At 43.2% G+C, this 144,179-nt stretch overlaps 1 protein-coding gene across 1 annotated transcript; it reads right to left on the bottom strand.

Moving 5' to 3' along the window:
* Positions 1-75,616: 75,616 nt before the first annotated feature.
* Positions 75,617-118,623, bottom strand: Sfrp1 (secreted frizzled related protein 1). The gene is made up of 3 exons (XM_070016109.1): positions 117,786-118,623; positions 111,341-111,418; positions 75,617-76,638 (listed from the first exon to the last, which is right to left on the bottom strand). The coding sequence occupies exons 1-3, from the start codon at positions 118,327-118,329 to the stop codon at positions 76,316-76,318; spliced, it is 945 nt and encodes a 314-aa protein (XP_069872210.1). The 5' UTR covers positions 118,330-118,623; the 3' UTR covers positions 75,617-76,315.
* Positions 118,624-144,179: the final 25,556 nt, after the last annotated feature.

The following is a 144,179-nucleotide window of genomic DNA, read 5'->3' as shown; positions in this document are numbered from 1 at the left end:
CTATTTCCAGAATCTATACTCACTGAAGAACGAAAACCTAGCACAAATGAATGAATTTCTAGAGAAATACAAATTGCCCAAACTGAACCAAGAAGATATAAATCAATTAAATAAGACAATAACATATAACAAGACAGAGGAAGAAATCAGAAGTCTTCCAATAAAGAAAAGCCCAAGCCCAGAAGGATTCACTAAAGAATTCTGTAAGACTTTTAAAGAGGAACTAATACCCATACTCCTCAAGTTCTTCTGTGAAATAGAAGAAGAGGGAGCAATCTCAAACTCATTCTATGAAGCCAATATCACACTCATCCCCAAACCAGGTAAAGATCCAACCAAAAAAGAGAACTACAGACCAATTTTTCTGATGAACACAGATGCAAAGCTCCCCAATAAAACTTTAGCCAACAGAATCCAGAAACAAATTTTTAAAAATCATATTTTATGGGGCTGGAAAGATGGCTCAGTAGTAAAGTGCTTGCTTTGAATGCATGAGGCACTGGGTTGGATTCCTCAGCACCACATAAGCAGAAAATTCCAGAAGTGGTGCTGTGGCTCAAGTGGTAGAGTGCTAGCCTTAAGCTGAAGAGCTGAGGGTCACTACTCAGGCTCAGAGTTCAGGCTCCACAACTGACAAAAAAAATCATACATTATGACCAAGTAGACTTCATCCCACAGATTCAAGGCTAGTTTAACATATGTAAATCAATAAACATAATTCATCACATCAACAGAGCAAGGTCAAGAACCACTTGATCACCTCAATAGATGCAGAAAAGGCTTTTAACAAAATATAACACCCATTCATGTTAAAAGCTCTGGAAAAAATAGGAATTAAAGGAGCATTCTTAAAACAATAAAAGCCATATATGACAGACCAACAGCTAATATCATACTAAACTGAAAAAACAAATGAATCCCCCTAAAACCAGGAACAAGACAAAGATGCTCCACTCTCTCCACTCTTCTTCCATGTAGTTCTAGAATCCTTAGCCAGATCAAGAAGGCAAGAAAAGAACATTAAAGAGATCTACATAGAGAAGGAAGAAATTAAATTATTCCTATTTGCAGATGACATGATCTTATATCTAAGTGACCCCCAAAACTTCACTCCCAAACTCCTAGAACTTATAAAAACACTTTAACAAAGTAGCAGAATGCAAATTTAACCCACGAAAATCAGTTGCCTTTCTGTACACCAATCATATACAAGCAGAAAAGGAAATCAGGAAAACAGCCCCATTCACAATAACTTCAAAAAATACCTAGAAATGAACCTAACCAAAGATGTAAGGGACATATTTAGTGAAAACTATAAATGTCTGAAGAAAGAAAGCAAAGAGGACACTAAGAAATGGAAAGACTTTCCATGTTCATGGATAGGTAGAATCAATACTATGAAAATGGCCATACTGCCAAAAATGATATACAAACTCAATGCAATTCCCATCAAAATATCAATGATGTTCTTTACTGAAATAGAGAAACAATCCAAAAATTCATATGGAACAACAAAAGACCTAGAATAGCCAGAGCAATTCTAGGCAAAAGAAGGGATGCAAGCGGTATCACAATGCCAGATTTCAAGTTCTACTATAGAGCCATAATAACAAAAACAGCTTGGTATTGGCACAAACACAGACCCCAAGACCAGTGTAATAGATTAGAAGATCCAGAAATAAACCACATACTTAGAGTCAGCTGATATTTAACAAAAGAGCCAATTGCATACAGTGGAAGAAACATAGTCTCTTCAACTATTAGTGCTGGGAATATTGGGCGGCCACATGCAGACAACTAAAAGTGGATCCCAGCCTGTCACCATGCACCAACATCAATGCAAAATGGATTAAAGACCTTAACATCAAACCTGAAACTCTGAAACTACTGCAGGACAGAGTAGGAGAAACACTAGAACTTATAGGCACAGGCAGGAACTTTCTGAACTGAGTACCAGGGTCAAAACAAATTGGAAAGACCGGACAAATGGGACTACCTTAAAATAAAACGTTTCTGCACAGTTAAAGACATAGCTATCAAACTAGAAAGACAGTCAACAAATTGGGAAAAAATATTTACCAGCAATATATCGGACAAAGGCTTAATATCCATCATATGCATGGAACTCAAGAAACAAATCCCTCCCAAATCTAATAAACCAGTCATTAAATGGACAAGGGAGCTAAAGAGAGACTTCTCAGAAGAAGAGATAAAAATGGCAAAGAAATACATGAGGAAATGTTCATCATCCCTGTTTGTAAAAGAAATGCAAATTAAAACAACCCTGAGATACCACCTTACCCCAGTCAGAATAGCCCATATCATAAATTTAACCAACAACAAATGCTGGTGGGGATGCGGAGAAAGAGGAACCCTATTGCACTGCTGGTGGGAATGTATACTAATACAACTACTCTGGAAAGCAGTCTGAAGGTACTTCAGAAAACTTAACATAGACCTCCCTTATGACCCAGCCATACCACTCCTAGACATCTATCCTGAGCAAAGACATATGCACCTCTATGTTCATTGCTTCACTGTTCACAATAGCCAAGATATGGAAACAACCCAGATGCCCCACTACAAATAAATGGATCCAAAAATCGTGGTATTTATATACAATGAAATATTACACAGCCATTAGAAAGGACAAAATAATGGCATTCACATGGAAATGGATGGAACTAGAACAAATCATATTGAGCAAAATAAGCCAAGATCAGAGGGCCAAACAACACATGGTATCCCTGATATGCAGATGTTAAATTCAAAATGCAACAAGATATCACAAAGTAAACAGGACTCAAGGAACAAAGGACCTCTTCTTAATTTGTTGCATCATTTTTAGATGACTCCATGTTCTTGACCTCACATATGGTATATACATGTGCACAACTGAGAGAAGTTAGCAGGAAGGCACAGTATCTGAGGGAAACAAGTAAAAAAATACAACAGAGGGGCCCATCAGCTTCACTGGACATGATGACAGTGAGCTAAGCAACTCAAGGACCGTGATGGGAAGGAGGGAGTGAGAGAGAAAGATAGAACAGCTAACAATAAGTGAAAGGAAAGAAATGTACATTATCACCTGATGTGGAAAAAACAGTTGTAGTGTAAAAGCTTGTAGAGTTCATGATAATAATGACAATGTGCTTCATGAAGTTTAAAATGTGTTTGTGACTTTAGCTAAGTATCACTATGCCACAATACTGTGACATTTATGTAATCACTTAATCTCAATAAAGAACAAAATGAATAAATATAATAAAAAATAAAAAGAAAGAAAGATCTGAGTTATGAGCATGGATGAGGATGTAGAAACAATTCCAATTAAAAGTGTATATCCTTACAAAACTCTTACACTGATATTCATAGAATTATTCATAATGGCACAAATGTGAAAATAGTATAAGTGTCTATAAAATGATGACTGAATACATCAAAAGTAATGTACTACTGACACTTTACAACATAAATCTATAAAAATTATACCAATGGGCAAAACCAGACACAATGGCCACAGAATGCATAATTCTCTTTGTATGAAATGTACCCCAAGCAACAAAGATACAGATTAGTGGTTTCTGGAAGCTGAAGTGAGAGAAGAGGAGTGATTGTTAATGAGTAAGGGATTTAATTTTCAATGATGGAAATGTTCTAGAATTATGTAGTGGTGATATATACAACTTTATTTAACCAGTACTTAGGGCTTTTTGCTTTCACTTGGCTTTTTTGCTCAAAGCTGGTGCTCTGCCACTTGAAGCACTCCTCAACTTCAAGCTTTTTGCTGGGTTATTGGAGAGATTCTTAGATATCAGCCTCCTGAGCAGTTAGGATTATAGACTTGAGCCCTCAGGGCTTGACTTTAGATGTACAACTTTATGAAATTAAACTACCAAATATTTTAAATGAGTTATATAGAATATAAGTGTTTATTTCAGTTATTTTAATTAAGAAAATATAACTATATAAAGAAAAATATGATTTTGGTTTATAAGATCATATTTTAAGAATATAAATTCAAAACAAAATTATTTTACCCATATACACCAGCATTAATACAAATGTTTTCAGTATAATAGACTTAAAAGAACTATTAGGTAAGAATGGTCAAATATAATTGAAATAACAAAGTGAAGATCAGGGGTTTATTCCTAGGAAAGCATTTTAAGAATGTTATAAAGTCAGAAAAGTGTTAGCACAAATCTAGGAGGTATAAAAGTTTAGATAGACACAGGCTCAGGCATATTTGGGATCTTATTATGTGACAGAGTCAGTATTCAACTCTCATAAATAGGAAAGGATGAGTAAAATTGACCCAAGTACTAAAGAGGAACTTTGGGAGGAAAGCCACACCAGCAAGAACTGTGTAGACAGCACTGAGCCACACACAGCAGGAGTCAAGATTGTAAAACAGCATTTCACTGTGTTCTTCAGTTTTACTCTTGTCAGATTACAAAACTCACTGTTTGAACACATGGGAACTGGCAAGAAAACAGGACAATGAGAACTCACATCCCACTTTCGGATATTTATTTTGAACTTTATCAGGTCAATTTGGTGATTTATTATCAACATATAATCAGACTAGTACGTGTGTGTGTGTGTGTGTGTGTGTGTGTGTGTGTGTGTGTGTGTGTGTGTGTTGTGTGTGTGTGTTCGAGCTTGACCTCGGGGCCTGGGCCCTGTCCCTGAGAATATTTTTGTTCAAGGCTAGTGCTTGAGTTATAGCTCCACTTTCAGTTTTTTGGGTGTTTTGTTGTTGTTAATTGGAGATAAGATTCTTAAAGGAATGACATTTTTGGTAGAATGGTAAGAGGAAAACATGCAATCCTCTACTTCAAACCTATTGGTTTTGGCTAAGAAACATCCTCAGAAAGCTGAATCAATCCCTACCGCCCAACTAGAGGATGCATTGTTAGAGGTGGCTTGGGAAGCAGATTTCCTAAGGATTCACTTCTGAGTCTTACAGAGAGCAAGAAACCCATGATGGAACTCAAAGGACCATCTTCAGAAGCTTTATAATGACCAGGAAGCAGAAAACATTCCTTCCAGACACCAAACACCACAACGATGAGAAAGTGCTTGCACCAACCACCCTGCTTAGGCCATAGTGCAACAACCTATGGTGGTGGAGGCACAGGGCAGGGCCTGGGGCCTCCAGGCAGGAGGGGGACACTTCTCCATGAGCACCTTTCAGGCAACTCTGGAAAGTCCAGAAATATTCAGTGCGTAGTGCAGGTCTACAGGGTCATAAATTAAGTTTGTGTCATTATTGATGGTCTTCTTCAAATGAACCAAACTCTAAAAGCTTGCATAAATCCACATATATTTCTGCCTTATTCTAGGGTCACACAACACCACATTTGGCCTATCTGAGTTTCATTTTTCACTCTACATTCTGCTCACTGTTCTGTAGCCTACTATTTTTTAAAATTGTAAGTCTGAACATTTAACTTCCCTCCTTGAAACCATTCATGTTCTCTACAATTTACAGGATAAAGTCTAGTTCCTACAGATTCTTCATGATTAGATTTCAAACATAATGTCCTCCAAAAAGCTGCCCCTGGTAGAATGAAACACATCCTCTTTTGCCTCTGGTATATGCTCTATCATCTTTAATTATAGTACAACATTTTATGGCATTTATTTACCTACCTGAATGTCTAATTCTGTTCTCAGGCAGAAATTGCCTTTAGGGGAGATCTTGTATTTCTCCTTCATCTTTCCTATTAGTGCCAGCATGCACTATGAATACAATCCATATGGCATTTATGTATTAACACATTTATATAACTTTACCTAGAACTTCCTGTCCCAATCATTCTTGTTATGCCTACCATTGAATCTGTGCCTTTTGTCCTTCCTCTTGCCTGAAATAGTCTCTGATCTCTTTTCTTTCTTTCTTTTTTTTTTTGGGGGGGGGTCCGGTCATGGGCCTGAACTCTGGGCCTGAGCACTGTCCCTCAGCTCTTCAGCTCAAGGCTAGTGCTCTACCACTTGAGCCACAGCGCCACTTCTGGCTTTTTTCTTTTTGCTTATGTGGTGCTGAGGAATCGAACCCAGGGCCTCAGGCATGCAAGGCAAGTGCTCTACCACTAAGCCACCTTCCCAGCCCTCTGATCTCTTTTCAATTTGTCCTTTCATTAAACATTTTTAGTAGCTGGCATAGCATCAAATGCCCCATTGTCACTGTTGACTCTCATTTACATTGGCTCTTGCTCTGCTTGTTTCTCTGTGTGGTTTGATTTGGGATTAATAACTCATGATTGGTAAGGTGCCATCAGGTACTGCCAAGTAAGAACCATTGTAGGTTTGTGGCAGAGATTTCCTGTACAGTGTTGTAGTATCAAACCCTATCTTATGAAGGATAGATGTCTTTGTGTGTAGTGCTATAACAAAATATCTGAGACTGTCAGTTATAATGAACTTTACTTGTTACAGTTCTGAAGGCTGAGAAGTCAAGACCCCATTAAGATTGTCTGGTGAAACTGAATCTTCCTGAGAGCAGTAGGCCATGTCCTTCCATGGAAGAACAAACTGGTAGAAGTCTAAAGGCCCCACATTTTATACCATGCTATTGGCAGTATCTAAATTTTGGAAGGGACACATTCAAATCATAGTAATATAGCAACAAACTCAAATCTTTTTCAAAATAGCCAAACCTGGTGAAAGAAGTTTTCCTGTATGTTGTCTTTTGCCTAGAGCCAGTTTTTTTTCAGTCCCATTTTTCTTTGAAATCCTATTGACATTTAAGAGTCTGATGGTTCAGTGTTCTCACTTGGTGTGAGTCCAAGTTCAGATAATTCACAAAAGGCATCAAAACCTAACATTTTAGACAAGAAATTGGCTAAATGCAGACCATGGCCAAACCTGGCTTAGCACAAGGTACTTCCTTTTACACATATTTGTTTCTATATTATCCATGGCTACAAAGGCATATTTGAGTAGTTTTGACTCAGACAACAGGGGCTCAGAGTAAAAAAAATATTTATTATTTGAAAATGTGTATATAAAATGTTTGAAAACTTTATAGTAGATAATCAGGGCTACCAAAGGCTCCAGCAAGTCTTTTTTTTCCTTAGCACCTAAAAATTACTCTTTTTTTTTTTTTCAAATTCATTGATTATTCCAAAGGAAATCTTCATTCAACAAGTTTATCCATATCAGGGAGATTTTCCAGAACATCTAGTCCTGCCACATTACTAAAAGCCAAAGTTAGTCCCATTTTTAGTTTATCCAAACCCAAATTACCTTTTGAAGTCCAAAACAGAAATTCTCTCTTCCAGAAAGTCTTCCTAAGAGATTGCAGAACATTTTTCCCCCACCCCGAGATTGCAGAACATTTTATCAAAGGCATCTCCAAGGATATTCTATGCCCATGTCAACTATAATCTGTGGCTCAACCACTGTGCGCTTGTGCATTTGTTCACACACATGTGTGTGCATATAATTGTGCTCCAGTTGTATTAAGCGAGTAGTTATTCTCTTGCGCAAAGTCCTCAGAAAATTATCAAACTTTATCAGTTAGAACAAGACCTACTATTAAGGGTTTAGAAAGCTGATGTAACCTTGACATTCTACAGAGTTCTGAATCTGGTGGTTTAGGAAAGAATCCTTGGCCTTACCATGGCAATGAAAGGAATAGTAAATAGCAGGTAGGAATAGTTAAGATGCAGACTTCTGTTCAGACAGAGCTAAGGTCAAATTCCACCTCTAGCTAATCGCATGCTGGCTGTACACCTTGGGCAATTATTTAAACTTTCAAAATGGAGACTGCCAAGTTTAGGGAGGGACATGGAATGTATGTATGTATAAACAGGCAGTCAGTAGGCCATTGTCATGCTGCTATAGTAACAACTTGTCTATTAATCTCAGGACCATACAAAGATGGCTTTATCTACTACTATATGTGTTTACACTGAAATCTGATCTGCATTTATGTGCACGTAAAATTTGGAAATGATGGACAGTGGGAAGTTGCTTCCCTCGACCTTACAAAAGAGCAGATGTCCAACAGTTTAGGACTGATGACAAAAATTCTATGGGCAAGAATATGCCTAGAACATGATTTCACCAACCTAATCAATAGTAACAGTTGACTGAGTTCTAACTTGATCAGCTACCAAAATTATTAGTTGACAGCTATGGTTATGGAGGATCAATCTCAGCTTTAGGTTTGCATTGTCCCTCCCTGAAATCTGCTGATGTCAGTCCTGAGCCTTGTCTTTTTCTTCCAAAGAGAACACATTTAGTTCTTTTTCTTCTCTTCTAGATCGTGTAATGGAGAAATGGGGCCCAAAGTAGGAACTCAAGGGAGAAACAGGTTTGTCTGGACCTATACCTTCAGCACTCACTGCGGCTGCAGAAGCCTCACCTGGAGTGCCTGGGGATAACAGAAAGAGTTCACACATTTATTGATGGCCCAAGAGGCAAAGGGAGTTTGCTGACAAGAAGGCAAATTCCTCCAGGTCTGGGCCTCTAACTCCTTTGGGGTAATGGGCACTTACTTCCTTGCTGACCTGCAATTGCTTCTGCCTCCAAGAGGCTCTTAGCTATCCCTCAAGGAGTGGGACACACTGGTTTTCATGCTACTCTCATGTGGCAGTCTCTTCCAGACAGTCAAAGGGATTCCCATTCCATTCTTACCCTGCCAAAACATGCCTGCCCACACCCTTTTTCCAGCCCCATCATTTTACTGGGCCTCTGTCCTGACTTTGCCTTTATCACAGTGAAAAACAAAAGTTTAGAAAGTGTTATCTTGAGTATTTCAAATAACTATTAGGACATTCTGCTATATCATATCTCACCTGTTTATTCAAACTATCCAGCAATAAATTGATGGAAAATTTGCAATTCATATTGTTCTAATATAAAAAGAACACCACAAAATTAAAAGCAATCAAATCCCAATTGAAAAATGGGCATGGAATACAAGCAGTTTGCAAAAATGGGAACATTTTATGAAAATGCACACAATCTCATAAGAGAAGCACAACATAAAACTATTATCCAAGGTGGATGCAGTGATTCAAGACTACAATACTAGCTACTTAGGAAGTGATGTTCAGGGGATTACTGTTTGGGGACAGCATAGGCAAAAATAAGTTCCAAAGATTCTATCTCAACCAATGGCTGAGCAGTGATTTACAAGTGACATCCCCAGTGACACAGGGAAGGACAAATAAAATTTATCATTTTCAACTTTCAGATAGAAGCAAATCAAAAATTTTGATAGCATACTTGGCTGGTAACTTTGCCTATTTCCTTTCTCCCTACATTACTCTCAAACTCTTTTGCTGGTAAAAAGTAGATAATGTAATCTCTCTAAATTGTAATTTAGCATTATTCATAAAATTACAACGGTCAATGCCTGTTGCTTAGTGATTTCCCTCTTAAGAAATTGTCAAAACAAATGTATTCTCATATGTATGTGTAAGATTATTCATTATAGTACTATTTATAATAACAAGAGTTTGGAAAAAATTTAAATGTTCATCAACAAGGGACACTGCTTAAATATGATATCCAATAATAGAACACTATGCAGCTATAAAAAGTGCAAAGGGAAAAGAAAGTGCAGGATGATAAGCATTATACATCATGACCTGCACAAAAATGTGAAGAAAGCAAATATTCTCTCATATGCACAGAATATCACTAAGGAAATACAAAATCTGACAGTGGTTGTCTAAAGGAGAGAAACTGGATGTCTGAAGAAGAGAAATCAGAAGCAGACTTGTATCTGTGAAGCCTTTTGTGCCATTTGAATTCTTTTTTTATTATTTTTTTTATTGTCAAGGTGATGTACAGAGAGGTTACAGTTACATAAGTAAGATAATAAGTACATTTCTTGTCAAACTCCTTCGTTTTTCTCCCACTTTCCCTCCTCCTATCACACCCCCAGGTTGTACAGATCATTTCCAACATATTATCTTGTATCACTGTTGCAAGTGTTCCCCCCTTGTTGTTTGTCTCACCATTTTGTTGTTCCCCTTCCCTTCCCTAATTCAGATAAATGTATATACAAGACCAGGGTACCAAGATCAAATACAATGACAACAAGGGAAAAACCATAGAGGGAAAAACACACAAAAAACAAAAACATTTTATTGGGGTGTCTCTGTTGTTGGTAATAGTGGTAATTTTCTTGTATCACTGAGTTATACCAAGTCCCTTTTGGAAGTAAAGATGGGCACCAAGCCCCTTAGTTTCCCCCAGGCATTCACCGCCCATCCCCCCAGTCCTTTCTAGGAGCTTGAAAGGGATATTTCACAATTCTCCAAAGCCAGTTTCTATCCATGCACTCTGCCTCTTCCTCCTGCTCCCCCACTCATCCTTCCAGCCTTCCCATTACCCGGAAGCCTGGTTTTAGGCTGGACAGAAAAGTTAGTATATCTGAACATGGATGTACTTTGTGTCCCTGGTCTGAAAGCAGGTCTGTCTGAACATAGAGTTGTGTCATCTTAACAATTAACCGCCAGTTCACTATCTGTGAAAAATCAAATTGCCTCTGCAGGAATGATGGGAAGCAGATTTCTTAACACATCACTGTTTTGGGGAAGGAAAAGAATTGCTGCCTCCTCCCTAAATTCTTTCTTCCTCCCTCAGAAGCAAAACAAACGTAAGTGGTGGTGAGTAAAGGGGAACAGGTGTTGTCCATAACAATTGCTGCCAGACACCAATTCTGATCATTGCTACAGATATAAAAACAGGATTTGAGATCTTTTTTTTCTTGAAAGCATTATCACATTATGTCCTTGCCAGTGTTCTCTTCGTGTCCCAATCCTGATCCATGGCAGCCCAATTCCATTACAGCTACTGTCCTGCAATTATTCAAGTCCTCCATCCTGGTTCCAACTTGGACACTGAACCTGCCATGGCCTTCCTGAAACACCATCAGATCATGCCTATGGGATGCAACTCTTCAGTGCAATTATACTTTCCAAAGAACCCTTCAAAGATAGACCTCTTACAAGGGAGGCTGGCTAGGTTGCTTTGGTATGTGTACCTTGCACTCCCCTACTGTATGGAAGATATCAGGCTAAGAAATGGTGGCAAAGACATTACCTGAGCCACAGATCTGGCCCCCAAGGAGTCTACTGACCACAATATTATAGGTACCAGTGGCTCATGCCTATAATCCTAGCCACTCAGAAGGTGGAGATCTGAGGATGGCAGTTTGAAGCCAGGCCAGTCAGGAAAAGTCCATGATACTCCTATCTCCAATTAACCACAAAGAAGCTGGAAGTGGAAAGTAGCTCCAGAAGCAGAGAACTAGCATTGAGTAGGCTAAGGGACAGTGCATAGGCCCCAATTTTAAGCTCTGGTATGAAGCCATATGCACGTGTTCACGCACACACACACACACACACACACACACACATACTTTCACACAAAATGACTGCAATATAAGGTGTAATGACAGATGCATGACAAGTTTTGTACAATCATTCAATGAATCCAGGTTAGAAAAAACATATTTATACGCAACTTCCTAGCCAACACACCAGTTACATTACTAGGAAGTTTAGGGCAGCTAAACAACCTTCAGTTCTTGTATCTGTCAAGAGAAGAACTTTGTTAAGATATGAAGAAATAAAGCTTATTATAATGAAAATACAAGTAGCACTGTGTGGCTCAAGTGGTAGAGTGCTAGCCTTAAGCTGAAGAGCTGAGGGACAGCGCCCAAGCCCAGAATTCAAGCCTCACAACCAACAAAATAAAATAAAATAAACAAAAGGGAAATACAGCAGACATATTGGCCTTGGAATAGTGAGAATCAGATGGCTTTCTGATTGGTGGATCTCTCTGTTTTCTACAAAGTTTACGGCCATGTTCTAATTTATTCACTTTTTCATCTTCATTTTTTCAGTAGACCTCTGCCCTCATTAGTTGTCTGGCAGGTTTATCCTATCCTAGGCTACCTGTTCATATCACTTTTTCATTCTTTTACCCGTATTCCACATGTCCTTGTCCCCTAGGCCCCATTTCATTGTTGGACAGGTATTTTTTAGTTTAACCTGTTGCCCATGAGTTGTCTAAGCCACAATCTCCTGCCCTTCTAATAAATCCACATCACTGCAACTGGACATGGTCATAGTGTATTGATACCATGGAAGATCACAGGAAGGAGAGGTTGCAGCCAGCTGTAAGACTCAGAAAATAGAAGGTGAGGATGAAGGGAAAGGTGCACTTGGACACAGAAGAAGGAAAGAAACTGAAGCACAGCAGAAAGGAGCATTAGGTGGCTTGGCTTGACTGGACAGAGCCTACAAAGAACTTTGTAGGGATGAGCCTTGGTGAGACACAGGTGGCACCTATAACTACACCCACTGCTGTACTCCTGGCCTTTAGATGTATGGAGCTCCTGCCTTCATTTTCACAATGACCCATGACCTAGACAATTTTCCAATAAAGGAGCTATGTCTCAAGGAGCAGTTGAAGTGTCTTGCCAAGGTTACTCAGTGGAAAAATTGGTTTAATGTTAGGAAAATACACAGTATTTCTCAATAGAAGGCATTAAAATACCCTAAATAAGTGTTGCTTGTGTCCTAGTTGCCTAAAGCTAGTTTTTTTTAAATTGTAAAAATAGTATACAGAGGGGTTACAGTTGGGCTGGGAAGGTGACTCAGTGGTAGAGTGCTTGCCTTGCATGCATGAGGCCCTGGGTTCAATTCCTCAGCATCACATAAGCAGTAAAAGCTGGAAGTGGCGCTGTGGCTCACGTGGTAGAGTGCTAGCCTTGAGCTGAAGAGCTCAGGGACAGAGTTCAGGCCCCACAACTGACCAAAAAAAAAACCTCACAGAGGGGTTACAGTTACAAGAGTAAGGTAATGAGTACATTTCCTATCAAGCATTGTTACCTCCTCCTTTGTTTATCCCCTACTATCCCTTACCTCCCCACCACCCCAACTCCTCCCTCCCCACCCATAGTTGTAAAGTTCATTTTAAACACAGTGTTTTGTACTTCTCATTGTTACAATGGGTAAACCTCTATCCTTATTTCAGCATTTTGTTATTTCCCTTCCCCTTCCCAAATTAGAAAATAGAAAGACTTGGAAAAAATTATATTAAGTGAAGTAAGCCAGGCCCAAATAAACATAGGTCCCATGGTTTCCCTTATTTGCAATAACTAGTATAAGTCTAGGACAAGCAGAAAAGTTCAAAAACTATGTACATATGACCATATAAGATGATGTTAAGTGAAATGAACCCCAAGATAGGGACACAAGAGGTTTTTTTGCATGCTATTGTTTTTAACATCTTTAAAATGTACTATGTGATTTTTTTTGCCTCTTTTGTATGTGCTTCCCCCATGGTATAACCCCTGTTTTCACTGTATTTGATTCTGGTACCCTGCGTCTTATATATACATTCTTCTGAAACTAGTTTTAAAAGTTTGTTCTTAGGTAATCTTCACATTCTTTGTGAGTAAATAATTTCCTAATATTAAGTTGCATTGTTAAGACATTCTTTACATTGAAAGATTTTCAGGTAAGTACCAGGTTAAACTTCAGCCTTGGTTCAGTTAAATTCTGAATTGCTACTGGGTGAATAAGTTGAGTTTTCATATATAGGATTTTTTATGCCAGGTCACCTCTGCTGAGCTTTTAAATTTTTTCACAAGCACTGTTTTAACTTTATAAACTTTTTTGTGAAGTTTTTATACTATTCTCAGTGTAGTGTCATAAACAGAGAGCACCTCTCTCCTCTCTCCAGCTCTTGATCACTGCTGGTTTTTTTTAATAAAGATTAAAGGAATAAAGATCACTCAACTACACATTTGCGAGAAATCACTTTTACTTATATGTTGAAATTCTTCACAAAAGTCCAGTGGGACTGACAATTTAACTGAGCCAATAGCAAGCAATGGCTTTCAATGAGATGCTTATTGGTAGGCTGTAGTTTGTTTTTATTGCTTTGATTACTTATTCTGCTTTCTTGCTTGTTTTTTAAATTTTTATTGTAAAGGTGATTACAGAGGAGTTACAGTAGCATAAGGTAATTGTAGAGAGCTGCGTGCAGCCGCACCTGGAAGATGGCGCCGGCTTCCGTCCTCCGCCTTCCCGATGGCGAGTGCTCTCTGTGGTAAACAACTCCTTATATGGCTAAGGCAAAGAATCTGGCTTGCTTCCTCGCACCTGAACCTATTGGTGGTTCCCACGTGTCGTATCAGGGTTGGCTACCCAGCGGGTACTTAAGATGGTGGGGAATTCTCCCCGGGGTTGGGGTCAGAAGATTACTAAAAGGTCCTGAATAAACTGCAGAGAGAAGAGTTCCGTGTCGTGTCTTCCTTGCTGGTCGAAGTGGTAGCGACACGTGGTGGCCCGTACGGGGACTCAGCCATAACCCCAACGAGGACTCAGAACTCTCTGCGGTCAGGGTGGTGCACCGGTAAGTTCCCAGGTAAAAGGGGAATCCGCGACAAGAGCGGGTATAAGTCCCAGGTAAAAGGGGAATCCGAGACAAGAGCGGGGGATAAGTCCCCAGGTAAAAGGGGATCCGTGGCAAGAGCGGGGGGGGGGGGGGGGGGGGAGGGGAGGATTTTTGCTCTTCTCGGTAGATAGAGAGAGCGAGAACCCGGGGCTAGTCAATAGAGTAGCCAAAAGTGAAAGTAAAAGTTTGTTTACCAGCTTTAAATGTTTAAAACATGGGCGCTTCTTCTTCGCACCCAATTTTTTTGGCTCTCAATGAGCTACTGCACTCAAAAAAGCTAAAAATAAAAAAGAGTACTTTAGAGAGATTTTTGAATGAATGTGACATCGTTGCCCCGTGGTTCGCTGTCTCCGGAAGCCTCATGGTGGCCTCTTGGGAGAAACTAGGGAGGGACCTAGATTTTGCCTCTGAACAAGGAACGCTTAAGAGCGAAGTGAGACCAATATGGAAATTGATAAGAGGCTGTCTTGAGGACCAGCGCTGCAGTGAGGCAGTAGAGAATGGTCAGGCCGCCCTAGAAATGCTGCAGGAAGAAAGATCGGAAGGGGCTGGGAAAGTAGGGGGCTGAGAAGGTGGCTCAGTGGTAGAGCGCTTGCCTTGCATGCATGAGGCCCTGGGTTCGATTCCTCAGCACCACATAAGCAAAAAGAAAAAAGCCAGAAGTGGCGCTGTGGCTCAAGTGGTAGAGTGCTGGCCTTGATCTGAAGGGCTGAGGGACAGTGCCCAGACCCAGAGTTCAGGCCCAGGAAAAAACCTATTCAAAAAACGCTGCAAACTAAATGAGCAGTCTTGCCCTGACCCTGATCTTAGAGGAAACTTTCATCTTTTTACATTTATGTATGATAACCAAGAGCTTGCCAAATATGTTGAAGATTTTTATTATAATTACATATTGAATTCTGTCAAATGCTTTCATTGTACCTTTTGAAATAATCACATTGTATTATTCATTGTGTTAATATAGTATAGCATGTTTATTAGTATGTGTGTATGCTGAACTATCCTTACCTTCTCAAGATTAATCCAACTTGAATATGGTGTATGATCCTTTGAAGATGCTAGTTTATTTGGTGTGCTTACTGTTTTATTAAAGGGTTTTATGTATTTTCAAAAAAAAAAACACTGCAAATTTGTCTAAACAGTTGTCTAGTTATCTTTTAGGTAATTGAACTGGGGAGTTCAACAGCCTGATGGAACAGTTCAGGGTTGCCATCGTCATGGTGAACTCGACCCGAGTGGATGCCGGATTGGCGGAGGGGTTATCTTCATGGATCTCCGCTGCTATGAATCATCTTAAGGAGTGGGCGGGTTTGGGAGCCCTGACAGGCCTCCTGGTGTTAGCCTCCTTGGTATGTCTGTGGTGCATTTGCCAAATTAGAGGTTCTCAGCGTCGCAGTGCAGCCATGATTATCCAAGCCTTTACAGCCATTGGAGCAGGTCAGTCCCCCCCAAGCGTGGCTTGCCACCCTAAAACAATGAACACAGATTGCAAAGCCAAAGTACTTCAGTCGAGAGGCATGAGTTTTGCCCTCAAGGAGAGCATGTTTGATTGCACACGGGTTCGATTCGCCTTTTCCCGTCCTTGTGAAAAACGAATCAATGGACAGGCTGAGTCATCCCTAGAGAAGGCACCCTCTGGGAGAAGGCTTGTATGCAGTCCTTGCATTGCACAACAGGGATCAGACCTCTGTTCTCATCTGTGTTCTTTAAACAAAAAAGGGGGAACTGTAGAGAGCTGCGTGCAGCCGCACCTGGAAGATGGCGCCGGCTTCCGCCCTCCGCCTTCCCAATGGCGAGTGTTCTCTGTGGTAAACAACTCCTTATATGGCTAAGGCAAAGAATCTGGCTTGCTTCCGCGCACCTGAACCTATTGGTGGTTCCCACGTGGCGTATCAGGGTTGGCTACCCAGCGGGTACTTAAGGCGGTGGGGAATTCTCCCCGGGGTTGGGGTCAGAAGATTACTAAAAGGTCCTGAATAAACTGCAGAGAGAAGAGTTCCGTGTCGCGTCTTCCTTGCTGGTCGAGGCGGGTAGCGACAGGTAATGAGAACATTTCTTGTGCCGGGTGCCGGTGGCTCACGCCTGTAATCCTAGCTACTGAGGAGGCTGAGATCTGAGGATCCCGGTTCAAAGCCAGCCCGGGCAGTAGAGACCGTGAGACTATCTCCAATAAACCACCAGAAAACCGGAAGTGGCACTGTAGCTCAAGTGGTAGAGCACTCACCTTGAGCTGAAGAGCTGAGGGACAGTGCCCAGGCCCAGAGTTCAAGCCCCACGACCACCAAAAAAAAAAAAAGGGAAGAACAACTGAATACTGAAAATATGTGTGGCTAAAGAAGGGGTGAGGAAGGAGAAAGGAAAGGAGAAAGAGGCAGGAAGGGTAACTCCTGGAATTAAGGGAAAATTCTGTGGCTGGACAACATCAAGGCTACATGCACACAGGTCAGAGCCACAACTAGCCCATACAATACTTCTCACAAACTACAAAGTGACAGGCCTCCTAGCCTTCCACTCAGTAGCACATGTGAAAAGCAAACAATCAACACTGCCCATAGAATGAGCCTATGAACCAGCAGAGTTGGTGAACAGTTGGTCAGGATTCCAGGCCCTTCTCACTCTCTGGACTGTTTAACTATAAAGGCAAATGTGGTGATTTAAGAAAAAGCCAGCATTGGTTTAGAGCTGAAATGAATTTTTCAAACAGGTCCTGTCAAAGAGCATCCCAGGAGACCTCTCTGTCAGTACTTGTAGTCTTTGACTCTTGATTCCCTCCAGGCCTTAGGTTCATGAAAAGCCCTGCATTGGTTTCCTAGCATTCTGTATCAAATTGCCACAGACTGAGAGACTAGAATTCTATTTTTTAAGCCAAAGTTCTGGAGAGTATAAGTCTGAAATCCAGGTGTCAGCAAGGTTCCCTTTACTTGCCTCCATGGCCCAGCTTTCTTGTGGCTCCTGACAATCCTCAGCATTCCTTGGCTTGTAGTTCCATCATTGTAGTCTGTCTTCATGTGTCTGTCTTCATGTAGTCGTTTTGTAAGGATCTGATTAGGACCCCTCCATAGTCTAGTGTGACTTCAACTAATTACAAAAACTATTTCTAAATTTGGCCACATTCTTAGATCTTTCATGAATATGAATTCTGAGGAAATGATCTTCAACTCACTATCACCCCATAACTGAAGTCTGAGGAAACATTAACAGAGTCCTTTACATCACCCAACATCCTTTGGCTAGAGCTTTGGATTGTTGCTTTGACTTGACAGTCTCCCTTTTTTGTATCCCTCCCATTTTTTGAGAGGCCCTTTGTTTCTAATGTCTTCTTAGGAGAAAAGGAAAGGAAAAATAGCCACAAGAAAAACCCTAAAAACATTTCACCTTGAAAGTTTATGCAAATATATACCATCCCATTAACAATATCTTAAAGTTCACTGTGACCTGAGGGCAAATTCCAAAGGATACCAAAGGTCTGAGCTTTCTAACTGAATCCAGAATAAGCAGGAGGTTAGACATTAATGACCCCATTTGGTCACACAATGCTTGTGAACTCCGGAAAAGGGCACAGAAAGCTTGCCTCCATGATAGACCTTCAGTCCCCTCTGGCATAATCACACCATCATGCTAAAACAAGTCAAACCTGGTACAGGTAGAATCTACCTACAGCAATAATTTTAGGGGTTCTTGAGCTTAAGTCTCTTTGATGACATTATATTTGAGAATGATTACATTCTCCATTCTGAATAATAGTTTATTCTCTAAGCTTTTTTGAACATTTAGAACTCCTTTCCCCATAAGGCCATGCACTGAAGGCAGAACTCTAACACGTCTAAGTGGACATGTGAAGTGGCCTGACCAATTAGGGTACTGAATCCTCCCAGCCAAATGACTGAAGGGTGAACAAGGATAGCCTAACTAACTATCATACTATCTGACTTCTATAGTAGGTGTCTCTTGAGGACTGGTCTTGCTTATTTTAGCTGGAATTTGAGATTTTCTTCAGACCACTTTGGAAGCCTCTGGAAAGAGATGCTACATGTTGATCAAACCACAGTAAGTGTTCTCTACCTGCTGTGGGGTACACTATAGTAGGCCCTTAGCTGCTATATCAGTTTATTCACCAGGTAGCTGGAGAAGGAAAGCCACTGGACATTCAAGGGCCACCCTGTGTCACAGATTGACATGGCTGTCTCCTAGACTGATATATTGCAAACTGCTTTCAATGTCACCTTTATCTTGCCTGCATATTGACCCTTGCAACAAGCCTAGACAGGAAAATTCAGCAACCAGCTGCTTACAAACCCTTGTCCTTTTCCTTTCTTCTACTCCCATCCATCAAACTGACATTTTTTTGCTCCCTTTACTATTAAGGTTCAAATCCAAAAATTCTACCAAAAGAATATGTATTAAGGGTTTGGCTGATAGAGTTCTCATGATCATAGGCTTATCAAAAGCCTATCAATGGACATATCCATTCATAACTGAATTAGGAAGCAGGGTTTAGTTGGAGGAAGGAGGTCACTGGGTCATGCCTTTGCAGAGAATATCTTGTCCTGGCCATTTCTATTTCTGCTTTGTGGTTACCATGATGTACATAGCTTTGCATGCAACCATATGATTCTGCTTTGACACAAGCTGACAGCAACAGAGCCAACAAAGTACAGAACACAAAACAAAATAAATGTATTCTTCTTTAAGTTGATTTCTCAGTTATGTTACCCCAACTTCATAAAGTAGCCAGTACATATACCATGAAGTAGTGAACCTTCTTCCTTTGACTCAGCTAAACCTGTATCCCCATGCAGTCTCATTTGCTGAGATGGAAGTCTGTTTACAAGGTAATAGCCTAACTTGCACAATATCTTATTGAAAGAATAGATGAACATCAAAGGCTTGAACATCAAATTGTGCTCCCTCTTTGCATTTTTAAATACTTTTCTTATGCCTGGTCACCCCCAACAGGAATGTTGGGAGTAGAAAAGGCCAAAAGAACTTCCTGTAGGGATGCTCACAGTGTTCTGTGCTCTTCCAGAAGTAGCTACTGGCTACGTAACTATTGGGCACTTGAAATCAAGTGTGTCAGTCCTCCATCCCACTGTATTTCATTTCAATTGATGTAAGTTGAAATTCAAATGTAGCTTGTGGTTGCTATCCTCAACAGCACAGAACTAGAGAACAGTTACACCCAGCAGGGCTTAGGAGAAAAGCACAGCCATCATCATAAACCTAGTCCCCCATTTCAGCTGGGAATGCTGTGCAATTCTGCATCCTCCTCCCAACACAAGTTTCTGTGTGTTTGATTACATTCCATCTCCTCTCCCCAGACACTACTGCTGACAGGTGTCTTTAAAGCATCATACCCGGATGGGAAGGGTAAACAAAGGAAGAGGATACAATGCTTGATAAGAAATGTACTCACTATCTTGCCCATATAATTGTAACCCCTCTGTACAGCATTTTCACAATAAAAAAGAAAAGAAAAGAAAGCATCATACCCTTCTGCTAAAATCTGTGAAAAGTGGGTGCTTTGAGGGGCGGTGGCTATTCCAAGAATCAGGCTCTTCACTCAGCCCTCTCAACTTTCCCCTACAGAAATGTTGCTCATTTTCCTTTAAGTCTTTCCCTTAGATCAAGGGTAGCCATTATCCCTAGAGCCTTTAGGGATAAGGTCAGGGAACAGCACGAAACAGCTCCACAAAAGCTCCTCCTCATACATCCAGGAAGCAGAATGACATCTTTTGGTTTGGCTTAATTTGGAGGGAAGTGTTTTGTTATCCACACCTCTTTTGAGTCTATTTGCGAAAGCCCAGATGAGTACTGGAGTACTCAATTGTATTTTTCAGAGAGGCTGTATTATAAGACAATCCAAAATAGCTGGAAGCCCTGAGAAAAAAAAATCAAGAGAAAATCCTCACTGCAGGACCCAGCTCTGAGTTCTAAATTCATGAGTTCCCATACTGTACCCCTGTGTTTGCCCAGTGTAAAGAAAACAGGGAATTTCCTCAGAAAGAAGACAGATGATGTGTTTAGCTTTCCCTGACTTGTCAAATACCTGAGATGATACTAAATTCAACTTTTGTTGGCTCATAATTTGAGGTTTCAGTCCATGATTGGTTGGCCCCATTGATTTGGGCCTGCAGTGAGGTAGCACATTGTGGAAGAAGTGGGAACAGCAAGACCACTTTCCTGATAGAGGGACTGAAGTATCACTATCCCCTTCAAGGAAGGAACACTCCCAATGACCTAAAGACCTCCCCCGTCCAGATCCCACCTCTTATCGTTTCCACTACCTCCTAATAGCACCAAGATGGGCATACCAAGCTTTTTAATACATGAAGTGTTGGGAGACATTTAAGATCCAATTTATGGCAGACAGGGAGAAAAAAGCACCCATCACTTAGCTTGGAAATATAGGGTCACACTGACAATACTATGTCAATTTTGAGAATAAGTAATTGTCAGAAGCTATGATAGGATGTGATGTTGTAGGCATACACTATTGTGGATCACTACAATCTCAGCTACTTTTTTCCAGGCTGGCCTGTACAAAAGCTTGAGACCTTATTTTAAAAGCAAACCAGAAAAAAAGACAAGTGTGTGGCTCAAGTGCAAAAGTGTTTGCTTCTAAAGTCAATCCTCAGAACTACTCCCTTCTCCAAAAGTGGTATTTGTGCAGTTTTCTAGTCCCTTCTTATCTCACTGGCATAGCTAAGGCAGATAGCCCTATCCACATCCTCAATGGAAAAGGAACCTCAGTTTCAACAAGGTTTAGTGGCCAATTTGAAGCCACATGCCAGGAATTGATGGGCAGATTGACTGTCACAGGAACACAGTTTGATGCAGAGCTAGGGATGGGTACAGCCACAGAGGAGAGGATGCCAGGCACAACATGTGGGAGGAAGGGAAGGAGTCATTGAGAAAAATTTGCTGAGAGAACATGATCAACCCATATAAACCCTAGATGACACTGAACTTGACATTTCTCAAAAAATTAGTACCCTAAATTACATACTGCCAATCACCAGCCCATTGGTAGAAGCTCTTATGGTCATACATTTAAGACCATAACTCTGAGCTTTTATGGTCAGACCACATTTTTGAGTGGTTAAGCTACATGTTTCCCCAATCTGATGAGAGAGTCAGGGTAAAGGTGTCATTACCTCCTCCACATGAAGGAGAAAGCTACCATTGAGAGGTACTCAAACATTTGCTCCCATTAAATACAGTATTCATCCAGGTGCTGGTGGCTCACACTTGTAATCCTAGCTACATAGGAGGCTGAAATTGGTAAGACTGAAGTCTGAGGCCAGACTGAACAAAATATTTGTATGACCTCATCTCAGTCAATAACTGTGTGGCCTCATCTCATAGCTACAAGGGAAGCTGAGATTAGGAAGATTATGGTTGGAAGCCCCCATCTCAACAGAAAAAACTGAATGTAGTGGCACACACCTTTTATCCTAGCCATGGCATGAATCATAAGTAGATGTGTTATTTTGAGACAGCATAATTCTCTCTCCAAATTCCAAGTGCAAAACCAAAGCTAAAGGCATGGTTCAGCAGTAAAATATCTGCCCAGGAAGCATGAAGTCTTGAGTTCAAACTCTCTCCAAAATGTAGCTCTCAAGCGACAACTGAGGACTCTAGTCTCTGGTACCTAGACCCCAAGTCCATGCCATTTCCTCTCCAGGCAGTGATGCACTAGCCTCTCTGAGAACTAGCTGCTTGTACCACAGTTCAACATCAGTCTCTCAGCTGGTGAGGCAGTGATTCACTGGGCAAATTGCAACAAGCAGCTATTGCCTGATCTTCCTTTGATTACCTAAGTCCTGAGCAACTTCAACCAGGGGTGACTATTCCAAAAGAGGGGAAAGAAGCCCAAGAAGACACCTCTGAAGACACCCACTCTTCTAGGAGCCAAGCAGCTGATGAGAGCCTGCATTGTGTCATCAAGGAGCTAGCCTAGGCTAGACCAGCCAGACCATCTGCCAGGTCATGCCTCTATTAGTCATAACATTTTCTTGCCTCAGGACTGCTCCTGCAGAGCTCCACACTGATAAGACTGCTGGGACAAGTGACTGAAGCTATCTTCTGCACCAGAACCTCAGAGCAATGCTATTTGTGGAAAAGAGATCTGTGTGTGGTCATTTTGGAATATCCTGAGGATGCCAATCTTCCAAAGCACTTTCTCACCCCAGTGCCGCTAACGCCTGGGAACCAGGCAAGGTAGGCCAGCCTCTCCCCCAGTCCTACTGAGACTATTTCCTGCAAGCTCAGGCAGCTTGGGGCCTGTGGACCACCACTTCCAAGAAACCCAGCTCTGACCTGGGATGTGCTCCTTTGGGGCAGATGTTCTACGAAAAGACAGATTCCCAGCAGCTCTACTGGGTCCTCTGTGATACACATGCCTTGACTCCAATACCCCAGGCCCAGAGAAAAGAGAAAGAAAGGAGGGAGCATGACTAGGGAACACAAAGATCTGCAAGTGTTCACCCTGCCCTGACTGGGTGACCACAACAAACTACTACAGTCTGTCTGTTTCATCACGTCTTAGCGTTCAGTTCTACATCAGCACAAACACAGACTTGCTATGCATACAGTAGGTGCCCAATGAATGTATGAGTATATGAACATAAACTGTAGTCAGGGGCCTGCTTATTGTCTAGTTCTCAAAGGAAGTCCCCAGGCTGGGTCTGGCACAATGCCTGGCTCACATGCTGTCACTTCTCTAATATCTCTGTGGACTTGCCATAATTAATGCATGACCTTTTGCTCAGGGCTGCTGTGAAGAGCTAATGAGACAGTGCAGGATAAGCACTTTTAGACTATAAAGGAATTATACAAATGTCAACAGAGCCAACTCCCAAATGGAAAGGCAAGGGGTAACCCCAGGCACACCAGAGAATTCTACATATGTAACAGGGAGAAGGGCTTGCTGAAGACAAGCCCAGAAGCACTCATCCTTAGAGAAGACTGTGATCCAGGGAGGCTCTACAGACATGCTGCCAGGGCTTGCCTGTAATGAGCTGTAGGTCTAGAAATGGGCCTTTTAGAAAGACATAACTTAAATCAGACTTTGAGGAAGAGGTATTTCAGTAGTGACAAGCTTTCTTATTTTAGAAATCATAATTGTTTTGTGATTCTTATAAAGAAAATAATTTTCCTATCCAGTTCTCAATCATACTTTTGCCTAAGCTTTTTAAATCTCTGACAAAGACACAGGGTCATGTGGAGCAGGTTCTCACTGGTTTATCCTAAGCCTATGTCAGCTCCTCTCCCTTCCCTGAGGCTATGGACTTCTATCGTTTTCTAAAAGGTCAATGTTTCTGAACTCAGCTGTTGTGAAAGGTCTGTAATTCTGTTGACCTCCCCTCCAGCCTTTCCTTCTGGGGACTCACATTCCTTCATGCCAAATTCCTTCCATTTCTATGAGTCACCTAAGAATTTAAGTACTTTCCCACTTTCTATGCCCTAGGCAGATATTAGTGACAGACTTTGGATGGATGGATGGATGGATGGATGGATGGATGGATGGATGGATGGATGGATGGATGGATGGATGGATGGGTTTTGGCTACTTTCACCTTCTTCTTATGCTAAGCTATTTGTTCCCAGTGATGAGCTCACCACTCTAAAAATACTAATCACTATTAAAAAGCCAACGAAAGTGAATGAGAAGCTCCAAGGCTGCTACAAAAGTACTTTGCCAAACACACACATGCACACAATTAGACCTACATGAAAACCTAATAAAGCCATCTGAGAAACAACTAAGACTTGGGTTTGTTCCTGCAATTTCAAGCCCAACCACAAAGCCAGCTCTTGAATGCTCCAGAAGCCCTGACCAGGTGCGACTGTCTCTCCATAGGGAGTACTTGAGTTAAAGGTTCTCAGTGCACCTGGCATGTTTAGCTTAGCTGAATGTAGCCAATGCTCATAGACCCTCTGCCAATGTTACCCCAGTGCTGATGGCCAGTCAGGCTGGGATAAGCATCATTCACAAAGCAATGTGGAGATTGTGCTGCTAGCTGTGCCCATTAGAGCTAAGACCAATCAGCTACTTACGCAATAAATAGGTACAGAGGTAGATGTTCTTCCCAGCACTGTACTAAGACTGTACATATAAGGAATTTCCCTCAGGGATCTCTATGACACCAGTCCCACCCATTCTTCTCCTTCCCATCATAAGCCATCCTCCCTCAGAGGAACTGAAAGCAGATTGTCCTTTTGAGCCATCCTACAAATGCTACCAGTTGCCCTTCACCTCCACCAGACCAACATCATAATCCATGGAGTCTCTTGACACCATTAACAGGAACACAGTCCTCAAAGCTATGATTCAGAATTACACATAGAGCTTTCAACATATACAAAACTGGATCTTCCCATGGGACACCAATTCTATAGATCAAGATTGGGCCAGACATCACATCATCTGCCCTGAAGTTCTTTTCTGACATTACCTTTCATCAGAATCAGATGTGTGTTTGTGTTATAAATAGGAGATGCCTTTGCCAGGGCTCAGGAGGCATAATCCTCAGTGGAATCTTCAAATTTTGTTAGCACTGCCTGAGATTTAAGCATTCAGAAATGGAGAGAATACTGGGCTACAGATCAGGCTCTCGAATCCAGCTGCTCATTCACGATGAGCATGGAATGAATGTGTCACCACCTTCTGGACATCCACATCTTCAAATATTGATCCCAGAGGTGAATCACAAATATCATTCATTTCAACAAGTATGTGGTTTTAGTACAATAGTTGACTTGGACTCAAAAAGAAAATTGTTAACCACTCCATGGTAGTTTTAAAAGCCTTCAAAAGAAAATGTAAATATAAGTTGTCCAAGAAAAGGCTCTTCCTCCTTGGATTTCCACATGTAATAAGGGATAAGTCACAGAGAGAGAGAGAGAGAGAGAGAGAGAGAGATTTGTTGGAACACAGTCCCTCTACCATCTTGGAGCCCTGAAATGGAACTGCATCTGACTTTATCAGGATCCCACTTGCATGCATAAATCATAAAACAAAGCATTGACTGGCACTACCTGCAGCTTCCTTGTAACTTTTAGATACCAGAAACTTGACAGTTTGGGATGGAATGAACCTCCTGAGTCACAGTTTAACTCTACACAGCCTGGGTCTCCCCAGTAACAGTCACCATCTAAGCTCAATGGGTGCTGAAGTATTCATCTTCCAGTTGATTCGGAAATAAGAATGGTGGCTTTGGAGAAAGTTACTGATTGAGTTTTCCCATCAGCTCGGGAAATCAGCTCTGTCAATTCATTGCCCAGTCCCAAGAGTCATTAACTGAGAGCAGATGGCTAGCTTGTTGCTTAGCAGATGAATAGAGGCAAGTTGTGTTGGTTCCTTTTGTCTAACTTCACTTTGTTCTTGAATCGAGACTTGGAATTTGACAAGAAGCCTAAAAAAGAAGTCCTGGATTGGTGCATTTCAGCCTGGCCAGAGGCAAGTTCCCCAGAAGTTTACAGGAGAGAAGAAAAACTTTGAGCAAAGATATGAGTGTTAAGTCCTAAAGTAAGCTAAGGTCTAGGATCTTACATGGCATATTTCCTGAAGACATTGCATGTAAATCCCATCTCAAATTCTTGCTCTGGTCAATACCTATAGTACTGTCTGCCACCTACAGAAGGACAGCAGTGGAAAAGTAGCCAATTACTGAGCTATTCTGGAATTTGCTGAGGTCCTTCTTACCTGGTTCCCTAACCACACAGTCTTTGCAGAGCATTGGAAATGCCAGGATTACCCAGCCATTCAGAGGCAGTCAGACATCAACAATGAGAGGCGACGGGGACAGGCATTTGCCTTTCACTTATTGTACACTAATTATTGTTGGAGACCTGGCTGTGCCTCAGAGAAAGATAGTCCTCCCCTGGATGGAGCTGCAGGGCTTTGGAGAGAAAGAGACTACATTGGGAGAAGAGCAGAGATGGGAGGACTAAGCCAAAAAGCACTCTCTCCCAGGAGGCCTCCTAGACCTTCCTAAGCCAAGAGAGCTTGGGTGAAGGTAGAGGTGGGAGACACTCTGTAGCACCTTTTTCATTTTATAGCCATGCCTTACTAATGGTGTTTTTTGTATTTTCCGGCAAAATATGTTAGAGCTGCCCCCTGGATCAAAGTCTCTCAAATCTATCTCCACTTGGCTACCCCAATGTATTCCCCAATATTAGGCATGAATATGGTCTTAGCTAAGAAGCTTCCAGAGCCTATTTAAGTCCTATCAGAACCTATCAGGTTCCTTGATCCAGCAAGTACTCATATCCATCCAAGTCTTCTGCCTTCCCCTCACTACATGCAGAGTCTCTATTCCCTCACCCTCCACACCCAAGAATCAAGCTCTCCAAACCGCGTTTGAAGACCCATCTTTTGCATAAACCACTCTTGCTGACATTCTCCTTCCACTCTGATGTCTTTCCACTTGTGATGTCCTTATTAGGAGAATTAAATCGTAACAACACTAGACCTGTGAGCTTGAGCTTTTTGAGATATACTTCATGTGAAGAGGTGTACAAATGATCCAGAAGCACTTCATGACAAGGAACTTGGATAAGGCTGTGACAGGCTCTGTTTCTCATTTTTGTCACTGCAACTCTACAGTGCACCATTCATCTAGCCTACAAAGTAACAGTGACTTCAAGTTGTCCAGTACATACCAGCATAGCCACACATGGAAGTAGTATGCAACTTGCAGATGGCTTTTCATAGCTGTCCATTAATGACCACAAAGGAAAAGGATGAACTGAGCTCCAGTTCAGTTGGAAAAAAAAAATCAAATTGTGGTTTAGGAAAAAGCCAGATTGTGCTCCTTGGCATTCTGTAATTTATGTACCAGGAATGAGGCTGAACCACCCCCAGCATCTAGTGGACCTTTGATCCCTCTTCACAATGAAGAAATCCTGGACCACACTTCAAACCAAACCAAAGGTTGAACCAGATTTCTGCTGCCTGACAACTACCACCATCCATTGGAAACTTATGGCCACAAGCCTTAGAAACTCTCAAATGACTTCCCATAGCCCCTCTTCATTTTCTCTGACCCAAAGAGCACTCTGACCTCCTGGGTTGCCCACACACTTACGGGAGACTGCCACTGAGCAACTGGGCCATTAGTCATTCTATTAAGAGTTTCCGGACAGTGCGTAAGCATGGGCAATCTGCAGCAAGCAGGAAATTATCAGTAGAAGTGGAAGTGACAGGGTGTTTAGCAAACATTGAAGCAAGGAAGCTTGAAAGGTCTTTGAGCATTATTAAGTAAACCTTCAGGATGACTGAGAGGGCAGGGTATGAAATGGAAAGGAGAGTGCAACACTTTCTGTGGGTGGGAGAACGTTTGATCATAGGCTGTAAAGGCACTAGGGGTAGTCTGATTAAGCGTCTCAAATCTGACAACCATCACCATCTCTTTGAAGGATGGAGTGCCACTCAGCAAATATTCAAAACAAAGCAGCTGGTTCTCTATGTTCATCTCAGTAGTCTAGACTGCTCATTTTCTGAGATGCTCAGTAGCACCCAAGGGCACACCTTCCTAAATAGCCCAACGAGGATCACAAGAGATAAACTAGCATCAAGACTAAATGGTCCCACAGAACACCAAATACTTTGTTGAAGCCTTAAAACACTCCCTCTGGCTTACATATTCTTACTAGAAAATTGAGGCTGAAAGGAAACAGTTAAGTATCAACACTGGGGTGGAAACCACAATCCATGTGTTCCAACATCCTCTCTTTCAGCATTTTCACAAAGTGCCCTGAGAGAGCTGTGTTAACTCCTTCCCAGAGGCACCCAGAGGAAAAATGAAGACAGGGAGAGGCAGTAGCCCTGGGGAGACCAAGCCCACTGTGACAGGTGTGAAAAACAGTAATAAGGACACGGATATGCTTCGCAAACCCTAGCCTCTGTGGTCCTTTGCTTTTGAGTGTTCACTACTACTAATCTGCAGCAGGTTGACATCTCACATGGTTTTAATCAGTCTGTGAAGGGGGGGGCGGGAACTGACTCAGAGGAGAGGGAGTCTAGCAAACCAGCTAAGGGGCCAATGTCTGGCAGTCTCACTATTGGTGGAGAATTTAGAAGTCTCTTTCTGTTTTGCCATGGGGACTCAAATTGCTTTCCATGGGCATGTCTTAGTGGGCACGTCAGCGTTGGATAGCCTTCCTACCCCAAATACATGCATATATATACTACCCCTCCCCCAAACAAATGAATTCCCACAAGTCCACTTTCCAAAGTGTCCTCTAGCTCTGATAACTGAAGGTAAAATCAAATAAGGCAGGGCAAGAAACTACATATGACTTCTTGTTTGTAAGGGAGACAACATAGGAGATGTGTTCCCTTGCCTTGGGGACAGACCTGCCATTGCCCTGACTTTAAACTCATCCTACATCCCTGGCTTCCTTATCATTTGCTAGCCCAAGTCATCACAGGCTCCCCATTAGTCAAGTCAGAAGTTGCTGCCTTCTACCAGGCTTTAGTATCATCCAGCTTCTCACTCTTGGCCACCTCTGCATACCAACCCTAGGATTCTCCAGTGTTCTCTTGACTGATATCACCTCAGACCTTGCTAACTGCTCCCATCCTTCACAGCACTGCTCCACCTTCTTCCCTGGCCAATTCCAGACCAGACTCACTCCCATTCCACTGAATCTCTCCTTCGTTTGTCAAGCCTGTGGCTTCCCCACTTCATGACAAGTATCAGTCCTGGCTCCTCATTTGGGCCCTCCATTCTCAGATCAGTGACCACAGCTGCTATTTCTTTGCCACCTTGCACATAAGGAGGGCTTGTTACTTGGCTGGGAAAGGAACATCTGTCCTTTTGGCCAGCAGCAATCACTACGATGGGGCTGGCAGCTGTGGGCTCTTGCAGGCTGGGCTGTTCCAAGGCCACAACAAATGTATTCCAGAAACCCAGGAAACCAAACCTCAGCACCTGCCCAGATCTGCAACACTCTCAAGTTAAACCTCAGGAGTCAAACCCCAACTCATTTTAGCTCAACTTTTTTTTTTTTGTATGAAGTCCCAGTGACACAAAGAACAGAAGTAGAAAATGGCCTTCATTGTTACATATTGAATCAGTTATGAACTTCTACAAACAAGGTTCAAACTTCTCCAAATTGAAGTTATTTTTATAGTACAGTACAATGACTCGAAAGAACATTTACCATTTGTGTGGTGGCAACTGCTGGCAGAGTCTCTGTGAGGCCTGCCACGTGCATATTTGCTTTCATGGGCTGGGGTTAACTTTCTCGTTGTAATGTAATTATAAATTGTATGTGTGAGGCTTGCTCCACATGGGTACTTTTCAAAATACTGAAGTGCTAGTGCTGGAAACTGACTTTTCCAAGGCAGCAGAGGGGGAATATGAGAGCAGACTGCTCATGAAGATCATTGGCAGGCAGAGGCCCCAGCAGAGACTTACCGGAAAGGCCAAGGAAAATGGGGGCTGAAACTCCAGCCCTGCCACTGTATCAATCAGCTTTCTATTGCTATGTCAAATCTGCCATCATCAACTCAATTGTGGAGGTTCTCGTCCATAGGCTGTTGCCCCTTCAAAAGCCTTGGGGCCCATGGGAGGTTCTACATGGCAGGAGTGGGTGATGGAGTCTACTGTTTACCTTATGGAAAGGACACAAAGAGAAAGTAAACACTCTGGTCCCCAAGGAATGCATGTCCCAATGACAAAACCTCCTAGGTCTCACTTCTTAAAAATAGTACCACCCTGAATACATTTAGACCTTTAGAAAACCGTCAAGATCCAAACCATATCAACCACCTGGGTCTATGTGCACTTAGACAAGTGATTGACCAACAAAACCTTGTAGTTTAACTGATACTTGAAAAATTTACATATAGAATACCACGCAACATCTCAAATGTGTTAAAACTGAGTTAAACATTAAATAATTTTGTGCATGTATTTACCTCTTCAGTTATCACTTCTGTTCCTTTATGGTGATACATTCAAAAATTCCTGCTCTTTGAAATATGTAGCTCATTTGTTACTACTCTGCTGTGTGATAAATACCAAAAGTGATTTCTCCCAAGTGTAACTTTGTACACCCTCAACATTTTTTCCCACCCCCAGCTCTCTACAGATTATTGTAATCTTCCAGAAGACCATCATTTCACATATAACAGATCATGTGGCACTTGTTCTGTTCCTGGATTATTTCACTTAACATAAATGATCTCCAGTGTTATCCATGTAGTTACAAATGACAGATTTTCATCATTTTATGGCTAAATAATATGTGTTACATTTCCTTTTTTGTTTGTGTCTCACTCTATACCATAATCTGGCTTCCAACTTTCAATCCTCCTGCCTCAGCTTCTCAACGGCTGGGATTACCACACTTCGTTTGTGTCACATTTTTTCTTTACGCAGTTTATGGACACTTAGGTTGTTTTCATTTCTTGGTTATTGTAAATAAAGCTGAGAGTGAAATCAGCATGTTAAAGAGACATTTGCATTTTCTTTGGATGTGTACCCAGTAGATAGTTCTTACAGTTCTATTTTTAGAACTGTTTATCATAATGACTATACTAACATTCCCACCAATGGTATATTCTACATTCTCACTGGCACTGTATATCCTTGGTCTTTCTGATTACAGCCATTCTTAGAGATTTCTAGCATTTCCCTCAGTGATATTGAACAATTAACATACCCGCCAGCCATTTGTATTTGTTAAGAAATGACTGTTTCCAATTTTTTAAATGTGTTGCTTGGGTTTTTCTTTAGTGAGTTGTACTAGTGAATTGTTTGACAAGGGGTGAAAGTCTATAATATAAAAGGAACTCAGTTATATAGTTTGCAAATACTTTCTCCCTTTCTTCAAGTTTCTTCACTGTTCATTGCTTTGCTGTGTGGAACATTTTTAGTTTGATATAAACTCATTTTCTTGTATTTGTGATTTCTGATGTCTTGCAAGGGTCCTGAAGTGCTTTCCCTATGTTTTCTTCTAGCAGTTTCACAGTTTCACAGCCCAAGATATATTGAACACTTATCTTTGTAACTGGTTAGAGAGAGGTCTAGGGACATTCTCCTGAATGTGAATATCCAATTCTCCCAGTACCATCTACTAAAGAGGCTAGCCTTTTTCAGTGAATATTTTGGGTAGCTCCTGGTTTTCAAGGAAAAGAAAAAGCACAGAGCATATGATGATTGGTACATATGTGTGTAATAACTAAAGACCTTACTGAGTAATGACAAACTTGTCTGTATACACATGGGTCCCACAAAGCCTAAAAAAGATTAATCCCATAGCTGGAATCTTAGGAAGTAATGTGCAAGGATGCAGGTTAGAAGCTGGGTGAGATTCTTGGTGATCAATCTGGCTTAAACAGTACCTTCTAATATAAACAATAGCCAGGTGATTTCTGTCTCTGGGAGCCAGGCCCTGTTTGGATTATTGTCAGACATGGAGAATTCAAGCACCAATGTACTCACACATACTGACCAAACAGAGCAGGATAGGAGAGAAGAAACACTAAGCAGAGAAACACTCCTGGCTTCAAGACAGAACAGTTTTTTTTTCCTGTTTTTTCTTTTTAGTGCTGGTACTACTCATTGTACTCAGGGGTACAGAACCCTCCCTTAGCTTTTTCACTCAATTCTACCACTCGGGCTATTCCTCCGCTTTCTGGCTTTAATTGGAAATGAAGAGTCTCGCAGACTTGTAGCTGGGATTACAGGTTTGAGTCACTGGCACCCAGCTCACCTGTTTTTTTAAAAAGGTTGAGTCATAAAATGCAACTACTCTAGCCAACCACTTGTCAACTCTCTTCTGGATTTACACTGAACATGATTGCTTGTCACTTCAACTACTTGGAAACCAATTAGCGTATTGACTCCTGGTTCTGAAGTTTCCTGTTTAAGTTGCCAAAGACATAAATCATAACAGCAAAAGAGGTCCTCGTCCTATCAAGTCCTATCTCTTTGAAGTCAGAAGATTAGATGTATGCAAGTACTCTCCAAAGAGATGAGAGGAGTGTCCTGAGTCAGTACCCAGGAGAACCTCATGAAATAATGTGAGTGAAAAACTTCTGAAAATGTAAACAAATACTAATAAATTTTGCACGAACACAAAAATCAGAGGGCAAATTCTTGCAAGGACTTAACCATACATACCAGAGAACAAGCCTGCAATACTCTCAAGCTCTGACCACATAGCTCTGTGTCAAACAGAGCTGCAGTCTTACTGCCTGATACACAGCTGCCAGTGAACAGCAAAGCCACATGTTTCAACTCTTAAGAAACACAGCTACAAAATTCCTTGCAATCCTCTGTCCCTCAAAATGTTATTATTGGACAGACCAGTGGGGTCTTGTGAGGGTGGATTTGCAATGGCGTCCACATTGCTAAGTTGACCTTGGGTTTTCTAAATGTTCTTGCATAGTTTCTGGTTAGCAGGGCCCAGCAGAGGCCTAGGTCTACAAGACTTGGAAGTCAAGGATAAAACGCAGGCCAGGCTATTGAGCTACAGAAGGTTAGGGAAGTATTCCACATGAGCAGATCTCTTCTCAGAGTCTGACCTGGTTTCAGAGTCTATCATCATCTGATTTAAAACAACCCCTTCTCTTAGAGCATCCACATGTGGAGACACAGCTGCCATAATGAAGCACTTATGACACATGGTTCCTAAGGCTCCATGGCTCTAATCAAGCCTTGTGTTTAAGAATCTGGTGCTGAAACATTCCAGAAAACTTTCTGAATGAGTTCTTGGGTATACATATTGCTTATACTGTTTTTCTCTACACCCCTGTATTCATTTCCCAGCATTGTCATAACAGAAAGTGACCCCTCACAATTGCAGAGGTAAGGCCTCCATAATCCATTGACCCCAGGACCACCCACTTCTAGATGGCTGTAGGAAGAGATACTTTCTTGCCTCTTCTACTTTCTGATAGCTACCAGAAAAACATTTCCTCAGCTTGTAGCTCCATTGCTAAAAGCTCTGCCCTATCTACAGTTAGCTTTCTCCCTTATGTGTCTATGTGCCTGCATCTTATCAAGACATGTCAGCAACACTAAATTTACCTGCTGCAACACTGTACATTCTTGGCCTGGTTTCCAGAGTGCAGAATCAGGGAATCAAGAGAACATAGAAAAGGAGTATGCAATCACCAAACTGCCCATCACAAAATGTAGCTACTGGTCCCCATCAGACCATCTTCCATAAAGTGAGATTCATCGGTCCATCTAGAGAGGCCTAGGCAGTATGAACCCAATGTGAATACAGGTGAGACATGCAGTCCAGGAGAGTCTATGCCAAACACTGACCACTGAAATTAGCAGTCACTGAATTCAACAATGTCTGAAAGAGTGTCTAGGACATACTCCAAACCTAGGAATTGGGGGGGGGGCGGCTACTGTGATATGGACCAGATATTTCTCAAATACAGAAAGTCACAAAAGAGAATAACCATATGGATCTATTTGAACCTATTCCCTCTTGAGAAATAACTAACCCACAATGTTGCCACACTACCAGGTTGAGTCAGTAATGATAACCACATTGTTCACAGAAACAACAGACTCAGAGGTATTGTGTTAGCCTTATATATAGGGAAGCTACAGCCTTTTGCATAGGACAGCCAACAAGTTAAAATTCCTGGTCCAGGGTCCTGGAACAGTTCTGTAGCTGTATGACTTAATTATGTTAACAGTACATGGAGTAGTATCCTGCCAGACCTACCAAAGAATAAGGCTGCTGCCTTCCTGGCAGGGATCTGAGAGAAGCTTCTAGCTAGGCTATGCCTTCCAACTCAGTAATAAAAAGAAGTGGAGACAATTGTGTTATTAAAGACTTTCTCTGTAAAACTAGTGTGCCAGGCTCTGGTGGCTCACACCTGTTATCCTAGATTCTCAGGAGGCTGAGGATCATAGCTATTTTGCTCAAGTCTGGCCTTTCTTGTCCCAGTTGGCTTTAAAGTAAGGACAGTACACAGGCCTTAAGTTGAAACTCCAGCAAGTTAACACATACACACACACACACACACACACACACACACACACACACACACACACACACACCTAAATTTACGTTATTGTACAAAGTGTGTGGGTATACTTAGAAAATTCAAGTGGAAAGCTATTGTCCCCCAGAATCTCCGTTCTCTCCCAATGCTAACATTTTGGTATATATTCCTTTCTAGACATCTCTGTGGATGTATATACTGCATTTTAAGATGTATTGAGTGCACCAGTTAAAATAGCAGCAAAGCACCTAGTTCTCTCTAATCAGAGATTTAGGGTCCTAACACGCGTGTCTCCCCAAGAGATCAACAACAACAACAACAAAAAAATAGTATCACAAGAATGAACAACTTATTCCTAACACACACAGGGTTGAAAAACTACCAAGCGCCTTTCTCCCACCCCACATCACATGCCTGCAGTGTGGCTAAGCTATGAGAATGGGCCTGCAGCTGTGTCGGGATCCCAACCACTGAACACAATTGCACAGATCACCAACACGCGACTACCACAGCGCTGCTGGTCAACCTAAAACCAATGGTGAGAACTGTGAGAACCCTGCCGGAGACCCCTCCCCAACACTGGTGGTGATCCAGAGTACCTGGCTCAGACCCCTCCCTCCCACCCAAAAAGAGACACCACACTTGAAGAAAAGAGGCCAGAGCCCTCCCTCATTCCCCACCCCCATCCCTCCATTTGCTTCCAGTGGAAGAACACAGAGGCTAATATTGATTGGGCACAAGGACCCTGCATCCTCCACTGCCCGGCTGCTGGTAGAAAACCTGATCTCTTGAAAGACAGCAGGGACAGTCTCCCAGTCCCCTGGTGGGAGCCTGTTTATTCTGAAAATCACACTCATCCTGAAGGCCTGAATCTAGCCCTCAACCCCCAGTCCCTACCCCAGACCACCAAACACCTGCCAGCCGATAGAGAGTTTGTCAGCCCAGGGCATCTAAGCGCAGGCCAGTCCACCCAATACAAGTCAGCCCGGGACCAAGCACGCATCAACCACCAGGTGTCAGCAAGCCAGCCCAGAGCCAAGAACCCACCAGGCCCCAAAGGGGCCTCAACCCTCCCCCCAACGGAAGTAAACAACAGCCCCAGACTGAAAAGGAGCCAGACTAGAATATGAGTAGGGACAATCTCCCACACCACTGCTGTGGGACCCCGTCCTCTTAGAGGCCCATGCTTGTCCCAATCTAGGACTCAGGCAGGGACAACCCGCCATTAAAGCATAGCTGGAACCTGTGCCCACCCACCTCAGGGCTCAAATGAAATCCAAGTGCTGGGACATTGCACCCAGCCACTCTGGAAATAAGACACCAGTCCAGGTCTCAGGCCAGAAAGACCCCCCATCCCCCCAGCCTGACTAACAGGAATCCACCTACCCTAGACACAAACCAGGCCAAAACACTAGATTGCTGTGCACCACATAATGGGAACATGCCACTAGGCCTAAACCTAGGCCAGGACACCAGAGTTTCCAACACAACAAGAGTCCCAGCAACTGACCAGGGCATATTACATCAGCATTTGGCAAACTGCAACTCTGGGTGGTGCAAATTCTGACAGATCCATCCAGTAAATCCCACTCCTCTACCATACTTCACCACAACCTGAATGACCTTGACAATCTCTGAACCCAAATGTATAAATCACAATGAAAGATTACAAATTACAAACTTTATAATCAAGACAAAAAAAAATCCAAAACCAACAACATACAGGGAAGGACCCTAGTGAGAGTGAAGGAGAAGAGATAGAGGACAAAAGAGCCATCAAAGAAACGAGAAAATTGGCCAATGAAATAAAAGGGGATATCCAAAAACAAAGGTCACCCAAAAGATATGGCAAATAGAACACTACACACCTCATTAAAAAAGGAAACTAAAACTACAAGAACTGATCAACAAAGAACTTGGAAGTATAAAAGATTCAGTTTCCTCATCCCTCTGTACAACATTTTTTACAAAAAAAAAAAAAGATTAAACAACAACAAAAAAAGATTCCGTTTCCCTATGCAAACCACAGTTGAATGCTTAAGCAATAGAATAAGGAAAATGAAAACAGAGTAATCGGGAGTTAAGTATAAAACAGAGGAATCAGAACAATAACAGCAACAAAAAAGGCATTGAAATAAACACTGACCATAGCAAAGGGAAATCCAAGAATTAGCAGACTCAGTCAAAAGATCAAACTTATGCATAGTTGGAATCAATGAGGGTAAAAAATTCAAAACTAAAGGCATTGAACACCAATAAAATAACAGAAAACTTCCTCAATCTTAAGAGAAAAATCTCACCCACCTGACAGAGGCATACAACACTTCAAGTAGACAGGATCTAAGAAGAAACCATTTTTAGGCACATTGCATGAGAACACTGGACTTAAAAACAAGGAATTATTTTTTAATTTAAATTATATTGTAAAGGTGATATGATATACAGAGGGGTTATAGTTACATAAGTCAAGTAATGAGTACATTTTTTTTTTTTGGTCAGTCGTAGGGCTTGAACTCTGGGCCTGGGCGCTGTCCCTCAGCTCTTCAGCTCAAGGATAGTGCTCTACCACTTGAGCCACAGACTTTTCCTGCCCGGGCTGGCTTTGAACCACGATCCCCAGATCTCAGCCTCCTGAGTAGTTAGGATTACAGGCGTGAGCCACTGGCACCTGGCTGAGTACATTTTTTGAACAGTGTTACCCCTCCCTCATTTTATCACAATTTAAGGAATTTTTGTTGTTGGTCGTGGGGCTTGAACTCTGGGCCTGGGTGTCGTCCCTCAGCTCTTCAGCTCAAGGTTAGTGCTCTACCACTTGAGCTACAGTGCCACTTCTAGTTTCCTGAGTGGTTTATTAAAGGTAAGAGTCTCACAGATTTTTCTGCCCAGGCTGGCTTTGAACTGTGATCCTCAGATCTCAGCCTCCTGAGTATCTAGGATTGCAGGAATGAGCCACCGGCCCCCAGCAGAAATTATTTTAAATGCAGCAAAATCAATAGAGGAGCTAAATTACAATGGAAAGATCAGAATCACTGCAGATCTCTCCACACACATTTAGTGCAATGAGAGCCTAGAATGGTAAAATTCAAATCCTGAAGTTCAGCATCTGCCAACCCAGATTGGTGTAACAGTAAAGTTATCATTTACATCTGACAGTGAAGGTAAAATCTTCCATGACAAACAAAAATTAAAGGAATTCATGAACACTAAAGCAGCATTACAAAAAATACTAAAGGGAAGCATACAATCTGAAGAAAGCAATCAAAGTCAAAGAAACACATTAGAGAAAAATCACTTGAAGACAAGTAAGCACAGAAAGAGGACAGAAGCAAAATACAGGAAATGAAGAATATGGTGGGAAACATGACACATAGCTCCATAATAATCTTAAATGTTAACAGACTCAATTCTCCAATCAAAAGAAGTAGAGCAGCAGATTGGATCAAAGATCTATCCATGTGTTGTCTCTAAGCAACATATCTCAGTTAAAAATAAAAATATTCCAAGTGAAGGGATGGGAAAAGATCTTTCAGGCGAATACATCCTGCAAGAAGATGGGAGTAGCCATATTGATATCTGATAAAATAGATTTTTTTAATTAAACTCAATAGAAAGAGATAAGATGATTACACATTAATAAAAGGAAGAGGTATTCAAAGTGGTCATCATTTATGCACCAAACAATGGAATGCCTAAATAGGTTAAACACTTTTGGACTTACTGAATATGGTAGATCCAACATAATAACATTGGGAGATTTAATACTCCACTCTTTAACAAAGGTCAGGTCAACCAAACAAAAGTTTGACCCCTTAACCCAAATGGATTTAACAGATATCTACAGCATATTCCACCCAACAACAACTCATATACTTACAGCATATTCCACCCAACAGCTACCCAATTCACATTCTCTTTTTTTTTTTTTTTGTCGGTTGTGGGGCTTGAACTCTGGGCCTGGGAGCTGTCCTTCAGCTCTTCAACTCAAGATTAGCACTCTACCACTTGAGCCACAGCACTACTTCCCAATCACATTCTTCTAAACAGCCCATGGAACATCTCCAAAATTTATCATATCATAAGAAACACAAAAAAACAAAGCAAATAGAAGAGGATGGGGTAACTCCATGCATCCTATCTGACTACGGTGGAATTAAACTAGTTATCAACAAAGCATATTGCAGAAAACACTCAAACATATGGAGACTGAATAACACTACTGAGTAACACCTGGCTCACCATAGAAATTAAAGAAGAAATTAGAAAGTTCTTACAATTCAATGAAAATAGAAAGTTCGTTCAATTCAATGAAAATGAAAACACATCACAACAGAACTTCTAGGATACAGCAAAAAACATTGCTGAAAGTTTATAGCTCTAAGTGTACACATATAACAAACCTCTCAAGTAAGTAACCTCATGATGCAATTAAAACTGCTAAATTAACAAAAACAAACCAACCCAAAAACCACTATATAGAGATATATAACAAAGCATGGTACATTATAAATACATTAGAAACAATAGCAAGCTAGAAAGAAGATATTTGTGCCCCTATCTTGAGGTTCATTTTGCTTAACATCATCTTATATGGTCATATGCACATAGCTTTTGGCCTTTTCTGCTTGTCCTACACATGTACTAGTTATTGCAAATAAGGGAAACCATGGGACTTATGTTTCTTTGGGCTGGGCTTACTCCACTTTAGTCCCTCCCCCACAGCATAACCCCTGTTTTCATTGTATTTGATGTCGGTGCCCTGCATCTTGTATGTACACTTCTCTAATTTGGGGAGGAGAAGGAAAAAAACAAAATGCTTAAATAAGGATACAGGTTGACCCATTGTAACAATGAGATGTACAAAACATTATGTTAAAAATGAACTTTACAACTTTGGTGGGGGCGGTGGTAGTTGTGGAGGTGGGAGGGAAGGGATGGTAGGGGGAAAACAAAGGAGGAGGCAACAATTCTCACTAGGAAATGTACTCATTTCCTTGCTCATGTAACTGTAACCCCCTTGTACAGCATTTTTACAATAAAAAACATACCCAAAAAAAGACTAAGCAGTAAATAGGGACTAAAAGAACTATACATAAAAATTAAACAAAAAGCAGGGTTACTTTTTTAAAAAACTGACAGACCACTACCAAGATTGATGAAGAAAAGAGATGAAGTTCAAATCAATAAAATCAGAGATGCTACAGGAAACATTACAACAAACATACATAAATGTTTATAAATGACTGTTTTCAAAACCTGTACTCAAAAGGAAAACTTAGCTGAAACAAACAAATTTCTAGAGACACAAACCACCTAAGCAGAACCAAGAAGAAATAAACCAGTTAAATAGGTCAATAACATGCAAGGAGTTTGAGGAAGTAATCAGAAGTCTTTTAACAAGGAAGAGCCCAGGTCCAGATGGACTCACTGCTGAATCCTATAATAATTTTAAAGATAAACTAACACAAATATTCAAGCTTTTCTGTGATAGAAGTAGAGGGAGCACTTCCAAACTCATTCTATGAGGCTGATACCACATTTATCCCAAAACCAGGTAAGGATACAACAATATAAGATCTACAGACCGATTTCTTTAATGAACACAAATGCAAAACTCTTCAATAAAATACTAGCCAACAGAATTCAGAAACAAACAAAAATCATACATTGTGACCAAGTAGGCTTCATCCCACAGATGCAAGGCTAGTTTAACATATGCAAATCAGTAACTGTAATTCACATCAACAGAGCCAAAGACAATAACCACATGACCCTCTCAGTAGAAGCAGAAAAAGCCTACAAGCTACAACATACATTCATGTTAAAAGCTTTGGAGAAGCTAGGAATAGAACATTCCTTAAAATAAAAGGCTATGTATGACAGACCAACAGCTAACATCATACTGAATTGTGAAAAACTAAAAACATTTTCCCTAAAATCAGGAACAAGGCCAGGCTGTCCATTTTCTCCACTCCTCTTGAATATAGTTCGGGAATTCCTAGCCAGAGCAATAAGCCAAGAAAAGGTCATAAAAGTGATTCATACAGGAGAAGCAGAAATCAAACTATCCCTATTTGCAGATGGCATGATCTTTTAATACATATTAAGGACCCAAAAACTTCCATCCTTAAGTTCCTAGAGCTGATCAATCACTTTGGAAAGTAGCAGTATACAAAATTCATCCACAACAGCTGGGCGCCGGTGGCTCACGCCTGTAATCCTAGCTACTCAGAAGGCTGAAATCTGAGGATAATGGTTCAAAGCCAGCCTGGGCAGGAAAGACCATGAGACTCTTATCTCCAATAAACCACTAGAAAACTGGAAGTGGCGCTGTAGTTCAAGTGGTAGAGAACTAGCCTTGAGCTGAAGAGCTGAGGGACAGTGCTCAGGCCCAGAGTTCAAGCCCCACAACCGACAAAAAAAAATCCACAACAACCAGTACTCTTTCTGTATGCCAACAACATACAAGCATAAAGGGAAATCATGTAAAGTCCATTTGCAATAGTCTCAACAAAAACAAACCTAGGAATTAATGTAACCAAAGACATAAAAGATCTTTATAGCAAAACTTATAAAAATCTGAAAGAAAGAAGTCAAAGAGGATACCAGGAAATGGAAAGACCTTCCATGTTCATGGATAGGTAGAATCAACATTGTGAAAATAGCTATATTGCAAAAAATGATACACAAATTCAATGCAAACCCATCAAAACTCCAATGATGTTCTTTACTGAGATAGAAAACAATCCAAAATTTCATATGGAACAACAAAAGACCTAGCATAGCCAAAGCAATTCTAGGCAAAAAAAAAAAAAAAAAAAGCAACATGGGTGGTATAACAATACAAGACTTTAAATGCTACTACAGAGCCATAAATAACAAAAACAGCTTGGCATTGGCACAAAAAATAGACCTGAAGATGAATGGAATAGAAAACCTAGAAATAAAAGCATATACTTACAGTTATTTGATATTTGATAAGGGAGCCAAAGACATACAATGGAAAACATATTACCTCTCCAACAACTGGAGAGCTATATGTAGAAAACTAAAAGTGGATCCCTGTTTGTCACCATGCACTAACATGTGAATCAAAGACCTCAATGTCACACCTGAAACTTTGAAACAACTGCAAGAGAGAGTGGGAGAAATATTACAACTTATAAGTATAGGTAGAAAGTTCTTGACAGATTTCCAGCGGCACAGCACATAGGAGCAAGACTTAACAAGTAGAACTACATCGAAATAAAGTTTCTGCACAGCTAAGATCGTGGTTACTAAACTGGGAAGACAGCCAACCAACTGGTTAAAGATCTTTACTAGCAATATATCAGACAAAGGCTTAATATCCAATATACACAAGAAGTTCAAGAAACTAAACCCTCCCAAACCTAATAAATCAGTCACTAAATGGGCAAGAGAGCTAAGGAAAGAGTTCTCAGAAGCAGTAAGAATAACAAAGAAACACTTGAGGAAATGCTCATCATCTGTGGCCATAAAGAACATGCAAATCTAAACAACCCTGAGATACCCCAGTTAGACTAGCCAACATTTTCAATGCTAACAACAAATGCTTGGCAGGGACATGGGGGAAAAAAAAAAGAACCCTACTGCACCCCTGGTGGAAATAACTAGTACAACCACTCCGGAAAGCAGTCTGGAGGTTCCTGAAAAAACTACAACCCAGACATACCATAGGCATCTATCCTGAACATCATAAACTGACATATGATAAGGAAGCCTGCACATTCATGTTCATTGCCACACTATTCACAATAGCCAAGATATGGAAACAACCCAGATGCCCCACAAAAGATGAGTGGATCCAAAAATGTGGTACCTAAACACAATGGAATTTTTTACACAGTCATTAGAAAGAATAAAATAATGTTATTTGCAGGGAAATGTATGGAGCTAGAACAAATCATGTTAAGTGAAGTAAGCCAACCTCAAGAAAACAATCAGTGCATGTTCTCTCTGATATGAGGAAGTTAGAGCTAAAATACACTGGGATATGACAAATTATACAAGATTCTAGGTACTCACACATAGTGAGACCAAAAGAGGATTAGGGAAGAAACACAAAGGCACAATGCTGACATGGTTCTTCATATTTATATAAAGTAATATGCATACTGAAATGAATTCCAAGATATGGAAACAAAAGATTATTTTAGTTTTAGTTTTGATGATTCTATGTTCTTCACCTTATGTATGGTGTATTCACATATATATCTTTGGGAGGGTGGGAGAAAGTTGAAAAGGACAGCAGCAAGAGTTTACTGGACATTGATGAAAGTGAACTATGCAACTCGGTAGAGACAGGAGGGAGGGACTAGGAGAGAATGAGGGAACAAATGAAATTTACTCATTACCTGACTCATGTACTTTAATCCCTTTGTATATCACCTCTATAATAAATTTTAAAAATATATCAAATCACATGGGGTTTTAGTACCCTGCTTTGTTCTCTGAATATTATGTAGCAAGTATTTTATTGCCATTACTCTTTCCAAACACTTTTATTTATAGCTGAATATATTTTGGACATCCAGGCTATTAGTAATTTTTCACTATTAAATATAGTGCTATAATGAATATTTTTTAAATGTAATCCTTTGATCACATTAATGATTTTTCTTCAAAAGATCCTTTAAAGTGTGACAAATGACCAAACATTTTTAAAGAAAATTCTTACTGTCAAATTATTTCCAGACATGCTGGGGAAATTTACAGTTCTATCAGCCATGTACTGATCCAAATACATTGCAAAAACAAGTCAGTATTTTTTAAAGTTTTCAGATTCATAGGAAGAAATGGCATCTCATTATTTTGATTCATATTCTGTAATGATTCTGACCAGTTCTTAGTTTGTTGGCCAGTCTGTCGACCAGTTGGCGTTCCTCATGAATTGTCTGCTCATTTGGTCATTTTTCAGTCTAGTTACTAGAACCTTATACTGACTTGATATAAATACAATTACTTATTTTTCATCACTGATTTCATTTTACTTAGTTTGATTATATGTTTTTCATATAGATACAGTGTACAGTAAATATACAGATAAGCAATAGGTTCTGTTATGCCATTTTCATCTGTATATACTTTCATCACATTCACTCCCTTTTCCCTCTAACCTCCTACTGATCTTCCTCTTCTCAAATAGTTCCTCTTTGAAGCTTTGTTTATTTACATTAAGTTGGTAACTCTAACAAGCCATCTCTATCATTTATCCCAAGGCTTTTATGCTTATAAAATTTTCCCAACACCAAGATCAACAATATATGTCCTCATTCTACAAAAGGGCTGCAGTGGAGTTCACTGGACATGGTGAAAGTGAACTATGCAACTCATGAGTAGAGACAGGAGGAGGACTGGAACAGAATGAGGGAACAGAAGACACTGTACAAAAATTTACTTATTACCTGACTTACATACTTTAATTCCTTGATACATCACCTCTATAATAAATTTTTTAAATAAGTAGATTTTAAGAGCTGTCTAAGTCCTTCATTTTATAGATGAGGAAATTCTAGCTTAAGAGGTCAACTCAAAATTCAGAGCATACAGCCAGTGAGGAGCAAAATCTGGTTTTTTTTAAGATATAATTAACATACAATTAAGTGCACAAATATTAACTATTTAAGGGTCTTTGACAATTACATAGTCTTCTAACCACTACCCAGACAAGACTCAAACACTTTTACTAGTATCAGAAACCACCACCTTGATCGATTTTCTTGATTGGTTCCACATCTTAGCTATGGTAAATAATGCTGCGATAAACATAGTCGTGCTGGTAGCTTTAGTATGGCCTTGTTTGTGATCATTTGGGTAAATAACCAGAAGTGGGGTTGCTGGGTTATAAGGGAGCTCTATGTATAGTCTTTTGAGGAACCTCCATACTTCTTTCCAGAGTAGTTGAACAAGTTTACACTCCCACCAACAACAGAGTAAGGTTCCCTTTTGGTATCTCTCCAGCACCTGTTGTTATTAGATTTCTTGATTATAGCCATTCTAACTGGGTGAGGTAGAATCTCAATGTTATTTTGATTTGTGATACATATATATATATAGCATATATATATATATATATATATATATATGAATTCTATGTTTCCATCAGAATGTATTTCCATTTTTTAGGAAATGGAAAGACTTGGAAAAAAATCATATTATCATATTAAGTAAAGTAAGCCAGACCCAATAGGTCCCATGGTTTCCCTCATTTACAATAATTAGTATAAGTCTAGGATAATTTTATCAGATGATCAGAAAAGCTCAAAAGCTGTGTACATATGACTATGTAAGATGTGCTAAGTGACATGAACCCCAAGATATGGACACAAAGTTCTTTCTTTGTTGTTGTTGTTTTTAATATGCTATATGATTTTTTGTTTCCTTTGTATGTTCTTCCCTCTATGGTATATCCCCTGTTGGCACTGTACTTGGTTTTGGGACCTTGCATCTTTTTTAAAATTAATACCATACAGAGGGGTTACAATTACATGAGCAATGTAATGAGTACATTTCTTATCAAGCATTGTTGCCTCCTCCTTTGTTTCCCCTTACCATCCATGCCCTCCCATCCCTCCTCCCCCACAAAAGTTGTAAAGTTCATTTTTGGACATAACATCTTGTACATCTCATTATACAGGTGGACCTTGCATCTTGTGTATACATATGTCTAATCTGGGGAGGGGAAGGGGAATAACAAAACGCTGAAACGAGGACACAGATTGACCCATTGCAACAATGAAACCCACAAGACAGTGTATTGGAAATAAACTTTACAACTTAGGGGTGGAGGAGTGAGGGGGTAAGGGAGAGAAGGGATATTGGGAGAGCAACAAGAGAAGGGCTAACAATGCTCTACTCGACAAGAAATGTACTTATTGCCTTACTCATGTAACTGTAACCCCTCTGTACAGCATCTTTACAATAAACTAAAATTTAAAAAAAAAAGAAAAAGAAACCACCACCTGGTTATTTTCACCATAGGCTGTATTTTATAAAAATGGACTCAAGAAAATGGAGGTGTGACTCAAGTGGTAGTGCCAGCCTTGTAGGTAGCATTATTACACCATTGGGTAGATGCTAAAGTTTAATATTTAACTCTTAAGATCATGATCCAGGCCATTCATTAAACCACAACATTCCTCACAAGTCCAAGCTTTAGGAGACCAAATTTAAGGTGTATCTGTTCCCTTTCCTTGCTGAAGGATTTTGGGCAAGTGGTTCTCTTAGCACCTTGTTTCTTCATCTGTACCAGCTTCTCACAGTTGTGAAAATTGATTGACACAAATAATGTAGTTAGAATGGTGCATTGCACACAGTTCTTTATTTAAAATACAAGAGAATGTCTGCACTTAGAAACTAGAATCAGAAAGTGTTTCTCTTGCAAAGAGCCAAGAGACTCTTTAACCACCTCTGTGAGGGTAGGTCCTCACTTATAGGTTATTTATGAGAATGCAGTTCTTGCCAAAAAACTCTACTGGCCCGGCCACCTCACCTTCCTAGTGCTTGGACCTGGAGACCTTGGTAGCCTCTCTGCCACTGAGGCTCCTAAGCCCTGGTTCTTTTATTTTCCCCTATTGTGCTCTGCATATGCAGCGTTCCTGCTTAGGCTCTGACTCGAGCCAGTTCCAGATTCATTTATGTTAAATTCAGTTATTAAGCTTCCTTAACATCTGAGCCACCTCCCATACCCAACTCTACTTCTCCTCTGTGGACACCACCAATTGCCCAGGCATAAACATAGCAGTTCTGAAGGTAGGTTGGATGCATGCTAGAAGACTGACCTGTGGTCTGAAGGTACTTCTACAGTGGAGTTCTAGACTGGCTCTTCCTCTATGCCACTTCTCCCACTAATTGCTAAGCTCCTAATGGAAGAGTCTCAACACTTATTACCCAAAACCCTGGTGCCCAAGGTCTTGGTACCTAGTAACAAATTTATGCAAGAGGGCAAAATACTTAACAAGTATTCCATGCCTTTCATCTCTTTTCACCTTCCTCCTATGATTCACATTCTGGTTTTTGTTATAAAGACTAAGAAACTAGAGTTGAGAAAAGAAGGCTTTTTAGATTTCTTTGGAAAATAGAAGTAAAACAATCATCCATCAACAGGAATGTTTATAAATCAATTGTAGCTGTGCTTACGTAGCTGGAATGTATAATCTAATATGCACTTATGTATAAATCAACGTGGAGAATGATGAATACATTTGTATGTGATGCAATATAAATTTGAAAAATGCAAAACCCCCTATCCTTGAGTATAAATTATATAGAAATAAGTGCCCATATCTGTATACAAGATAGGGCAAGAATGATAAGCCTCCACCCAGAATTGGGTGATTAACTTGGAGCCAAATCATGGGGATAAGTTTTTATAGAGAAGCCATAACTGGCTTGATTAGGGCTAGAAAGTGGTTATTCATTCTGTTATCACTGAGAGCATTATGTGTTAGGTCAGGTCACAGGCACTGGAGGTGTTCACACACAGAAATCCCTGGCATCACTTGTATTCCTGTTGCCTTTCAGCCCTAAGGCAGAAAGCTCATTGTTCCAGAGTCCAGATGAAAGCTCATAAGGGCCTGGCACCTTAGGATTAGAGGCAATGCTCACCTAGGTAGAAGGCAGAAGCTACTTCAGTATGAAAGGTGCTTCATGAAAATAAAGCTTTGCATCTCAGTGACCCAAAGGCTGGGGAGGTTCCTGATTGAAAAAGGGAAGATAGCACAGAGCAAAAGGCATGGAGCAAAATTCATTCTTGTTCTAAGCCTGCAGCAGAGCTCTACAAAAACAGTAGGTTCCCTGCCCCAAGGAGCTCACAAATTAGTTCTGACAGGCATTCACCCATTAGTTCATTCAGCAAATATTTTTTGAATGAGTATGTGGAAATCAGCAGTAGATAACTTTTTATCCTGGTAATCTACGGGACCTACAGCCCACAGCAGACTGTGGCTGCTCTGGGGAAGACGCAGGGTCACAGAGAGCAGAGGACACTGATTCGGGACACAAATAAAAGTGAGAGTTACGACATGCACTTGTCTGTCCTCCAACCCAAGTACCTGCACCACTTTTCCTTAAACATTGTTAATCCCCCAAACACTGTTAATCCCCCAAGGTCCTGGACCCTCTCTGGCTCAGGCCCCAGACCCAGCAGACCACAGCCATAACTTTCTAAACTCAAAACATCCACTCAGAATAGATAAATCTCAGGTTCTAGAAGCCTGGGAAGAGGTATTAGAGAAGCTTGAGGCTCTGGCTGCTTATGTCTAGGCAGCATCAGTGTGGAGAGGCATCAATAAGACAGAAACCTAGATTTAAGTTTCAGCCCATACCCAGCCAGTGACTGTGCAATCATTTATCCATAGGAAAGCATTATTGTCTTCATTGGTATGTAGACATGCCTAGATCTTACTGGATGATTCCAGCTATACCCATTGTGTCTCCTAGAGGGGCTGAAGTTGCACAAATTGGGAAGTTTAAAAACTTTGTCACCCACCCATCAGCAAAGCTGATTCCTGAGGGCTACAGAAGAAATGTATCCATGTAGATATATGTTCCCTCCTGGCTTCTGACTTCCTGACCATTGGTGACATATCTTGACTTGGAAATAATCACATCACCTGGATTTCTGCCTTCATGTTCAAGAAACATCCTTGCATTGTGTGTCTGCATGGGCCTGTGCATGTAGACATTTCTTTCTAGAGGACACTATGTCGGATTACGGGCCTATCCTGATGCAGTACAACCATGTCTTAAATGATTATTAACTATAATGACCCAAATTCCAAATAAGCTCACATTCTGAGATGCTGTGGGTTAGGAGTTGAACATATAAATTTTTAGAGACCATAATTCAACCATGCTGAATCTCTAGTACTCTCCTGGGGGCCTGTAAGCAACCATAAAGTAAGCAATCATGAAGTTTATCTATCCACCAGGGAATTTGCAATGAGAAGGGACATTAACAATTACATCTAACAGCAGGCATAACTTAGGGCAGACTTGAGAGAACAGAACCCAACACAGGGCTCAGGAGCAAGTCATTGCCTCCTGAGACCAAGAGGAAAACAACATCCCCTCTCAGAGTAAGAAGTGGGCACTGGAGATGGGAAGAGAATGAATCCATGCTGGGAGTCCAGGTAAAGAAGCAGCTGCTAGGATGCTCACACCCAAAGACTAGTCAGAGTAAAACCTTAAATGAAGGTACTGGGGCTTGAACTCGGGTCTGTGTGCAATCCCTTAGAGCACAGGTTTTCTGCTCAAGCTGGTGCTCTACCATTTGACTCTCAGTTCTAACTCTATTTCTACTTCCATCTTTTTGATGGTTAAGAATTTCAGAATTTCCTGCCAGGGCTGGCTTCCAACCATAATCCTCAGATCTCAGCCTCCAGAGTAACTAGGATTATGGGAATGAGCAACTAGTGCCTGGCGATTTCCTATAGTTCAGGGTCTGGTATATATTCTGTAATGCATGTCCTGGATGTCTTAAATGCTTTGACCCTATACCCTTGTGAAGCTATCAGTATTTTTTCAGAGAATGCTTTACTTTCCTTTACTGATGAAGTAAAGTGATCACAAACAGATTCAAAGTACAATGACCAAAAACTGACTTGAACTGTACCCTCCCTTTGGATAAAAAGGACTTTCAAGTTTACTCACTATCCTACTCACACTTGTAGATCTCTCCTAGTTTAGGTTATCGTTATCTTCTTTGACACATTCACACCTGGGTTGAATGAGAAAAATCTTATGGTTTGATTCAAAACATCAAACCCTGAGTTTGCTATATTTCACCTTTTCATTTTATCACTGCTTTTTCTTCCCTTCTACATTGGTTTAGTCTTTTTTTCTAGATTCTTTAAGATTTTGGATCTTTAGTTTTTTAAATACATGGTATAAAATCTAAAACTAAAACTTTCTTTCTGTACTACAAAAGTAATTTAACGTTTCCTAGCCTATTTGCATCCAATTTAGTTTTTCTAATTTCTCTTGCACCTTGAAGGTTTCTCTCTTGCACTTAACACATTTGATTCTTGTTGCTTCATCCATTCTGAGGGCCCCTACATTTTAATTCAGATGTTTAGACTATTTACCCTTCCTTTTATTGTTTCTAGGGTTTTGTAGCTCTGATCACCCTTTTTTCCTTTAGAGCACATTATGCACAGTGATATTAGGTCACTTTATAACTTTCCATTATGTACTTTTGTTTCTACCTTCCCTTTCTGTTCTATTGATATTATATTTCACAATTAGAGTCAATACCTTTTAAAGAAATTTTAGTGAAACATATTTAATCAATTTTCCATATGAGGTACTTTCCATTTCCTTTGTTTAACAAAGCATCTTCTGTCTTAAGCATCCCTACGTATTTCAAAGTATCTTCTGTTTTAAGAGCTTTAACATGTCTGGCAGTGTAGGTCTCCTGTATAAAAATTCTTTGATTTTTTCCCAAAATACTTGGGTCTCACTTTGAGACAGCTGGGGATACTTTTACTTGAAGTAGAATTCTAGATTGACAAGTTTTTCCACCTCCCTTCATGTAAAGATGCTGCTTTGCTGCCGCTGTCTCTCTATCTATGTCTTCAAGGTCACTGGTCTTTTCTGCAGTGAATGGTTGCACTTCCTCTAGGGATTTGTGTACATTGGTACTGAGCCTTGAACTCAAGCACTTACTAGCTATTGCTTTTCACTCAAGGCTGGCATGCTACCACTTGGGCTACACCTCCACTTTTTGCTGGTTAGTTGGAAATAAGTCTCATTGACTTTTCTGCCTAGGTTGGCTTCAAATCATGATCCTCAGATATTAGCTTCCTAAATAGGATTACATGGTAAGCAACTGGCACCTGGCAAATTTTTCATTTTCACTTGAGTATTGGATGTGTTCTTCTCTTTCTTAGCATATCAATTAACTATGTGTGTCAGTACTAGGGCTTGAACTCAAGAGCCTCACAGTCTCAGAATGTTTTGCTCAGGGCTGGCACTAAACCTTGAGCCAGCTTCTAGCGTTTTGCTGATTGAGAGTTAAAAATTCTCAGGCTTGCTGTTCCAGCTGACTTCAAACTGAGGACCTCAGATCTCTGTCTGAGTGTCTTGAATTATAGGCATGAGCTACAAATGCCCTGCTTATTTCTCTGCTTTCTAAGAATTTTTTCAACCATTTCTTTCGAGGCAGACCCATGGGTCACAAATTTCCCTCAATTTTTGTTTGTCCCAGAGTATATTTTTTTCTTTCAGAGATGAAGCTCGTTTCTGGATTGGGGGTATTTTTCTTCCTTTCCATACTATAAATATTACAATCGCTTCTCACCTGCCTCCTGAGATGCAGTATGCAATTCTCATCATTATTACACTGGAGTAAGTGATTACTTCCCTAGAATAACCTGTTACTTCCCTCTGGCTTCTCATTCAGGTTTGTTGTTGTTTTTTTTCTTTATCTTTGGTTTTCTGTAATTGAAAATGATATGGCTAAGTGTAATTGTTTGAGGATTTATGTTTCCAGGGTTATAAACATCCTAGATCAGTGGCTTGCTATGACATTTTGTTAATGCTATTATTGCTTTCAATTTGTATTTTGTTCCTTTCTCTCCCCATCTCTGCCTTCTGACATTCCTATCATGGTATGGGATGGCTTTTATTACCGTCTTTGAGAACTAAGATATGGGGGTTTCTTGGGCCATGATTCTCTTTGCCTTTGTATTTGAAGTTTCTATCAGTATATCCATAAATGCAAAGAGCCCTCAGCCAGGTCCAAAGACTTTCTCAAGAATGTTCAAAATTGGCTGGGCACTGGTGGGCCACTCCTGTAATCTTAACTACTCAGGAGGCTGAGAGCTGAGGATAGTGGTTCAAAGACAGCCTGGGCATGAAAGTCTGAGACTCTTATCTCCAATCACCCCACCAGAAAACCAGAAGTGGCAGTGTGGCTCTCCATTTGACCACAAGAAAGAAGTAGTGCTATGGCTCAAAGTGTGCAGAAGAGCTCAAGGGCAGTGACCAACAACAACAACAACAACAAAAGTTCAAAATCAGTTTCTCATTTTATATGATGGTGGTTTTAATCCCTAGCATTTGTTTGCTTTTTTCTTGGGATTTTCATGTCTCTTCTATGTTACCCATCTGTTCTTGCATGCTGTCTATTTGTTAAAGCATACTATTTGTATCTCCTGTCAATTCCAACATCTCTACTATGTCTGGTTCTGATGCCTATTTTATCTCTAAACTTAGGCTTGGGAACCCCAGAGAGGGATTTCATTTTTTATTGTGTTTTTTATTTTGCCTTTTCCAATTCCTTCCCATTCTTGATCACCAGACATAATGTACTGAGGAAAAGAACTACATTAAACAGATCTTTAATGATGCAGTGGTAAGATGAAAAGGGAGGGGGACTATTCTGTTGACTTATTAATTAGGTTCTATCTTTTAGGTATCTCTAAACCATGAACTTCTCAGTGTTTCCTCTCCCCAATTCTTTAGGTAAAGACAGGACTGGTAAAGAATGTAATTGGAGGGCTAAGTCTTACTGCAGTTGGATATTTGCTTTTTCCCAGGTCAGACAGGATCTAATAAAACCCTAGCAGGTTGGGCTCTGGTTTCAAAGGATTTCTCTTCTTGCCAGCATTTCATCACTGTGACAAAATGCCTGACAAAAACTTAAAGGCAAGGATTTACTTTGCTCATAGTTTCAAGAGGTTCTAATGCCTTATGGTGGGCATGGTGTGGCAGAGCAGAGTGGCTCACGTAGTGGACAGGAGGCAGAGAATGACTTGCCCTGAATTTGAGCTGCACATCCCATTAGCATACTGTCCCCTTTTATTCGCCCTGGCTGGAGACTCCTCATGACATACCCAGAAGTGTGCTGTACTAATCTATGCACTTCTCAGTCCAATCAAGTTGGCAATCAAGACAAACCATCACACCTTTCTCATAGGGCTAGACACATAAGGACGTTATTTCTCCAATATTTACTATGAGAACCTAGCTCAGGTCCTGAGAAAGACACAAGAGTGAGGGAGGGTATGACTGCTCAGAGGTTTTAGCTCTAGACCTATCCACACCTAGCCTCCAGCAATTCATCAGTTACAGTACAGGTTATCTTCCCAGTTCTGATTGCCACAGATATCTTGGGTCAAGTGTGTTGTGACGGCATTTGCTCATCAATGACTCCAATTTGGGGGGCAGTGCTTTGCCCCTTTACTTCACTTCTTGGATGTATCCAAGAAGAATTGTTGATTTCAGTTTGCTCAGCTCTTTCATTGCTAGGGAAGAGTGACACCCACTGAGCTTCTTACATATGGAACTCTAAACAAGATTTTTACACTTTTCCCCTTCAATATTGTATTTTTCTGTTCTAGAATTCTTCTGATTAGCTCCTAAGTCTCCTTTCATTATCTTCACATTTTTCACTAAGTTTTGAACATGCTGGACACATGTATAATAGATGAATTTTAAATAGAATGTTTTGGAATTTGTAGAAAAGTTGACACATAGCATAAAGCTATACATCACTTCTCTGATTTCTCCTAAAACATCTATGTAATTATGACACAGTGGTTGAAATAGGGTTTTGAGAAATTTTATCAACCAATAACAAGACATTTCTATCCCCTTGGCATTTGCATATGTTACTGCATTTAGAAATAGGGTCTGTGCAGAGATCTTCACCTAGATGAACATGAGACCACACTGGAGTACAATGGACCCCACCCCCAATACAAAGTCAGGAAAAAATGGCATGTTATAAGGGAGGAAGAGATTGAGGGGAAGCACCTATAAGGTTTTCTAATGACAGTGGGCAGGTGGGAAAGGGCAAGGAATACTTTCTCCCTTCAGAAATGCTCTGCCAGCATTTTGCTGGTTTTCATAACCTGACAGAAAATTGCTATCTTATAAGTCGCTCAGGTAGCTCTAGAAAGCTGAGCACAAGAGATTAACATTAGAACATTACTATGATTTTTGGGGGGTGTGGGTCAGTCATGGGGCTTGAACTCTGGGCCTGGGCGCTGTCCCTCAGCTCTTCAGCTCAGAGGAGCACTTTACCACTTAAGCCACAGTGCCACTTCCGGTTTTCTGAGTGGTTTATTGGAGATGAGTCTCATAGCCTTTCCTGCCTGGGCAGTCTTGGAACCGTGGTCCTCAGATCTCAGCCTCCTGAGTAGCTAAGATTACAGGAGTGAGCCACTGGCACCCAGCTTACATTACCATGATTTAAAACCTCCAGGCTTTATTAAAATTTTACTACTTTTTCTTCCACAATGTCCTGTACTGTTGCAGAATTCAGGAGTTTGCACTGCATTTGGACTTTAAATTTCTCCCCAATTCCATGGCAGTGACATATCAAGCTTTGTTTCCATGATCTTAGAAGTATACTCAGCCTTTTGTAAATATCCCACAATTAGATTTTCTGTCATTTTTTCTCATTTAAGATTGGGGTAATAAGCAATCTTTTTAAAGCACTTATAGAAATGCAGTTCACATCTCATGACATGGGGCTTCACTATAAAGTTACCATTCCCTTTCAAAAGCCACACTCTTATTAGTTTTTGGAAGTGAGTCACTAAGTGCAGGCATTCTCAGGAGAACATGGGGAAAATAGTTTCCTGCTAATTTCATCATATCTGTTTGTGGGTATGTTTCTTCTCAGCAATTTTCTTATGGTTATAGGTTACCTTGTCTTTGTAAATCTAGGAATTTGCACATTTCACATTCTGACATATTAATTTTTGTTCCATTTCTTTAAAAAAAAGTGTTGGATTTTATTTTTTACAACAAAGTTTGTTGTTGTTGTTGTTGCTGCTGTTATTTTAGGCAGGCCTAAAGGATTTAATCTATGTTATCACCATTCAGGGACCACCTTCTCAGGCTTTCATGGTGTTGAGAAAAATATGTCTGTGCTATCTGGTGGAATGGAATTCCCAGTCCTGCATAAGCTCTGGGAAAACTTTGGCTAACAGATGTTCAGTATTGGTATATCCTCTACCCTAGTAGTCTTTGCCCAACCCAAAATTGTCATTCTGCTCAGCTGAAGACACCAGGAACATCTGTGTACATTGCTGGAGCTCATTTTCTATACAAGTTATATTCAGTACCTTGCTCAAAGTCTCAACTCTCAGGCCTCCTAATCCCCAACTGCAATCTGTCTCCTACCTTCAGCTACTACCACTGGAATCTCAAGTTTCCTCTCCTGGGCCACAGATCAGGAATTCATACCAGAGAACAGAGGCAACCTGCCGACCCACCTTTTATTTCTCTCAAAAAGCATACTGCTTGGTTCCCTATCCCCCCCCCCAATGTCAGACTGTAGTTAAAATGCTTGTGCTTTGTGGAATTTTGGTCATTTATAGAATTGCCATGATCAAATATTCCTTAGTTCTTCCTTTCCCACTTGAGATCCCCATATGGCTTCAGATTTCCTTAATCCCTGCATTCCCTCCACCTCTCTACTCTTCTGATCCAAACAGTGCCCCAGGTTTTCTTCTTCCCTTCTCTCTTCTCCCACTTGATAGAAACTTGTAGCACTATTTTTTTACCCCTCCATTTCTCCACTCTATACAGAACAAAAATTTCCCTAATTCTTTCCCTCCACTCCACTTAATAGGGAGAGAATTCTTTCCCTGCATGCTCCCACTTTAGATAAAGCCAATACTTGAGGAAATCCTTATTCTTCCTTTTCTTCTACTTAGACAGTTCCAGGATTTCCTTATTTGTCCCTTCCCACTACTCCAATTGAGATAGAGTTCTCAGAGTTTTCTTTATTCCCCGGCTGCCTCTATCCCTCCAATCTTCCATTCAAAATACAACGATTTCCCAGTTCAATTTAAGATTGGAAATCAGCAGTACTCCAATTTTTCCTTATCCATCCCTCCCTTGCTTAAGATAGTGCCCAAGACTTCTAAAATTTCCAAATTCTTCTTTCCTTCACTCCTCTAAGTTTTCCTACTGATCCTATCTAGAGCTCCTGTTGATTTTTTTTCTGTCTACTAAAGTAGTTTTTAAAGAGACAAGAGCAGGTTTAGTTGAAAGCAAAAGAAACAGCAAAACTGACCCCTCACTCAAAGATGACTCCCAAAGCTGGGTGTCTTCAATCTTTCAGGACCTACTAGATATAGCATTCCTTGCTTCCTCCCCTAAAGGCATGTCCCAGGTCCCGTTGGTTGAGGGATGGACTTGTACTGTGGGGAGTTATATGATTCTTTTCCCAGCCTTGGAACACAAGTGTGGGAGTTTTCCTATGATAGGTTCCCCATCTCCACACTTGAATATGGAAGGGGCTCCTGATTGGATGGAAGCTGGGAGAACAAATACAGCCATGGCCTGTGAAGGGCACACTGTGTCATCCCCTCTCATCCTGCCCCCCACTCCCATCCCAATCCCACCAGCCCCACCACCATGGTGGAGCCAGTCTTGGCCCTTACCTACCTACATATCTGACCTAATTTCTCTCAAAATTTTTCTCTTCCCATCGCTCCTTCAATTGTGATAGGCATAGCACAAGGATTTATTTTTGTCGGTCCTGGGTCTTGAACTCAGGGACTGGGTGCTGTCCCTGAGCTTCTTTTGCTCAAGGCTAGTGCTCTACCACTTGAGCCACAGTGCCACTTCTGGCTTTTTCTGCTTATGTGGTACTGAGGAATCGAACCCAAGGTTTCATGCATGCAAGGAAAGCACTCTACCACTAAACCATATTCCCAGCCCAGCTCAAGGATCTTCTAACCTCTGCTTTTCCTTGACTCCTCCACTTGAGAAAGGCAGTGGTCAAGATTATTTTTCCCACTTTTCTACCACTCCTCTACTTGACAGATAGTGCTCAGGTTTTCCTAATTCCAACATTCCTTCCAGTTCTCCACTTGAAATTCCTTGACTCCCTCCACACCTCCAACTGAGATAGGCAGGGCTCAAACTTTTCTTATCCTTGCTTTTCCTCCACTCCTCCACTTCAAAAAGGCAGTGTGCTCAATGATTTGTCTGTGTTTGTGTGTTGGGCATGGGCTCTGACTCAGGGCTTGGGCACTGTCCCTGAGCTCTTTTACGGGAGGTAGTACTCTACCACTTTGAGCCACAGCTCCATTTCCAGTTTTTTAGGTGGTTAATTGGAGATAAGTATCTCACAGCTTTTCCTGCCCAGGCTGGCTTCCAACTGCAATCCTCAGATCCCAGTCTCCTGAGTAGCTAGGATTACAGGTTTGAGACACCAGCTCAAGGAATTTGTGTGGATGCCTATCCTGGACTTGAACTCAGGGTTTGAGCACTGTCCCTGAGCTATTTTTGCTCAAGGCTACTGCTCTATCACTTGAGCCACAGCTCCAGTTCTGGCTTTTTGGTGGTTCAAGTTTCACAGACTTTCCTGTCCAGGATGGTTTTGAACCATGATTCTCAGATCTGAGCCTGAGCCTGTAAGTAGTTATGATTACAGGCATGAGCCACTGGCATCCAGGCCCTAGAATGATTTTTTCTTTTTTTTTTTTTTTTTTTTTTTGGTCGGCCGTGGGGCTTGAACTCTGGGTCTGGGCACTGTCCCTCAGCTCTTCAGCTCAAGGCGAGCGCTCTACCACTTGAGCTACAGCGCCACTTCCCCTAGAATGATTTTATCCCTGCTTTTCCTCTACTCCACTTGGGGTAGATGTGCTCCTTATTTCTCCTTTCCCTCCATATAGCCATTTTGAAAAGTAGAGCTCCAGATTTTCCTAATTACTCCTTTCCTCTACCTCTCCCTTCCATTTTAAGATACAAAAACTTAATTCCTCATACCCTCCCCTCCTCTGGAGATAGGAATAAAGACATCCACGAATCTGCCTGTTTTTTTTCCACTCCTCTACTTGAAATAGTGCCTGAGGATTTTCTTATCCTTGTTTTTCCTCCACTCCACTTGAGATAGGAAAACTTAATTTCTCCACTCCCTCTGCTCCACTTGAGAAAGGCAGCAGGCTTCTTTTCCCTCACTCCCCTGCTTAACATAGTGCTCCAAGATTTCTGATTCTTCCCTCCACTCTTCCACCTCAGATAGTGCTTCCTAATAATTTTATCTAAGGCTCCTATTCGATCTCTTTGCTTACTAAAGAATTAAATGTCAGGAAAATATTGAAAGCAGAAAGAGCAGGTTTAGTTGAAGTATTCAAAGAAGCGAAACAAAATCCTTGTGCAAGAAAGGTTCCCAGAGCTGGGTATTTGCATCTCTTAGGGCCCACTAGATATGGTATCTCTTGCCTCCGCCCCCTAAGGGCATGCCCAGGTCTGATTGGTTGAGGGATGGGCTTGCATTAGGGAAGTTGCCTGATTGGTTTCCGGGACCTTGAAGCACAAGTGTGGAAGTGTCCCTTGAAAGCATCCCCATCTCCACACTTAAGCATAGTAAGGGCTCCTGATTGGATGGAAGCTGAGAGAAGAGAAATAACATTAAGCCATGGCCTATGAAGGACAGATGGGTTTTGCTGAGTCATTCCTCCTAATAGATGACATGTTGGAGTTCTGGTAGCCATCTACCTATAAGAAGACCTACTTTCCCTTAAAATTCCTCCCTTTCCTCCACTCCCTCGAGATAGGCAGTGCTACATGCTTTCCTAATTTCCCCCTTCTCTCTACTCTCCCACTTAAGCAGGGCTCCAGGTTTCCCTAATTGACCAATTTTCTTCACTCCTCCAGTTAAGATAGTTTCCCAAATTTCTCCATTCCCTCCACTCTCCCAGAAGGTGGCTGCCTTTTCACACTTGGGTAGCCGGCTGTCTCTCCAGTTCTCCAACATAACTGGAGAGTTGGATTGTTCACAGTTACATATATGAGGACTTTCAGCTGAGCCCACATCACAATGGCCTGCCTGCAGGCAAGCAGGTGAGCGCACACCTGGTGCTTTGCTTGACCTGGGGGAATAAGGCAGGAGTCAATCTTTCATAATTCACCCTTAGATACATTAAAAAAAAAAATTGGGCCAAGAGGGAAAGGCAAGTCCTTTAGATACATAATAGACTGGGCTGTGAGGGAAGCAGCATAGAGTTATGAGAACAAAGCAGATTCCCATCACCAAGCATTTCCCATCTCCTGTTATGACCAGTCATCACTCTCTCCAGTTTAAACATGTGAAAAAGGAGGTAGAGAGAGGGTTAGTGAGATTGTATTTCTTGGAAGGGAATGCACTTTTTGGAATGAATTGGTAGGTTGGCAAAGTCAATGTGGATGCTCTTCTCCTTTGTGCCACCTCCCCCAAAGTAGCCCTGAGACTAGGAAGAAGCCAAAAGGAAAATCAAGGGAGACACTAGTCAGTTTTCCCTGGAGTTATGTGCTTCCAGGATTGGCACCCAGTTCTCATTGGGAAGATCAAAGGTGAGTAGTTAGAAGGACAGAGTGTTGCTGGAACTCCCCTGGGAGGGGTCCCAGGGTAAGGAACAGTAGCTTGACTGAAGCCATTTAAAGGGCCAGGCTCAAGAATGCTTCTCTAGAACCGAGTGATCTCTGGGGTGGCTGGACCTACAGAAGCACAAACTGAGGGGTGCTGCTGTATCAGCTGGAAGATCCGGGGACACCATGGGGAGAGAAGATATATTTGAAGAGTCAGACAAAAGTTCCTATAGGGAAGAGCCCAGGCAGAACAGTCCACAAGATTTCTTCAATTAACTACTAAAAAATCTGTGCTATATACTTGGTCCCAGGGATGAAGCACCAGGTATGAGCAAGAAAGCTAAGTAATAACTGAGGACCCTGAGTTTAAACCTTAGTACTGGTGTGGGCAAAATTACTCAATCAAACTGTAATTTCTACATTTTTTTCTTTATGAATTAACAATCCTTGGCCCATGCTCTGGAGCAAACCTACCCAGATAGGCACTATCAGTAGCAGCCCATTCTGACCACTTCACTTCCCAGATGGTCTCACTAAAACTTTCAGCCCATAGAACACCAGGGCACTTTTCCTTCTAGCAAATAGTAAGACTGCATAGCTAACACATCTCTCCCCTTGGCTCTCCCCTTCCTCTTCAAGCCTTTGGTAGCCACTCTCAACTTCTAGATTATACTTAAGGAGTAAGTGGAATTTATCACTAACTGAGATAGGGAAGTAGGTAGGTAGGGAGGTAGGGAGGTAGGGAGGTAGGTAGGTAGGTAGGTAGGTAGGTAGGTAGGTAGGTAGGTAGGTAGGTAGGTGGATGAATCAGAACATCACATCAAACTCCGTAAATGTGCAAATAGTATGTGTCAACCAAAAAGATATAAAGTGCTTGAAATATTTTTTAATTGAACTGGAAGCTGGTAGCTCACACCTGTAATCAGGAGACTCAGATCTGTGGATTATAGGTTCAAAGTTAGTCTGGGCAGGAAAGTCCATGAGACTCTTATCTCCAGTTAACCACCAAAAATCCAGAAGTGGATCTGTGGCTCAATTAATAGAGCATTAATAGTGAAAAAGCTTACAGTGTCCAGGCTAGTAGCAGCAGATACACTGAGAAAAACTTTCAAGCCACTTGGTCAAACTAGGCTAGGCCTTTCACTTCCCCAGCTGCTTTGCCCAGAGTCCTTCAAACAACTTCTGATGAGAAAGCATCATCACCTGGAGTGTGTGCCGTCCTTCACTGGATCCCCAAGCATGGGTTCCAGTGGTAATTCTGTGCTTTAGCATTCTTGCTATCCTGCCTGCTTCAGGTCACTATTATCTAATGGCCTTTTATCTAGGTTATTTCAATGTTGCCTGCTCCACCTTTTCCAGCCTCCTAGATGCCCTTCCTCTGAAGCTTATTTGGGGAGTACATATTCTTGTGTATCTATATTTCTGTAATGTCAGTTCTGGCCCAGTACTGTGGCTCTTTCCAACTATGTTTTACCTTCCTTGTAAGACTAGAAGACCCTTATAATCAGGATTCATTTCTACATTATTTCCTCTTTTATAACAACTGGCACAGGGCAGCCCAATAAACAACTTTTCATCCATGACTGAAACACACAGCTTTCTCCTTTAGACTGGATAAAACAAGCTGTGCAGAGATGGACACCTTCCCCCAAGGGCAAGAAGCCCCTCCATCAGTGAACTCAGGCCAGGGAATCCCATCAGCACAAGGGAAAAAGATTGGTTGCTAAGCCCTTCTTCAGAAGCGCTTTGTGCCACTCAAAGCTCTGCAGAAAACAAGGATACCAGCTGTCCCCCATCTCAGACAAACAGGACCTGGCCTTTCATCTCTCTCAGGCCTCTTCTGCCTAGCAGGGTATCAGAGCTCAGTGCCAGTTGTCCCAAAATGGGAAAACAGAGTTGACAGATGGAAGATGGGCTGGTGTTGGGTTTTATTTTTCTTGGGGCCCCCCATTGTTTGTGGCAGCACAAGGCCTTATTACAGGGTGATGAGCTCTGGAAGGAATTTGCCACTGGCTGGAAAACAATTGCTGCTTGTTTTTCTTCCTGCATTTAAGGATCCACCAGGAGGAGGAGAGCATGTGAGCAAGACATGCCACACTTCCTATCTCCAGGGAGGCAATTTGTAGCCGATCCAGCAGGTTAGCTGCAACCCACTCCCCATGATATATCTGCTGTCCCCACAGCTTCCACTGAAGCAGAGGAAGTCAGGAGGATTGGGAGATTTTAGTAAGAGAGACAGTGTCCATCTGTTTTGCCTGGTTCTGGAGGTACCTGATCTTCACAGTGGAAGGTCCAGGGAGAGTTGTCCAGGCTTTGGAGTACTATGACCTTCCAGAGGAAGTCTGCTGAGCCAACTGAAATGTGTGTTTGTGTATGTGAGAGAGAGAGAGAGATGTGTTTGACTGCCCAAGTAGGAAAACCTGAGCTCTGTGAGAGCTCTAATCACTTAATTTTAGCATCTGTTTCTCTCTTGCGTGTGGCAAGCAGGAGGTAAAACACTCCATGAAGTCTTTTTTCCACTCAGAGGCCACTATGTAACTGAGAAATCAGGGCCAGTTCTCAACTCACATAGTCCTGGGCTTTGGAAAAATCACTTTTGTCCCAGAAATGAACGAAGGAACATACTTTCCCCATTTGTTGATAAGTGCGCTCTCTGAGCCCTTGTTAAGGGTCTCTTTCAGTGGAAATACACTGAGATTGTCCTGCAGCTATCACCATCCATGCCCAGAACATTTTATCATGCAGACTCCCTGTTGTCCTTCCTTCAACACCCACGTGACCCCCTCATTCTACTTTCTCTGAAACTTGACTATTATTTTGTATGAGTACATGCAAGCACTTTGTGCAAATAGACTGGTATCGTGGTTTTGTTTTTGCGATTGACTTATTTTCTCTTAGCATAATGTCCTCAAGGTTTATATAAGTAGTGACATATATCAAGATTTTCTTTCTTTTTAAGGTTGAACAATTTGCCTTCCATTCATCTGCTTTGGGCTACTTAGGGAATACCAGTATGTACTGGGTGCACAAATACCTGTTGGGATCCTTTCCTTGGTTATTTTAGGTAAATGCTCAACAGCAACACTGCTGGATCATATGATAATTTTGTTCATTTTTAAGAAGCTGCCCTGCTAGTTTCCACACTAGCTGTACCATTTCACATCCCCTCCAACAGTACAGAAAGGCTCTGAGTTCTTTATATCCCCACCAATGCTTGGTACTTTCTGTAGGTTTTGTCTTGTTTACTTTTTGACACACAGGCTAACTGTGTATCACAGGTTAATCTGGAGATCCTTCTGCCTCGGCCTTCTGAGTTCTGAAACCACAGATATGGCCACCATGGTCATCAGCTACTTTCTGTGGGGGTTTTTTGGTTGTTGTTTTGTGGGGTTTTTTGGGTTTTTTTTGTTTTGTTGTCAGTTGTGGGGCCTGAGCTCTGGGCCTGGGCACTGTCCCTCAGCTCTTAGGCTCAAGGCAAGCGCTCTACCACTGAGCCACCTTCCCAGCCCCCTTTCTGTGTATTTTGTAATAGACATCTTCATTGGTATGAAATGGTCTCCCATTGTGGTTTTGATTTGAATCTCTGATGTTCAGTGAGGTTATGTATCTTTTTATGTGCTTACTGACCTGTATGTCTTTTTGGACAGATGTCTATTCAAGTTCTTTGTACATTATATTAGCTTTTAACTGTATAAAGGGGTTTTATTGTGATATTTCCATACATGTATATAATGTACTTCGATTGCAATGGAGGTGGTGAATTATCTTTTTTTCAATCTCCTTTTTCTCCTCTTTAAGCAATTTTAATAGGTCTTGATTCCATTTTCATACATGCATACATACATACCTCAGTCATATTTGTCCCATCAACCCTCTCCTTTTGCCCTCCACTTATTTCTCTCTCCAAACATTTTACCCACTCTCTCTCCTTGTCTACATTTTTCTTACATAAGATTCTAGATTTCTTACATAAGATTTCTTATGTTTACATTTCTTATGTAAGAGACAACATGTAGTATGTCACTCTCAATCTAGTTTATTTCAACTTTAGCCACTTTCTTGAAAATTATATAATTTCACACTTTTTAGGGTAGAATAGTATACTAATGCATTGTTCGTGTGTGTGTGTGTGTGTGTGTGTGTGTGTGTGTGTGTGTGTGTGTGTAAAACATTTTCTTTATCCAGAAACATAGGTCCCATGGTTTCCCTTATTTGCAATAACTAGTATATGTCTAGGACAAGCAGAAAAGGTCAAAAGCTATGTACATATGACCATATAAGATGATGTTAAGTGAAATGAACCCCAAGATAGGGACACAAGTGGTTTTTTCTTTCTTGCTAATGTTTTTAATGTATTTATAATGTACTATATGATTCTTTTGTTTCTTTGGTATGTTCTTCCCCCTGTGATATAACCCCTGTTTTCACTGTATTTGATTCCAGTGTCCTGCAACTTGTATATACATTTTTCTGATTTGGGGAGGGGAAGGGAAATAACAAAATGCTGAAATAAGGATACAGGTAGACCCATTGTAACAATGAAATGTACAAGACACTACATTGAAAACGAACTTTACAACTTCAGCTGTGGGGCAGCAGGAGGAGTTGGGGAAGTGGGGAGGGAAGGAATGGTAGCAGAAAAACAAAGAAGGAAGTAACAATGCTCAAAAGGAAATGTACTCATTACCTTACTCATGTAACTGTAACCCCTCTGTACAGTATTTTTCAATAAAAACATTAAAAAATTTTTGTTATCCATTTATTGGTTGTTGGACATGTAAGCTGATTCCATGGCTTGGCTATTGTGGATTGTATGGCCATGAACAAGGACATACAGGTATCTCTGTTGTGTGCTGACTTACGGTCCTTCACAAATATGCCCAGAAAAAATAGAGCAGCATCATATAGTAGTTCTATTTTTAGTTTCTTGATGAACCACCATACTGATTTCCACTACAGTATATAAACCTCCAATCCTGGTTAGCATTTATTGTTGTTTGCTTTCTTTAGGATTACTATTGTGACTAGGATGAGATGGAATCTCAGTATAGCTTGATTTGTATTTTTATCATGACCAGGGAAATTGAACTTTTTTTCAAAATATTTGTTGATCATTCATACTTCTTTTGAGAACTGTTTAATTCATTTGCCCATTTATTAGTTGGGCTATTTGTTCCTTTGATACTTAGTTTTGGAGATCTTTTTATATATTCTGAATATGAATCCTTTAGCTGATGAATAGATGGCAAAGATTGTCTCCCATTTTATAGGTTTTTCTGGTTCTGGTAATTATTTATTTTTTTGTGCAGAAACTTTTTAATTTGATGCAATTCCCTTTGTCAATCTCATATTTCCTGAGGAACTGGAAACTGATTTTCTTATTAAGTTAAATAAGGTCTGAATAGTAAGATCTTATCAAACATATGATTAAATATTGTCTCCCAATTGTTGGCTTTTTACTCTATTGATTATGTCCTTGACTGTGCAGAACTTCTCATTTTTTTGAGGTAATCCAACTTATCTTTTTTTCTTTTTGTTGGTTGTAAGAAACAATATTTTAAGCCAACTTCAAGACTATGGCTCCTCTAGGGATTCTGTTGAGGGAAAGAATAAGATAAACAAGATAAAAATCCTTTGTCCTGAGTACCGTAATGTTTATGCCTCTAGGTATTATCCCCATGGAATACTTTCCCTGCCAGAGTTTGTATGAACATGATCAGAAATCTTTTCTTGGAATCAGGGACTGGTACCTGTAATCCTAGTTATTTAGGAGGCTGAGACTTAGAGAACCAAGATTCAAAGCCAGCCCAGGCAGGAAAGTCCATGAGACTCTTATCTCTGGCTAACCAGCAAAAAGCTGGAAGTAGAGATATGACTTGAGTAGTAGAAGATCAGCCTTCAACAAATGAAAAAGTTAAGGGGTAGCACCCAGATCCTGAGTTCAAGCCTCAGTAGCAGCACATTTTCAGCCAAACTGGAAGCATGCAAATAACTTGAGAATGCAAAAAAAAAACTAAGTTCAAGCCCTGGTATTGGTACTACAAAAGAAAAAGAAAGTAGGGTTGGGGCAGAGGGAGAGGAAGGGACAGAGGAAGGGAGGGAAAGAAGGAAGAAAAGAAAGAAACCAAAAAAACTAACACAGGAAGGAATGAAAGAGAGAAGGAAACAAAGACAGAAGGAAAGAGGGAAGGAAGGAAAGAAAGAGAGGGAGAAAGGAAAATAGAATTCAAGAAAATCCATCATTTGGAAGCATATGCTAATCAGAAAGTTTCAGAAGGTTTTGGATTTTGGATTTGTTGTTGTTTTATCTGGCTGGGTTTTGTTTTGATGGTAGCATTTTGTTTGCTTTGCTTTGCTTTGCTTTTTCCTGCCTTCTAACTATGATTTTTAAGTACTATAACAAGGAAACTTGAAGAATGAACTTCTCATAAAAAATCCAAACTAGGCCACTTCTTTAGAAGAAAACATCCTGGCGATCTCATATTATAACTCCAGAAAAGATCACCTTATAAAGACACTAAATGGTCCCAAGCAAGATGATCCAAATGCAGACATTTAACTGTTCTGGGAGATAAGCAGTGAAAGCATCTTACAAGAAGGCATTCAGCATACAGGGTCCTGGCTCCACATTTTATGAGCCCTAATTCTAGTTCAGTGTTAACTACTGGGTCCTTTGCCAAGAAATATTGGGAAAGCAGTTTTTCCCTAGTTTCATTGGTATGTCGGCAGCCAGTGGACATCATCTGTAAAGCCAGACCACTCTTCAAAATTACAGCTCTGCTGAAATGAATTAATCATTTTTGCCTCATACAGGAACTACAGCTAGTCTAATGGAACCTGACTATGACCCACTAGTGCCAAATAGAAGTGAGAAAGGGTCTCCCAGGCAGGAACAGCAAAGCTAGTGGAGATGCTGTACAACTTCTGCCACTTCAGAGACACTATCATTCTTCTGGGAGGTCCTAGGTAAGCTATGCTTACAGCACTTTAAGGTCTGAAAGTTTCTGCCCATTCCTCTTCTTTCTTAACCTTCCAAAAAAATGTTACTTGAATGAAAGTCGTATGTCAGGCTGAGGCAAGGGAGGTAGAAGAAAGTGACACAGAATGGTACTATGACAGTCATTTCATGGTGTGCGTACAGATAGGTTGAAGCTGAGCACTGGTGGCTCACACCTGTAATCACAGATTCTCAGGAGGCTGAGATCTGAGGACCATGGTTACAAGCCAGTCTGGGCAAACAAATATAATTATTGTTGACCCATTGTAACAATGAGATACACAAGACACTATGTTGAAAAATGAACTTTACAATTTAGGCAGGGTGGGCGTAGGGGTGGGGGGAGTATAGTTGTGGAGGTGGGAGGGAAGGGATGGTAGGGGAAAAACAAAGGAGGAGTTAACAATGCTTGATAGGGAGTGTACTCATTACCTTGCTCATGTAACTGTAACCTCTCTGCACAGAATTTTTACAATAAAAAACATATTAAAAATACAACTATTTGACTATTTTCTCCAGCAAAAATACAGAAGGGAAGGCATGCTCAGGTATAGGGCACTAGCCTTGAGAGAAAACCTCAAATGAGAGTTTGAAGCCCTGAGATCAAGCCCCAGGACAACAAAAACAAAAACAAACAAAAAAACAAGAGCCAAGTGCCAGTGGCTCATACCTATAATCCTAGCTACTCAGGAGACTGTGACCTGGAGTAATGAAGATCCAAGTCAGCCCAGAAAAGAGTCTGTGAGAGACTATCTCCAATTCAGTATAGCAAAAAGTGATACTGAAGATACGGCTCAAATGGTAGAGTCAAGTAAGCAAGACAAGTGAGCATGAGGCCCTGAGTTCAAACTACAGTGCTGGGGGTGGCAGGGAGAGAGGGAAGTTTAAGAAACAAGGGTGATCTGTGAAAAGCAAATTTGACTAGTTGGCATCCCATTGTGCTATAAGAAACATGAAGGTTTCCAGGAAAGGCCTTTGGGAGAGGAAACCCTAGCAGCCTAGTATTAGAGCCATATCACACACAGCAGCACAAACACAAGCACATGTTCCCAACACTGGTGCCTATACCGACAGATACTCACCTGCACTCACACACATGCAGCATAAAAAGAAATGTGCTATTCCCATACTAGTGCAAGGACAATTTTTTAATGTTCTTTCCCTTTAAAATGTGAGAAATGATGCAAAAGCTCAAGGCTTCCTAAAGGAATTTAGTGGTCCACAGCAGAATTTAAGATTTGTTCTTTTGCCCGGGAGCAAACAAGTTTCATATTCATCCTGCAAGAAAATATATCCTAAGTTCCTGGAAGGATGGAAGCATGTGGGGGGGGGGGGTGTCGGTATCGGTGTGTCTGTGTCTGTGTCTGTGTGTTTGATGGTCCTGGGGCTCAAACTCAGAGGCTGGACTGTTCCTGAACATTTTTGATCAAGGCTAGTGATTCAGCCACAGCTCTGGCTTCTTGGTGGTTAATTGGAGGTAAGAATCTCATGGACTTCCCCACCCCAGATGGCTTTGAACTGCAATCCTCAAATCTCAGCCTCTTGAGTAGGTAGGATTATAGGCATGAATCACCAACTCCTAGCTTGGTGGAGGCTTTTAAAAGAGTAAGTTGGTATTCATAGAAGGTAGCTTCTGGAACTTGGGGAAGGTCAAGCTTGAAGTATCTGTTGCAGAACTCCAAGTACTCTCTGTAAATGTACATTTTTTTTCTGGTGTATGGATGCTGGTCTTTCTTTTTATGAACCCTGGCTTACTTTCAGCACCGGTCAAGTTCACATGTTTCATGAAGCCTGGACAATTATTGGGCCTGAGGAAGTCCAGGTGGTTCTTATTAGGCCAGAAAGCAAAAGATTCAGCTAGTGGAGGACCCAGTGAATTCCCAAGGTCAAAGCTCCTGTTCCTGCCTGCCAGGTACACGTTTCATTCCTGACCAAATGCAACCTCCCAGCTTAGACCTGAAGTCTTACTCCTTTTTTCCTATCTATCCTTCCCACGAAGTCAGCAGGGGGAAAAAAAGTGGCTTGAAAAAAGCCAGGACAAAAAGGCCCCAGGTTTGTTTGGACATGCCCCATGCTCTGTAAATCAGCATTTTAATGAGCTTAGTGAGCATGAATCAGAGACACCAGGGTCACATTTCCTCTGACATACTTGGGCGTGGGGGTGCAAAATGTACTCCAAGTTTTTCCTAATCCAAAATCAGGAAGCAGGCCAGACCCTTGTCAAGTCTCCTCACTTCCTGATGTTCGACCCAGCAACCAGAAACAGTTCCCTGGCAGCCCTTGGCTGGGACAGGGCTAGAGATTGTCCATGGCTCTTAAGTCCTGAGCCAGCATCTTATGTGACAGCCACACCAGCTCCAATATCAATACCAAGGATACCAAAGTCAACCAGAATGGGAGGCAGGCGATAATGAGAACAATGAAAGGGCCTGACATGAAAAATTTCAGTAGGAAACAGGCAATTTTATGAGAACAAACATTTCCTAAGCCACTCACACTCATCCAAACACATAGCAGTGATCATTAAACCACAGCAAAGAAATAAGAACCAGGCAGCTTGCACTTTGAGAGAAATAATCTTCCTGAAGTAGAGCCATGTCCCTGTTTCTAAGTCCAAGTAGGACTCGGTTGTATGTATGTGCCTTTTAAAATCTTTGTGTTTTATTTGACTTAGAAGCTGGATCCCTTTCTCTTGCTGTGGATCCACTTGGTCTTCTACACAAACGACTTTGCATCCAGCAGGTAATCAGGAAAAGAGGAGTCAGACAAGAATAGAGGATTTTTCCTGGACATGCTGTATATTCAGTCTGAGAACATCTGGGGAATGTATCGACTTGGGATGTCATTGTCACCCATCTCCAGCCTCCATCTCACTAATAGCTGTCCATTCTAGCCCTTTAGAGAGAAGTCATCCAAAGCTCAGGGAGCAGCAGTCAAGGATAGTTTGGGCCAAGAGTGGGGATGTAGGGTATTTACATGTAGCTGTGGCATATTTCTCACTGACCATGATTATAATTTATAGGTGAAGCTTATTCTTTCTCTAGTCAACTACTGGATGCCTTCTCTTCCTTTTTTCCTCTGCAAGGAAGCTTGCTTAAGGCCTCCCTCCAAGCCTGGTCCAAGTCATCGGTTAATGAGCCATGCCAGAGGGAGAACCCTGCCAACATTAGCTCCCCAAATCTGGAAGTCCAGTGACCTCAGGCCCTGTAAGGAAGCCCTGAGCCCTGAGGAATTCGGTTTATTCTTGTGGTACCTACGCTCGTCATCTCTGGGCCACATTGTGAAAGGCATTGGAAGTTTTTGTATGGCATCTTCTATCCCTTCAGATGAGCTTGTTGTCTAGGGGAAAAGAGAAAATCACTCAAATATGCACAGGGTATCCTAAAAACCGGGGACGAAGAAAAATGGAAAGTGACAGACTTAAGCCATCCTCCTTCCCCATGTCCATTCCAGGCATAAATAGGCTGGAATATAATACAAAGTCACTAAAGGAGCACTAGGAGCTTGGATGACTGTAGCATGCCAAGTCATGGGATCTTGTGCACGGTATTTCAGCAGGATCTCCCACCTCTTTTTTTCCTCTAAAGCCCTGACACCCAGGGAATCTAGAAGATGCTCTGACCTGCATCCCACCTGGCCATGCAGTAGACAGGCTCCTGTGGGCACGCAGCTTGAAGACCATAGACTCAGAGGCTCAGAGGAAGGAGAAGGTAAGAACTTCTTGGAGCTCACAGATGCTCACGACAGAGCTCAGCTGAAATCACAAGGACAGGACCCATTTAGAATCCTGATTCTTTACCATCAATCCCCACCCATGTACTCTGGCAGTCAGGTGACAGGACATTCACCCTAATTAAAACCACATGGTGAGGGTTCTGCTGTGGAAAATTGCTGGATCCTTTCTCTTCCTTCTCACCATCTCTCTCTCTCTTATAACACAGACATACAACTTTCCCTCCCTTCATTTAAGCAAACAACTCTCTCTGTGATTAAGTACAGCCCCTTCTTATCTAAATAGTCCACAGATGTATGTAGACACGAGGAGTTTTCTGCTCCTATTTGGAGCCTGTTCTGGTACCCATCTTTGTTCACCTACAAAAAGCATCCTTCTTTGGCTTTTGCTGACAGAAATTCCGAATACCCTTCACTCCCCAGTAAATCAGCTCTACTCAGCAGGCTGTCCTCAATTTATCAGAGGTGAGATTTCCCTCTAAATGTCTCAGTTTCTTCATTACTATCATAACCTGAGTTTGAAATTGCCCAGATGTGAACACATAGAATAGGAAAAGCCCCAGTTTTGTTGTCAAATTTCTGTATTATTTCAGCTGTATTATTCCAGCCAGCTACCTCTGACAAGCACTGTGGAGCTGGGGACAGGGAAGTCTGGCAGAGGACATTGCTTGGGATATTAATAGATTGCTAAGGAAATAGAAAATCTTCCTAATAGGATCTATGGGTACCCAGAACAAGCAGTGACTGAGGAAAAGAAGACATTCTATAAAGGGGTTGAAATCTAGGGTTTTTTGGTACAGTGCTTGTCTAGCATGTGCAAGGCCTAATAACATATACACATAATATAATAAATGTCTTAAGAAGATTAAACCTTAGTTTTTAGTTTATCACAGCTCTGACTCCCTGGATTGACTTCTTCTTAACCCAAGGCATGGCATATATCTTAAGTCCCTAAGAAATAGGCTCTATATTGAGATTTATAGCAACAAAGACACTATGGGGTCCACTGGAGTTTTTCTACTTTACATGGGCTGGGTAGACCAGCACCCACCTACAAAGAAAAGAGTAAGTCTCAAGTCTCTCCTAAGTAACTTATATAGATTATAACCTAGTGAAAATAATCTACAGAATGATGTGTGGGAAAATAGGAAGATCTCCAAATAGCCTCCTGCTTTTCATCCCCAGTTCACATCTGCCCTGTTATAATGTTTTGCAAAGTCCAGGGTGATGGGCTGCAGTGAAGGGAGCCCCTAAAATTCCTAATGACTTAGTTACAAGTTCAGCTTCCATTCCTCCATGGTAAACCTTCCTAGTTAGGATTTCTACGGAAGGAAGCCAGCAACTGCATGTGAGCAAGCTCCCCTCTAAGACACTCTCACATGCTAAAGTTTATGAATAAGTTTCTAACTTTCCTGTGATTGCTACTGGATTATAATAACCAATTTCTTTTCCTCAGGAACAAATATGAACTGTTGGCACGTATCTTTATTGCTCCCAGATGGGCCACCTGTGTAATTCCTTGAGGAGGGTGTGTGCTATGTAGCTTAACGGAAGACCACAGTTCTTGGCACTCCTGCATCCCAAATCATAAGGTTTACACAATCTTGACCCTGGGGGGTCTAGACTTTAGGGTGACCTAGCAGCTGGATCTGACATGTCTGCACATTCACCACATCATTCTGAAAAAGACATTGCAATTTCATCTACAATGAGAATGGCCATCATCAAAAACACAAACAATGGTAAGTGCTGGAGTACAGAGAGGAAAAGGAACCCTTATATGCTATTGGTGGGAATGTAAACTAACATAACCACTACAGAAAGCAGTGTGGAGGTTCCACAAGAAATGAAAACTAGAACTCCCCTGCAATCTAGCAATGCCATTCTTAGGTATTTATGAGAAGTAATCTAAGTCAGATATAATAAAGGCCTCTGCACACCCATGGAAACAACCCAGGTGCCCTACAGCAATTATGGATCAAGAAATACACAATAGTCTTCTTTGCCCACAAAGAATGAAATTAATTCATTTTCAGAAAAAAAGTCTGGATCTACAGACCATCATATTAGCAGAGCTAGGTTCATATGGGGATAATTTCTCTCATATATGGGTGGTAGCCTAAAAGGTAAACATATGTACATATATAGAAATGTGATAAATCTGACTGAGATATGGTAGATGTATGTGTGAGGTGCCATGGTTAAGCCCTTTGAATGATTAACATGAACTTTAACAAAACATTGAATATTAGGAAGGTGAAAATGTCCTCTCTGGTGTATAGGGACTAAGGGGAGATGAGCAGGGGACCAGAGAAGATAAAGTAGGTGGATATGCTCACAATATGTACATATGTGTAAATGAAACAATGAAGTTTGCTGACACTGGATTGGAGAAGGAGGGAGAATGATGGAGGGCTGAGTCTGATCAATATACTTATGTTCATGTCAAAGTGTCATCTGGCATGTCAAAATGAAACCTTGTACAACGAATTGATGCCAATAGGAACAAATACAAAAAAAAAGTATAATAAAGTTGAAATAAACTCAAGACAACAATGGGAAATTGAGGATCATGGCAGTGGTGCTTGGATGAGGGTGACAATGACATCTGCATGTAGTCCAAAGGAAACTCCTGCTTGTTAACCACTGGGAACAAAAATACTCTGCGTGGCTGGGCCAGCATCTGTTTCACCAAGCCAAGTGCATGAGTATGTAATGATCTTTTAATGTCAGGCAGTAACTTTAACAAAACCATACAAGTCTTCCTACTTTACCTAAAACAGTAGCATTTCTGTGCTTGTGCATGGTTTGGGGTGATTTGAGGCTATTTGTTCACTGTTGGGAAAACTACTGGTTGCATCAGGTTTTAGGGTGCTTTGTTAATTAGGGAGCCTCCTCAGATGGTATGAGCACCACAACTGCTTACAGCATTGAAAGTCCTATGGAAGAATTCCTTAGGCAAGAAGCCTAAGGAAACAGCTTAGATTCAGCAAAATGCAACACATGGTCCAAAGGGAAACCCAGCAGTCAGTGCAGACCCTGTGCCTACCACAATTGAGATTCAGGGGTTCTGGCTGAGTTGGGGTCCCATGTGAAATCTCAGACACATCACAACTTAGATTGTTTGCCTGAAAACAAAGAAGGCATACTGATCCACCACTCCAGATACAAAATGTCCAAGTTCCAGCTGGCAATTTGAATGTGGAGTTGGGTCAGAGGGAAATGAACATCTGTAACCAGAAATAGGGAAGAGAAACTCCAGCAAGGCTGTAAACCACATCCTCATAGAGCAAATATTTAACCTTCTCTATGATCTGAATTGAACAGTCTGGAGACATGTGATTCAAGCACTTATTCATAGGAGCCCATGATGGTCAATGGGAAGAGAAGACGCCATGGTGCCTCTCAGGGTCCCTTCCAACCACTCCCAATTAACATCTGAAACTGTTGAAGAGACCAAAAAATCCCATTGAAACAACTCATGTGCCTGTGTGTGCTGTGGAAGAGGGTGAGTAGGAACTATGGGAGAGGGAGTCACAATTCACATTGATTAATTGAGTGATTTTTAGTCAAGTGAATACACGCAGGGAAAGCATGACAATAAAATGAACACGTATAGGAATTACTATTAACATAAGTGATAACATCAAAACATCTGGTCAAATGCAGTTAAAATACAAATGAAATGGAATGTAAAACATCTTCACAGTATTCAAAGCTTTCATAGAAGATTTAGTCTCTAGAAGAGGAATCCTCCATGAAGTAACCTGGGGAAGCAGGAATTCCATTATTATTGATTTACTGGTGCAGGTCAGACTGACTAGTCCCATATCCCAAGAAATTGCCTAAGCCGTGCTTCTAAAACAAATCATGGAGCCCATTCCATCCATGTAATTTACAGATCCAAATGTAAACGGATGCTTTGATGGGATTCTGGCTGGAAATTCACCTTGGAATTCTCACCTCCCATTCTATTTTAAGAAGACTACTAATATTCTTCAAGGATTTAGCCAAGTTCTGTCAAATGGCCTCATAGGACTTACTCCAGAATGAATATTTTTAAAGCTTTACAAATCCAACCTCTGTGCTAGCAAAATTTATCAATACACATATGGACTTTCTCTTTTGGAAGTCAATGACTAAGCCAATGAGTCTGCACATTAGTTTATGTTAACACCCTTTGTTGGGAAAAACAAAGGTTGGTGATCATGCAGCTTTGAACCCATAGATAGCCTTCCGTTTTGTTCTGAACTTGCTGATGTGGTCTGTGTCTAAAGCTCTCACTAATAGCTACAGTAAGACTCAAAGGCCAGGGACCTTTACAGTTTGCTGCAAACTTTTCTAAGAAGTGGCTTCCTGCCTGAGAATAAACCTACTCAGAGAGCCCTCACATAGCCTGGCTACTCTTCTACATATTCTTCCTGTGGGAACCACTAAGACCCTGGATGAATCCCTCTCCTCGGACCCCAACCTTATGGAGAAAGCCCTGCTGCATAATGTACTTTATCAAAATGAACAGATATATAGGAGCATTCAACTCTTGACTTAATCAAAAGCAAGGCCCAGCTCCACCCACTCATGAAACTGCTCTGAATTTTAGTTGAACAGTAGGAAAGTAGAGTATTTCTAATTACTAATATATATATTTATATACACACACATTTTTAAATCACCCAAAAGTACAGGCAAATAACATAAAGTATTGACTTTATAATTAAACATCAGAGAGAATTTCTTCAGAAGGTGTTAAATGCTGGGATTACTAATTGTGAATTATTAATTATGTCAGGATTACTCATTGGGTACTACATTGACATGTTGAATTTCAGACAACAGAATCTCCCACTGGTAACTCCTGATGTCTAATTGCTGCCTGCAGACTAGATGTCCAGAGGGATTGCCATTGAAGGTCCTTGAAATGTGACAGGTTAGGAAGAATTGGACTTTGGTGGAAGAAATTAACATTCATTTAAAAAAAAAAAAACTAGTTCCTCAGCATTGGACAACAGGAGTAAAACTGTCTAGGAGGACTAGTTTATTTACATTGCTTCATAAGTATAACAGTTCTGAAGACTACCTTCCAGCATTTGGGAGAAAATTCAAGGATGGGTTTGCCTTTGAAACTCTTCTTGGACAAGGACACTCATGTCAACTTCCCCTCTGCAGCGATGGGAAAAAGGTAGAAAGTGGAGAGTGAAGGGGTCAGGAAGGCAGGCTGTTCTGAATCTCCTTGATCTTCAGGCAATTACATGTAAAGGAATCAATCCCTTCACAGAAAGGCAAAGCACATGAACCTGTGCTGTAGGGGTTGCTTGTGCTGTGGGTTCCAGGGCAGCTGAGCTCTCTAAGGGAAAAAGGATCTGCTAGGAAGACCCACCTGCTGCTGACACCAGATTTGTTAAAGGAGTTTCATGTGGAAGAGAGACCTTTATCTTGGTTCACCTTTCAGATTCTCAGTGTAGACTTATTAATCAAAAAAGTTAGTCGGCCTGGAGCTGGTGGCTCACATTTGTAATCCTAGCTACTTAGGAGGCTGAGATCTGCAGATCTTGGTTCAAAGCTAAACAGGGCAGGAAAGTTCATGAGACTCTTATCTCCAAGTAGTAGAGCTTAAAGTGGCAGAGCTCTAGCCTTGAGCAAAAGAGCTCAGGGACAGTGCTCAGGTCCCAAGTTCAAGTCCCGTAACCAACAAACAAAAAAAGTAGGATTTGTCATGTTGTTCCCATTGTTGTTATTTTTAAAAGATGCAACAGATAAAATTACGATATGAACCTCTTTTCCTCATTCACAATACACCCTTACTATTCTTTGTTTCCTTTTTTCTTTTTTAACTGTGTTTTGAATTCACTGAACACTACCTTCTCAGCCTGAAAGTCCTCAATTCTTTCATATTATGACATTGCTCTTCTTCACACAAAAGCAGGTATGTGCCCTTCCTCCCCAATCTAGAAGACCTTACATTGGGCTGATCCAGACTGCCCCTCGTTAATGAATTCATATTGAAGAATCTAGTGGTAAAAGTGAGGGCAGAGAAAGCAACAGCTCCCTTCTGTGTATTCACTATTGCATACTGGGCTTTTGGTTTTGTTCCTACCCATCACTTTCAGAATTGGTCTTAAATGTGTGTGTGTGTGTGTGTGTGTGTGTGTGTGTGTGTGTGTGTGTGTGTGTGTGTGTGTGTGTGTGTGTGTTTCTATCTAAAGCAGACAGAGGAATTACTCTGGGACTGAAAGCAAGATGACTTACCAATAGTTAGAATTTTCTACTTCCAAAGGCATATAGATTAGCCAAGGAACCATAAGCAATTTATATCAATACTCAGAAAGATGCACAATTTAAGATACATTCTCTCCTTTCTCTCTCTCTCTCTCTCTCTCTCTCTCTCTCTCTCTCTCTCTCTCTCTCTCTCTCTCTCTCTCTCTCTCTCTCTCTCTCTCTCTCTCTCTCTCTCTCACTTTTTTCCACGATCCCTTTTGTTTAACCTGTTCCCCAAATTGGCAACTTTTCTTTTGTGGAGACTGCGACTGTGGGTGCAATGTTTTTGCGCACCTTTTGCAGTGACAGCTGTTCCATGTTACAGATCTTTAAAGCCTTCCTAATCTAAATGGTCCGGGTGTACCTGGACATAGTTATGCTGGGGTCTGGAGCATGGCTGTGAGGGGTGGGGGGTGAGGATGCTGCGAACAAAGCCAACTGCATTACAAGGTCTGCTAAGGGCAGGAATAGTGTAACAGTGCATATGAAACAGAGGAGGTCCAGGGTCTCTGCTCTCCCCAGTGCTCACCCAGCCCACAGCTCCCTCCCCAACCTTCCCATGAGCATCACTTAAAGACCGACTGAAAAGTGGGGCACTCATGATTTTTCATCTTCTTCATGAAGTTTTTAAACTCCTTGTTTTTCTTGTCCCACTTGTGAATGGCTGTCAGCAGGTACTGGCTCTTCACTTTGCGGCCCATGATGAGGAAGTGGTGGCTGAGGTTGTCCAGCTGGTGGCAGGGGCAGTCGGCTCCATTTTTCAGGTACAGCACCAGCTTTTTCAGCTCCTTTTTCTTGATGGGCCCCAGCTTCAGGGGTTTCTTCTTTTTGGGGACAATCTTCTTGTCACCATTTTCTTTCTTCACTTCTTTTATTTTCATCCTCAGTGCTAGGGATGGTAGGAGAACAGAGAGAAAGGGGAAGGAAGAGAAAGCATTTAGAACACTTCACCTTAAACAGTAACCTGGACTCATGGCCACAGTGGAGGAGAAGGAAAGAAACTAAAACAAGCAAGAGAGACAGCAGCCCTGAAAATAAACCCTCCACCCCAAAGATCTCAGCACAGAGCCAGTGGCTCACACCTGTAATCTAGCTATGTTGAAACCAACATAGACAGGAATGTCCATGAGACTCTTAGCTCCAATTATCCACCCAAAATTTGGAAGTGAAGGTATGGCTCAAGTAATAGAGTGCTGTCCTTGAGAGAGAGAAAAAAAAAGATTAAGGCCAGGTGCCAGTGGCTCATGCCTGTAATCCTAGCTACTCAGGAGGCTGAGATCTGAGGATCCCGGTTCAAAGCCAGCCCGGGCAGAAAAGTCTGTGAGACTCTTATCTCCAATAAAACCACTAGAAAACCGGAAGTGGCGCTATGGCTCAAGTGGTAGAGTGCTTGCCTTGAGCTGAAGAGCGCAGGGACGGTGCCCAAGCCCAGACTTCAAGCCCCATGACACACCAAAAAAAAAAAAAAAAAAAAAAAAAACAACGATTAGGGATGTGCTTAGGCTCTGAGTTCAAGCCACAGTATTAGCCCCCTAAAATAAAGAAAGAAAAAGTCTTCATTGCTGCCTGGTACCCACGTCACCACCCTAGTTTTGTGGGATCTAAAAGCATCTCTGGAATTGTCATAGTGTATCATGAGGTTCTTAAAATTTCAAAACCAAATCATATTTTTCTTTCATGAAATTCAGTGATTTGGAATCTCATACACTTTGACAGAAGGGTTTCATATAATCCAATTTAATCCATATAATCTAATGCTACAGATCCCAGCATTCCAAGGGGGGGATCTTAGCCTGATTTTTTTTTTTATAAGAGAAAGTTAGTGGTTTAGGTTTTTAATATCCAAAATTCCTTGAAAGTTGAGTCCTGTTAACAAGGCAGCAGGAATGGATGTGCACACACAGCAAGGGCAATTTAGAGTACACAGCCAACTGTCATGCTTGGGTGCATTCAACAATGACATCTCCAGCCTCTGAATCTCCACATGGGTAGAACCAGAGTCTCAAGGGGAGCTAGATAGTAGGCACTGCTCATGTTCTGTTACCATGAGCCCTGCTCACAAAGACTTCATAACAGCTCAGAACAGGTCATGGGAAAACCCTAGTTGCTACATCTAGGTAATTATCTCTTCAAACCTTGTACAGTGCAAGGTTGTTTCTACTCTCAGCATAATTGGCAGCAGAAAGAGAAAACCACTATTCCTCTCAACTCTGCCTCCTCTTTTCTTTGTCTCTATAAGCTCTCTTTCTCTCTCTCTTTCTCTCTCTCTCTCATACACAATTGCTCTCTCTGTGTGCTACTGTGATCAATGGAGCCTCACCATATTCTAGGCAGGCATTCTGTCACTGAATCACAGCCCCAGCCCTTAACATTGTTTTGATCCCTGTGGATCAGGTCTTTCACTGCTGGCCACATGGTTGATAAAGATACTCAATGAGCTATACGTGCACTAAATGAGAAAGCTTAAGGAATTGAGTTGGCTTGCCTCAAATCATTAATGTTTAACTTAAGCCCATGTGCATTTTCTATCACTGTAACATTCTAGAGATAAATCAACTGACAAAGAGAAACTATCTACTTTGGCCCATAGTTTTGTAGGTTCCAGTGTATGCATAATTGCCCCTATTGCTTTGGGTCTCTGGTAAGACAGCACATCACAGCAGAATAAGGTGCTCACTTCCTGGGAAGTACAAAGAGAGAGTGAAGAAAAGCTGGAGTCCCCAACATTCCCTTCAAGGGCACACATCAATGACCAAGCTTGCTCCCACTAGGCACTCCCTCCGGAAGGTTCCACCAGTTCCCAATAGTGCCACAGGCTGGAGGCCAAGTCTTCAAAACATGGGCCTTTGCACAGGCAATTATCCAGCTATGTCTGACTATGCACTTTCAAACACCATGCTGTCTTTGCTGCCTCTAGGCTCCAAAGTTCCTTATAATGAACCTAAAACTTACAATACTCATTACACGGACCACAAACAAAAAGGGAAGAAACACAGGCCCTATTCCCAGCTTCACCCGTATTTTAAAATGATTGTTTTCATGAAGTCAAAGTTCCTCTAACCAAATAAGAACACTGTTTGCAAAGGTCTTGTTATTTAACATTCAACTGATTAGAAAACCACACTCTTGTCCAACCCACCAGTAAAGAGTGCAAAAAGTTCTAGTAACAAATCTTTAATGAATGTGTCCCACTGTTTTCTTTTTCTGATGAAAGAACTTCCAAATCTTGGAACATACGTAACTCAAGCTCTACATAATACTCCAGGCCTGAAAAAGGCCTCATCCAGTGGGGCTGAAAGGTCAGAACTGGACACTAAGAAGCAGAGGCCCTAACTGAGGATTAATACTGACCTCTAGGCTGCGCCAAGCTTCTAGCACACATGGAAGTAAGTTGAGTACAATTTTCCAGTAAGTTTGTTGGTTTTCTTTTTTTCAAACTCTTTTCCCACCTTAAGCTAGCCATTGCTCAGTGTTTCTGATTTTGCTTCTCCCTCACCCCCATGGTGAAGAACAATCAGGAGCTAGCAGGCAGGAGAGTATAGTACATACAAAGCACAGACCACCCCTTACTGGCCTCACTCCAGACAAGCCCAAACAGGCCCGTACCTGCTTCCACCTCCATTGTGATCCTTGAACCTAGTGGTTCACTTGAGAAAAGACTGCCTGTTGCAGTATGTGGCTTGCTGAAAGACAAAAGTTCTCAGTAGGATTGAGCGAGGGGCCATCAAATAGAGACTTGGTACCCAGACCAAGGTAGAGTCAGGACCCACCTTCCCTACAGAACTGAACCAGCACAAATGGGAGAAAACACTTGCTAACTTTGGATTTCAAGTGTTCCTCTTTGTTCCTATATTTTCAAGGCTTGGTCCCAGAGTGGCTCTATTGGATATGGTAGGTTATTTAGGGAGAAGGATCCGTTGGGATGTGCCTTTGAAGGAGATTTTAAAACCCAAGGCCTCTTTTTCTTTTTCTGGTTTCCTGGTATGAGATGAGCAGTTTTGCTGCAGCATGTATTTCTATCATGAGGTGTTGCCTCACCCAAAGACATGGACCAACTAAACATGTTCTAGAATCTCCCTACAGTGAGCCAGAAGAAACCTGGCTCTTAATAAGTCTTGAGTATTTGTTATAGTACCAGAAAGCTAACATACCACTCATCAAAGATGCAGATTATTATAGGGCCACAAGGGGAAAAAACAATTCCACTCCTTTCACAGGACACAAAAAGTATCCCCAGGTTGTTAGGTCAGTCCCAAGCCAGTCCCTAAATTAAGGCTTTGAACCAAGCATTGCTCTTGGAGTAATAAAGCACAACATCAGGAGGATCTAATGCATGTACCAACTGATAATGTAATACCCTCTACAGAGATGTGTGCCACCGTTTACTGAGTACCTACCACATGCCAGGCTCTCAAGATAAACACAGTGTAGATGTTCATTCTACTATGCCTCACTACTCACACCAACCAAATTGAGTAGTCAGCATAATTACTTGATTACAATCAAAAGAAGAACCGAGACTAAGCAATGGTAACACAAGGCCACAGTTTGTGAGAGACACAGTCCTAGAACCTATGCTTAAATGCATAGATCACACTCTCTCTACCATCCATGACTCAGTTTAAAAAGATACTGCTTCAGTGGAAACAATTTCACTCTTTTGATTGTGTTGCTTTTAATCACAACTCAAATCAAAAATTAACGTTCCCTTTGCCATGACCGTGTAAAGGAATTTAGTTTACATAGGTGGGGACTGGCGAGGGGAGTGGGAAATCAGATGATGGAAATGTGTTATGCATTAGAAGTTTTCCTTCTTGCCATTTGGCTCACTTTCTTTCTGGAGGTGGGGAGAGTGGGGACGAACGCACATGTGGTCAGAAATTGCTAACATCTTTCCATCTTTCAAGAGTTTACTTTAGGAGTGCAGATTACCAACAATGTTTGCATAGGCAATTACCTGTCCAAGGTTGATTTTGCCATGCCTTGTGGGTATATGTGCAACCCCCCACTATGCCATATCCAGGGCTGTTGGGTGATGGCCTAGAGCAGTCAAGGACTGACCACCACTGCTTCTCCCAATCATGCAAATATGCCAGGACCCCAGGGATTTCATCCTTGGCTGAGTTTCCAATGCAAAAATGAGTAGCTGTCAAGGAAGAGAAGACTGAGGATGGGGAGCAGCACTGGGACATCCAGACAGAGGTGCTGGGTTCTGTGTGACCTCAAACTCGTTTTGGATGCCTGGAGTGTTCATTTTCTTCCAGTAAGGAAGGCACAGTGTGACTGCTGGGCAGCAGAGCTGCCATCCAGAAATCCAGCAATGATACTGGGAAACCAACTCCAGCACTGCTTTCTACCCTGCTTCTCCCTCCCTCCCTAGAGTTCCCTGCTTGCTCTGATGGAGAGCACTCTATCTTAACTAGATCTTAGGCCCTTCATCTCTTCTACCTGTAACAACCCAGCCAGCCCAGAACTAAAACAAAACAAACTACCTTTTCCTTTTGTATTAGTCACACTTTAACATCTCCTTCCTCCTTCTCCCGCCAAAGTAAAATGTTCTCCCAATTCATGACTTACTGCCAGCAAGAATTCAGAAATTCAAAAACTTTGAAAACCCAAAACTTGAGGCTGCAATTGGAGACTGTCTGGGTGTTCCTCAGCGATCTTAAAACAAATAATCCCTTACATTCAAGTAGACCACTAAATCTGCATTCCACCTTCAGTCACTCAGATCTGTGTGTGTGTGTGTGTGTGTGTGTGTGTGTGTGTGTGTGTGTGTGTGTGTGTGTGTGTGTGTGTGTGTGTGTGTGTGTGTGTGTGTGTATACTAATACTAGCGTTTGAACTCAGGGTCTGAGTGCTGTTTTAGCATTTTTGCTCAAGGCTAGCACTCTACCACTTGAGCTCCACTTCAGCTTTTTGATAGTTAATTGGAGATAAGATTTTGCACAGGCTTTCCTGCCCAGACTGACTTCAAACCATTATCCTTAGATCCCAGCCTTCTTAGTAGCTAAGATTTCAGGTGTGAGCCCTGGGTGCCCAGCTTCAAATTAATTTTTTTGCTCACACTTATATTCCTTGACAGCCTCCCCAAGAAGCTTGGCCATATTTCTGAAGCTGCAATGAGAATCAGAGAGTCATTCTACCCATCTCTTCCAGAACCATCTCTTCCTCCTTACTTTCCTATTTCTACTACCTCCCCATTCCTCCAATGACTAAATATAGGGCTTGGATATAAGACAGCCATTGGCCAATGACCAACCATTTAAACAACTAATAATTGCTGCAGGAATCTAAGAGGGATAGGTTGGGGAAAGTAGGAATAAGGCTAAGTTAGGAATCAAATTTGTAACTTACTTGATTAGATAATACTTGCAACACAGGGTAAAGTACAAAGAAAAAAGAAAAAGGAGGACCCAGGAAATACTTCCTGGAGTGAAAGGAAGAGAGTTGTAAAAGTTACCAGAGGCCAAGCAGTTCAGTGTCAGGAACACAAGAATAAGGGAATCAAATGGATGGCCTGTCCCCCAAGCCTAAATTCCAGAGAGTTTGAGAATGAGTTTGAAGCAGGGATCTCTTAGTGACTGGCAGGTTACTGGTGACCTGTAGGCTCTGAATCAGGAAGCGCAAATTCCAGAAAGCAAAGAACAGTAGAAAATAGAAATGAAAATGTGCCCTGCACACAGACTCCAAACTCCTGAATGTCTGCTGAGAGTTACCATTTCTGGCCAAACACATACAATCATTCCCGATATGTCCTTAAATCAATTTAAAATCACGACTTTAAAAAGTTACATGCAAGAAAATCATAATGGAAGAAAAAGAGCAAATCATCAACATTCTGTATAACAAAAAGCACATGGAATGTGTTGACAGAGAGAAGAGGCACTTACAGGAAGAAATGCCAGTAAGAGGCCAGCTGTCCACCCACACTGCAGGACCCAGAGATTCTCATGGTCTGGGCCCACATGGTCCTGTGCACCATTACAGAGCTTGTATTAAGTGTGGGAGTTGTTGTAAAATCTAAACAGGGAACTCATACCCACCCACTCATCTGGGCTGTAAAGCCAAATGATTGCTCGCACCAACTCCAGCAAGGGGCAAGTAGTTTATTTTATACACAAGTTTTCAGCAGACACACAAGAAGAAAGCAGTAAGATGCTACACAGTCACCAAAGGGTTAAAACAAAATTCTGCATAGTAAAGAGCGAGACCCGCAGACCTAAGAAGACTGAATCTAGGTCTTCCAGTCAGTGGATAAGATAGTTCCTCTCTAAAGAAACTAGTATCCCAAAAGAAAAGAAAAATCTTTTACCTCCTAAAATATCACAGGCCCTGAATATAAGCAAGAAGCTTCCAATTCCATTCCTTGCTCTTAAATTCAAATGCACAGCCAAATACTGGCAGGCAGTTAAGTAATATTAGTTACTCAAGAGTCTGAGATCTGAGGATCATGGTTCAAAGCCAGCCCAGGCAGAAAAGTCAACAAGACTCTTATCTCCAATTAAGCATCAAAAAAGACAGAAGTGGATCTCAAGTGGTATAGTACTAGCCTTGAGCAGAAAAGCTCAGGGACAGTACCCAGGCACTGAGTTCAAGCCCCACAACCAGCACTTACAAAAACAACAATAATAATGAAGAAACAGATTTCAAGGGCAATGTAAGAAGCATAAGAAAACTTTTCAAAATGGCAATGTTAGACAAGTTATTGAGTTCATAAAACAAGAACAGAAAGATTCTAAAGCAAAAGTTCACAGACCAGAAAAGTACACTTGACTATTTGAAATATAAGAGGAGAAATTAAGAATTCAAAACAAATGTGTTCAAATCTGGTTAGAGAAATTTCCTGAGATGCCAAAGGGGATGCCAAACTCTTCTCAATCTAGAGTTTCCAGATCTGAATAAATGGAGTTATAAAAACACAGAATAAAGAAAATGAATGGGAGAAAACAACAAAGAACTTATTTTTTAAAGTTTTCTTCTTATGTTATTAAGTAAGTTAAATAGTGCCTGGCTCCATGAGAAATGACATTGAGAAACATGAAGTAGGATAAAAAAGACTTTTGAAATCTTCTAGAGAACAGAGAATATATGTCTAAGACAAAAGATTGGGCATTAGAGCAGTACTGGGTTTATTAACAACAGCACTTTATTAGATTAAGATAAAGAATGAGTGCCTTTAAATGGGTCTAAGTGTGGTGGTACAGTCCTATAATCTTAGCTACTGGGAGGCCTAGGTAGGAGGATCACCCACCCAAGGCTGGTCCCCAGCAAAATGCAAGCAAAACAAAAAAGTGTGAGACCTCATTCATAAAACAATGAAAGACGTAGGGGGTATAGCTCAAGTAGTAGAGCATTTGGCTTAACAAACACAAGAGGTTCTGAGTTCTAGCCCCAGACAGAAGAGGAAGGAAATAAGAATTCCCAATGGGATTCTGAATGGAACCTATTTATCAGCATGTAACATGTGGAGAGCACAGTAGACATCTCCAGACATTAAAGAGTTAAAAAAATAGATATCTTGCATTAGACGTCTTTTAAAAATGCAGAAAGAAGGCATGGAGTGCGGAGAAACAAAAGAAGGCTGAGAATGGTTTCTTGGGAACAACTGCACCACAGCTTGAGACTCAGTGGTCCAGCAAGAGGAAAAGGGCTCTAGAAGTGAACCCCCTGTGCATCTGAGACTGAGCTCAGAACATCAGCATTGGAACTGTAGGTGAAATGAACCAAGAACAGATGAAGGATGTGAAAGGGGGAAACACCAGCTCAAACACTCCATTGCTCCGAGCACTGCCTGTGTCAATGGAGTGATACACTATGGAAATGACACACCATGTGTCATCTACATAATATTAAGAAATTAAAATGCAATTAATTAACTGAGCAAACCCTGGGACTTTGCTATATTAGGAAGTTAATATAAAGGAGTCATCTTTAACTTCAATAACAGAAACTCCAATAAATAATATTTTAACATGAAAATGAAGAAATCAAAATATATGTACATGTTCTGGATTTGCTCCAGTTTGCTAAATATCCAGTTTGAAAATGGTTGCTCCTCATTCACAGGACCTTGAAGTGAAGGGGTGTCCAAGGGGGGAGCGAAGTGCAGTTTTTATTGAAAGTCTTTTATTCCTATTTGGCTCTTAAAACTGTATTTAATGTGAAGAGGGGGAAAGCCCCTAAATTTTAAAAAAGCTTATAGTCTAGTAAAGAATATACAATCTAGATGAATCACAAAATGTGGGATCATAAAACAGCTTCCAATTACAGGCCCTCATTTGAAGGAACTTAGCTTTAGTTGGAGATATTTAGAGATTTTGCTTCAGTATTTTGTTTTTGCCAGGGTACCAGTGGCTCACGCCTATAAGCATAGCTACTCAGGAGGCTGAGATTCAGAGAATCACCATTTGAAGCCAGCTGAAACAGAAGTCTGCAAGACTCTATCTCCAACAGAATGAGCAAAAGACAGGGATGCAGAGATGGAGGCCTGGCTCAAGTGGCAGAGTGTCAGTTGAGCAAGCAAGCCAAGCAATCAGATGATTCTGCATTCAAGCCCCAATACAAAATTTCTGCTTTTCAAATATGTTTTGGGAGGGTAAAGAAGAGGTTGCCTACAGATTTAGTCTGTGGCCAGCCATGATTTTACAGGTTAAAGCCATTTGTTCCTTCACGTAGAATGTAGTTTATTCACTCTGACTTAGAAGGAGTATTAACCATGTTCAAATGAAACATGAGAGTAATTCATGAAACATGAGCATGGCCTGGGGACACATAGATACTGTCTCTTCCTATAGACAACAACAAAAAGTCAAGCAGAGCAGACATGACTGTATACCTGATTCCTGGGAGATTTGCTTCCCAAATTCCCAAGTAGACCGAGAATTGGCTATCTCTTTATGAAGTAGCTGGAGTCTACTGGCCCTTTGCTTGAGAAAATGTCATGCCTGGGCCCACTGGGTTTCTGCCCTAATCATGGTGTCTCCAGGTCAAAAGTGGTCTCATAAGAATAATTTCAAGAGTCATGAAGGCAGAAGAACCCATTTTTCTGCCTTTTCCACCGAGTTCACAAATCTCTTGGGTGGGCGTCCCCAAGGGCCAGGGCAGAAAGCATAGTTCCCAGTGAGTGTACAAATAAACCTTGGCTCTGAGAAACTGCAGCCTCCTTCCAGTGCCCAGCAGAGGGTCTTGGCCCCATGGAGAGCCGGCTTTGTGGTACTAGGGCCTCAATGAATCCTACGGACAAAGGCTTCCCAATGGCAGCTTAGCAGAACCCTCTGTTCCCAGCAGGAGCCAGTGTTTGGCATCACTGATTCATTTAGCAAAGAAAGGAGCTGGCACTTGGTCACAGTAACTCAGACTCTCTCCCCTGACCACAAACCACAGACTGCATATTTACATGTATGCTGACTACAGGACATGCATTACCAAAAAATGCAAAAAGAAAAAGAAAAAGATTGAAGGCAGCTTTCCTTCTGCCCTCCTACCTATAAAAGGCAGCACATGTTTAAAAAAATGCTGTCAAGTGAAATAATTTGAGGCAAATTATTTCACTAAAGTTGTCCTGTTTCTTGGATTCCAGACACCATAGGGAGATTGTCAGGCAGGAGGACAAATTTTGCATATCTTTCTCTCTCCTCCCTCCTCCCCTCTTTCTCCCTCCCCTTCCTTCCTCCTCCCTCCTTCTGTCCTGCCCTCCCCCTCCTACTCTCTACCCCTTCCCACTGTCTCTCTCACCAGTCCCCAGAATGCCACTGCCTAATTGCTTGACTTCACAGAGTTTGTCAAATCCCCACTGATTTAGCTAATGGTGTAGAATGAAAATCCCCCTTGAAGAGACGAATGCTGCCTGGTAGGCTTTATTCCAGCAGGAACGCCTGTGTATTGATGGCTCTCACAGCTAGCACTTGGGCCTCAGAATAGGAAGAATGAAAAGCTTGGGTCCTTTTTCTTCCCCTTCTCAGAGTGTACCTCATCCACCTCCACCCATCAATGGCAGCGGAGGCAGAGAAGAGGAGACTGGCTTAAATAAAGTCAATCAATAGGATTGACTGGATCTTGGCTCCAAGTCTATGCAAACCTGCCAAGGCAAACATCTGTTCCTAACATGGGGTCCCCAGTTATCCATCCCTCTCCATTCTACCTCCTGGTGTTCCCCCAAATGGCAACTTGGAACATGTCATGATCTCTTAGAAAGAATGGGGAGTGAGAAGTCAGATTCAGAGATGCCCTAGCTCTGATAAATATCTGAGAGCAGCAGATCAGAATTGCCAGGAAGGCATGTTAAAATGCAGATTATCCAGCACTCATGAGGTTGAGGTAAAGGGATCGAGGGTTCCATGCCAGCCTAGGCTACATAGCTAGACCCTATCTAAAAACAAACAACAACAACAAAAAACAACTAACAACGGCAGAAAAGAAAAGCACATTATTGAGCTGTACCCTAGAGTTTCTGATTCAGTAGTAATTGATGTAGCCTAAGAGTCTGCATTTCTGACAAGTTCTTAAGAGATATTGATGTTGCTGGACTGTGAGTAAGACCAGCACTGAACTGCTGCTTTAAGGAGATGGGGTGAAGGGGTTGGGCTTTTTGATTTGTCACCCTGGCTAATCACAGAAGTACACTTTAAGGGCTCCTCTTGGATAATGTTTAAGCTTTCTGGAGGTTACCACATCCCCCAACCAACCCCAACTCCACTGAAACTCAAACTGAAGCAGCAAGATTGGCAGGGGTATGTCCAAGACTATGCTGGCTACAGAATTTGCTATAGAACTTTCTGTGCAATTAATGACCTATTCTGTGGCTGTGACACCTGCAGAGCCAGCAAACAAAGGCTGTGGCAGCAAGAGGTAGCATATTTGAGAAGAACCCAGCACCAGAATCAACAAACCCCAGCTGACACATCCCATCCGCAGCTTTCTGACAAATGGGTAAATCACTTCACTTCTCTGGGTCTCCCTATATCCAGCTGTAGAATGAAGGTATAGAATAAATTTATCTCCATTTTTGTCCTAACACTGGCAATTGAAATCAAAAGCATATTTTCTTCTTTTGTCTTTGAACTTCAAAGCTGAAACCCAGGTTGCCCAAGAAAAAACACCCCAGATGACAAAGGCTGCTTTTGCCTGCTCCCACCAATGAAGGACGTTGTCTGAATTTACCCCAGCCCAACTGGGTGAGCTCAAACAGTAGCCCAAGAGTAGCATCTTGATCATGAAGTTGTGTAAACACAACTCCAGAGAAGAGGTCACACACTCCACTTCAAGCATATGCAGTGGGCCTTCATGCCATCACATTTGACAGATGGCATAAAGAGACCCAGGGAGGGATCCCCTAAAGAAACTATGACCCAGCATGGAAGAGTGGTAGCTAGAGGCACCATTCAGCTCTCTTCCTTACATGAGTTTTCCAGGCTGATTCACTTACAAGCAGACATATATACTCTTCCTACCCATCCTTCAAACCAAGCTACTTTCAATCCATCATCTCTGAAAGTTTCCAGGCAGGTAGGTCCACAGTTAACCTTCATGGCCTACCCTGTCAGAACCTTGAGTCAGCTTAGCCTTGTACTGCGATTTCCCCACAAGTGTTCACACAAAGCCCCACCCATTCCTGTCTAGCTACTTAGTGCAATCCCCCACCCACCAGAAAGCTCAGGTAAGCATTTGTTGAACACCTGAATGAATAAAAAACATTTAGACAACACAGTCATTGCCCTGAAGTTCATGGCCTCGTTTGTGGGACTCAAGCTCTTTAACACAAACATGTTCTTTAGTGTTAAAAACCATGGATAATAGATCCTAAACAATCACCTGCTTCCAACACTGGCCTGAGCACTTATACATACAGAAACTCTCCTTGTTCTCTAACAACTCTACAAGGAAAATACTTTAAAATATAAACCAGTTTCTAGGTGAGGAAACTTAAGCAGAAAGATTCCAATAATTTGCTCAAGTTCCAACTGGCCAATGGTGGAGCTGGAATTTTACCTTAAGATCCAAGTTCACTATACATATAAATATTGAAGGTGAAATGAGCTAGATATGCAGAAGGGAAGTCTCACTTGCTGGGGTATCCTTTACAGGCATGGATCCCAAGGAGGATTACATTCATCCAGGTTTCAAAGGCCCCTTTTCCCTCCCAAGAGAGGGAAGCAGCTGTTGGGTTCCTTACAGACTTTTGTTAAGAAAGCTAAGGAAGAAGTCAGTGTCTCAAATCCTTCATTCTTTCCCTCCACCCCAACCCAAGACACCTTCAGAGCATAGCAGTCACAGATGAAGCTTCTGGCTTTATCTGTATAAAAGCTTCTCAAAACTTCTACACTCAAATCTGCTTGCTTTGTTTGCTTTCAGTGTGTCTAGGTTTTGTGCTAGCAGAAGGAAAGCCCAGAAGACACAGACACCTTGGCAGCCTGCCTCAACTCTGGCCCTTGGCAAGAGCAGAAGTCCAGACTGAGCCAGGGCCTAGGACACGGGTCTTCCCCGAACACACACCTTCTCCATCAGACTGGAAACCTTCCAGCTCCTGACCACCAATCCAAAACTCAGATTAGTAGGAAGGCATCTGCTACTTGTCATGGGCAGTACAGCACCAAGACAAGTTCACATCGTTTGCAACCAGATGGGACAGTGTTCAATGACAGCCATGTTGCCTATTTGCCATGGATGAGGGTCTGCTGTAAAAGCAGATAGACAGCAGGCATGCAGGGGTCAACTCCCCTAGCCCAGGGTCTGTGTGCTGGATGGGAAGACCCCCCACCTATGCTTGTGGAATGAAGCAGTTGCTATTTTTTTTCACATGCCAACCAAGAAAGGCGCAGTACAGAGACTCAGCTCCTCCCAGCCCTGCTGTTGCCTCTCTACTGCCCCCCATCATTCTGCCCCGATCCCCCCAAATCTCTCTGGCAGTTGCGGGCACTGCACCTAGTGAGCAGCAAGACAGCAGCTGAGAAAGGGTCCTTATTTGTGTGTGGCACAGCAGTGACCCACATCCCATTCCTCTTGTCACTCTCCAACGCCAGCTTTCTCAGTCCTTTGGGGTAACTGTGGGTGCCTCTGTAGCTCTGGTTTCCTCTCTCCTCGGGTGTATAGATTGCATAGATCTCATTGGCTCTGGGTTTTGTTTGGCCCCATTTACTTACAATGTTAGACATTAGATCCTATATCACCCTCCTGGCCCAACAACTGAACAGAAGGGCCACCATCTCTGTTTAGAACAGCCCCCTGCCTCAAAGTAGCTACCAGAAGCCAGGCCTACCAACTTGTGACATGACATCCGCCAAGGGAAGGTCCCCAGATCCCTTCCCAGGCTCACACACCAGAACTGACTTACCCAAGCTGCCAGTGAATGCTTCCACCTCCCACAAAGGCTGCCTCTGGGATCCCTGGTGTGATCAGGTACTGAGTACTATTATTCAGTCCTTTCCAAATCCTCATTAACACGGCACTACTACCTTCTTCCCAAGACACCAGTGGGGAAGTAACAAAGCCAGTATGTAATTCAAAGTCGATGGCTCTATACTCTCTAGAAGACTGAGTGCTGCCCTTTATAAAGTCAACCCGTACTACACAAGCACTGGTGGCTCACTCCTATAATCTTAGCTACTCAGGAGAATGAGAGCTGAAGTATCAAGATTTGAAACCAGATCAGGAAGGGAAGTCCAGGGGGCTCCATCTCCAATGAACCAGTAGAAAGCTCAGCTGGCAGTAATGGAGACAGCAGCTCAGGGAGACAACATGGGAGGGGATCTCAGTGACTCCACCTCAGCCTGCAGGGAGTGTAGTAGCTTCTTATTTTATGTCAGCACAATATCCAGTCTCCCTTACCCCAGAGGCTATACTGAGCCCTTGGAGAGCAGTTGGTTAGTGCGATCAAATATAGGCCAGCAGACTGACATGGTTTGGGCACCAAAGTGTCATAATTTCTACCCCCAAGCTGCAAAGCTAGGACCATTTGGCAGAAGCCTGGTGTTCAATCTAGGAAGGAAGCACAGAGTGAGTCACTGAATAATCTCTGTTTGTCTTCCCTGAGGTCACACGGCCACTTGTCAAATAACCAGGGGATTTATCCTCTGCCTCGGTCCCCCTCTTCTTCCCACCTCATGGCTCATGCTGGCTGGTCTTCTAGAATGGAGTCTAAGGTGTGATTTTCCTTGAAGAAAAGATACTGCTTTATGGCTAGTGAGTGTGTTTAAAATTATGCTTTTTGTCTTCTGGTATGGGGGATGGAACCCAGGGCCTTTGCACATACTGAGCACATGTTCTACCACTGACCTACACCCTCAGCCTGGCCAGTGCATTTACAGAACACTTAGAACGCTGATGCAGAGCCTTAGAGCAAAGGGACTTAAGAAGCCATATAAGCCAGGCGCTGGTGGCTCATGCCTCCAGCTGAGATCTGAGACTTGCAATTCAAAGCCAGCCAGAGTAGAAAAGTCTGTGAGACTTTTTATCTCCAATTAACCTCCAGAAAACCACCAGAAAGAGAGGAGTTTGGCTTAAAGTGGTAGAGTGCTAGCCTTGAGAAAAAAGAGCTCAAGGCCTTGAGTTCAAGCCCCATGACAGATCATAAAACAAGCAAGAGGTCATAAAACAAAGCCTCATTTTGCAGATGAGAAGACCTGAGACTGAAGGAGGAAATGAGGATGAGCCTTAATGCTCAGTCTCTAGCAGCTAGGTAGGCCCCAAGGTCAGGGTTAGGAGCAGGGCATTGCACCCCTGTGGCCACCATTGTCCTCTGCCCCTCATTCCCTAACACACATTTTCCTCCGATTTTCCCTTCACATATACTTATCTCAGAAGACCCTCAGGGTTCAGTACCACAGGCTCTTCCAAAAGTGAGCAGACTTCTTCCCATCCCAGTGCCAGAACACAATGCCCCAGTCTCGGCTTGAAGAAGTCCAACTCTAATTCATTAACAGATAAGTCATTTCCTTATACAGTACAGTAGGAGGAAAGCCAAGTTTAGAGGTCTCTTCCCCATACTCTCCACTGAATTCACAGGTGGGGCCCCTCCCTCATCTGTGGATGGAGCTGAGCATAGTAGCCCAGCACTGCTTTGAGAGCTCCCTGACCTTGTCCAGGTGTATCCTGCCCTCCTGTCCTCCGGCTAACATTCCAGGTGAGGCAGAGCACTGAGATAATCAGGCCCAGGGAGAGGGTACTATCCAGGACTCCTCCAGGTCACCTCAGAAGGTGATATTCTGTGCTGGAGTTTGGGAGCTGTGCATCCCTCAGAGACTTTTAGACTAAGAACGTGCTGGGGGGGAACAGGCAGCTTTTAAACTACAAGCTGGGCCAGGCACCGGTGGCTCACCCTTGTAATCCTAGCTACACCGGAGTCTGGGACATGAGGATCTCACTTCAAAGCCAGCCCAGGCAAGAATGTCCATGAGACTCTTGTGTCTGATTAACCACCAAAAACCCAGAAGTAGGGCTGTGGCTCAAGAGGTAGAGCCCTAGCCTAGAGCAAAAACTGCCTCAAAACAATTCCCAGGCCTGGAGTTCAAGCCCTAGGACCAACAACACACACACACACACACACACACACACACACACACACACACACACACACACACACACATAAGCCAGGTTTCTTGTTTTAAAGGAAGTAGAGGGCAAAAGGTACCCAGGTGCCTGGCACTATCCTGCTTCCAAAGGCCAGGAAATGGGACCAGCAGTAGGAAGGGAAAGCCTCTCAGCTGTCCTGGCTTGCCTGTTCTTGGCTCCAAATAAGGAAATCTGCCAAAAGATGCATTAAGTCTGGAAGAGAAGAAGGCTCCAGGGGGAGAGCTGTCAGTCACCTGGGAAAGCAACACAATGTATTGATTCTACTCCCTCCCCATGAAGGGCCGCCTTGGGCTGGGCCTCTCCCCACCTCCCAAGCCTCACACAGTTACACAACTATGAAAGCAAAAACTGCCTTTTTTAAAATCACCAGGAAAACTGATACCAAAGGAGGCTCGGGGAAGGAGGGCAAGGCCCTGAAGTTCTTGCTTAAGGAAAGGATATACTGGAAGAGGGGAAGGAGGCCTGCGCTTCCCTGCAGGACTTTGGGGGCTCCTTCCTGACAAGGAATTGCAGTTGCAGACAGAGCCCCCCAAGATGTCTTGTCTTCATCTGCAGGGGCCTCAGCTCAGCAGTCTTCCTAGTGCTGTTTCTGCCCAACCAGAGTTCTCTTTTTTTGCTCACATGAGACCAGAAAAACACATTTATTTTGGGAAAGTTGGGGGCAAGGGGAGGGCATGTTGTCCTATTCTAGTAGCAATTTGATAAGCTAGGCACTATCTATGCTCACAAAGTTCAGCCACCAGCACAGCCACCGCTGGGGAGGCCACCACAGGGAGATATGTAGGGGGTGCACCAGGAGTCACAAGATCATCAGGGCAATGGTGGCTCATGCCTGTAATCCTAGCTACTCTGGAGGCTGAGATCTGAAGATCATGGTTCAAGGCTAGCCCAGGCAGGAAAATTGTGAGACTCATCACTAATTAGCCACCAAAAACCCAAAGTGAAGGTGTGGCTCAAGTGATAGAGAAACAGCTTTGAGTGAAAAGCTAAGGGACAGTACCCTTAATTCAAGCCCCAGTACTGGCACATACACAAAAGAAGTCATCATTCTAACTAGGAAAGTCATCCTTCTGACTGGGGAGGGCCATGGGGGGCTAGATTTCTTGGGGCTTCCTCCAAAGGTCAGGTCCCATGATCTTGACAGAAGGCTTTGAATACTTACTGCTAGTGGTGAGGTGAGGTGCTGTCCTTTTGAACAAGGTGGCCCTTTCCTGTGTGAAGCAAAGTTTGCTTTCTTACACATACCATGTTCTTTTTCTTTCTTTTTTTTGGTTGTTGTGAGGCTTGAACTCTAGGCCTGGGCGCTGTCCCTAAGCCTCTGCAGATCAAGGATAGCACTCTACCACTTGGGCCACAGCGCCACTTCCAGCCTTTTCTGTTTATGTGGTTCTGAGGAATCGAACCCATGGCCTCATGCATGTGAGGCAAGCACCCTCACTGAGCCACCTTTCCAGCCCCAACATACCATGTTCTAAAGGAACTGCACAGAACAAGTCTTTCCATTACCTGAAGCCTCAGCTTCCTGTCTTCTCTCCTAAGGGAAGAAGTAGCCATCCTGAAACCCAAGGCTCATCCATGAAGAGAGGATATGGAAAAAAGAACTCTGGACCTTCTGGAGAATATGGAGCAGTTGAGCTGACAAGCAGCGATGGTCTGGATGTGTTGGGTCTGGCAGCTGCTTCTTCTCTTACAGCAAATACCTGCAGTGATCACCCCACTATAAGATGTCATGCCCTCCAGGTGCTAGATGCAGAGGAACAGTGCAAAGTGTAAGGTGTAAAGTGTCAGTAAAAGTCCAGGTCACTTGCAAATATGTCACACCTGCCCAGGTCTGCTCTGGGCACTGTCCCTTTTTTAGGGGCATGTTGGCAAATAGTCTCAGCCTGGATTTTACAAGCATCCTCTCCTACCAGGTGACCTCAGACTGTATTTTAAGAATGATGAGCCATGTGTGGTGGTCCTATTACCACATAATTCTGGAACCTGAGGCAGGAGGATTGCAAGCTCAAGGCTACCTTGGGCTATATTACAAGACCCTGTCCAAGGGGGGGGGGAAACGATATCTGGAAAATTCTAAGCTCCTTCAATAGAAAAACTATGACTGTAAGATGCATTCATCCTTTTCAGTGTTCTCTTTTTAAAAAATTTATTTCTTTTATTTATTTTTTTGTTTATGTGGTACTGAGGAATAGAACCCAGGGCCTCATACATGCTAGGCAAGCACCCTACCATAAACCATATTCCCAGCCACAATTTTCATTTTGTAAGGAAAAGGCCGTTTTTGTTACAAAGATGGCCATGTGGGGTGTGACATGAGCTCCTACCTGAAGAGGAAGTTCCATGATGTGGTTCTAAATGTGGTTCTATGCAAAGCTGTAAGATGACACCTGGGACTGCTGCCACAGGAGAGTAAACTGTATTTTATAATTTCCAGGACATGGGTACAATGTGTGCACACCGGCTAGGTGAACTAGATATATGCTCATTTCTATTTGATAAATGGAAAAACTGCTCTTAACTGCAGTCACATGACTGGCAAATTGTGGAACTGGAATTAAAGTGTACTTCTGACTATGATAAGGTAGTTGCTAAAAAAAGTACTTGTTCCATGCTTCAAATGACTTCCCTAAAAAGCTCCATCTCTCCACACAGGTGAACAGGTTCCTACATCCTGTCTTTGAGTTTCTGAGTAGCACAAGATGGAAAGAACCAAAAAGCTCAAGATAGAGTCAGGAAAGGGGGTCCCATATATAAGAAAACTTGAGGTCAAGGGCTGAGGTTAGGACACACCTTGTCCACACCATGCTGGTCTGGAGGTGTACAATGCACACACACCACAGCTCCATCTCACCTCAACTCTTCGGTGAGTGTGTCTTCCCACTCTCTTTTCCTCTGTGTCAGCCTCTCAGACACAAGCTTCTCTCTCATATTATCTGAGAAGTCAGGTATTCCCTAAGAACATAGGGAGCAGGAAGAAGCCCACAAAAATACTGTCTCAATTTGGCCAAATAGTTTACACCAATAATCTTAACGACTAAGGAGACTGATTTGCAAATCATGGTTCAAAGCCAGCCCAGAAAAACAAATTAGGGAGACTCTTATCTCCAATTAATCACCAAAAAGCTATAAGTAGAGATGTGGCTCAAGCCTTAGAGTGTCTGTGGGGTGAGGATCAGAAAGTGCAAGCCCAAGTACTGGCACAAAGAAAGCAACAGAGTAAGAGTGTTTGTTGCACAACAAAATCCTATCAGTAGAGCTGGAAGGACCAATAGAAATGGACTATGAGAAGCCTTCAGTTTGTTGAATTTGTTCAATCCAGCTGGCCCAAGCCACACAGCTGTTATAACAGAGCTGGAATTAGAGCCTTAGAACATCAGAATTTGTTCTATTTTCTATCACATCATTTGTTATTTCCTAAGACAACAATGTGCGTTTAGAGGTTTTGACAGGTAGGTAAGCTGAGCCACGGAGGGATTAAGTGACTCACTTCCACGAACACAACTAGGTGGTAGACTCAGGCTCTGTACTCATCATCTGATTGTTAACTTTATATGTGCTCTGCCAACATGCTTTTTAAATTCTGGGGATTACACCACATCCTTTATGACAATTCCTGTTCACTGCTGGAATCTGCTAAGGAAGCCACTCCTGCCCAGAGAACCAGCAGTTTTAAATGGATTTGTTGTCGCAATACTAAAATCTACGCACAATAGGCATATTTGGCATTTGGATTTACAATAAACAAAGCACCAAGCCCGTAGGAGTGCTCCCCAAACTCATAAAGATGGCCTTTGGTTTGCACAAAGACATCACTGCATAGTAATCTCTTACAGGCTTCTGTGAAGGCCTTCCTAAGTAGGGGGAAATTAACAATACATTCTCAAAGGACTCTCTCCATGAAGGACTGGGGTAAGAATAAGCCTAAGGACTCATGATGAAGCCTAAGCTCCTGGCAGGACCAAGCCAGCTGTAAGAGACAAATTCCTATTTAGCTATTGCAAGTAGCTGGCTGGCACGGCTATGCTACCAGGCAGATACACTGTGCCCACACTCACAAACACAGAAGAGTCATGTGCACATGACCAATCTCACAAGCAATTATAAACATACATCTATACCATATCTCATGGACATATCATATACCTACAGAGCCATAAATATACACCACATACATGCATAATCTGCAAACTTCAACCCTCATTCTTCATTCTACCTACAGCCTCTCTTGCCTCCTTTCTTCAGAGAGACCCCAGACAATTCAGCTGATCCAGTCCCTCAGCCCTAACCAGTGTCATTACGAGTCCAGGCATTATGAGAGCAGGCTCTGCAAGCTCTAAGTTAGCTGCTTACTTGGTCAACTAACAAGCTTAGGAGAGAAAAGACTGCACCATTTATGACAGCTCCTAATGACAACTGCTCTTGGTAATGATCAGCACTGTGGTGACAGAAGTATGAGCTGATTACAGGATCTGCCTCCTGCTCAGTACACCCGCACGGAGGTTTCCTGGGGTCCTGACCACAGCCCATGGCCCTCCCTCAACTGCTGGGACAGCCATGCTGACCTCATCAGGCCTGCCTTCTCAGGTGGGTGGCCTGGAGCTGGCTCAGACTCAGCCAGTACTGCTCTCAGCCTCTTCAGAGACAAGATTTGTGGGCTTCCTGCTTGCCTCGCACAGGCTAATACATCTGCCCCACTGTTGCCTGAAGGCCTACCACCACTACTTCCGCCTCTTCCTCCTTTTATTAATTCTTCTTAAGGTATGAGTAACAATCGTGTTACTCTGATTGCCTATAGAGCTTTTTTCTTTTTGGCAGTAGTAGGCTTTGAACTCAGGGAGAGTCTCAAGCTTCCTAGACAATTGATCTACCACTTGAGCCAGGCCTCTAACCTGTTTTGCTTTTGTTATTTTGTTATTTTTATAGAGTCCTACATTTCTGCCCAGGCCATCTTGGACCAAGAGTTTTCTATCTATATTTCCCACACAGTTGGATAACTGGAATTACAGGAATAGATCACAGTATCTGGCCTTCTCTCTCTCTCTCTCTCTCTCTCTCTCTCTCTCTCTCTCTCTCTCTCTCTCTCTCTCTCTCTCTCTTTCTCTCTCTCTCTCTCTCTCTTATCTCTCTCTCTCTCTTTTCTTTTGTACTGGGGTTTGAACACAGGTGCTCTACCACTTGTGTCATGCCTGGCAGCCCATTTTTTTAAAATTAGGCTTCATCTTTGCAGAGACTGGCCTAAGACCTCCATCCTCCAGATCTTCAGCTCACGATAGCTCAAATTAAAAGTATGAGCCATTGGCACCCAAAAGATTCACCCTTCTTTAGCATGACACTCAAGACCCTTCATGAGTAGATCTTTGCCTACTTTATCAAGCTCACTTCTAGACACTCACCACCATGGCCAAATGATCTGATCATAAAGAAACCTACCACTCTCCAAAAACACAATTTCAGAACTTCACATCTTGACCTCTATGTCTATCTGTGGGCAGCAGGATGTGGATTTCCGCTGCTAGTCATCCAGTTCACGCTGAAGGTGAGTAAAAAGCCCTACACACTCTGTCTCTGGTGCCTCTGCCCTGGCTCTGTCTGCCTGCCACTGCCAACTTGTACTCAATTCTGTCTTCTTAAGCAGGCCGCCTGAATTTTTCCTCTCTAGCCAAATTCTCTGTACTATTATGGCTCACTTGGTGTCACTTTCTAGCTCTGGACTTTTCAGTGGGACACTGTAACGCGTTTCTTAGAGACAGCTCAGTTAGACCTTAGCTGCACTTCTGCCATTTTCCTCTGCCTCTTTCATCTTTTTTTTTTTTGGGGGGGGGGTCCGGTCGTGGGGCCTGAACTCTGGGCCTGGGCGCTGTCCCTCAGCTCTTCAGCTCAAGGCTAGCGCTCTACCACTTGAGCAACAGCACCACTTCCGGCTTTTTTCTTTTTGCTTATGTGGTGCTGAGGAATCGAACTCAGGGCCTCAGGCATGCAAGGCAAGCGCTCTACCACTGAGCCACCTTCCCAGCCCCTGCCTCTTTCATCTTGACCTCTAATTGGCCCTCTGCTTCGACGATCTATCTTCTTGTGCCGATCTTTCTGCTCAACCAACTCCTGCCAGTTCCTTGCAGGATGCATGTCACCTCTTTTCTGGGCCCCTTCCTAGGAAGAACTACTTGCTCTCTACACAGCTAGAACCCCAGATCTTGTCTATTACAGATACTTCACTTCTGCATTCAATATTCTGTGTACAACATGCACTAACAGTGGTGACCCTCACCCACAATATATACAATTCAATCCACTGGTATTGAGTTTCCAGCACTAATGTGTGATGAGGTTTCTCCTGACACATTCCTTCCAAAACTGAAAAGGAGCAGTATAAGTATTGGAACCTGAGCAACAGAACAGAGGCAAAGCTCTTGGTAAACTCAAAGCTTTGCCTCAAGCTGACCCTGGAAATGGCAACAGGAGGGGGTTGCCTGACTCCTCACAAGAGCTCAGCCCCACACAGAGGGGTCTCATCCTCATTTCCCAACCTTACCAGCTCCCATCTCTCAGCATGAGGCACACTGAAATGGGTGCTCCCTCCTCACCAGGCAGCTGTCTGCTGGGGCTGCAAACTCCTAATACAACTTAATAAGCAACTTGTCACCAGAGAGAATCAGCCTCCAAAATCTCTCATGGGTACTATGTGTGCAGGTAGAGCTAGTGTCTGGCCAATGAAGGCTTTATTTCCCAAGCCCATGGCTAACCTTGAGGGTCAGGGCATCTGGAGAGAAGGAGAGTATCAGAACTCTACAGTGAACAGGACTCACTTGACAACTGCTCTTCTGGGCTCTAACTGTGACCCCCTCTTTCCGACCCCAAAAGAAATGACAGTGCTTTTATCTGCATATCTGAAATCATTTTGGTGGGTGATGATGCTAGGTTATTGGATTTTGCATAAGCAAAGGACTCTCCACTCCATAGAAGCCCAATATCTGGCCACTGAGTCTTCACAGGAGTGTCTGGCCTCTGATTGTCAATAGAGAGAGAGAGACAGACAGACAGACAGACAGACAGACAGACAGACAGACAAAGGCCTGTTTCATAACAATGCATGTTAAGAGTAAAGAATCTGTAACTGGAGAGGCTGAGTTCTAGCTGGCATTCAGAACCTTGCAGCCTCTGGGCCTCTTTGCACCCCTGCACAGCAGAACAAAAGCCCTGACTCCAGCCAGCCCACTCCCTCTGGGAAGAGGCAGCTTGGGTTGTAGATTGTAAAGGCCAGAGGCTGCCTGCAAAGGCTGTTTTGCCTTAGCAGCTTGTTAAGGGCTGGCAAGTACCTGCTTGCCTGCCTGCCTTCCCTCCTGCAGCTAAGCTTCACCTGGCTGCATCTCTGACTTGGGCCAGTGGTCACAACCTTATTGGTGACTCATGCTTTACACTTCAACTGGTTCCACTTCAGAAAGTGCAGTGTTACTGGGATTTCATCATCCTTCCAGCCAGGAATCAGAAGGACCAACCAATTCCTCAAGTTTCCAAGTTTTTGGCCAGGAATAACTAAGACAGTACCAAAATTAGCTGCTACAATTCACAAATGACAACTTGACATTTATTTCCTGACTTAACATTTAGGTCTGAGCTTAGATATAATGGTAAGAGATAGCATGCTTAGGTAATAATGTCATCTTAACATTATTTGTTGGGATCTAACTCCTCCTCATGCCTTCATCTTCTGATTCCTGGAATATGCTTTGGGACTTCTCCTGCTAGACTTACACCAGACAGGACAGACAGCTACTCACATCCTCCATAAAGTTCCCTAGAATTTCCTCAGCCCTGTAGAAGACCCCTGAGCACTAAAGCTCCATTTATGGAGCTGGGACCAAAGGAAGTGTGGAAAAGATGTGGGCAATCTGTGAATTTAGGAGCAATGCAAGGCAGGCTGGCAACACCTCTGCAGGAGGTAGCAGCTGTGTGACAGCTCACTTCCTAATTCAGAGGCCACAAACATGGAGACAGGGATTTCCTTCAGCCATAAGCCACATCCCAAAACTAAATGGGTATGGGCTAAAAGATGCCAGTATGGATTATGAACTAATTTTTAGAGGGCCAAGGAAGAGAATTCCAAGAGGAAATGTCCTGTGGAAAAGACTGACAGAAGGACTGGGGAAAACAAGTAAGAAAATCCCCTCTTAATTCTGCCTGAGAAGAATGAGAAACTGGTTTAGAGAGGCTGACTCTACTGCCTGAGTACTATTTTGGCATCTATTCACAACTCACAGATACCATTTGTAAACATTTCCCCTGATTTCCTCCCCTAAATAAAACAATCCTTTTATCCCCACTCCCCAAATATCTATAAGCCAGTAAACACCTATTACCTGTATACCTGTCCCTCAGAAGAGCCTCATCTCATAAATCTGCAGCCCCTCTATAGACCCAAGAGACTCATGCTTGCTAGTCTCTACCACTTCTGCCACATCTCCAGTGGCATTGTGCTGGTTAACTAAATGTGAAGTCTCACAGACTTTCTGCCCTGTCTAGCTGGGAACCTTGATCCTTAAGTCTCAGTCTTCTAAGTAGCTAGGATCACAAGTCTGAATCAGCAGGGCCCAGCTATCAGCATGTTTTATTCTTAAGACCCAACCATGAGACCAGAGGCTATACACAGGAGCTGAGCACCTGCCCCAGATGGCCACCTGCAAGAGATACAATGTCAGCTCTTCTCTCAGTCTTGTTCTTCTCCTGCCCAGCAAGAAGTTAGAGAGAAGGATCAGGGCAGAGTGTAAGTTCCAGGAGGTACCCAAGCCATCTCTAAACTTGCCCCTACAATAGGGACTGCAAAGCTCATGTAACCCTAGCCAGAGAATGTGCAACTTACTACTCAGTGGTCCCTTCCTGAAAAACAAGCAGTCATTTATTGTCTTTTTCCATCATCACACTCATTCTGTCCCTCTGTCCCTGCAACATGTCCCAGGCACTCACTTCTGTCTGCCCAAAGTGCCACCTGCCTCTGACAGTCTCACATAAATCTCTCAAAACCATCAGATAGCAAAGACACAAGGAAGCTTGCATTGTGGTGTGTGTGTGTGTGTGTGTGTGTGTGTGTGTGTGTGTGTGTGTGTGTGTGTGTGTGTGTGTGTGTGTGTGTGTGTGTGTGTGTTGGGGCTTGAACTCAGGGCCTGGTTGCTGGCTGTCCTTCAGCTGTTTCGCACAAGGTTGATGCTCTAGCAGTTGAGCCATAGTGCCACTTCTGGCTTTTTGGTAGTTTACTGGATTTAAGAATCTCACTTTCCTGCCCTGGCTGGCTTCCAGCCACTATCCTCAGAACTTGGTCTCAGAATAGCTAGGGAAAATGATGTGAGCCACCCGTGCCATTGAGGAATTTTTTTGCCATTAAAATTCAAACTCAGCAGAATGCAGGTGATTTCATTCTCAGTCACTGGGCTGGCCCCACCTTCCAAATCACTCAACATGCCCAACCCCCTGCCAGTTTCATTCAACAAATGTCTATTTTCAAAGAAACCTAAGCTGGCTGCTTCTGGTTCACTTCCCTCAAACCTCATCACAGCCTGGCTGTGCTGCTGCAGAGACGCTCTGGAGGCCCTGCCCCTCAACGAGGAAGCCCCAGATGCCAGCACTAAGTGGCACTCAGCCACAGGAAGGCCCACGCAGCAGGAACAGCTCCCGCAGATGTGGACCGTGCCAGTCTGCCCAGGCAGCCACATTGGGAATGACAGCTCTAGTGACAGACAGTGCCTCTTATACAGCAAAGCTGTAGTTCAAATATTTATTGTATGTGTCTGGCTTTCACACGGAATTTGCAACCTGTCAGTCATTAGTGTTTACCTTGGTAGAAATTCACGGGGAATCTTAGTCTGAACAGGCCCAGAGTTTATTTTACTGCCAGATAAACAACTTTCTTTGATAAATCATCCGTGTGACAGTGTTCCTGAAAGACTAAACAAAGATTTCAAGCACAAATCCATAGGCCTTTGAGAAGCCTTCCAAAGCTAATGCATGTTTAATTGGCTGCTTGAGCAGGCTGGGGCAGGGCAAGGGCCTGACATTTCTTTAGCCATTTGTTCTCCTTGAAAAAAAAAAAAAAAGGGCGGGGGGGGGGGAGGTGTTCAGATTGGAGCTTCTGGCTCATTTTTGCAAAACTGGATGAAAACTACCAATATTTAAATGCTCCTTTGCTTCTGAATATAGTCTAGTTGGAGGGTGGGGGTTTGAATATCAAAAAGCAGTTGTTGGAAAAGAAAAGGAAATCTGCCCCCAAGGTATTGCTTGAGAAAAAGGGGAGGGAGAGGGAGGTACACTAACACAAAAGGACTCTAAACCTTCCATGAAACAGACCCCAATAAATTATGAGGGAAATATATTAGGTCTAAGATTTCTTAAAAGCACACAAAAACACAAAGAAACCTTCAGGGGGGCGTGTCCTGGAACTGGTATAGATTCTGGCCTAATTGTCTAATGGTTTCTAAGTTGTAGGATGATTTGAGAGTGTCATCTAACTAATATCAGACCTCCTTCACTTCCAGCTGTGCAAGGGAGGAGGGGGCCAGCTTGGGGTAGGGGGCGTATTTGTATTTTTGTGTTTGTTTTTGTTAACTACAGTACCTTAAAGCTGCATGAAATTTTAAAAGGTTTTCCAAAGGGGTCTTTTAAAAGAACTTCAGTTTAATCTTCTTCTAACCATGGAATTAACCAGAACATTCCATTCCAATTCTTAATCCACCTCCCCTCCCCCCCACCCATAAGCTGATTCCATGAGCACTTAGTCTCCGCCTGCCTTAGCTAGGTTTCATCTTGAAATAGTTCTTTTCACTAAGAGATCATTATTATGAATTGAATAGCAGCCATATTCCAGGAACTGGAATTAATTAATTAACATAGTAACATTAGAATTACCATCCAAATTTTGCAAATGGTGAAACCAGGCCCAGGGAGGCTAAGAGACTTTCTGGTGGGTCGCTCAGCTTGAAGGGCTGGGATTTGATCCAAGTCTGTCTGGCCCAGAGCCTGCCTGCCTCTCCACCAAGAAGGAATCCAACAATGGCTGAGCTCCTTCAGTGTGTGAGACACAGGCATCAGTCCTTGTAAATTCCGCACTCAGAGAGCAAATGCCCCTTGACTGGGAGCTCCTTCACCACCCCTGGCGGGGCAGGAAGTGATATGCATGAGAACACAGGAAGGTGAGAGGGTATGCAATCTGGCCTGACTGCGGGGCAGTGCTGGAAAGAGGAATAACTGTCAGAGGTCCAGGTGAAGCAGCCTTGGACACCCAAATGACTAACTCCTTTGTCATACCTTTCTATCTGTAAAGGAAAGCATAAACTGGATGATCTTTGAAGTGTTATTCAACTCAGCCTATCTATACAAGGACAAACTGGTACAACAGATGAACACTGCCCAAAGAACTGGGCAGCAAGCCTAGCCTGTGTCCAGCCGCTTATCCTTCTTTCTCACCCTCACCAGAAAAGCTTCAGAAAATAAAGGTGTACTTAGGGGCAAATGCTTCTTATTGCTGTCTTTCTCCATGATTTGGTGGACACATCAAGAGATCAGGATATATGCTTGGTAAAATGAGCCAAACATGCAAGTAGAAATTGCTATACGACCCTACCCAATGTGGTCTTGAGAGTAAGCTGGAGACAGAAACAGGGGCTGGGGAGAGGGGGCAATGGTAATGTTTAATGGTTACAGAGTTTCAGTTTAGATGATGAAAAACCCAGAGACTGATGGTGGAGATGGTTGTTCGACAAGGTCAATGAACTTAATGCTACTGACTTAACGCTTAAAAAGTGGTTAAAATTGTACATTTTAGATATATTGCCACAAAGAAAAAGAGGAAGGGAGAGAGGGAGGAAGGGAAGGAGACAGGTGCAGGTAAGGCAGTGAATCAGGACTACTTATGAGAGAATCACAGAACTGCAGGTTGGAGTATCTTCCAAGGATACCTAGACCATACTACTTGTCAACTGTCCATCCCAAGAAATAACTTAATCAGACCTGGACTAAACCACAGAGAATAAAAGGGTATCAGCTGGACCTGATCCAGTCATCATGATATACCTAGGATTAGCATTCATTCAGCATGATGCATGGAGGTGAAGGGCTAAAAGGAGCATTGAATCGAAATGCTGACCTCAGAGGACAGTACTAAAAATCACTCCTCATTCTTTTGGTGAAGCCTGTGAAGGAAACCTCATCTGCCAGAACAGACCTCTGGTTACTTCCATTTCCGGGAAACTGAAAGGAACAGCTCTTGAGTTCAGCCTGTGAGATACTATTTCATCTCATCTGTTCCTACAACAATCTCTATCTGGGCATCTGCTACCATCTCACTGTGGGAAGTCGAGTTGTGGTTGTGGTGATGTTAGGAGGTTTGCACTGTGGTAGGCATGCATAATCCTCTTGAGAGAAAGCCAAAGAAAATGGAACTTAGTTCCAGAAGATGCAATAGACCATCCATGGGTGCTAGATGCCTATGTCCTGTCTCATCCTTCACTCTACTTTCACGTCTTTTAAAGATGCTAGTAAAGCAATGCTCATTGAAATTTCTGACTGTTACAGTCAGGATAGTCACAGAACTAGTGACAGAGAAAGAATGCCCTAGGCTCACCAGAGAAGGGCATTTGGCTCTATATGCTCTTCCTTGTGGTTCCTTGATGTATGACTTTACCAGAAACAGCCCAGGGCCCTCCCTATTCCTTGGCTGGACCCCAGGTTTGGGGCCCCTTGTGAAATCTGAGCCCCTACATGACAGGTACTTACACTGCAAACATCCTACCCACTGGAAAGCTTTGAGGAGTTCAGATTCAGCCACAGTCCCTGCACTGTCTCTACACTAAGGGCCTATTTAGAATGAGCTGTTCACCCTGGACCATGGGTCTACCACCAGTTGCCAACCTCATGTTTTTTCACACAGGCAATACCATAACAGCTGTCTAGACATTCACAGATCAGTGGGAGGGGTATGTTTTCTTTGTTGTTTGTTGTTGTTGTTTCTTGGGGGGTCCGGTCGTGGGGCCTGGGCGCTGTCCCTCAGCTCTTCAGCTCAAGGCTAGCACTCTACCACTTGAGCCACAGTGCCACTTCCAGCTTTTTTTCTTTTTGCTTATGTGATGCTGAGGAATCGAACCCAGGGCCTCAGGCATGCAAGACAAGTGCTCTACCACTGAGCCACCTTCCCAGTCCCAGGGGTATGTTTTTATAGCACTTTTTTACTGTGTATGCCAGCCCTGAGGCTTGAACTTGGGGCCTGGGCACTATCCCTGATCTTATTTGTTCAAGGCTAGTGCTCTACTACTTGAGCCATGGCTCTACTTCCAGCTTTTTGGTAGTTAAACTAAGAGTCTTACAGACTTTCTTGCTCAGACTGGCTTTGAACTGTGATCCTCAGAGTTCAGCCTCTGGAGTAGCTAAAATCTACAGGCATGAGCCACTGATACCTGGTTGTTTTATAGATCTTCAGAGACAAGAAGACCCAACTGTTTTCATTTTACTACCTCTACTGCTGACCTAACTAGATTTCTAGATGTTAGGGTTGCTTTTCATATAGACACATAGCACTGAATTACCCCAAACAAGGCAGGCAGTTTTCCTTGAAATTAGCAAACAAATGCAATAGTCACAGAGAAAGTTCTTTCCTTTACAAACAAGGAAGTCCAATTTCAAGTCCCTGCCATATCCTGTCCTTCACATGTCCTTGTGACAAACTTATTTTATGCCTACCAGAGACACTGTGCCAGGGACTATTTAGGTAAAATTAGGCTTGTTTTGTTCATCATAAGACTTAGATTTTCTTCACATTTTAGCGTTAAGTATGTTTTCTTTGTCAGTGGTACAAGGCAAATCTTGCATCTCACAGTTAGCCAGCATCTGCCATCAGGTAAAATGGGGCCTGGGACACAGAGCTTGTTCTCAAGTAACTTACAGCAGCTTTAGTTACTGAGCTGGCAGTGGAGCTCCTCATCCTTAGAGAGGAAATTCAAGGTTTAGTTTGGAAAAGCTGAGCCTACTTTTTGCAAGAGAACAGGTTACTCTTCTCTGCAAGGTGAGGCACTGTATTTGATCCAACAGCACAGCCAAGTATCTTGAGAGACCTGTGAGGCAGAGTAAAGACAGGCATGCAGAGGTGCTAGGACCGCTGAGAACATTTCTTCTTCTAGGAAATGCTCCCAAGTGCTGACTGTGAGTGTGGATTTTTTTTTCCTTTTCTATTTGGCTAATTTTAAGATGCAAAGTACAGTGTGGGTTTTTTTTTCTTGATGAGGAAATATACAGGCAAAAAGAAAAGTCTTTCCAGAACGCAGGGAAAATGTCTGGGGGCAAAGAAATCTTTTCCACAGCAAGAAAATACAGGACTATAGAGCCAAAGGAGCTGATCTCCCTTAGCAAAAGCACTGTATTTCATCAAGAAAATATCTACCAGGAAAGTTTTGGGGGTTACAGGTACTGGGAAGCAGCTCCAGAAAGTGGCTGGAGGCAGGAGTCTAACCTCAAAGTGGTTATAAATCAGATCTTCCTATCCCAGAGGTAAACTAACCTGGGAGGTTGGCCGGCGGGAGGTGGGGGGGAAGGAAGCTATGGGCACTGAGCTGTTAACACCAAGATTAGTAGTGTGGCAGCTTGCAAATTCTGCTCAAGAGGCAAACAGGGCACCCTGTTGCAGGAAAAAGCAGAGGACAAAAAACAGCTGTGTGCCCTAACTGAAGCACAGCAGGAGGTTGGACACCATGTTGAATCTGGAGACTTTGCACCATCTAACTTTTGGCTTTCCACATCTGGTGCTTGATCCAAGCTGATCCAGCTGCATTCCTGAGCATCACTACACAGGCTTTTCTGCTGATGTTTTCCTCTGTTGGGGGAAAAAATGTGCTCTGAACAGAGGGGTAGAGTGCAGGGGTGGAAAGAAGACAAATGGCCAGACAATCCTACCAGAGAGCTGAAAAACCACACTGCCCAGGGACAAAGTAAACGGGCTGGGCATGCCCAGGCCACACAGTGACTGTGAAAATCTAAGGATGTGCTGGCAGAAAGGCTGATGTGCATGCTGACCCCACAAGGAACACACCTCCCTCTTTCTGGAGTTCACAGAGTGCCTTCCAGCAACTGATGCCTCCCCCCCACCCTGCCTATCCAAGGCCACTGCTGTGGGGAGTCAAACACTCTTTTTCTTCTCTGTGTGTGTCAGTCTGCATTTCCAAATTTCTTTGTTTCCTAACTGAATCCCGTCAGTTTGGCTGACTGCTTTGCTTACTTGAAATGAAGGTTGCTTTCTCTAGGCGCCTAAGAAGGACTCTACTAAGCTCAACCCCTAAGATGGGTGAGAAGCTGGGAGGGGGAGGGGGAATTCAAAGTATTTTTTAAAGAAGCTCACAAGAAGCCAAGCCCTGGTGGCTCATGCCTGTAGTCCTAGCTACTCTTATCCCCAGTAAACTAGCAAAAAAAAAAAACCTGGAAGAAGTAGAGGTGTGGCTCAAGTAGTAAAGTATCAGCCTTGAGCAGTTAAAGGTCAAGCAGTAAATAGCACAAGGCCCTGAGTTCAAGCTGCATTACCAGCACATACACACCCACACACACAAAAGAGCCTCACAAGCACAAACCCAAGAAAATTTGTGTCCTTCAAAGCAGTCTAGCACACCCTATCCTCCCGCTGTGCAGAGGAATACATCAATGGTGAGATGTCAGCACATTCATCATCTCATAGGTGGGAAAGGTAGTCCCAAGGTGATTGAAAAAAACTCCAAGGAGATGTCAGACTCCTTACTGTCTAAGTAAGAGGACTTGATATGATGGTCTCAAGATCCCAGAGGACCTTATGACCCCAAGAAGGAAATAATGTCTGGGCTAAAGAAGGAAATAATGTTGTAGACACAGTCTAGCACTAACACAGGCAAATCATTCTGGTTCACAGTGCCTGGTGACTTGCTGAGTTAGCAAGAAAGGTCATCCATCATGCCAGGTGAGTTACCAGAGCCCCTTTTAGACTTCTACCCTACGTTTTACGTCAATTACATTCAAGCTTTTCAGCCCAAGTCTACCAAATGTATCTATTTTAACTGTCACAAAGCCTTGGTGGACAGGGAGACCTGACCAACTATGGGGTTGGTCAGTTCTAGACAAAGATTCTGAGCTTAAAGATGTGGTGGTCTTTTTTCTCCTCTTTTTCATTTTTTTTTCTTTTTTAGTCAGGTCCTAGAGTTTGAACTCAGAACCTCATCCTTGCTAGGCTTGCTGGGTGCTAGTACTCTATCGCTTGAGCCATGCCTGCAGCTCAATGTTTTGCTGATTATGTCAGAGATGGTCTCTCTGATTTTCCTGCCCAGGCGATCTTCTAAGTTCAGTCTTCCAGAGCTCAGCTTCCTGAACAATAAGAATTATAGGCGTGAGCCACCAGTACCTGGTCCTTTACTTAGCTTCATAAGTTACATAAGTTTACTTAGCTTTCACTAAGTTTGGCCTTGAGCTCCCCTAGCCCTGTCTATGGCCTGAGTTACAAACTGAGTCATAAATACCTAGCAAGTCCCTGGTTACTGATTGGTTACAACTTAAAAAACTTAAAATTACTTGAAATCTTAAATTTCTTGTAGATAGGCAGTTTGGGATTACAGTGTTGAGGCTAGTGTTTTATACTCAATAAATGCTGAGTAAAGGGATACATGCACAGCAATGATCAGCCATACTAGAGTTTGAGCTTTCTGACAGGAAATTCATCACCTGCCAGTCACCTCCACACTGGATTCCAGGGGCTTCCATCACTCTTCTCCAAGGAGCTGAACCTGATTAAATTACATGAACACAAAACAGCACCCACTAATGCATTCATTATCCCTCAATCTCCCTAGAAATATGATTCCTGGATTTTGAAAATGTCAAGGGGCCAACTTCTAAATGTGAGTGTTATGATTTACCATATTTGAAGATCAGTGACATTCAAAGAGCATTCCCTTAGTTGTCCTCAGCTATCCTTTGGGATTTTATCTATATCTGAGCTCACTCTCTTGCCATAGTCATGTAACAAAAGGCTTCTTGCCAGGATATTGGGGAGATTTACTTATGTTTTTGTTTCCTCTATGTTCAAATGTATGTTTGGGAAAGAAGCCAATATACCTTTATAGATTTAAAAAAACTGGTTGCTAAGGTAGTATGCAACTGTGTACCCACAGACTATTGAACAGGAAGACCTGCCTGACTTAGCCCAGTTTGGGGCAGCCCAATACAGCATGAATGTTAACATTATGAAGCAAATGTTAACACAGGTGCCAGTGGTTCACACCTGTAAGCCTAGCTACTCAGGAGGCTGAGTTCTAAGGATGAAAGTTTGAAGACAATCCAAGCTGGGAAGTCTATGATACTCTATTCTCCAACTAACCAACAAGTGGAACTAGAAGTGGAACTCTAGCTCATGTGGTAGAGTGCTAGCCTTAGTACCGAGACACACACACACACACACACACACACACACACACACACACACACACACACACACACACACACACACAGAAGCAAATGATAGGATCATTAGTTACATGAAAGAACAATCAGACTACATGCATCACTGCAAATGTCTTCAATTCTAAGTTCATTCTGAATGACAAGATGTCAGGCATCTGTAGTGTATGCTTGTAATCCTAGCTCTTAGGAGGCTACAGCAGGGGAATCACAAGTTCAAGACTACTCTGGGGAATAGAACAAGACCTTGTCTCAAAAACATAATTAATTTTTAAAATAAAATAAAGAATGACAACAAGGAAAGGATGTGACTCGAATATCAGCAGTAGAATTCACTGGGGGCCATTTTTTTTTCCTGGAGGTATTATCCTCCTCCAAGATCCAAGGGGACAAGCAGGCATACCTAATATCAAAATAAAGCCACAACCAAGATACAATTCCCTGAGGCTCTCTGGAGTTGCAGGTGCTGATGGGAACTTTCTTTCAACTCAACCCAGAGTGATGGAGAGAAGGGAGAGAAACCCCATTCTTGTGATATCCCCTCTTGGCCTGAATTCTCCGACCTTACATTCAGTTGCAAACACTGAGTGTGTGCATGCCATGATGTACAATATCCTCAGTCTCATGTGTGTTCCCGCATGTGTGTGACTCACCGAGACATGGGACCTTACCTGTACCCTTTCTTGTACTTTGTCATATCTGATTGATGATAACACAGAGGAGGCAGTTTCAAATGGATGCAAAGACTCACATTACCTACCTTTATGTTTTTCCTAGTAAGAATTTTGTAAGAAATCCAACCTCAGGAACACAATGTAGAAATTAGGAAAAATGCGTTGAACTTGTCTTTCAATAAACTGTCCCTGTCCTAGGCTGTTTCTCTGCATCCATGAAAACCAGAGGCAGCTGCAAGGAGCTGACCTTCCAAGATGATGACATTCACATTTATTTTCCCAGAGGAGAGATGCCAAGGTGTTTGGAACTAGGTCTTCTAAATGTCCCTAACGTAGGACTATGCCCGGATCTGGCCCCCAGACCTCAACCAGCCCTGCTCCAGGAGCTGCAGGTGCTGATGGGAATTCTTTTAACCCTGAATGACAGAGGAAAAGGGAGGAAAATTCCACTCTTGGGATATTAGTTTCCTTTGCCTCAGAGAACTTGACTGCCCCTACCACCTCTAAATCCCCCAAGCATGAAAATCTCCCCTCTTAACAGGACACCCTGGGAAGAGTAGTGCTGACACCTAGGGGTGAATATGAAAATGAACCCCAATGAAAGAGCCCACCAAGGCTTCACTGGAGCACTGAGAAGGGGCAGCCTCTGAAGACCTGGTGTGTTCCCTGACTCCTATCTAATTGTCTCTAAGTCGGCCTCTGTCCACCACTCAAGAGGGTTCCCCAAAATATGTACAATGACTCATATTGGTCTATTCTCTACATGTCCAGATCCTTTTCTTTACCTGAACAAAGCAGAAACTGGAGAAGAAGGAGGTAGAGAAGGAAAAGCTCCACTGAAATGCACTGCATCTCACTGGAGACACAGCCCAGAGGAAAGCCCCAGAAGTGGCCAGGAATGATGTCTTACCAAACTCGCTTGCACAAAGATGCTCAATGATGGCTTCAGATTTCAATTCGTTGTCACATGGGGGACACACATTTGTACCTAGGAAGAAAAAGAGAAAGAAGCAGAAGTTATAAATTATGGGGCTGGAGAGCACTAGGGAAGAGACTGGCTTGAGGACCAGGCAAAGTAGCTACAGGTCTTCTAGAATTTCAGAAGGATGTCCTGAGAATCAAGAAAGATTCCTGGGCCCTTATACCCAGGATCTAAAGTAGGAGAATGACTCTTGAAAAGTGTTGATCTAAAACGGTACATGTTCTCCCTGATCTGCATAAGTTAGATTTACAACACAATGGGATATGACAAATTATACAGGATTCTAAATACTCACATACAGTGAGACCAAAAGAGGATAGTTTTAGGAGAAATCACCAAGTTGTAATACCCAAGCACCAACTCATATGTATATAAAATAACATACAGACTGAAATGAACTCCAAAGAAACAAACTCCAGGGCTGGGAAAGTGGCTCAGTGGTAGAGCACTTGCCTTGCACGCATGAGGCCCTGGGTTCGATTCCTCAGCACCACATAAGCAAAAAGAAAAAAGCCAGAAGTGGTGCTGTGAGCTGAAGAGCTGAGGGACAGCGTCCAGGCCCAGAGTTCAGGACCCATGACCGGACCCAAAAATGAAAGAAAGAAAGAAAGAAAGAAACTCCAAAAGAAAACAAAGGACCTTTTCTTAATTTGTCCTTTTGTTTTCTGATGACTCCGTATTCTTTACCTCATATACAATGTATACATGTGCACATCTGAGGGAAAGGGGGAGGAGGGCACAGAATCAGCAGAAAATGGGTGAAAAAGGCAGTAGCAGAGCCCACTGGCTGTACTAGACATTGATGAAGGTGAACCATGCAACTCATGGGCAGAGATGGGAGGGAGAGAATAGGAGAGAATGAGGGAATTGATGATAGTAAGCCAAAGGAAGAAAATATACTTGATATACGTAAAGGGTAACCCTGTTATATATCACCTCTAAACCAACAATAAAGAAATTAAGCCAGGCACCCATGGCTCACTCCTATAATCCTAGCTACTCAGGAGGCTGAGATCTGAGGATTCTGGTTCAAAGCCAGCCTGGGCAGGAAAGGCAGTGAGACTCTTATCTCCAATAAACCACCAAAAAACCAGAATTGGTGCTGTGGCTCAAGTGCTAGAGCACTAGCCTTGAGCTGAAAAGCTGAAGGAACAGCGCTCAGGCCCAGGGTTCAAGCCTCATGTCTGTGTGTGTGTGTGTGTGTGTGTGTGTGTGTGTGTGTGTGTGTGTCTCTCTCTCTCTCTCTCCCTCTCTCTCACACACACACACACACACACACACACACACAAATTAAATTACAAAAGAAAAAGAAAAAAAGTGTTGGTCTAGTGATGCTGACTACAGCACACTTAATTGAGCTTCCACTACAAAAAGTAGATGGAACTAGGCTGCCATGAGTCCCTAGAAAAAGCTGGCTTAAACAAAAATGAGTCATTGTTTGCTTCCTGTCCTTCCACCTTTCCTTTAAATAACTGCATCCAATTCCTGTCCCACCTGCAGAGGACTAACAAATCAGCTCATCATTTGATCAGCTTTCCAGAAGCCAGGCAAAAAGCAGACTTATCAGCTTCAGCCCCAGGGCCCTAAAGTCCCCTCTTCAAAAGGCCCATTGCAATAGTGGCCTGATTTGAGCAGGAAGCCAACAGCTGAATGGGTGTAGAATGGGCCACCAAATGGGAGGACAGAGCTGGATGGGGGGGAGACCTTAGAGGCTCTTTCAGAAGGGACTGGGAAGAGCTTTGAAGAGGTGAGTACAGACAGGCAGGCTACTGGGAGGTGGCTTGGCCCAGGGGGAAGAGACATCTGAGGCCAGAACCAGAGGCCTCCCACAAGCCAAAATGCTGCTGAAGCTGGGGGAGGGGATAAAGAGGACCCTATTTCTTATAAAAGGGCAGAGAGAATGTGCTGCCAGAGAGTCCTCCAGGGCCAATGGAAGTGTCTTCTCATCACTGGCCTGCCGCCCCCATTCCCCCTTCCTCTTCTTTCTCCTCCTCCTCCTCTTTTTCCTCCTCATCTGTTAAACTTGATGCTCATCAAGGATCCAGAAAATCACCACACACACACACACACACACACACACACACACACACACACACACACACATACACACACACCAAAGGAGGCTGAGCTGGGCTGCAGCTAAAGAGCATAGGAAAATTGACTAAGATGGATGCCAAGGGTGCTAGAAGGCCAAGTCAGACCAAGTTTGGTGAGCTAAACACCTCTTCTTTATTCTCTTCTTCTTACTATGGTTCTAGCACATCATTTCCCTCCTCATGGACTCCTCTACGGCTCTTCCCCAAGGCAGAAAGAAGGAGGGAGCTACACCATCCACCCAGTATACTGCCTCACTCAGGAGATAACCTCTCTCCAGACCTTTTCCTGCAGGGCCTAGCAGAGGCCATGCCCCTGTCCCAACACATTTCGCTTTCACTTGCACTGTGTATTCAGGGTCAAATAGCTTTCAGATTCTTGGGGCAGCAAGAACTACACTCCAAACAGAGGTTGGCATGACTTCTTTAGGCCAAATGTTGGGACTATGCTTTGTACCCAGAACTTTTCTGACCAAAGAAAAACCTTACCCAGAATATTCCATCACAGTTCTTGTTCCCAAGGAGTGAAAGAAGGGTAAGAAGTACTGCAACATGGAAAGGACCCTGTGACCTCTACCAGGTGTGTAAAGTGTGCTTCAAGGTTTTCTTTGTTTCATTAGTTTTGTGTTTGCTTTTGTTTTTTAAGTAGAAGTTATCACATCTCAAGGTTCTAGGAATATAATACCAGCCAAAGTCAGAGCATTGTGAATATAAAGCTAGATGTCTTCCATACACACTCACCACATCTCCTTTGGATCCTATTGGCAGCCAAGGACTCTGCAACCCATGAAGGTGTTTTTCTTAGTGCCATGAATTTCCTTTGGATGTTAGGGACCCTCAGTAGCAAGAGCTCCCTACTGGGAGCTATGTATTTTCAACATGGTTCTCCCTAGCCTCCATTTTCTCACTGCTAGACTCAGCTCTGAGAAGTTTTAGCCAGAGAGAGGAAGAGGAATGTGTAAGGCAATATTTACCTGTGCCCCTGTGTGTCCTTGTGGCCCTGCAGGCTGAGCTGCCAGCAAAATCCATCCTTGCTCCTCTGAAAAGGGAACTAATCTACAGTTGTGAGGTATATTTAAATGTTTAGAGTATAAGAACAAAAACTAAAAAGCTTGATATTTTGTTAATATTCATATTTTACCAATATTTAAAGGAGAGTAGAGGAGAAGGGCAAAGACCAGAATCAAAATTATGTCACTCTTCTAAATTTTTTTAAATTATTGCATCAGTATACATACATGCACACAAGACCTTTTACACAGTCATATCTAACACATAAACATGCATCACTTCTCACACACACAAGATATTTCTCTCTTTCACACACACACACACAACACAAGATCTCTCTTACAAACAGGATCTCTGTCTCACACCATTAGATCTTTCTCACACACAAATGTCTCTTGCCCGTATACGCAAGATCTCTCCTTCACACACACACAAACACATAAGATCTTTCTCTCACACACAAGGTCTTTCACACACACACTGAAAATCTCTTACACACTGAAAATCTCTTACACACTGAAAATCTCTTACACATGAAGATCTCATAATACACATGCAAGATCTCTCACATACATGATCTCTCACACATACGCAAAATCTGCCTCACATACAAGGTCTCTGTCTAATACACACATGCAAATATTTAACACACACACACACACACACACACACACACACACACACACACACACACACAAACGCACACCAGATCTTCCCTGGCCAGCTCACTGAGTGGCCGAAAGAGATCCTAAGAAAGGATCTGGGAGGGAGGAAGGGCATGATGCCGCTACAAGCTATATCTAAAATACCCAGGCAAGCTTAAAATACAACATGACTAACAACACAACTGTACTGAACATGAAACGGGCTTGTTCCTACCACTCCCACCATTAAACCTGGCAAGATAGGGGAAAAACAATTTCTTAGACTTGTCTAATATAAATGCAAGATTTAGAAATCACTTTCCTGGAAAACAAGTGACTGCTCTTCTTGTAACAGAAGCCCATGTAGCTTGGGCATCTGCCTTTGAGAAAATCTCTTTTGACTCATTTTTTATTATTAAGTCTATCCTTAATAACTAAGGGCTGCTCAATACCCTTAAAATTCCATGTGTTGAAAATATGAACAGAAACCAACATAATGTATGCAAAGATTGACACTGCTTTGAAAACTTGGTTTTAATACCAAAGAATACAAAGAATGGAGGAAAAGCAAATAAGAGTAATAACATGTAATATCAAAATGTACCATCCATAAGTTTCTGAGGACCAGTAGTTTGATATGTCTCTGCCTGCCTCTTAAATGCGGGCACAGAGGAGTGCATGCTTGCTTGCGCGCAGGCGCAGGCAGGCACACATGATATCCTTTGAGGATACCATGTAGGGGTTCCTCATGGAGGGCTGAAGTCTTAGAAGAACCATGAGCTCTCCCAGAATTGCTCTCACCAAAACTGCAGAGGAAAGAACGACCTTCAGCCCCACTCCACTCTTGACTAATTCTCCCCAGCTTTTTCCCCTCCAGTCAGCAAAGGTGGGTGACAATTTGACCCCAGAGGAGGAGGGAGTAGAACAGTGGAACCTCAGCAACCAGCCCAAGATGTACAGTCTGGTAATAGTGGAACTCTTCCATACCATAGCAGCCTTCGGAGGAAGGGGTTGGGTTGGGGGATTCTTGCCCCTCAGTCCCCCTCATCCTTCTCTTGGGCATCAGCCACTTACCATAAAGCTGTTTCCTCAGAGATCTCCACTTCATGCCCACCAATGAATGGTCCCAGAAAGGGGTAACAGTAATCATCAAGAGCAAACCAATCCAAAGAAGATTGGCCACAGCTTCTGGGCAGAACCTGGTTGACCCAGCAGCAGGACCTAAGAAAGGAAGCTCTGCAGACTGAGATGACTCCATACCTACACAACACCACAGACTTTGCCCTGCAGAATGAATGCACCCTTCTCCTTCCCAAAGCGCAGCACCTTCAGGGAAGTTCACTCTGAGAGAAGACCAGTCACCTTACAGGCAAACAAGAGGCTACATCCACAAACCACCCAAGGCCTATGCCCCTCAGTGGAGATCCCAGCGACGCGAGTCTCTCCTAATGCAAGCAAGGGTATTCCCAGTGTTCCAGTAGCCCACAAGTACCTTTATGCTCACTTGGATGGGAGGGGGAGGGCAGGTGACTGCCCACCCCTCTCTTGAGCATCAACCACAAGTTAAAGGATCCAGGCAAATTCTACTGTCACCAAAACAAACAAACAAACAAAAAACACTGCAGAAAGCAGGGGTCATGGCTTCCTGATTACCTGCATGTCTCTGCTCCCTATCCCTGCTTTGGAAGAATTCAGGCCATCAGACTGAGCTGGTGGTTAGTTTTCTTCGTTTCCAGATTTTTTTCTCCCCTCCTCACTCTTTAATTGCCCTTTAAATAGGAGGGGCTCGGGAGGAACCTCGGGTCTAGGGCTATTAGGAATTTGCAAAGTCCAATTTGCAGGTCCCTACCCCCTCTGGGGGAGATAAACAAAACGCTAATTACATTTTTATCTTTCTAATTACCCGAGGATTTGTGTAAATGAGCGAATGGGGGGAGGGGTATGCAAAGATACTGTTCAGAGATTTTTTCCACCCCTTAAATCTCCCGAACTCAGTTGTGAGATGAAAAAATTACAAATCTCGGCCGTTTCTAAACTTTTTCCTCCGCGCAGCCAGTTCTGCGGCAGTCCACAGGACTTCAAGGTATTGATAAACAACAACAACCGCAAAGAAAGAAAGAAAACTAACACTGCGCACAGCAATATCTCCTTCCAGAGTGCTCTTTTCCTATGGGAACATCATCCCAGTGGGTCGCTAAAAATGTTGGATGGGGACTGGGAATCCTCCCACAGGAAAGGAAAAGCACTTTTTCCTTAAGGCGCGAGGCTTTGTTTCAGGTATGAAAAAAGAGAGACTGGATCCCTAGAAGCGCAGCTCCTAGCAGCGGCCCGGGTCGCTGTCCTGGCGGAGGTGCCCAGCCGCTCCCACGCACACGCGCGGGGCATCGGGGTCGCGAGAGGCGCAGGGCGACACCTCGAGCACTCGGGGAACTGGGAACCGTCCACGTCCCGTGGAGGGCACTTCTCTACTCCAGCCCGGGGGGGGGGGGGGCGAGACGGGGCGTGGCAGCCGGGGTGCTGGCTGGGGCGCTCGCCGGGTCCCCGGGGCCCGTCCGGCGGGGCGCGAGCCGGGCGGGGACGGGTCTCGCGCGTGCGCGCGCGTGCGGTCGGTCACCCCGTCCTTACCTTGGGGCTTGGAAGCTTCGGTGGCATTAGGCGGGGTCATGGCGATGCAGACGTCCCCCTCGGGGAACTTGTCACACTTGAGCATCTCGGGCCAGTAGAAGCCGAAGAACTGCATGACGGGCTCGCACGAGTCGCGCACGGCCTCGCAGAGCCAGCGGCACGGGTAGATGGGCCGGTCCAGGCAGACGGGCGCGAAGAGCGAGCAGAGGAAGACCTGGGTGCCCATGTGGCAGTTCTTGTTGAGCAGGGGCACCCAGCTGCTGGCCTGCTGCTTCACCTCGGCCATGGTCTCATGCTCCAGCAGGTTGGGCAGCACCATCTTCTTGTAGCCCACGTTGTGGCACAGCCTCAGGTCCACCGGGATGTCCACGCACTGCGGCGGCTTGGTGTAGAAGCGCCCGCTCTGGTACGAGCCGATGTCCGATTGGAAGCTCACGTAGTCGTACTCGCTGGCCGAAGCCTCGGCCATCAGCCCGGCGGTCAGCGCCAGCAGCACGCCCCAGGCGGCACCGTGGCGGCCCCCCGCGCTGCGCCCGCTGCCCATGCTGCCTCCCCGCACTCGCTCCCGCGACGTCGGGGCTGCCCGCGCTGCCCTCACGCCCGCGTCCCGCCGCAAACTCCAGGAAATCTCCAAGGGACAAAAGGCTCAGTTCCCGACGCTGTCGGGCTCCGCGACCGCGCGCTCCTGCTGGGTCTCCAGAGGGTGGCGGCCCACGGCCTGCCCCCAGGAGCCGCGGAGGGAGCTCGCGCCGGAGGAGAGCGAGGCGCGGGGACCCAACGCCGTCCCGGCTTGCAGAGGCGCGGCGGGCTGCGGGCGAGCGCGCGGCTCCGACTCCCGACGTTGCAGGACTGGAGTGCGCGGGGCTCCGGCCGCCAAGCCCTGGAGTCTCCCCGCGCAGCCAATCAGCTCCCGGCTGCCGCGAGCTGCACTCATTACCCGGTCAGTCAGCATTGCAATTAACCAATCGCTTCACTGGACGAGAGGGTTTGGTTTACTAGAACTAGACACAGGTCAACACCCCTTAAAAAGCAATAATAATAAGTAAATAAGAAAAAACCAAGAAAGAAATTAACAAGAAGGAAAGACAAGGAGTGGAGGAGTAGCCAGAAGTGTGAGGTGGATAAAAAGCATGTTTTACACTGTAGTTAACTTGGGTCAGTTTGACAGCAGGGAACAGTAATAGGACTCCCAAATTTCAAGAGATTATGAGGACTTTTGTTTTGGCGGGAGCGGCCAGGCGGAGAGGAACTTGAACTCAGAGCCTGGGCTCTGTCCTGTAGCTTTTTCACTCAAGGCTGGCCTTCAACCACTTGATCCACAGCTCCACTTTAAACGTTTTCCTGGTTCATTTGAAATAAGAGTCTCCACCCTCAAATCTCAGCTTCCTTAGTGGTTAGGATGATAGGTGTGAACCCCTAGTGCCCAGCTTTTTCCTTTATACTTTTTTTTTTCTTGTTCCTAAAGCAACAGCATGGCTGTTCTACTCTCCACGGTTCTGTTCTGTGTAGCTAGCTTAAGGCTAATAACTGAGTGCTCTTGAGCTAACTAGGGACTACATAGTGGTCAGGAAGGTGGTATTCCCGTCTGTTTACTGAGTCCAAAATGCAATTTGTATCCAAGTGGCACATTTAAAGGTGGTCCTTAATGTCATCTAGGCACTAGGTCAAAGTTGCTCCTTTGGAACATGTTGCTCATGAATGCGTTAGCTTTGGAAGTATGCACCAGTTGGCTGACGCTGCTTTAAGAAAGCAGCTCTGGAGCCAGGCACTGGTGGCTCACTCCTGTAATCCTATCTATGCAGGAGTCTGGGATCTGAGAATAGCAGTTTGAAGTCAGCCTGAACAAGGAAGTCTATGAGACTCGTATCTCCAATTAACCACCAAAAAGCCAGAAACTTTTTGACTTACATGGTAGAATGCTAATCTTGGGGGGAAAAGTTAAGGAATAACACCCAGGCTCTGAAATCAAGCCCCAGTACTAACACCCCCCCCAAAAAAAGTGGTAGTTTTGGGAGGACAGATTAATTTTTTAAATAAGATTTTAAAAGGCTACTCAAATCCTAGCTGGCCAACAGCACGTCTAGATATGCACATGCATAATACACATTGACATGTTTGTGGTGAAGAAAGCCAAAATATTAAAAACACATGTACACTTATCAGCATGGCCTCTGTAAACATGAAGGCCAGGCCCAGTCCAAGAACCTCACGTCAAAACCAAAGGTCCCAAAAGGTAGAAGCACAAAGTGAACAGTATCACAGAAACAGCTGACCAGTTTCAGCTAGCATCCAGAAACAGAAGTCTAATTGTCACCCACCACCTCCCAGTTCCTGAGAATCTTTGTATGTTTCAACTATTATGGAGAAGGAGGATTAAGTTCCAGAGAGCTGGGAGTGTGGGCATGAAACAACAAGCAGTTTCTCGAGTTCCCTTAAATGTGGGTAAAACCAAGCCAAGGATGCCAAAACTCCCATCTGAGCAGTGTGGTGTCACCCCATTTGGCAAAAATACCATAGCCTTCGACTCTAGGAAGTGCTGTCTTACTGAGCCAGCTTGTTTTTAAAGCTCTAGGGAAGCTTGCTTTAGACTCTGCATGCCTAATTTCTTGATGGACAGATTCCAAATAAAACTTCCTAGAGTTTGTGAAGAACCAGTACTCTGTGTGTGTGTGTGTGTGTGTGTGTGTGTGTGTGTGTGTGTGTGTGTATGTGTGTCTGTCTGTCTGTCTGTCTGTCTGTCAGTGCATGCTAGTACTAGGGCTTGAACTCAGGGCCTGGGTACTGTCCCCGAGCTATTCTTGCTCAAGGCTAGTACTCTACCACTTGATCCACAGGACTACTCTGAGGTTTTTTTTGCTGGTTGATTTAAGCAATGAGTCTCATAGACTTTCTGCCTGGGCTGGCTTCGAACCACAATCTTCAGATCTCTGCCTCCTGAGTAGCCAAATTTACAAGTATGAGCCACCCACACCCAACCCAAGGCTATTTTCTTAAAGCAGTATGGCCACATAAAGGTTGTGAGTCCACAGCGCAATGTAGGAAGCATCAGCAGGTCATCCACGTCTATCTCCTTTCCAGGTCAATAAAAGCTGCCCAAAGCCCAGAGGAAAGAATGAGGAAGCAAGAGAAGATATATAGCATGGCTTGGATGGCCAAGGGTTAATTCCATAGTAACTCACAATGCTAGCCTGAGGAGCTAACATTCCTTACAGAGCCTAGAAGGCAAGAGATCAGGCAACTGCGTCTGAATTCAAAGGTCATTTAGGGGGAAATGCTGTTGGTAGGGGGTCCTTCTCTCTCCTCTTGTCTGGCCCTAAGTCCCAAGGCAAATGAGACTGTTTACTTACTGATTGGAGATACCATGTTTGCAGATAACATCCTCTCAACTTGAAATCCAGACTTAACTGACACCTCACTCATGTTTGTACAATTTTCACAAATGATAGGAAAACTTGGATTCAGGACTTAGGTCAGTATTATCACTATTAAAATTCTGGAAATGAGTTCAGGGTATATGAGGAGCTAACCACACAATATCCACTCATGGGAGAATCTTATTTCTATCTGGGCACCCACATTGACTATGATCACTCCAAATATCCAACCTCCTCTATACCCCTTCCAGTCACCATCCTGCTACAGAGTTGCTCCAGGTCAAATAGAAAGTGTCAGTATTCATACACCCCAGAGTCCTAAACCCAGACTCCAAACCTGAGTCCAGGACTCAGATGGCAAGGAAGGCCTTGGGTCTTATTTCACATTTCACTGATAGATGTCCATCCACACCTGGAAGGCTGGAAACTCGCCGTAGTTCAGTTTATACACTGCCAGCTAGCACTAGCCTGAGCAGATGGAATCTTCTTCCTGTTTCAGAGATGCAAAAGATACGTTGCTTCCTTTTTCATGTTGTCCAGTTTTTTTTAATTCAAATTCCAATCTCCATTTCTCTAATGGTGTGTGTGTATGAGTGTGTACAGGAGAATGTTCTAGAACAAAGGCTCTTTAAGCATGCTATTGACCTCCCACACTCTCAGAAACTAGACTGCCTGACTAGGAGAATTGTGGGCCTGGCGAAGCCTGTGACTCCCTCCTAGCTCCCGTGGTTTAAATGAATATAAGAGACATCAAGATTTAAATCACTCCTCATTTCAAAGAAGTTCTTGATTTCCTCACACCTCCAGGTGCCTGTACATGAAAATTGGAAATGCATTCTCTGTTGCTTCATAACACTAGCTTAAGGAGGCATTAGTCAGTCTCCCCATGCTCAAAGCTGACTGCCAGGCCAAGCAAGGTCACTGAGGGGCCTCCCAGGTGCCTACCTGGTGGCCTTGTCCCACCCACAGAGTTCAAACCTGGGAAAGAAGGAGCCTCCCCAGCCCATGCTCCTCCCCTGTTCCAGGATTTTTAGGACACTCTCCAAAGATACACTTATCTTACTCTCCATCCTCCAGCTGTATTGAGCAGAATGGCAGTGGCAGATCTGGTACAAGGCAGAGAAAAACATCCTGACCAAAAGTCAGAAAACACAGATCCAGCCTCAGTTCTGCCCTAACAGGCTGGGGCTCCCAAGAAATATACTCCCCTCACTTCACCTTTCATCTCTAAAGAAGAACAAGCAATGCTTCTTTTGCTACCTCTCTGAAATAAAAGACACAGAATCCCCAGCATCTAGGCCACATTGAAATCTTCAAACAGTATTCAATGCAGATACCATGAAGTCCAGTGAAGTTTTTGCTTGGATGAGCTTCTTTTTTCTTCCATATCTATGCACAAGTAGTCTCAAGCCCTTGATTCTCAAAAATTTGCCTTATCTGCTATTGAGTTTTGAAAAAAGTTTAGAAAGAACCTTTAGAAATTAGAGTAGAAGGCAAAGCCCAACCCTACCTCTTCCCCACGTACATGCCCTTCCGCGCCATTCTTGATGACCAGCCGGTCATCCCCATTGCCACTGCTGGACCCTTTTGCTTCTTTGGTACACAGCTATTCAGTTGAGGCACTCCACTAGAATGCTCTTCACATTCTGAGGGGAAACTTTGTCATGGCTCATGGGATCTGCCCAGAATTAGTGTCCACCCTTATTCACCAGTAGCAGTGACCTCTCAAAAGTGGCATTCCTCAGACCCTGAATAGCTATGGTCAGTGTCTATCCTCTCTGTCTGGATGGGCACAGCTGCCTCACTCTTCAGATGAGGCTTTGTTAAACTGGGATTAAGAATTTTTTTTTAATTGCGAAAATACTATACAGAGGGGTTACAATTACATGGGCAAGATAATGAGTACATTTCTTATCAAGCATTGTAGCCTCCTCCTTTGTTTCCCCTTCTTTTTTGGGGGGGGATCCGGTTGTGGGGCCTGAACTCTGGGCCTGGGCACTGTTCCTCAGCTCTTCTGCTCAAGGCTAGCGCTCTACCACTTGAGCCACAGCGCCACTTCCGGCTTTTTTTCTTTTTGCTTATATGGTGCTGAGGAATCAAACCCAGGACCTCAGGCATGCAAGGCAAGCGTTCTACCACTGAGCCACCTTCCCAGCCCATGGAATTAAGAATTTTTATTGATTCACATATATAATCATATATTTATAAACAAATAAATGGGGGTACATTACTATCTTCAAGAATTGAAGATGGCAGTTCTGATTCAGACCTTCACAGACCCTTGGCTTGTCTGCTGTTTGAAGTCCAGACTGCAGTAGGAAATCAGGATTTTGCCATCAAGAGTCTCTCTGGCTTCATCTCTCACTACCTCAGAGTAAACTCTCAGGGAAATGCTTACATTTTCCCAGTCCCACTCACTTCTGTTTGCTGTCCACCTTTGCCCGTAGTTTTCTTTATATAAACCCCACTCATACAGTTTTCAGATTTAGAAAATAAAAATATAGGATGCCCAATAAAATGTGTATTTCAGATAGGCAATGAAAAATGTATTGCCTAAGTGTATTCCACATAATATTTAGGATATATATATAAAAATATTTCTAATATTTTTCTGAAATTCTGAAATTCACATTTACTGCGTGTCCTATATTTTATCTCACAAACTCGTTGATTCCTGAAAGCACTGTCTCCTCCAGGCAGTCATACATAATTGTCTCCCTGTCCATCCCCTCCTCTATCGCTGGTCTGATTGACAACTTTCTCCTTGTGCTCAGGGCCCTGGCACAATCATCATAGCACACATGTCTATTATTTATAACTGCTGACTTTTGGGTAAATGTTACATGCCCAAGAACTTTGGGATTTTGACTTGTTTTTTCTAACACTGTAAAAAGCTGTCACCCCAGCTTTTAGTGCAGAACTGGGCAGATGCTGAATGTTCAATTAGCACTCTCCCCTAATAAATGATGAAGTCTTCCCTGGCTTGTTGGGTACTGTACTTGGATACTGATTTTGCACTGAGTTTTCTGAGAACCAAAGCATGAATAACTCATAGTTCTCTTTGTCTTTGCCTAGATCAGGCCACCAGGGCCTGATATGAGGACTGTAGAGTATAGAGCTGTCAGATTGCCTCTCCTCCCATCACAGAATCAAGCCTAGGACAGAGGCCATGGCCCAAGTCAACCTGGACTGCAGGGCCTCCCTGGGGCCTCCCTTGTTTGATGGAGCATGGGAGACAGGAGGGTGAATGCAGCAGGCAGTTCTTGGGGAAGGAAGAGCTGAGACTGATGCATAAAAGGTTGGAAGGTCTCAGAAGCCTCTGCTGGCAAATGGAATGAGGAGCAAGAATGGACAAAGGAGACTCTACAGCCTTACTTCTAGCTCTATATTCTGTCTTTAGAGTTCAAAGCTTCACTCTCACTCTGTAGAGCAGCAGGCTTTAGAAAGCCCCTTCCGTCTGGTTATCTCCAAGAAGTGAGAGTAAAATGGGACATGCTTCAGTGATTGGAGGCCCATAAATCCACCACCATTGCTTCAGGCCTTGGCAACCAGCACCAGGACGCTTGTGCTTATCTATCTAACTCATCATAGGGCATACCAGATGGACTGCCCTCCTTGAGGGTTCGATTAGAGAACAACTGGGATATGAATGAGGTGATGGCAAGAGTGGGGAGCAGAGTACCCGTCTTTATCTCCCCTTCCTCCTCCTCCTGCCTCCAGCTGTGAAATGCTCCCTTTCACTATTTCTCTATCTGGGCTGCTGGTAGCACATGCCTTTAATCTTAGCTACTCAGAAGGCTGAGATCTGAGGATCATGGTTCAAAGCCAGCCCAAGCATCTCCAATTTCACCAAAAATCTGGAAGCAGGGCTGTCACTCAGTGGTAGAGTACCAGACTTAAGTGAAAAATCTAAGAGACAAAATGTACTCATTACCTTACTCATATAACTGTAACCCTTCTATACAGCATCTTTACAATAAAACAATTTTTTAAAAAAAGCTAAGGGACAATGCTCAGGCCCTGAGTTCAAACCCCAGTACTAGCACACAAGTACATACATGTGCGCACAACACATACACACACAAAACACACACACAAATACACACATACATACACACATCTCTGCCTGAATAGTTGAATAATGCATCCACCTTCTTCCATGGAGAGGCATCACTCACCTAGTTTAAGGCATAGAATTCCATTATGTCCTGCCTAGTAAAGGGCTGCCTTTCTGTAGTCATTCTTGGCTTGCACTCTGTGCAATATCACAATTGGGCCTCATAAACAACCTCTGAGTGGGCAGAGTTTCAGTGTTTCTGTCCGACAGAAGACAGGTTCAGCGTGGTGAGACCCTGGCAAGCAGCCCAGTCACCAAAGCACTGGGAGGGTGCCAGTCTCAGGTCAGTAACACAGATCTTGGGATGCTAAATTCTGTTGACTTTGCAAAAGGCCTGATTGCCTTTGTTAAACTGCCTTTGTTAAATGTTGGAATTCTTCCAAAGCTTCCTTGAGAAGCTATACTATGTCATTTTTATCTTTTGCATTTCCAGTCCCTGTCAGAGAGAGACACAGATGCACAATAGTTGAGCACTTACTAAATGAGTCACTTTCTTGAGGTTGGCCTTATGGCCCACCTCTGGCCAGTGAGAATGGATGGAAGTTGTCAACAAAAGCATATTTTAAAGTAGATAACTTTAGAGGACATAAAGCATGGCTCTTCCCTTTTCTTCCTGCCTGAAAGTGAGATGTGACTTTCAGGTATAGTAGGTGTCTGGTAACCAGGAGACCATATGTGTGGCCCATCTACAAGGATAATGAAAGAGAAAGCTAGAAAGCACCTAGGTCAAAAGGAATCTTGGTTACTAGTCCTGAGCTGTCCACCCCCAAGTTTTTCTTAGGCAAGATCTATACTCTCTAGTGTTCTCTCACTGGAATGTTCTTTCAGGAAGCGAATAACCAACGTAAATGACACAGATCTTCCACATCTGAGCTTTGGCGGCAGCCTCCTGACTGCTGTCAAGTGCTGAAGGATCTAATTTTTATTACCTCCCAGGACTTTGCTACTCCAGGTGTGGTTTCCAGACTAGCAGGTCAGCATCTTCCAAAAGTACAGACTCACAGGTTCCAGTTTAGACTTATACAATTATAATTTTCATTTTACTGAGATTCCTGGGGGACTCCTTTGTTTCTTTAAAATCAAGAATCATTACATGGGGAAATGTTCTTGGGCCTGGGGGTTTGTATATCCACCTTTGACTTCCATCCCTACAACCATGATGTTATTTCTAAGTGACACTGGGTATGTCATCTCACTGCCCGGGGGGGGGGGGGGGGGGGGGAAGGTGTCTTAGGTCTTATCAGCCCTCACTCTTCAGAAGAGGAAACTGGGTTTCAGAGAGGTCCATCAGCCTCCCTAAGCATAGAACATTCAGACAATCAAATGAAATTAAGTTCTCAGGCAGAAAGAATGGACAAAGGAAAGTGGAAATAGGAAGATCTAGATTCAAGGCCAGCACATCCAAGCGTTCATACAATCCTATCTCAAAGAACAAGCTAGGTCTGGTGATGTCTGTGATCGCAGCTAGAAGAGATGGCAGAGATAGGAGGATCACAGTGGGAAACCAGCCCTGAACAAAACAATCTGAGACCCTATTGAAAAATAGGGCAAAGCAAAAGGAGCTAGAAATCTGGCTTAAGTAGTAGACTAGCAAGCACAAGACTGAGTTCAACCCCTGGTACTACCAAAAAAAAAAAAAAAAGAGGTTCAACAGACAAGCAATTTTGTTAAGGAGGCAGCCAGCAGGGTGTCCATCACCCAGAAGGGTAAAAATGCTGCTCTGAGGCTGACTGCAGCAGCCAGAAGTCCAACAGACCTCACTTTCTTCCCCATATGTAAAACACAGACGCTGTGTGTCTGGAGGCATGGGTACCAGTCCAGCACTTTCATACTCTATCAGATTTAATATCTCTCGGCACAAATGGGGCCTTTTACCAAATACTTCTAACACTTAGACTGTTACAAGTAAGCCATAACTCCCCCCACACCCCGGAAAAGCATAATTTGTCCATCAAGCCTCTTTTGTTCTTTCTTTAACTGTAGTCTAGACCACCAAATTGCTTAATACATACTAGAAAGCTCCATAAATAACAATTTCCCAAAGAGAGTCACTCAGTCCTGGAGTGCTTTCCAAGTTCTGCATTAGCTCCTCTGGTGTAAAGGGGTTTGTAGCCATTTTGGTACATAAATAAATAACTGGCTGCTCTCTAAATCTCTGTATAATCCTCACCACCATCTCCTGTGTTTGTTTACTTTTATTGCAATTATCATTGTGATTTTAACACCAGAATAACTGTTCCTTCTGGAGGAAGAAATGCCCCCCACATCCTGCATGTTTTAACCCATCTGAATCCCCCGGCAGTGGGGTTTTATTCCCAACCTTACCCCGCAGAAATGGCCTCCAGGCAATTAATGGGTATCTCAGACATGAGTGTCGTTCCATTGTGTCTCCTGACATAGTTCAACCTGCCACTGGTGCTCTCTGAGCTGATCTCTTGCTTCTAAAAGCAAGAAGATCAGCAAGTGTACATCCATTGCACCTGTAGTTCCATGCCCCTCATTCTGATCTGGGTCATATGAGGAATGAAGGACTCTAATGTATTCCTCAATCATAGAGATGGTGGCAGTGGAGTAGGGGCCAGGGACAATGGTAGAACCAAAGACACAAGGGCAGCATCAGAGTTAGAAGGCTAGGAAATACATAGTAGAGGTGAAGGTAGGATTAAAATAGGATAAGGTGATATCATCGTCAGTGTTATAATTTGGATCCTAAATGTCCCCAAAGGCCATGCCAGAGGTTTGCAGGCCACCCTCTGGCACTAATGGGAAGTAGTGGAAGCTTTAGGAAGCAGGTCCTAATGGAAGGAAGTTAGGTATTGGGAGTATGCCTTTGTAGGTGGGATCAGGATCCCAGGTACTTGCTCTTTCTTTGTTTCTCAGGCTCCTTGAGGTCCCAGCTTTGCACCACAATATGCTCTCTGCCTCACCGCAGGTCCAAAGCAACAGTCAGGTGACCTTAAACTGAAACCTCTCAAGCCATATGATTATCTCATGTATTTTCAAATAGTGGAAAACAAAAGGGACACAGTGTTTCTTATTGTTAGATTCATCTGTCATCAACCTTCCCATGGTCCAACAACCCCAAAAAAGCCACAGGCACTTTAGGGACACAGTTCCAGAACAAGCCCAGCAGGAACTATACCATACTCAGCATCAGAGGTACAGCACTGTCTCGGTGTCTTTTCTCTCTGTCTCTTGCTTTCTCTTTCTCTCTGTCTCACACACACACACACACACACACACACACACACACACACACACACACACACACACACACACACTTACCCCTTCCCACCCTGCCCAGCTATCCTGAGCAAGCAGGCTTTCAACCTCCTGATTTGTCACCCAAGAACTGAGTACTTGTCAATGAGAATAACAGAGGAAAGGTAAAGGTGAGAGTCACGCAGTGCTGATGTCCAAAAATGGGAGTGAGCTCTGAAGAATGAACTCAGCCAGCACGAGGGCCAGGGAAGTCACACTTCCAACTGCTGTCTTGTTAGGAAAGACACCTGAGCCCCAGGCCAGCCACATCCTGCCCTCATTCCTTCCTCCCTTGGCTGAGTCTCCCTCTAGGAGCTCCAAGGTAACCGAACAGCTAGAGAGACTCACATAGCCCTTCCTTTACACCTAAGGGGCCTCGGTGACAAATGTGTGAGGGCAGGCTCCCACCTCCAAACCCCTCTTCCACTTGTCTTCACACTTCATATTTCTCCTTGTCTAGGCACGACTGACCCCGGTAGAGATGTCTGCAGACTGCTCAAAACATGCCCCTCAATCCCTCATCCTCTTGGAGAGGAATGTCCAAATAAGAGAAGAAGCTATAGACACAGCCGCACAGCTGGTGACTGTGCTTGCTGAGCCAAGGGGTGAGGGAGGTCAGGGTACAAGCAGGCCATGTGTCAGGGTAACAGGCAGCCACCAGCTGTCTCCTGTCTGGCATCCAGGCTCCCTCCTCATCGTAGTACCCCAAGGCTCCATTCTCATTCCTGGCTTTCTTGCTGGACTTATGGCCACTCCTATCACCACTGCAAGATTCCAGTAGGGTGCTTTCCAAACACAGCAGTGTTCAGGGCTGCCCTCTGGGATGGGGGGGGGGGGCAATAATGGGGGAGGGAGCCTGAGGAATGTGGCCCCCACCCAACACTCTGCACTGAGGACATAATAGAATACATTAGTCCTCTCCATTCAGTTCTGCCTCCTCTAAGAACAATGGTGGCAACTGAGCTGATTTTTGCCAAATGACTGGCTTTGGTCCATTCAGAGTAGAGTGCAGCACACCAGACAAAGTCCATATTCAATACTTTAGCAGGGTATAGCTGCCAGGCACATGGGGCATCCTTCCTGGGCCTGACATGTAAGTCGACTGACTCCAGCCACCTAAGCTCTCCAAAAGCCATCAACAGGCAGAGCCACACAGAATCTGGAGACACAAAAGAGTTGCTCCACCAAAAACAAGCAGGACAGAGTTCAGATTTCACATCTGGTACTAGTAGTAGACTCCAGAGTAATCTTTAGTATCTGGAGCTTAAGGGAGGAATGCAGCTGCTAGCAGGGTCATGCTGTCACCCTCTCAGCCCAGGGAGAGAAAGCACTAGGCCAAGAAGCTAGTTTCCATTCAGGTAGAGGAGCAAAGTATGTAACATTGTAATCCTGCCACTTCTGTATCTAAGGTTCTAAGCAGGATTAGGTTAAGGCTTGAAAGTTTAAAATAAAAAGAAGGGCTGGGAAGGTGGCTCAGTGGTAGAGCGCTTGCCTTGCATGCCTGAGGCCCTGGGTTCGACTCCTCAGCACCACATACGCACGCAAAAAGAAAAAAGCCGACGGAAGTGGCGCTGTAGCTCAAGTGGTAGAGCGCTTGCCTTGAGCTGAAGAGCTAAGGGACAGCGTCCAGGCCCAGAGTTCAAGCCCCATGACCGACAAAAAAAAAAAAAAAAAAAAAAAAAAAAAAAGAAAAAAGCCGGAAGTGGCGCTGTGGTTCAAGTGGTAGAGTGCTAGCCTTGAGCTGAAGAGCTGAGGGACAGCGCCTAGGCCCAGAGTTCAGGCCCCACGACCGGACCCAAAAAAATAATAATAAATAAATAAATAAAAAGAAAAAGAAAACTCTAGCTTCCTTTACCATTTCAACTGAAAACAGAACTTTGAAAACTGAAAAGCGCAATGCCAATGCCAGTGGTCAATACAGCATTTGGAAAGATTCGGGTGAAGAAAGCAAAACCAATACTAAACCAGAACTATGTTGATGTTTTGTTATTATATTAGTCCTATTGCCCATGTATGATACTAGGCAGACAAAAGCATCACCCTGTAGGTGTGGTTGTGAGGAGAGAGTACAATGATACCCCACATAGCTTGTCTTCCCCTGACTCAGTCATCTCTTCATGGACACTCTGACTACCTTGGGGACAAACCTAGAAATCAGTCCTAAACTTTCAACACTTTTTTTTGGTCAGTCGTGGAGCTTAAACTCAAGGCCTGAGTGCTGTCCCTGAGCTTTTTCACTTAAGGCTAGTACTCTACCACTTTGAGCCACAGCTCCACTTCCAGTTTTCTAGTGATTAATTTGACATAAGAGTTTTCTGGACTTTTCTGCCTGAGCTGGCTTTGAACTGGTATCCTCAGATCTCAACCTCCAGGTGTGAGCCACCAGTACCTGGCTGAGCACATTTTTTTTTTTTTTGGCGTTTTTATTCTTTCTTTTCTGTGTTTGTTTGTTAATACTTGGATTTGAACTCAGTGCTTTGCTCTTGCTGGGAAAGTACACTCCTATTGAGCTACACCCCAAGCCATTTCTTTTTAGTGCTGGTTATTAGTGGGATAGGAACTCAGGCCCATAGCTGGACTTTAATCCACCAATTTCAAGCTTCCTGGCATTGCTATAATGATAGGCATGTGCAACTTCATACAGCTTTTCCTCCCTTGAGATGGAACTTTGCAGACTTTTCTGTCTGGGATGACCTGGAACTACAATCCTCCTAGTCTCAGCCTCCCAAATATCTAGGATTGCAGGCATAAGCCAATAGCTCCTAGCTCTTTTATTTTCGTTTAGATTTTGCCTTTACAGTGCTGGAGATGAGGCCCAGTGCATTACTGAGACAGCACTCTCTCACTGAATTGTACTCTCCGTCCCTTTATCTTTTCAAACATTATATTCTCAATATTTATGCCATGAGAATTTTACCTATGAGAATTTGTGTCGCCGAGAAAAATCATTCCAACACCCAGTTTTTGACGTTGAACACAGAGGGCCTTTGGAGAAACACTGCACTTGTCAGTTCAGACTCAAGCATCTGCTTCTCAATAAATACTTGTTGTATAAGTGAAGGAAAAAGTAAAAGACAAAATGATCATTATATGGAGAGGATGGGTTACATTCATACTATAATTCCAATTTTTCAGAAAGAATAGAAGAATAAGAGGAAGAAAAGAGCCAGGAAACCTGAAAAGGGTCAACTGAAATGTCAACTCTCTGGGTATTGGAATCACAGGTGGCTTACACAGTCTTCTTTTTGTTTTTGTTTTTTTCTTCATTTTCTAGAACTTCAGAAATGATCATACATCATTTACAAAGGAGATAAAAGTATAAATATTAATGTTTTGAAAAGAAGATAGAGTAAAGGAATGATATCCACTTCCTCACAGACAGATGGAATAATATGAGTCTCTGATATTCGATTCATAATACAGGTCCTTTAAAATCCTACTTTATTTGAAACATCAGTAATTATTGCAAAAGACTAGAGGGGTAAGCAATGGCTCACAGCTTCTGGATGATTGCCTCCATTGTCCAGTCTATGGTGCATGTGGAGTCATATTCTCCATCTTTCTTCCAGACCACATAGAAGTGAATAAGGGAATGAGAACTCTGAGGCCAACAATCAATCAACAAATATTTAATGAGTTCCTACTATGTGCACAATGTGGACTCTGTGTGTGTGTGTGTGTGTGTGTGTGTGTGTGTGTGTGTGTGTGTGTGTGTGTGTGTGTGTGTGTGTCTTAGCTTGCTAGCTTGCTTTCTTTCTTGCTGGCTCATTTGCCAACTCTTATACACACCTTCCTTTCTACTCTTTATCCTCTCACCTCTTCCAGCATATTTTCATCAGGCCTCCCACCCTCCTTCCATGGCATCTACTCAGTTAGCCCTGCACCCTCTAGGAGGAAAACTTCTGAGCCTCTTCTACCTGCTCTAATTCTGGACAAAGAAGCATAGGAGAACTGAAATAGGCTGAGAGTGATGTTGCCTGATTAAGGTCTTACTATAGGTTGTCATGGTCACTAGACCTCCTGGTACACTTGCTTCAGGCCCTGTGGGCCCCCTGGCTTTCCTCAGCATGAAAGCTTGGCTGCCTGAGGTTGAGGTGATCCACCATGAGGCCTTCCTGCCAAGGGAAGAGCCCTGGAAGGTCATGGGCTGCCATCCCAGGAGAGTGTTGGCAGACATGCTTTCCGGGCTGCAGGAATTCATCCTGTAAGAACTTGCCACACCAAACACACCTTTCCCGTTTGGCCTGGACTCGGTCCCCGGGCGGAAGAGATGGGTAAAGGCTGCCTTGGGTGCTATGGAGTGTGCTGAGCCTCGATCTCCACAGGTTCCTCTGCCCAGATCCTGGTACCTACAACATCCTGTAAGGCGTTTTATGACCTCATCCACTTCACCCACAGCCATACTCAACATGACCCACCTGAAGAATCTCCAAGAATCCTCTAGATAAGCAGAGGTGACCAGAGGAACCAGCTCCCTTCCTTCTAGGGAGCCCTACCTATGTGTATTGGGAAACTGACCAACCTCTCTATTCATCTCTTTGTAATTCCTGCTAAGAGCCTCAGACCATATGATACCCTCTCTTTTCCTTTCTCAGCTCTCCTATGAGGTGGATAACTCCAGCAGAAGTAGAACAGTGGGTTTCCTGGAAGTTGACCTGGGGTGCCTACTGTGTGGAAAGGGAAGAGACCCAGGGATGGTGCAGCCTCCAATTCGGGAGAATATTCTCCATAGAAAGGACAATTTTCCACTTTCAGGGGGTGTGACCAGGGCTAGATCAGCCTCTTGTCTTGGTAAAGTTATTGGAGTTTGGACTTTTAATTCAATATTTAGATGCAGGGTTCTGGGAATCCAAATAAACATAAGAGAGACCCACTCTGAACCCTGTGGAAGGGACCCTTGTTCTGAAGCCAAATCTGAAGCCAAAATGAGCTGGATAAGTTTTGTATCAGCACCTTGAGGGCTGTTTGCACACAAGAGAACAGTATGACCTTCTCAGTAAATGCCAGGGTTAGGCCCATTCATTCTGAAGAAACTGAGGACAACTTGCCTATAACCCTATAGCTAACAGAGAAATTGTGACCCTGGAGTTGGGAAACCTTTAACATACCTGGTGGCAGTGAGGGTGAGGGTGAAGGAGAGGAACTATTAAGTAAAAGGTTTACAATTTTGGGGGGGCCAGTCCTGGGATTTGAACTTAGGGCCTGGGCTCTGTCTCAGAGCATTTTTGCTCACAGCTCTACAGCTTGAGCCACAGCTCCACTTCTGGCTTTTTGGTGGTTAATTGGAGAAAAGAATCTCACAGACTTTCATGGCCAGGCTGGCTTCATACCTTGATCCTCAGATCTCAGCCTTCTGAGTAGCTAAGATTTTGAGTATGAGCCACTGGGCCCAGCTCACAATAATGTTTGAACCCCCCCACTTAACATATGGAGTGTTGTCTCACTTGGCAAGAGCCACATTCACACCAGGCCACATTGATTCCAGGAAACAAAAGCCCTGGCTTGGATCAATTCTGCTCCATTCCATACGGCCCTATGCCCTGGCCCAGCCGAAGACCATGGTACCGCTCTGCACTTTGCAGACAGCCATGGCTGCACAGCAGGGTGTCTTTATGGGGTGGGGGGTTTACAGAGTGGACCTTTGGAACTTTTTTCCAATCTGTAAGGCTTTTCTCCTTCTGTCTGTCTCTTTCTTGCCTCCTTTTAAAAAGAAAGTAAGGTCTCCATTGTATCCTATTGTGTACCGGCAGCCTGGCCCATGGGTTTTTCACCCTGTCTCATTAAGATGGATGGGGCTGCTGCCTTATTAATAATTGGGAAGGTTCCTTTGTTTCCCCTCTCCTCTTCTCACTAACGATGCCTGCTCCAGGACTCCATAAAGAACCTTGCAGCTTCGAACCCAATCATGCACCTTCACTGACTTGGGACCCCCACTGTCCAGCTGCATTGTCTAACTAGGGGAAGTACCAGAATTCTCATCTCCAGGATTCAAGCATCAGAAGGGAAATATGGAAGTGACCACTAACATCCTGTTATGAAACTAGATGGAAACTGATATACCTGACCTAGCCAGCAGGCTGTGGAAGTGAGGAAACCCAGTCTCTAGCTGGGGATCTACCACAGTCCCCTTTGAATCAGCATGAGCTTTGTACACTGCTCATTACACTGCCTTTAGCTTTTACCCAGAACTATTTAAACACCCGCTGGCAAATGTGCACTGGTTATCACGTGGGGGAGGGGAAGACTCCTTTCTCCATCTCTCCTCAACATACAAAGTAAATGAAGGGTGAGAGAAGGATGAGAGCAGGGTGCCTTCTTTAAAAAAAGTATTGTTATTATAAAGGTGATGGACAAAGGGGTTATAGTTTATTAAGTCAGGCAATGAGTACATTTCTTTTTGGACAATGTCACCTTGAGTGCCACTCTGGTGCACCTCTGGTGCCACTCACTTCTTATGGACTAGGACAAGACCCAATGTCTCACACACACACACACACACAGAGAGAGAGAGAGAGAGAGAGAGAGAGAGAGAGAGAGAGAGAGAGAGAGAGAGAGAGAGAGAGAGAGAGAGAGAAACTAGGGGAGCACTTGGGAAAGAAGTCAAACAAGGCAATTTGTGTCTGGAGGGCCTCAAATTGGAAAGACCTCCATGAGAGGGGACACTGAGCTTGAGACCTGAGTGGCCATCATAGGACAGTTCAAGTCTCCAGGGAGAAGGTGAGTTTCCTGAGGGCTGAGGAGATCCTACCTGAAACAATGGGGAACACACAGGCATTCTATCCTGTGGGATGGAGTTGGCTAGGAATTTCAGGGAGGAGGCAGATCCCAAGATAGGCTGAGTTGGGGCTAGCCAAACCAGGGGCTGCTGGTGGTCCAAGTAAGACAAAGGCACAGAAAGAATATGGCCAGAGGGGTTTGACATAACATGTGACAATCACTCCTCTCTTTGTCATGAATCTCCCTAACTACTGCACCTGAACACTATAAGACCTTCTTTCTTTTCATTCCCAATCCTGCTGTTCTCATTTCAAGTGAGGGAGACCAAAATTGGGGTCAGAGGGAAGTCAGGGATTCGGGTCCCTTGTAGGCCTCTCTGGCCTCTGGATCCTGGCTCTTTTGGATTAATCCACTCTGAGGCCACAGGATGCATATAAAACAGAGGAATTATCCAAATGGGAACATCCAGGTAAATTAGGACTCCATAAGGGAGAGGTAGAAGCCTCACAAGCCTGCCAATAGTTTGTAAAAGCCTTTGGCTACATCCATGATGCTCTACTCACAAGTTTAGACTTCACCAGGCCTGCCTTCTCTGCAGCATGAACCTCACGCTTCCTCTGTCTGCCTGGCCTCCTCCTGCTATGATGTTTGTTCTCAGAAAATACTTCAGAGTTTCTCCATGGGCATCGAGTCCCCTCCATGTCTGCCCTGCAGGTAAATAAAGTAAAATAATAAAACAGGAAAAAATGCTATTTGCTTTTCATAACGCTACTTAATTTTTGAAGTCTGCCTTGGCTTAATGAAAATGAAAATTAAAGCTTATCCAGACAGCTAAGACAATGATCTCTCTGCTCTCAGGGATATCCCAGTTAGAGAGATTACAGCCCCTAATTCCCCTCCCCCACCACTGCCATGTCAAGAAGATGAATGAATGCCCTTTCTCCAATCTGTGAATGGGAGGCTGGGCTGTCACCAACCTTCCAAGGAAAGCCATCCATGTTTGCATGGGAATGGAAGAACTTGGTGGAGTGGGAGGCTGCACACACACAAATCCTCCCAGGACCCAGCAAGGGAGGCTTCTATTCTCAACCTAGTTTACAGCTACATCAAAATGTACCATAGCATGTGAGTGAAAGAAATAGGTTGATCCTTTGTTATACTGGGGAGCTGGCAGGAGTGGGAAGTCCTTGATTCAATCGGATTGTTAACCCTACAATTGTAGTAACTCTCCAGAGTTCCTTGTTTTGATCCTAGTCTTTACTTATGCAAAAACAAAAACAAATTCAGCAAGTATTTGCTGAGTGCCCACTAAATGGGCATCAAGCACTGTGCTCAGATGGGTATAGTGAGGTGCTTGAGACATAGTATTCCTATGCTAACTTTCCCAGCCCCCACTTGTTTTGTCCCCTGCATTTGGGTCTTGTTGGATTTTCTCCCACAAATCTCACTATTGGGCAAGTGTTTTATAGTGCCCTTTCTGCCTCATAAACTGACAGTTGCCATAGAGAAGACAGAGGCTGGCCTAGCCTGCACTTGGATTTTCTCTTAACTCCAGCGCATTTCCCTGAATCATTCTTCATTTGATTCCTAACACATCTACACATTCCTGAGCCAATGAGAGACTAAAATGACAATAATCTTTGTAGCTATTTTATTAGAGGATAATAATTTGTTTAAGTGAGATGATGTATTTAAAGCTTAACAACGCTTAACAGCCAATACCTATAGCTTGCAAATGTTAGCTATGCTTATTCATCTATGCTGAGCTATGGGGCCTTGGAGTTTGGTTTCTACAGCACAGAACTAGAGTATCCTCAACTTTATTCTCAACTTTACCCTGGATCAGTTCCTGGTACCCACTAGTTACTTGCTAGTTAAATGTTTCTTAAAATTATACCATAGACATTAAGATATGGATGTATCTATCAGAAGATTGCAACAACAGGTTTATAATCCAAAGAATCTTCTCCAAAATGCTAAAGACTGGGCAGTTCTTGATGCTGGTGCTTACTATTCATGAACCAAAAGAATCTCTCACTAGGCACCAGTGTCTCACAAATGTAATCCTAGCTACTCAGTAGGTTGAGATCTGAGGATCACAGTTTGAAGCCAGCCTAAGCTTATCTTCAATTAGCCAGCAAAAAGCCAAAAGTGGAGATGTGGCACAAGTGGCAGAGCACCAGACTTGAGCAAAAAGCCAAGTAAGGGATGAAGGCCCTGAGTTCAAGCCCAGTACTATTATAAAATTAAACAAAACAAAACATCTCTAATAGTGGCACTTGAGGTAGGGGCTAGGTGAAAAGAGTAATTATTGTGAGAAAATACCTTTAAGCACTGGTGAAAATGGCATATGATCATAATGGGGTCACTTTACATTCAGCAAATGGTGTCTCTCTGTTCCACTGACAAACAATCCTGACACCATGATGCATACCTGTAGCTCCAGCTACTCAGGAGATTGAAGAATCACTTGTGCCAGACTGGACATTATAACCAAATTCCATGTCTTTTAATGAATGAATGAATATATTGAGTTAAAAAAATAATCTCCCAAACTACTTACCCAAGAACTCAGAAAGTTATTCTAGTGATTTTCTCTTCCATCCAGGCTGTCTGTCACTTGGGCATGGACTGTGCCTCATTGCTTTCCATCATTCTGTGTGTGGTGCTGAGTGGCCATTGTCCAAGTGCTTGGACAGGAAGGAAGGGATCCACAGGGCACCAGCCTGATGGTTTTCCAGGGCTGAGGAGAGAGTGATATGGGCTTACTCACTGGGCATCTGAGGAAGGCTTTGAAGATCTCTCCCATTGCTGCTGTCTCTGTCAGCACAGTGTCTCAAGCCCAGTTCTGAAAGGGTCACACTTACTCTGAGTAAGTTCTGCCTGCCTGTTGCATTAGCTCCTGGTTCAGAGCCTTCTGCAATTTGGCTAACATCTTTCCCTCCTGCTTTACCACCCACACACTCCCTGCTCTGAGGCCAAATCAAATCCTCCTTTCCCTGAGCAGCTGCACACAGCCTTCTACTTCCCCCCTTACCCTGGTTTCTCCTGTTTCTCCTTCTGAAAAGGTGAAATCGAATCATCTCCATCAGTGGAAATCTGTCCCCCCCATTCCTCCAGTTTCAATTCAGCTGTCCCTCTTTCTGACCCACATTCATAGAAACTCTTCTCCAAATGCATGAGACCACTTGTCCACTGCTGGTGGTCTTCCTGTGGTTCTTGCTCCTTCATAGAATGTGCACATTTATCTTAGCTCCCTGCCTGGCCTGGAAATTTGTAAATAGCAAGGAAATGGTATCTTGTAACCCCTGACAACTTTTGCACAATGTCACAGTGGGAGAATGGATGGATAGATGGATGGATAGATGGATGGATGGGTGGGTGGGTGGGTAGATAGACAGATGGATGGATGGAAGAACAAAGGGAGAGAGGAAGGGAATGGAAATGAATGAAGTAATGAACACAAAATGAATGAGTGAACACAAGATATTCTACTGTGGGGTTTTGCCAGCTTCCTATTTAGTTACCAAATAGGCATGGCTCAAGAAGATGGTAAAATGCAGATCCTCTTCTGAATGGCTTCCTCCTGCCCCTCCTTCCCTCTCTTCTGGGGCATTTGTCACACAGGTCTGGGCTCATTGAGGACACAATATGCAAAGGCAGATCAGGGGTGGCCCTGCCCCGTGAAATCCTCTTGTTCAAGGGCCACTGCCCCCATAGGCCATAGGCCATCAGTGAGGGACAGGCCAACCTGCTAGGCCCCTTTATCCCATGGCCCTGATACCCCTGAAGCTAACCACGGCCACACACAGCAGGAAACAGTCACAGTCCCCTCAATCTGAGTTTCACTGTTTTTCACCAACATTGACAAATCCTCTGAGCTACACAGACACACGGAAGCCCAGCCCAGCTCAGCCCAGCAAAAGCCAGCCTTAATAAAGTCACATTTAGCAAGGCAGCACTAGCTAACCAGAGCTCCTGTAGTGAAGCTTGCTTTGTTTGTTTGTTTGGTTGGTTCTGTATTTGTTTTTTGGGTTTGTTGTTGAGCACATAGCACCCTCTCTAAGAAACAATGCAAGAAAACTATGCAGTTAAAAATGTGGTTAAGCAGGGTACCAGTGGCTCATGCCTATAACCCTAGCTACTCAAGAGGCTGAGATCTGAGGATTATGTTTCAAGCCAACCAGGTCAGAAAAATCCATGACACTCTTATCTCCAATTAACCACCAAAAAGCCAAAGCAGAGCTAAAGCTCAAGTGGTATACCTCTAGTCTTGAGCAAAAAAAAAAAAAAAAAAAAAAAAAAGCTAAGGGCCAGCACTAGATCCAGAGTTCAAGCTCCAATACTGGCACAAAAAGCAAGGGAGGGTGGGGAAAGAAGGAAAGAAGGAAGGAAGGAAGGAAGGAAGGAAGGAAGGAAGGAAGGAAGGAAGGAAGGAAGGAAGGAAGTTTGGGTGAGAGGGAGGAAGGAAGAATGAGTGGGAGTGAAGGGGAGGGAAGGGAAGGGAAGGAGGGATGGAGGAAAGGGAGGGGAATAAGGTAAGAGGAGTCTCAGGGAAAGGGGGGGACGGAGGTGGTAGTATCTAGAATCTCCATGACAATTTTAGGCTGAAGCACTTCTCAAATTCCTATGCCCCAAACCTGTGTTTATGAGTTGGAGTTGCTTGTATTTACTGAGTGATTCACAAAACCCCACACTAGAGGGTCCAAATAACCAAGTCTCACAGTGCCAACTTTCACTCCTTGCTAATTGAGAAATATCTGGGCAGCATTAGGTCTACAGCTACTACTGGCCACTACTACTGCTGCCGAGGACAGAGGGTGAGCTGCAGCTCAACAGGTTTGTTCTGCTCCAGAACCTCGTCTAGTAACTGTAAGGCTCCACCTTGGGATCCAAATCTGTAAGTAGGGTGGTAGCACATTTGCTATCTTGTGTGAGAATTAACAGGCAGTCTTCATGAGAAAACCCAGAACATAAGGGTAAACGGGATGCTTCCTTTCCTTCCTTCTACATTCCAAACCACCTAACCTACCTCAGGTCCTTGGCACCTGCTCCTAGAGGTTTATCTTTCAAATCCCCTGGCCTCAGATAGTTGCTTTAGTTCCTAAAATGATCAATCTCAAGACAACCGCTGGAGTTTGCCCTTGGACATAGCAGACAGATGCCACATCCATCTCCCTTCATTCTTTGAGAGCAAGCATTTTGGGAAGCTGCCTGGTCAGATAGTTCTCATCTTGACCAAAATACCTGCCCTCTCTGATCACCCTTTCATCCCAGGCACAGTGCCAGCTCTGCCACATACCTGAGATATCTCCTTTTATCCCAGCACAACTCTGTGAGGCAGGGACTGCTACTGTCCCCTCCAGATAAGAACCTGGGGCCGAGGAAAGGAACTATCTCAAGGTCATACATCTAATAAGTGGTAAACTAGCATTTGAGATTCCCTGGGGAATTGCCAAGGCCTGTCCCCTGGGACCTTGGAGGCTCTGCCACTATGCACCCCCAGGCTACAGAAAGAACAGCTCATACCAGCATCTTGTCAGCTGTGGAGACCCTCAGCTGTTACATTTTTCCTAACTCACAGTGAGCCTGTGTGGTGGATAACATTTTTTCCATTTTTGCAGGTAAGAAATTTCAAGATTTTAGGACAGTAAGTAAAACTGTGAGATCCCTGAACTCGGAAGCCAATTCAGACTTCCCTGATTGAAAAACCTGTGACTTTCATACCATTTGATGGGACTGCCTGGCCCCAGAAGTCTTGTCAGGAACGCAGGAAGAGCAAACTGCCACCTACTCAAGGGTTTTTAAAGGGTAATGAGGCCCCTCCTTACCCTTGCCCCTTTGGTACATAATAATTCTAGCCCAAAGGCCACTGCTTGAGGGTCTCTTCAGGATCCCAGCTGAATGTCCATGACCAGGAGTTGTGTTATCTAAGACAGGACCATGTGAGCAACAGGCAGATTAATAATACTGCCTTTATCTGGGTTCAACTGTCTGTTGGTAAAGAACAGAACCCAAAAGGATTATAACAGTAGATAGAGACACTGATCTGGAGTGGGAGATGCTGAATGTTCAAGGGGTCATCAGGCTGACAAGTGGAGGAAAAAAGCAGTGAGCCAGGGAGAAGACTCAGGGAGGTCAGATCTACATTTTCCTGAAGTCTTTCAACAACCTCACCTACACCCACAGAGTTATTAATGCCCTAATTCTAGTGGAGGCACATATTCCCAGTCCACATTTTAGACCTACTCATCAATAATGTTAATACTGCCTGACGTAATGATGCAAGTCTATAATCCCAGCACTAGGGGATATACTTAGGGAATCCTAAATTCAAGGCTAACCTGGGCTCCAAAGCCAGACCCTATCTCAAAGGAATGAAAAGTAGTGGAGGGCAAAAATAGTAGCAAAAGTCCACATTGAGTGTTTACCATACAGTGACTGAACACAGCTGGTACACAACAACTAAGAGCTGCTGTTATTATTACATGACTAATTATGCTCAATAATGATCCTGGGTGGATGTCATCTATTGTTTCTTGTTGCCATCACTCATTCATCTTTGCTGACTCCTCATCATATGGAGCACAGGCTGAGTTTTCCCTGCTATTTTCTCTCTTTCTTTCTTTCCAGGGTTCAGTCATGGAGCACTTTGCATAGACTCCAGAACAACCCCTTGGGTTGCCCTTCCATATAAAAAGGGCTCAGCCTCCACAGCCAAACTTTTATCCACTTGAAACTAAAGCCAGCATCAATCAGGAAATACTCCAGGCTAGCTGAAAAAAGTTACACCTCAAGGTCTGCAGCTTCTCCTTGGTCCTTAAGGATTTGGGGTCCTCCAGGTTTGGCTAGAATAGATTATATCATTCCCTCTCCTGTGCTCTCCTAGGGAGCCTCTGTAAGTGTTGATCTCACTCACTTACTGGTGAATCAATTGAGCCATTCTCTTTGGCCCAACAATCTTGTCATGTGTACCCATACCCCTAGGGTCTTCTCTTAGTGGAGACTATAAAACCAATAAATACCTGGCATTGGTTTGATATCCCGAGATTATAAAAGAGCAAATCATTCTGAGGAAATGTGAATATGATAAACACCCTCTACTCCTGGCCTCTATACAATTAAATAGAGAACATCTTGCTACAAAGGAGAGTTAGGAATGAAAACTCATTAAATTCTCAATTATTGTAGCCTCTCATGGACAACCAGGAGAGCTGTACTAGATAGACATCGTTATAAAACAGCTCCAAAACTTAATGGCTTTACCCACATGTTGGGTGTGTCTCTCTTTGCTAGAAGAAGCTCAGACTTCATGATAGCAATCACAGGGTCACAGAAACAGAGGACAAGTTCCACAAGCATGAATGTTTATTAATTGGTTTGTGTCAGAGAAAGCTAGCAAAGCTGCTATAAGAGGGTGTGAACTGAGGCAGGAGAGATGGATGACAATAATGAAAAGCGTGACATTGACCATGATACATTGTACTCAAAAACTGGCATGTTAAAGTGAAAGCCCTTTGTACAAATATCCTAAAATGATGATGATGATGATGATGATGATGATGATGATGATGATGATGATGGTGATGATGGTGATGATGATGATGATGATGATGATGATGATGATGGTGATGATGGTAATGATGGTGATGATGATGATGTGAATACAAGGAGGGAGGGAGTCTGTGTGTAATCTACCACAGGGTAAAGGGATGATCAGGTCAGCTGTCACCCCTTGCACATTTTCCTCAGCAGATCATCAAGAACATATTTTCCCTAGTATACTTGACTGCAACAGATGATCAGCCAGTGTTTTAATGGATCCATAAATGAGAAAATGCACTATGAGTACAATATATGCAGAGTGAGAGAAGAAAGGAAAGGAAGAGAGAAGGAAAGAATGAATTAAGAATAGGAAAGATTATGTTGAAAAATGAACTTAACAATTTTGCATTGTCTATTATGCAAAACACGAGGTACAAAAAGAATAATGAAGAAAGAAAAAAACAACTGTGTTCCTTCTCTAATCATAACATAATTAGTTAATGTTCTCATTTTTCTCAAATATTTATTGAGCATCCATGGCCAGCCCTGGTCTCTACCTTCATGAGTTGTCAGTCAGTTATTCTAAATGATTGGGCCTCAAACATTTTCTGAGAATCTTCCATCTGCAGTGGGAGGGAGAGGAGAAATAGCAATCAAGCTTCTGCCTTTGGCAGAGCCTCTGACTGGCTATAAGAGAGGGAAACTTGTCCAGAGTTAAATTTCTGGATTGATAGGTAGGAGGATTCTAGCCTGTATGACCCCGTAGCTCCCTTTTAATGCTAATGCTCCCAGATAAGAACCAGTTTCCACAGGACTTCATCCATCACAACCAATAATCCTGTGCTCCACAAGACTTCATCCATCACAACCAATAATCCCATGCTGATGGAGAAAACCAATATCCATCTCACCCAGGAGAACTACTAAGCAAAACAGAACAGAAAGACAGGCTCTTAAGGCATCTCCAAAACACACAAACCTTTCCTCTCTAACCTATTATTTGGCCAGCATCCTGTCACAGAGTCTTCCTTCCTTAGCAAAGACAAACAACTTAGTGTCCTAACTTAGAACTTCATCCAAAGGGAGACACAGTCCAGTTTCCCATGGAGCCTGTCAGCCCCAAGTACTGAATAAAAGCAAAGAAAAACATTATGGCTCCCGAGGCCTCACAGTACCCTTTCTGCCCCCTGAGACCACCAGGATGAAGGCAGAAGTTCTCAAACTCCCTCTCTCTCCACATCCTTCCTGGCACTCAGGCATCTTTGATTTATCCCTTCCTCCTTGTGGGCTTGTAAGTGTCTTTACTTACAGGCCACCACATGGCCTGCCCCCTTGCATTACCTGCAGCCGTTTCCCCCACTGGCTCTCCCTTTGCCTGTT

Source organism: Dipodomys merriami, unplaced genomic scaffold (assembly GCF_024711535.1).
Source record: "Dipodomys merriami isolate MVZ:Mamm:240054 unplaced genomic scaffold, mDipMer1.0.p SCAF_12, whole genome shotgun sequence".
NCBI classification, from domain to species: domain Eukaryota; kingdom Metazoa; phylum Chordata; class Mammalia; order Rodentia; family Heteromyidae; genus Dipodomys; species Dipodomys merriami.
Note: the sequence above shows the minus strand (reverse complement) of the source record. Positions and strands in the feature narration are given on the sequence as shown.

Coding starts and splice junctions, on each gene's coding strand:
- Sfrp1 (XM_070016109.1), bottom strand. CDS start 118,329: ATGGGCAGCGGGCGCAGCGCGGGGGGCCGCCACGGTGCCGCCTGGGGC. Junction 111,419..117,785: donor CGAAGCTTCCAAGCCCCAAG/GTAAGGACGGGG, acceptor TTTTCTTCCTAG/GTACAAATGTGTGTCCCCCA. Junction 76,639..111,340: donor TCTTTGTGCAAGCGAGTTTG/GTAAGACATCAT, acceptor TACCATCCCTAG/CACTGAGGATGAAAATAAAA.